The 126589-nt window shown below is 39.4% G+C and overlaps 12 protein-coding genes across 15 annotated transcripts; 5 read left to right on the forward strand and 7 right to left on the reverse strand.

Annotated features, from left to right (window-relative positions):
- Positions 1-6473: 6473 nt before the first annotated feature.
- Positions 6474-7819, forward strand: LOC106653359 (ES1 protein homolog, mitochondrial-like). The gene is made up of 4 exons (XM_014372758.1): positions 6474-6743; positions 6847-7172; positions 7270-7433; positions 7530-7819. Exons 1-4 carry the CDS (start codon positions 6474-6476, stop codon positions 7817-7819), a joined length of 1050 nt encoding a protein of 349 aa, XP_014228244.1.
- Positions 7820-10018: 2199 nt separating this feature from the next.
- Positions 10019-12798, reverse strand: LOC106653358 (ankyrin-1-like). The gene is made up of 2 exons (XM_014372757.1): positions 12517-12798; positions 10019-12451 (listed from the first exon to the last, which is right to left on the reverse strand). The coding sequence occupies exons 1-2, from the start codon at positions 12796-12798 to the stop codon at positions 10019-10021; spliced, it is 2715 nt and encodes a 904-aa protein (XP_014228243.1).
- A 1132-nt stretch (positions 12799-13930) lies between these two features.
- Positions 13931-16747, forward strand: LOC111693397. Its single transcript, XM_023457939.1, has 6 exons — positions 13931-14099; positions 14717-15289; positions 15376-15542; positions 15612-15813; positions 15865-16512; positions 16566-16747. Exons 1-6 carry the CDS (start codon positions 13931-13933, stop codon positions 16745-16747), a joined length of 1941 nt encoding a protein of 646 aa, XP_023313707.1.
- A 12719-nt stretch (positions 16748-29466) lies between these two features.
- LOC106653354 (ankyrin-1-like) lies at positions 29467-32244 on the reverse strand. Its single transcript, XM_014372754.2, has one exon. It carries the CDS (start codon positions 32242-32244, stop codon positions 29467-29469), a length of 2778 nt encoding a protein of 925 aa, XP_014228240.2.
- Positions 32245-33987: 1743 nt separating this feature from the next.
- LOC111693398 (ankyrin-1-like) lies at positions 33988-37714 on the reverse strand. Its single transcript, XM_023457940.1, has one exon. The coding sequence runs from the start codon at positions 37712-37714 to the stop codon at positions 34037-34039; it is 3678 nt and encodes a 1225-aa protein (XP_023313708.1). The 3' UTR covers positions 33988-34036.
- Positions 37715-41309: 3595 nt separating this feature from the next.
- LOC111693399 (ankyrin-1-like) lies at positions 41310-45449 on the reverse strand. The gene is made up of 3 exons (XM_023457941.1): positions 42663-45449; positions 42363-42530; positions 41310-42230 (listed from the first exon to the last, which is right to left on the reverse strand). Exons 1-3 carry the CDS (start codon positions 45333-45335, stop codon positions 41310-41312), a joined length of 3762 nt encoding a protein of 1253 aa, XP_023313709.1. The 5' UTR covers positions 45336-45449.
- A 4260-nt stretch (positions 45450-49709) lies between these two features.
- Positions 49710-53051, reverse strand: LOC106653538 (U4/U6.U5 tri-snRNP-associated protein 1). Its single transcript, XM_023457971.1, has 8 exons — positions 52740-53051; positions 52560-52633; positions 52048-52479; positions 51615-51743; positions 50787-51530; positions 50623-50710; positions 50022-50559; positions 49710-49933 (listed from the first exon to the last, which is right to left on the reverse strand). Exons 1-8 carry the CDS (start codon positions 52951-52953, stop codon positions 49906-49908), a joined length of 2247 nt encoding a protein of 748 aa, XP_023313739.1. The 5' UTR covers positions 52954-53051; the 3' UTR covers positions 49710-49905.
- An 89-nt stretch (positions 53052-53140) lies between these two features.
- LOC106653534 (protein RTF2 homolog) lies at positions 53141-54518 on the forward strand. Its single transcript, XM_014373016.2, has 3 exons — positions 53141-53380; positions 53514-53894; positions 53980-54518. Exons 1-3 carry the CDS (start codon positions 53312-53314, stop codon positions 54394-54396), a joined length of 867 nt encoding a protein of 288 aa, XP_014228502.1. The 5' UTR covers positions 53141-53311; the 3' UTR covers positions 54397-54518.
- Positions 54519-54864: 346 nt separating this feature from the next.
- Positions 54865-57446, forward strand: LOC106653447 (uncharacterized protein C19orf47). Its single transcript, XM_014372888.2, has 4 exons — positions 54865-55135; positions 55462-56320; positions 56412-56665; positions 56778-57446. Exons 1-4 carry the CDS (start codon positions 55117-55119, stop codon positions 56927-56929), a joined length of 1284 nt encoding a protein of 427 aa, XP_014228374.1. The 5' UTR covers positions 54865-55116; the 3' UTR covers positions 56930-57446.
- A 95-nt stretch (positions 57447-57541) lies between these two features.
- LOC106653421 lies at positions 57542-61786 on the reverse strand. Of its 4 annotated transcripts, none has more exons than XM_014372855.2 (4): positions 60549-61786; positions 58574-59962; positions 58082-58233; positions 57542-57857 (listed from the first exon to the last, which is right to left on the reverse strand). In XM_014372855.2, the coding sequence occupies exons 1-2, from the start codon at positions 61244-61246 to the stop codon at positions 59239-59241; spliced, it is 1422 nt and encodes a 473-aa protein (XP_014228341.1). In that variant the 5' UTR covers positions 61247-61786; the 3' UTR covers positions 57542-57857; positions 58082-58233; positions 58574-59238. The 4 variants fall into 4 exon arrangements, with proteins under 4 accessions (XP_014228341.1, XP_014228340.1, XP_014228339.1 ...); XM_014372854.2 differs by having other exon boundaries at positions 57542-57868; XM_014372853.2 differs by adding an exon at positions 58355-58380 and having other exon boundaries at positions 57542-58233.
- A 3384-nt stretch (positions 61787-65170) lies between these two features.
- LOC106653529 lies at positions 65171-88559 on the reverse strand. Its single transcript, XM_014373005.2, has 9 exons — positions 87555-88559; positions 79246-80959; positions 77363-77566; positions 70360-70600; positions 69670-70281; positions 68841-69279; positions 68597-68763; positions 68129-68293; positions 65171-68037 (listed from the first exon to the last, which is right to left on the reverse strand). The coding sequence occupies exons 1-9, from the start codon at positions 87578-87580 to the stop codon at positions 67544-67546; spliced, it is 4062 nt and encodes a 1353-aa protein (XP_014228491.1). The 5' UTR covers positions 87581-88559; the 3' UTR covers positions 65171-67543.
- A 28188-nt stretch (positions 88560-116747) lies between these two features.
- On the forward strand, positions 116748-118839 carry LOC106653459 (chymotrypsin-1-like). Its single transcript, XM_014372906.2, has 5 exons — positions 116748-117358; positions 117438-117552; positions 117834-117992; positions 118059-118229; positions 118323-118839. The coding sequence occupies exons 1-5, from the start codon at positions 117126-117128 to the stop codon at positions 118491-118493; spliced, it is 849 nt and encodes a 282-aa protein (XP_014228392.1). The 5' UTR covers positions 116748-117125; the 3' UTR covers positions 118494-118839.
- Positions 118840-126589: the final 7750 nt, after the last annotated feature.

Below are 126589 nucleotides of genomic sequence, written 5' to 3' on the forward strand. Positions count from 1 at the left end.
TTTCGAATTTCGCCAGCGGCGAATGTCGATTCTAACCCACGCACTGACTCGGCGAAACCAAATCGCAAAAAAAAAAAAAAATCGAACGTCCGTCCGTTCGGATAGTAGACAAATTCAAGTTATCGATCGCGCGACGCGCATATAGAAAAGCTCACCAGCGCGTTAACGCGTCCTCCGCGAGTTTCCAAATTCCGAAAAATGTGTATTTACTCCGGGCGTTTCTGAAGCGAAACTTTTTTCCTTTTTCTTTTTTTTTTGTTCGTCAAGACCGCGAAAACATGTTGTCTCGTTTTTCATCCCTACGATTCCTGGCGGCCGGCGTGTCCAAATTGGCCGCCTCGAGAAACACAATACCACCTGTATTCAACCGACTGTATCAGGGGACAATAACCTTCAGCGATGAGGTCGAGGAGGAATCCACGAGGATTGCACCGAGAGTAGCTGTGGTAACTCTCGTAAATAAATATAAAGAAAAAAAAAGGGAATTGTTCCGTGCTTACGGCACACCGCCCCGCAATGAGATCGCATCCGTCGCGTATCCGTATAACCTCTCGAAAATTGGATCGTTTTTGGCCATTATCGCCAAAAAAAAAAAAAAAAAATCTCTCGCGATCCCCTATTTTGCGAATTCAAAAAAATTCGGAGCATCGCTCGTAGTTTATGGTTCATCGTCGTGTCTCTTCAGGTACTCTGCGGCTGCAAGACCATAGACGGCACCGATCCGCTGGAAGCCGCCTGCCTGATGATAGAGCTCGCTCGCCAGAAAATAAAAGCGGATTACTTCGCGCCGAGTTCTCGAATGCATTATGCTTGGCGTTTCGGTCAACGAAGGGCTGTGATGGAAATTCGAGATCCCAGGTTTAGACCGATCGCCAGGGAGGAGGCCGCCCGTCTTGTCCCAAGGAACTTCGTCCACGAGCTTCGTGATCTCCAGCCCGAGTATTACGACGCGCTCGTTATTCCCGGTGGCATCGGGGTCCTCAGCGTTTTGTAATTATGCCTTTTTTCCTATACCCTGCTCTAGGATCGATTCTTTTTCCTTCCTTATTATCCATCCATTTTTCCGTATTGTAGAAGCAATTTCCTAACGGAATTCGAGAACGGTAGTGTGGATTGGGTTATGCAAAGTAAAATCCAAGCTTTCCGCGAGGCAAGAAAACCGATTGCCACCATATCTTACGCCGGTCTTCTGTTGGCTGGTACGGCCCGATCACATTTCACTATGGGACGGCAAGCGTCAGGTTAGCGCAATCGAATCATTTATCGAGCGTTTGTATTTTATTTATAAAAAAAAAATTACCATTAAGGAAAACCATAATTATTATCGACTATAGATGGGCCCTTTAATTACCTCTTGTCTCGAATGATCCGCGTGGCGCATTCCTTCGGCATGCAACACTACGGGATAATGCCTACTGTCTGCGCGGAACGTTACGGAATTATAAGCACGCCCGGTTACACCGACAGGTTAGTCCGTAGAAGAGACGTTTTCACCGGGATCCGAGAATTGGTCAGTTATACGAAGAGTTTAATAAGGCCAGACGCCCGTTGACTCTCCGCTCCTTTGGGTCTGAGAAAATCATCCGACATCGAACGATGATACTTGGCCAGTTTTGGGCTATTGTTGTGCGATAAACGGTGTAATTTTTTTTCGGATTGTTTCATCGTCTTATTGAAGAAATAAACAATTGTAATATTCATGATGGTTTATTAATTTACTCTCCTATTACAATGATATATCAAGTGATTAAATGAAATTCAACTGTATGAGTGGAACCCTTACAAAATAACAAACACAATAAATGATGTTTCGCTTCGTTGAAAACTCCACAACGAACTGCTTCAACAGAAACTCAATAAAAAAATGTTAAAATGTTGAAGTTGGTCAAATGGCTGTTTCGATGACAGATCGAAAACTATTAATTTTACAAATAAACGTGTTGTAAAAAAATTTTACCTCTTGACAAGACTTGCAACTTCCACTAAAAACAGAAAAAATCAAAATCGGTCAATTTGTCTAAAATTATAATTACTGTAAACTGAGGAATAAATGCACGATGACTCAGAACTGTCCATAAAATAAAATATATACCCTTAGATCCTCCTGGGGACTTCACTTTCGATGTGAGCAATTTCTAATAATTTAACGGCCAGTGAGAACCGCTCATATTGGCATACTAAATCTCGGAGAACAGCCACGGGTGCATCTGTCCTCTGGCGGATTTCGTGTCGGGCACATTGCCTCATATACTCGCGCGAGTCGTGACATACCTGAAGTTGGCTCGAGAGAAAAATGTTGATAGATGGTAAAATCTGTCTGCATGTACACACGCATGCATGAGCACACGCACAAGATGTGTTAGCGTGTCGACCGCGAATTTCCAAATTCTAAAAAATTTCCGAAGCCGACACGTGTTTTAAATCCACGCGTTTTTCGTTGCGACCCCCGTAAAAATGTTGTCCCGTTTTTCGTCTCTGCGATTCGTGGCGGGCAACGTGTCTAAATTGGCCGCGACAAGAAGAACAACAACAACACCGGCGGCATCTAACCTACCGCTGCACACGAGCGCGGCCTCGCTCGCGGAAAGACCGACAGAAAGAAAAAAACCGGTAACAGCGGAGTTCGATAAGATAAAGATAGCCGATATAATGGAGGCCGATTACAACCCCAACCACCCAGAGCGAAATGTAGCTGTGGTAACGTTTACAATTCGATAAAAAAAAAAAAAAAAACTGTGATGTGTATTTCGGCACGATCGATTCATCCGTCGCTTTTTGCCGTCGTGTCCTTTGTACGATAGGCATTGGCCGGCTGCGGAGATCGCGACGGCACCTTTCCACTGGAAGTCATGTCACTGGCCATAAATCTGCAGCGGCACAACTTCACCGCGCATTTCTACGCTGGAAATTACTCTATGACACCGATCGATCACATTACCGGGCAACCGTTTCCCCTTAAGAAGATACAGGAGGCTGACCGCTCGGCTTGGGACGACGCCGCGCACCTGATCGACGAAAAGTCCATCTACAATCTCAGAGAACTCTCCAAGAGAGAGAACTGCGATCAGTATTGCGGACTCTTCATTCCCGGCGGCCAGGGTATCGGGCATGAAGAATTTAAACGTCACGTGAAGAAGGCCATTTACCGTTATAAAGCGGCCCACAAGCCCATCGCCACGATTTCCGATGCTTGCCAACTGGTTGCTGAGTGTTTTAGAGGCGTGAGAGTCACCATAGGAACGACACGTAAGGAGCGGCGCGCATCCGACAAACATTGCGCAAAGCGCATTTTTCGAGGTAGAATCGCGGCAAATTTTTTTTTCAACCTATGCGGATACAGACTCCCGGGAAATGTTTCTGGGGGTCCTGGGAACATGTGACCACGTAGGAAACATTGAAATTTCAATAGTGCTTATTTTTATAACTACTTTCGTGATTTAGAGGTCGAAAAATCCTCTTTTCTCGTAAATACGGTTAAATACTCAATTTCTAAGTTGCTGAAAAAGTATCAAAACTCATCTAAAAAAAAAAGAACTGGCTACTGTGTTCGACGGGAAATTTTCTCAGCTTTCCGATGGTGGTATCAGATTTTCCGACAAGTCGCACATTCACCGAGAAAATCGCCATCAAACATGCAAAGCTAAATATCTCGAAAAACTCGGTAGGGAAAAAGGGACCTTTAATGTCTATTTTTGATTTTTCCTGGTGAAAATGAGATTTTTTGGAAAATCTGATGGAACCATGAGAAAGCTGAGGAAATTTCCTATCGAAAGCATATCTGCACTTATTTTTTGAGTCGAATTACGAGCTAGTTTTGATTGTAGCGAGCCGAAAACCTCGCGACCGCGCTGAATACAGCTCGGAAACAGAAAACAGCGAACAAAGTAAAAGAAATTTCCACGTATAACATTGTAATTCGACTCAAAAAATTAATGAAGATATGTTTCGATAGAAAATTTCCTCAGCTTTCTCATGATGTAGTCAGATTTTTCGATACATTTCATTTTCACGAGGAAAAATCGAAATTAAACCTCAAAAATCACTTTTTCCGTACCGAGTTTTTCGAGATATTTAGCTCGGCATGTTTGATGGCAATTTTCACGATGAATGTGCGACCTCTAAATCACGAAAGTAGTTATAAAAATAAGCACTATTGAAATTTCAATGGTTCCTACGTAGTTACATGTTCCTAGGACCCCCAAAAACTGTTCCCGGGCACGGTGGGCCTGAAGCCGCGATAGGTTTCATCAAAATGGCCACCAAAACTGATTGCACCACTGTTTAGTCGGTCAATCACAGATGAAAACCCCGTTCGAACCAAAATCCTAGCTGATCCTGTTCAAAAGTTATACGTATTTTTCTATTTTTATCCAAAAACCTCTATTTATACTCCGGACGCTGGCTCGGTTTTCGTAAAAATTTCCGACTCCACGGCATTTTTACACGTTTCTAGACGTATTTTGATGCGCTGAATCGATTTTTCGAGGTTGATTTTCTCGAATCAGGTGCGTTTAAAAGTTATAAACAAATTAATTGTTTAAACGGCCATATCTTGTAAAATATTGAAGATAGATTAAAACAATTTTTTTTTATTTTATTTGTCTTCAAAAGACGAAGAATTTCCATTAAATTAATTGAAAATCCGTCCACTAGAAAAAAAGTTATGCAATATTTAGTGCAAAATTACTAGAAATACGTCCTTTTTTATCTTTCAACCCCCGTAACTTGGCTCGTATTAGTGCGATCGAGCTCATCGACGTCTCATTTTAAAGGTAATAACCTACACAACAATTCTGTATAGCTTTTATCCCAGTATGATTGTTTATAAAGTAATTATTAGCTGTTCTGAGACGTAATTTAATGACTGTCACGTACTTTTCATTTGTTTATACGCGTTTTTTGATGGGATAAATTATTATAATAACGTAGCAACTTAATACAAATGAAAGTACGTCAAAAAACGAAAATTTTAAGACGTTCCAAAAGGTAATCGATCAAGTAGACGCCAGTTGTTTTAATCTATCTTCAATATTTTACAAGATATGGCTGTTTAAACAATTAATTTGTTTATAACTTTTAAACGCACCTGATTCGAGAAAATCAACCTCGAAAAATCGATTCAGCGCATCAAAATACGTCTAATAACGTGTAAAAACGCCGTGAAGTCGGAAATTTTTACGAAAACCGAGCCAGCGTCAGGAGTATAAATAGAGGTTTTTGGATAAAAATAGAAAAATACGTATAACTTTTGAACAGGATCAGCTAGGATTTTGGTTCGAACGGGGTTTTCATCTGTGATTGACCGACTAAACAATGGTGCAATCAGTTTTGGTGGCCATTTTGATGAAACCTATCGCGGCTTCAGGCCCACCGTGCGGGGGTCCGTATCCGCGTAGGTTGAAAAAAAAATTTGCCACGATTCTACCTCCAAAAATGCGTTTCATTTAAAGAATTGCTCATATGTGACATTAACGCGTATGTGTGTATGTGTGCGGGCTCGTATATAGCAAGAGCGAAAAGTGACCCGGACTCAAAAACGCACTTGGCCCAATATCTGGAGCAGACGGCAGGCTCGATAATCGACTCGGCGACCAGCTTGGAGGTGGTGCACTGCGACAAGTACAACGTGTTCAGCACGCCCGGCCACTACGGCTGCGGGGCCACCTTATGGGACATTCATCGGGGCATCGAGAGGCTCGTCAAGGCGGTGAAGGCCGACCTCGATGAGGACGACACGCCCGCGGGCTGGTGATCGCGTCGGACGACGACGACGACGACGACGACGCCGAATCTCCGTCGACTGCGATTGTTATTATCTCTTTTTTTTGCATTGAACTAAAAGATCACCAATATCGTATGTATCCTAGTCTGTATCCGTTGACGTGCGATTGAATACAGTGACGATGATTTTTGTGGGCTTCCTCGCATACACATAGACATGGAAAATGTTTGATTTTTTTATTTCACGACGAGGAGGTGTTTTTTAATGTAATAATAATCAAAAACTTGCTGATTCCGCCGATTCAAATAATGAATTTCGCAGTTCTTTGCTGCACAGTGCAAGAGTAAAAATCAAATAATCTTTTTTTTTTTTAAAGCCAAATAAAAGCAGTCGACAACAATCAGTGGATTAATTTTATTATTCGTGAAAATAAATCTCTTCGCGTGTAATAATTCAAAGACATTTGCTAAAGCTGAAAAACGTTTCCTTCAAAAGTAATGAAAGCCGTTTTAACAATCCACTGACTGAGCGAAACCAAATTTTATCATCCGAGGCTGAAGTGGCTTAAAAAAAAAAATCGAACGTCCATTCGATCGGATAGTAGACAAATTCAAGTCATCGATCGCGCCACGCGCAGAAAACCTCATCAGCGCCTTAGCGCGTCGTCCGCGAGTTTCCAAATTCTCAAAAATGTGTATTTACTCCGCGCGTTTTTGAAGTGAACCCCTTTTTTTTTTTAAACTGCGAAAAAATGATGTCTCGTTTTTCACCCGTGCGATTCCTGGCGGCCGGCGTGTCCAAATTGGCCGCCACGAGGAAGGCAGCGTCTAACCTATTATCGCTTCACACGAGCGCGACCTGCAAAGAGCCAGGCGTCAAAAGGCCACGCGACGAAGAACCAGCCGGTCAAGAGCCAGCCAGCAAAAAACCACGCGTTGAGCCAGCCCGCAAAAAGAAAAAAGCAAATATTCTTGCAAAGCCGAGAGGACCTTTTGCAACCGATGCACCGCAAGTGGCAGTGGTAACGTTCGATCGAACGAATGATCAATGACGAAAGAAAGAGTCGACGGCCTCTCGTTGATTATATATATATATATATATAATCGGGTCCTCGTGCCTCGCAGGTAGTCAGCGGCTGCGGCGACACCGACGGCAGCTCCATACTGGAGACCACGTCGCTGGCCGTGCATCTGCATCGCTGCGGACTGGCCGCGGAGCTGTTCGCGCCCAAACAGGAAAATAAGCATTACTTCGTGTTCGAGACGAGGGAATTCAAGAAGAACGTAGTAAATGATGGGGACATTGAGATTCCTATTAAGCCGACGCGCAATACCCTGTCGGAGGCCGCGCGTCTTCTCGTCAATCACCCGGTGCGGCCGCTCGAACAACTCGATCATCGGAGGTACAAGGCGCTCTTTATTCCCGGTGGCGCCGGCGTCGGCTACATCTTGTAATTTTCCTCTGTTTTTTTTTCGACATCTTGCGAATCGTTACTTTGTCTTTTTTTTTAATTTTTGATAATAATTTTTCCTCGTTCCATCGTGCAGAAGCAACTTCCTCAATGCAGCCAACGCGGCTGTAGTAAATCCGTTCCTTCATTTAAACATCCAAGATTTCTATAAGAGTAAAAAACCGATCGGCACTATATCTTACGGCGGTATTCTGGTCGCCAAGTGCATACCGAAAGTGCGAATCACCATCGGACGTTCAGGTTAGCGCATTCCGAGGTCTTTTTTTCCATTCGGGACGATTCGTTAAGTAAAGTATACGCGGATATCGATCCGAAACAAAAAACCAAACTTTGCAGACGGCGATAGGTGGCTGCCGAGAGATTTGATCGGTCTCGCGACCGCATTGGAGGCCGAGCACGTGGACAAGCGGGCCGACGAGACGTGCGACGACGACGAGCGCTACGTTTACAGCACGCCCGGCCTCACCGTCAGGACGGATCCTCGACACGAGATTTTCAACGGCATCGGTAAACTCGTCGACGCGATAAGTCGAAGGATCAAGGAACTCGACGGAAAGCTTGACGAAGGGGCTGCACCATTGCCACAAGTTGAGGGCAGTAATCAACAACAAATTGCAGGACAATAATGCGCGCGCGTGTCTTTTTTGTCAGTTTTTAAATTTACTTACAAAGGAGACCACGACGGTACGAGGCTTGAGATTCGCCACGGCTACAGTGAAGCGGTGCAAAGATCTTTCCGCGACACCCCAACTAAAATAACTGCTTTGATAAATGATAAACCGTTGGCTAATTCACTCGCTGGTACAATGAATTGAAAAATTTGTGGCAAATGTCCAACGAGTAAACGACACTTCCGTGTTAAATGTTAGTTTACATTTGAATAAGAATAATAAATGAATTGTTGCATATACTCAGACTGTACTTAAAATATTCTTATTTTTACTTGAATGAAAGTTTATTTTTGAACTTATTCAATCAAATTACATGCAATTTGTTATTAATTTTCCATCATTACTAAAGATTTTTAAATATAAATTACAAACTTGATCTTTGCAAAAGTTTTTAAAATTTAATTAAAATCTCTTGTTATTTTAGATTTTACTTACAGCTAAATGCAGAAACTAAGTATAAAATATATACATCGGCACAATCATGTTTTCACACTGACAGGTGAACCAAAGCTTTTTATATTCATGATTTTTGGCTCTCGTTCACATACACCACAGCTTTTATGTACCGACTATATGATTGTTTTCCAATATAGCGATTTTACAAATCAATTAACTCTTCCCACGTTTTGAGCAGTGCCGCCTGGCAAATGTTCCACGAGTCCTCGATCTTCAGATTTTCGACGATCATGTAACAACAGAGAATCGGCAGCTGATAGCCAATCAGCTCAAGCAGAGCTTGCACTGCCCATCGTCGGAAAAATCGTATCGTTACTATCTCGCTCAGGAACGAAATATACTTACGGCGAGACCCATAATCGAAGTTCGAAATGTGCGAAGTTTCAGAAGTTAACTCGGCGTAATTCTTGATCGTAAATAGTTTCACTGCCTCTTCGGATGGCAGCTGAAGAAAATCATAGAGAGTCAGGTTTGGATTCACCATCTTCTTTTGCGCAAACCTGGCGAGTTTTTCGTCGCTACGCAAACACTCGACGATATCCACTGATTTATCGATCAATCCATCACGGTGGGCCTGAAGCCGCGATAGGTTTCATCAAAATGGCCACCAAAACTGATTGCACCATTGTTTAGTCGGTCAATCACAGATGAAAACCCCGTTCGAACCAAAATCCTAGCTGATCCTGTTCAAAAGTTATACGTATTTTTCTATTTTTATCCAAAAACCTCTATTTATACTCCTGACGCTGGCTCGGTTTTCGTAAAAATTTCCGACTCCACGGCGTTTTTACACGTTATTAGACGTATTTTGATGCGCTGAATCGATTTTTCGAGGTTGATTTTCTCGAATCAGGTGCGTTTAAAAGTTATAAACAAATTAATTGTTTAAACGGCCATATCTTGTAAAATATTGAAGATAGATTAAAACAATTGTTTTTTATTTTATTTGTCTTCAAAAGACGAAGAATTTCCATTAAATTAATTGAAAATCCGTCCACTAGAAAAAAAGTTATGCAATATTTAGTGCAAAATTACTAGAAATACGTCCTTTTTTATCTTTCAACCCCCGTAACTTGGCTCGTATTAGTGCGATCGAGCTCATCGACGTCTCATTTTAAAGGTAATAACCTACACAACAATTCTGTATAGCTTTTATCCCAGTATGATTGTTTATAAAGTAATTATTAGCTGTTCTGAGACGTAATTTAATGACTGTCACGTACTTTTCATTTGTTTATACGCGTTTTTTGATGGGATAAATTATTATAATAACGTAGCAACTTAATACAAATGAAAGTACGTCAAAAAACGAAAATTTTAAGACGTTCCAAAAGGTAATCGATCAAGTAGACGCCAGTTGTTTTAATCTATCTTCAATATTTTACAAGATATGGCTGTTTAAACAATTAATTTGTTTATAACTTTTAAACGCACCTGATTCGAGAAAATCAACCTCGAAAAATCGATTCAGCGCATCAAAATACGTCTAATAACGTGTAAAAACGCCGTGAAGTCGGAAATTTTTACGAAAACCGAGCCAGCGTCCGGAGTATAAATAGAGGTTTTTGGATAAAAATAGAAAAATACGTATAACTTTTGAACAGGATCAGCTAGGATTTTGGTTCGAACGGGGTTTTCATCTGTGATTGACCGACTAAACAGTGGTGCAATCAGTTTTGGTGGCCATTTTGATGAAACCTATCGCGGCTTCAGGCCCACCGTGCCATGCTTGGCGAATGTTTTCATAATAGTCAGGGCGGCGGTTTGGTTCAGCCGATATCCTCTTTTTTCCAGTGACTCGACGATGGATATCGTACGGAAAACGATCGTCTCTGGTTCACGCGTAGATGTATTTTTATTGACGAAATGACTGTCGGTGGGAAAAACGAAGCCAGAAACATCAGCCCCACTGTTCAACAGAAAGTCGACCATGTCTGGCAAGAGACTCGCCACGGCCCAATGCAGTGGAGTCCGGCCCACCACGTCACAGGCGTCTAGCGTCTCATGAAGTTTGCAGTTGAACTTGAAAAATATTTTCAACAAGTCATCGCAGTCTTCTCTTTGGCAAATGATATGCAGTGGCGTTGATCCATCGTCGTCGGCCAAATTATGATCGGCACCTCTTCCGAAAAGTAATTCGGTCGCCTCCTTTTTGCCGAGGCTCAGAGCCACGTGCAACGGTGTGTTACCGTTACTGTCCCGCGCATCTATTAGCACAGTCTGCTCGATGTCGTCGTTGATCTTGAAAAACAGCTTAAGCAACTCGTCGTCCTTGTCGTCCTCTTTTTTGCAAATTACGTGCAAAGGAGTCAGTCCCTCTGCATCGGCCAAGTTCGGGTCGGCTCTTCTTCTAAGCAGTAATTCGGCTACGTTCTTGTGGCAGCGGTCAAGAGCCAAGTGCAGTGGTGCCCAGCCCAACTTGTCCCGAGCGTTGATTTGCACCGTCACATGTTTTTCGTCACAGATCTCGAAGAATATCTTCACAAAATTATATTCCTCGCGGTATCTCTTGCAAATCACGTGGAGAGGAGTCGATCCATCCGCGTCGACCGAATTCGGACTGGCCCCTCTGCGCAGCAGCGATTCGGCCTTCGCCTTGTAATCGTGACTCAGAGCCAAGTGCAACGGTGTGTTGCCTTGCTTGTCCAGAGCGTCGATCCGCACTGTTCCAAGTTGCTCGGCGACCATCTCGAAGAACGTATCCGCCATGTCCACATCGAGTTTTCTTTGGCAAATCATGTGCAGAGCAGTCGATCCTTTCGCATCGGCCAGATTCGGGTTGGCGCCGTTTCTCAGTAGTAAAGTGACTATCGTCCTGTCGGCGATGTTGCGGTTCAGAGCCAAGTGCAACGGTGTGCTGCCCTCCTTATCGAAGGCGTCGACTCGCACCGGCTGATTTTTCACCTTGCTCACCTCGAAGAACATCCTCAACAGATCGTGACGATGATGATTTTCGTCGTTGCCACGAAGGTCTTTTTGGCAAACAATGTGCAGAGGAGTCGATCCGTTGGCATCGGGCAAATTTAGGTTGGCGCCGTTCATCAGCAACACTTTAACCACCTCATTGTTGTCCGTGAAGTATTTTTTCAGAGCCAAATGCAGCGGCGTGTCGCCCTTCTTATCGCGGGCGTCGACCTGTAACTTCTGTTCTTTGTCCTTATTCAGCTCGAAGAACATTTCCAACAAATGTTTGCCGTTGCGAAGAAAATAGTCTGTCTTGCAAAGAACGTGCAGAGGAGTCAATCCTTCTGCGTCGGCTAAGTTCGGATCCGCGCCGTTTCTCAGCAGTAGTTCGATTACTTTTTTGACGCCACTTTTTAGAGCATAGGACAGCGGTGTGTTGCCCTTCTTGTCCACGGCGTCGACCTTGACCGACAGCTGCATCTCGTCCGTGATCCGGAAAAATAGCTCCACCAGGTCATCGTCGACGTAATCATAGCCATCATCTTTGCCTTCTTTGCACATAATGTGCAGTGCAGTCAATCCATCCGATCCGGCCAGATTCGGATCTGCACCCCTTCTCAAAAGTAATTCAGCTAGTTTCTCGTTTTTGTCGAGTACGGCCAAGTGCAATGGTGTGCGTCCGAAATCGTCTCGAGCGTCGACCTGCACCACTTTACGTTCTTCGTCGCAGATCTTGAAAAATATCTTCGTGAAATCGACATTGCGGTTATTGCACATAACGTGCAGAGGTGTCGATCCTTCGGCATCGGTGGAATTAGGATCCGCGCCTCTCCTCAGCAGAATCTCGGCCGCCTTGTTTTTGCCCCGCTGCAGAGCCAAGCACAGAGGTGTACGGCCCAACTTGTCGCGAGCGTCGACCCGCACCGCGTTCTCGAGAATCTCGTCGCAGACTTGGAAAAATATCTCCATCACGTCGTCGCTCGACTGAACCCAAATCAGGTGCAGAGGGCTCGATCCGTCCTTTTTGCCGGTCAGATTTGGATCGGCGCCGTACTTCAGCAACAGTTCCAGCACCCTCTTGTGTCCGTGCCTCAGAGCCAAGTTCAGCGGCGAATCGCCCGTTTTCGGAACGAGGCAGTCCGGATCCTGTCCGAGCTCGAGAAATCTCTCGACGACCTCGTCGCAGCCGTGCTTGCAGGCCACGTGGAAGTGAGTCAGGCCCGACGACTCGTCGAAGTCGAGTCGACGACGTCGAAGCGACGAAGTCGATACGTGCCGTCGTCCTCGTCGACCTCGGGCTCGTCTCTGTAGCCGGCGCGAATCACGAATCGAACGAGCGGCCATCCGGTAAAGTTGCCCCAAGAATTTTTATCGTTTTCTATTTCCTCGGTGAGGAGCCAGTCGATCTCTTCGCTTTGAAAAATGTCACGGAGGTTGGGAAGCTGTCCCTCCCAATTTTCGACCAGGGCATAAAATTTGTGAAAAAATTTACGTCGGTCTTTTTCGATCGCCCAATTAACCTCTTCACGCCAAGTTTTCAATTTTTTCAAACACCTTTGGTCGTTCGAGGCCATTGTTCCACACACTCACACTCAAACCCGTTGTTCTAAATCAATATCCTTACTTGTCACGAGAATTAACTGACTGAAATCGATGCGATGTTTCAGTGTTAACGCTGCGGCGTCGTAACGCGTACTGACTGGCACTGCGGCGGCATTTGCGCGCCAACCGCCGCACATCGTCAAGGACAAGTCGAGACTTGACCCGAGCAGGCTGCGCGCTCGTGAGCAAAAATGTAATCGTAACGTTTTAGAACAAACTGGCCGACGATTGATATTTAAATTTGCACCGCAATTTATGGTAGTTTGTGTAACAAACTGCGTGCTGTGGGGTTTTCACGACTTTCGCAACTTCTTCGAATCGTAAAAGTACCAGTGACTTTGAAATGAATCCATGGATTATTACCTTCTCTTTTTGATGGCATCCTTAATTTTCACGAAAAAAATCATTTTCATATTCATTTCAAAACTATAATAATAATATATAATAAAAACAGTTGCCATTTGATAAAAATATAAGAACTCGACGAACTACAATATGCACTGTCTCCCAAGGCGAGTCGAGTTGCGTTCTTATAGGTCAGCAATACCTACTAAAAGATGCATCACGTGGCGCACAAAGTGAGATTCATTATTTTATTTTTGGAACGTTTATAGACCGATCATTGAAGCATTTAATATTGTAGCAAGTCTACGCAGTGCTAAGTAAGTGCTGCCACGAGTGTCAAACTTTTTTGTTTATTTTTTTTATTCGCCACGATGCGCGTTATAAATTTCGAGCAATTTTTTGAGACTTGTCAGATCCTGTTGGATAATAATCGAGTAATATGCGATCGAATGAGATTGATCAGATTTTTAATGACTCATACATAAAAAGACCGAATAAAAAAGGTAAAAAAGTAAATAAATAAAGTTTTAAGTCGATGAAGGCGATGAAATAAACGGAGAGTATCAATTATGTTTCATGCCTCGTTCGAGAGATTCAACCATGTAGTTACCTCTGTGTACGCTAGATGGCACAGTTTTCAGAGAGAAGCTTGCTCCCTGCCTGTGCGCTCGTGCCGTGGTGCTTCATACCTCTTTTCTGTGCGCAAGAGATCGGACGTGTATTCGCACAGCATACGTAACCTTACTACTAAACTTGGAAATGGGTAAACGCAAATCCGAAGTAGACGTGGACGAGATGGAGAGGAAGATGCAGAAGCTACAGGAGCAAATCGACACTCTGCGTCGAGAGCGAGCATCAAATGCAAATGAGAGCGAGGACGGCAATTCGGAGAGCGACTCTGAGGATGACGGGGATGACAAAGAAAACGGTAAGCGCGCCTTGGAAGGCGATTCGTTGAAACGCATACTTGCAGCTGCGTCGCTGCGTTACTACACGATAAGCGCTCTATGGTAGCGAAACGTAACTCGCGTACAATATACGCACAAGACTCATCAAAAAGGGTCGTCGCATACAAGCTATGTGAATTGCAAGGCCAGGGCCAGAGTGCCGGCCGTGCACAAGAAAGGCTTATAACCTCCAAGAGGGGACTATCGCGTACAAGATACGCTAATAACCTCCAAGCGAGGGCCACTGCGTACAAGATACGCTAATAACCTCCAAGCGAGGGCCACTGCGTACAAGATACGCCTATAGCCTCCAAGAGAGGCTCATCGCATACAAGTTATGCGTAAGGCAAGGCCATAGCCGAAATGCCAGTAACGTGCAAAATCTGTCAATAACCTCCAAGAGAGGTTCGTTGGGTACAAAAGAAGCGTACCCTGAAAAGAAAACGTCGCTCGCGGCAGCACATACAAGCTATGTGATTACCCTTGCAGACATAATCTCCGATCACGGAGCACATACTTTACAATAATAAGTTGTATACATGATACCCGGACGCAAAAATTGCTCGTAAAGTAATTGAATGTTTTCTGTCTAAACCAGGTGACACTGGGAAGAAGGACGCGGAGGAAAACTCAAAAACAACATCGAGCAGAATCGATGCTATGGGCAAAGACCCGACAATCTCCGACAAGATCGATGTACCTATTAATGAGCATATGGAAAAACTGTGGAACAATTGGGCTCACGAGGGACTTGATACTACAACCTTAGAATTTTTACTTGAGCAATATAAGCTGCCTGAATTCATTGTCACGCCGGAAATAAATCCGGAAATAACAGAAGTTATGGAAGCGAACGCCATCAGACGCGACAAATTCATGAAACAAGCGCAAGACTTGACTGCTAACACTATTATTACCACTGGCTCATCCTTAGTGGTGTTGATGGACGACGATGTAGCTCTCGAAGAGGAGACAAGGCTCAACATGATTAATATGATATCAGAATCGATTCAGCTGCAATGTCAACTATTTTATGAACAGTCTCAGTCACGAAGAGCTCTGATCATAACATCTATCAGAGACTCGTCCATGAAAGCTATGCTAGCTAAACAAAAAGTGGATAAATTCCTATTCGGCGAAGACCTGCCAACCAAATTCAAGACACTTAAAAGTATAAAGTCAGTGGCAAAGGAAATAAGCAACAGCTCAAAAACAAAAAATTCAAATGCAAAGAATTTTTTATACCAACGCTCCCAGCATCCTTACCGAAACAACCAACCGTGGTCAGGCCAAGGCCAATCGCAGGATCGCTGGCAGTACAAAAACAAGCCCCAATTCTACAATCGAGTGAGCCAAGCGAGGAAGAACACCCAACATCAAGCAGGAAGGAGAAAACCGATGACGCAGAAGAATTAATCCCACAGGTGGGTGGAAGATTACGTGGGTTTTATAACGAGTGGAAAGAGCTCACATCCAACTCCTTCGTGTTACAGTGTGTTCAGGGATACAAAATCCCATTTAATGAACCAGTAAAACAAACACGTAAGCCCAAAATAGTGTTCGCGTCCAACGCAGAAACATCACAATGTGAGAAAGCGATCAACGCTCTGCTAAGTAAAGGAGCGATCAAGAAATGCGAGTACACGGAGAATCAATTCTTGTCCTCATATTTCTTGAGACCCAAGCCGGATGGGAGTACACGGTTCATCCTGAACTTAAAAAAGCTAAACTCGTTCATTAACGCAGACCATTTTAAAATGGAAGATGTTCGAACAGCATGCAAGTTAATCACTAAAAATTGCTTTATGGTGACTCTAGACATAAAAGATGCATATCTGACGGTCCCAATACATGAGACTCATAGAAAATACTTAAGGTTCGAGTTCAAAAATGTAATCTACGAGTTCCAGGTCCTCCCATTCGGCTTATGTACTGCTCCATATGTGTTTACAAAAATCCTTAAGCCTGCATTGAGCAAATTGAGAAAATCAGGCTATTTATCAGTGAGCTACATAGACGATTTTCTTCTCATTGGTGAATCGGTATCAGAGTGTGCTAAAAATTTAAGCACTACGAAAGAGCTTCTAACTAAATTGGGCTTCTTGATCAACGAAGACAAGAGTGTACACACTCCTACCCATCGGGTAGACTACTTGGGCTTTGCTCTTGATTCAAATAAACTTATCATTGAGCTCACCGACAAAAGGAAATCAGAAATCACAAAAAAATTGATATCATTCACGAATAAAAAGCACTGTACAATCCAAGATTTTGCATCAATGACAGGAACACTAGTAGCAACGTGTCAAGCAGCTAAATACGGCTGGCTACACATTAAAGAGCTTGAACGCGAAATTTACTTAGCACTAAAAAAGAANCACAAACAGTTAGCAAGTGGTTAAAAGGAGTCCTTCACGACAGTGGTGTAAACACCAACATTTTCTCAGGCCACTCAGTGAGACACGCTGCAACCTCGCAAGCATTCAGTAAAGGTATAGATATCGAGACAATAAGGGCAACAGCGGGATGGGCAAATGGCTCAGAAGTTTTTGCAAAGTTCTACAATCGTCCCATTCAAACAAAAGATCACCAATTTGCCAATGCGGTGCTAGGAAAGCCGAACGCATAAAGAATCTGACAATCAATACATATACCTACTATTTTCAAATGTAATACATAATTTTATTACCAAACTTTATAAGAACAATATCCTATATATCATATATGTAGCATGTAATACTAGTTAATAAAACATACATTCTGGTTGATTTTATATAAAAAAAAAAAAAAAAAAAATTGCTGATAATCTCTGAATAACTACATGGTTGAATCTCTCGAACGAGGCATGAAACATAATTTAAAGATCAAACGAACTTGTGAAGTTCGATCTTAATTATGTGAAAGGCCTCGTTCGAGAGATAATCACCCGCCCAAAATTTTTCAAATTTCCCAACCCCGACAGCAATTTTTCTTTCCTGCAATACCTGGTGAAAACTCAAACTTCCCTCTAAAGGTATGAAGCACCACGGCACGAGCGCACAGGCAGGGAGCAAGCTTCTCTCTGAAAACTGTGCCATCTAGCGTACACAGAGGTAACTACATGGTTGAATCTCTCGAACGAGGCCTTTCACATAATTAAGATCGAACTTCACAAGTTCGTTTGATCTTTAAATAAGTAGTTCGTGAAATCTCATTCAAAAATAATACACCACACAACCATAGTGAACAAAGTTGTAATTGATATTTGATATTACCCGAAACTCGAGTAATTTCAGCACAATTTTTATTACAATTTTAGAAAAACGTATATTTATAAGTATCTATACATATTTATAATTGTCAATTATCATTTCTTCTCGTGCATGCGTCAAGGGATCTTTGCGACCTTCGTGAACTGTTTTTTTGTGTTTTATCAAATTGCTTTGAACCCCAAATTTCTTCTCGCATTTGTCACACGCGTAGTCTTTTCGACCTTCGTGAACTGTCTTTTGGTGCAAGAGCAAAGTTGCCTTTACTCCAAATTTCTTCTCACACTTGTCGCAAGCGTAATCTTTCCGACCTTCGTGTATTGTCTGCAGGTGGATAAGCAAATCCGATTTTTGTATAAATTTCTTCTCACACTTGTCACATTCAAAATCTTTTCGACCTTCATGAACTGCACTTTGGTGTCTGAGCAAATGCGCTTTTTGTCCAAATTTCTTCTCACACTTGTCGCATGCGTAGTCTTTGCGACCTTCGTGAACTGTCTTTTGGTGTCTGATTAAAAAACATTGTTGTGTAAATTTCTGCTCGCACTTGTCACATGCATAGTCTTTCCGACCTTCGTGTACTATATTGTGGTGTCTGATTAAAAAACATTGTTGTGTAAATTTCTTCTCACACTTGTCGCATGCGTAGTCTTTGCGACCTTCGTGGACTGTCTTTTGGTGGACTTGAAAATGCTGTTTTTTTCCAAATTTCTGCTCGCACTTGTCGCATGCATAATCTTTGCGTCCTTCATGTACTGCCATTTTGTGCATTAACAAATTCCATTTTCGTCTAAATTTCTTCTCGCAATTGTCACATGAGTAATCTTTAAAATCTTTGAAGGATAACTTTTTCTGACATTCGTGTACTGTTATTTTGTGTAAGAGCCAATTCGATTTTTGTGCAAATTTTTCTGAGCATCTGTCACCTGCAAAATCTCCACCATCCTCATGTACTGTCTTAATATGCCTAAGCAAACTATGTTTATTTTCAAATCTCTTGGCACACTTTTCACATAAGTAATCTCTGAAAACTTCGTGGAATATTTTTTTGTGCTTAAGCAATGTCGATTTATTTTCAAATTTTCTTTCGCACTTGTTACACATAAAATCCTCGCGATCTTTATGTACTAATTTTTGGTGCGTAATCAAACTTGATTTTTTCACAAATTTCTTCTCGCATTCTTTGCATGCTAAATCTTTGCGGCTTTTGTGTTCTAATATTTGGTGTCTACTCAAATGACTTCGGAACTCAAATGTTTTCTCGCACTTGTCACAGGCGAAATGATTTAGTTCATTGTGAATTGTGCCTCGGCGGGTTGTCATGCTTGATTCTAGTGTAAATGTCTCCTGACAAATATCATAGACGCGCTGAGTGTCACTCGAAACCACAATGTCATGTTCACTAAAATTATTTTTCGAGACATTTTCCTCGGATTTCTTTTCACTTACATCCATCTCAGTATCTAAAATACACAACGGATTATTTTATTCAGGAAATAGAATTAGTCAAATTTATCTTTTGGTGTTATAGCTTGTTTCTTCGGAAAATACTACACTTAAACTAATTTATGTTCATTACAAACATGATCAGTGCTTCGAAGGACAATCTCAAAATCGTTTATGATCATATTGTTTACTATTGTAGTACCCATTCATCTGTTTATATATTAACCTTCGCATTTTCATTCGCAAAAATCTTTCGAGAATATATTTATCTCAGATCATTTGGAGAAAAAAGATGACTGGAAATCTCACAGATTAAAGATAACATAATCAAAGCGAACTCTAAGGAAGTGAGATTCTTACTGAGACATTTAGACCCAATGAAGACTTTTATACTCACATATAATTTTACGCTTTCACATGAATTTCCTTCAATTTTTTGACGAACAATGAAGTATTAGAAACTGTTATTAATTTTTTATCATTCATACGTTCGATAGCTCAATTTTGTTTATAAATAAAGTTTCTTTTCAAATTCGTTGTATTGTTCTGAAGAGTATGAGCCGCATAACCATAAAAAGATCAACACAGCCTTCCGTTTTACGAAAATCGGTCTTAAAAAAGTTATGCAAATATACATTATAAGTTTTGAATTTTGTTTTATCGAGTTACATATTAATTGTAAATGCAATCATTTTCGTTTAATATTAAAATATATTACATTTACTTGCTTTCGTATACCGAAGCTCAAGTGTTCTCATTAATAATTTTTAGTGTGTTATTAGTTAATGATATTGCTGACTCTAGTCACTATTGAGGTGATTTTTGACTAATGATTAATACAAGTTTTTCTGTCAAATTTTTACTTGACACGTGAATGTAAGCCGTCAATATTTCCTGTTGTTTTGATCACGCGAGCTGATGCAGAATAATGCACACGATTTCATCGAGACATTCGTACCGTAACTTTGTGCAATATAGACTTACCTGCGATTCCTTTACTGATTTGATTGCTGGCACCATAATTAGAGAAAAATGTGGCAAGTTTTTATGTAGTAAGACGTACTTTTGTTTTTAAAAGTTTACGTAAATTTAATGGTGGCATGTTAACTAGAATAGATCTGGTATACTGTAAATAAATTATGATTTATAGCAAAAATAATTCGAAATTTATATTGATGAACATATGAAACTTTGCTTTTTTTTTACCTGTGCATTATATCTATAGCAATCTATTAATGCTCCCTTCAATCTTTCGAATGATTTTTTTTTATTATAATTTATTATTTTATCATAATATATCATTCCAAATGATTATTTTCAAAATGGATTTATTCGGGTAAATAAGTTGTTACATACATTAAGACTTATTTATGAAAATATTTTTATTTTTTCTACAAAGAAAGTTTTGTTTTCAATATGATTTTATAGGTACTGTTAACTATTTGCAATGAATTAATTGTAATTTTTAAACATAATTTCAAACTTAATCTTTACAAAAGTGAGAAAATTGAACTATACAATAATTTGCTTGTTTTATGCATTTATTTTAATATAATCTCAACTTTTTCTGTTACAGACAGAGACTTTGGAGAGCTATTCAATTGACACTAAACTAAACTCGTTACGATTAATGTCTTTGTACTGCAAGACCACAGACTAAATGAAGTTAAAATTTTTAAATTTATAAATATTGGCATCAGTGGGTACATAAACGTACACGTGCCTTACTACTGTTTTTGGGTTTTGTCTATTATATCATTTTCTAATGGCAAAGTTTAAAATATCACTTGAATCAATTCAAATTTTGATTAGCGGCAGCCAGGCAAATGCACCACATATCTTTTAATCGCATTTGCTGGATGATTATATCACAGCAAAGAATCGGCAGCTGGTATCGCGTTAGTGTCATAAAAAATTCCAGGGTCCATCTCTGGAAAAATCTTGTAGTTAATATCTCGCACAGGAACAAAATAAACTTTTTGTGAGATTCATCATAATGATTCAAAATTTCAGATGTTAACTCCTCGTAATCCTTAAGTGTGAATATTTTCTCTGCCTCTTCATATGGCAGATGTAGGAAATCGTAGAATGACAGGATCGGCGTCATCATGTGTCCTTTGGACTCTCTCGCGAAGTATTCATCTCTAAGCAAAAATTCGTCCACATCTATCGTCCACTCATCAGTGATCAATCCGTGTTTGGCGAAAAATTTCATGATCATCAAGGCGATGTTTTGGTCCAAGTCAAATCCTCTTTCTTCCAGGGACTTGAGGATGAACATCGTGTTGTACACAGCACTCCCAACTCCACGACGTGGTCTGTAATTTTCGGCAAAGTAATTCTCGGTGGGAAAATCGAAGCTGGATACATCGGCACCACGATCCAGCAGACTTTTGAAGCAATGCGTCTTAAGCTTAGCGACGGCCCACTGCAGTGGTGTGCGACCAAATTTGTCTCGAGCGTCGACCTGTACAGTCTCCTGGATGTCGTCGTTGATCTTGAAAAATATCTCTGTCAATCTATTAGCGTTTTTACTCTGGCAAATTATATGCAGAGGTGTTGATCCATCCTCGTTGGCCAAATTCTGGTCGGCACCACGTCTTAACAGCAATTTGACTACGCTTCTGTAGCCAACGCCTAGAGCATAGTGCAGTGGTGCGTTGCCCAACATATCCCTGGCATTGACCTGCACTGTTTGCTGAATTTCGTCGTTGATCTGGAAAAACAGCTTTACCAGGTTATTATCATCATCATCATCGTCATCATCGCCATCATCGTCCTCGTCATCGTCATCGTAGTCATCATCGTCGTCATCATCGTCCTCGTCGTCGTTTCTTTTGCAAATGACATGCAGAGGAGTCAATCCCTCTGCATCGGCCAAGTTCGGGTCGGCTCTTCTTCTTAACAGCAATTTGACTACGCTTCTGGCGCCAACGCCTAGAGCATAGTGCAGCGGTGCTTTGCCTAACATATCCCTGGCATTGACCTGCACTGTTTGCTGAATTTCGTCGTTGATCTGGAAGAAAAGCTTTGCCAGGTTATTATCATCATCGTCATCATCGTCGTCCTCAATGTAATCTTCATGATAGACCCTTTTACAAATCATGTGCAGAGGAATCAAACCTTTTGCATCGGCCAAATTCTGATTGGCGCCTCTTCTCAGCAGAGTCTCGGCCGTTTTCTTGTATCCCAAGTGCAGAGCCAAATGCAGCGGTGTCCGGCCCAACTTGTCCCGAGCGTCGACCCGCACCGTTTGATGCATTTTGTCGCAGATCGCAAAGAATATTTTTACGAAATTAGATTCTTCGCTGTAGTAACTTTGGCAAATGATGTGGAGAGGAGTCAATCCGTCCACATCGACCAGATTCGGGTTGGCACCGCGTTCCAGCAACAACTCAATCGCCTCTCTGTTATTTTTTTTCGAAGCTAAGTGCAGCGGTGAGTTGCCCTTCTGGTCAACGGCGTTAACTTGCACCTGCTGATGTTTTTCGCAATTGATCTCAAAGAAAATCTTTAACAAATCACGATCGCGATCGCAGTAATAATTCATATCTCCCTTGGAAATGATGTGCAGAGGAGTCAGTCCTTCTGCATCGGCTAAGTTTGGATCTGCCCCGTTGCTCAGCAGTAGTTCGACTAGTTTTCCCTCGCCGCTGCCTACAGCACAGTGCAGCGGTGTGTTGCCCATCTTATCGTAGGCATCGACCTGTAACTTCTGATGTTTGTTCAGCTCGAAGAAAATTTTCAACATATTTCCGCTGTTATAAAAAAATGGGTTATCTTCGCAAAGAATGTGCAGAGGAGTCAATCCTTTTGCATCGGCCAGATTGGCATCTGCGCCGTTTTTTAACATTAGTTCGACTACTCTTCTGAAAAATAGCTCCTCCAATTCCCTTTTATCTTTACGATCGTCCTCGCCATCGTCCTCATCATGATCTTTGTCCATTTTACACATAATGTGCAACGGTGTCGATCCCTTTGTATCGTATGAGTTCGGATCAGCGCCTCTTCTCAAAAGTAATTCAGCTAGTTTCTCGTTTTTGTCGAGTACGGCCAAGTGCAACGGTGTGCGTCCCAAACTGTCTCGAGCGTCGACCAGCACAGCCCGCTCGATGTCGTCGCAGATCTCGAAGAATATCTTCATGAAATCAACATTGCAGTTAGTGCACATAATGTGCAGAGAGGTCGATCCTTCGTCATCGGCTAAATTTGGATCAGCATTTGATCTCAGCAGCAATCTTACAATTTGCTTGTGACCTTCAGCCACAGCCAAACGTAGCGGCGGATCGACAGAGCTCGCATTAGGTTCTTGGGGAAAGCAATTGGGATCCTGGCCGAGCTCGAGAAATTTCTCGACGACCTCGTCGCAGCCGTACTCGCAAGCTACATGGAAATGTGTGTAGAATGACTCTTCGTCGTTATAATTCACATCGAATCTGTCGTATATTTTGAAGAGATCCCGAGTAATGTAGTGCAAAGAAAGGCTATATTCGTGTCTAGCCACAACGTGTATTGGTGTGGTGCGACGCAACAATGGACTGCCGTCTTCATTGACTTTGGGCCGGTCTTTGTAGCCGCACCGGATTACGAAATCGAGTAGTAGAGATTTTTTGAGAATAACTTCGGTTTTGCACATGATTTCGACATGCTGCTCGAGAAGCCAATCAATCTCTTCGCTTTGAAAAATGTCTGGAAGATATGGCAATTGACCCTCCCAATTTTCGATCAAAGAATAGAATTCATTGAGAAACTTATGTCGTTCATTTTCAATCTCCCAATTTATCTCATTCCGCATAGTTTTCAATTTATTGATACACTTTTGATCGTCTTCAGCCATTTTTTTTTACACTTATACAAACTTAATCACTTATAATCAATTAAGAATTTATATACAATTGATGTAAACTTTACAGAAATCACTTGCTGCACTCGTCGACCTGTCTTTGTTAACTGAGCGGCGTCGTAACTCGTACTGAACTGTGCCGAACCGCAGCCGAGTGCTGACTGCCGACCGTTACGAGTTTACGACTCTGCGCGCCTTTTTTTTCTCGAGACGAGTTGAGACTTGATCCGCACGACCCTCGCAGAAGCCAGAAAGTCGGTAAAAATACAAAATGTGACTTTTTGGAACGTCTCGTTGACCGAAGATAGATAGGTTTCACGACCGCAATCTTATGACCGCGTGTCCTATACACGAATATTCAATAGAGCACCTTTTTTTATGTGCACGTTTTAGCGATGTTTTGATAATTGATTATGAATTTTTGACTCGATCGATTCTTCATCTTGAAATTTGAACGCAATAATCTTGAATAAATATTCTTTCGATTGACATAAATTATATCGGAAATATTTCGGGAAAGCCGACTGAAAATCATATTATAGACTTTGAAGTCGTACCTCGGCACAAAACAAGATTTCATTCCGTGAAAACTTCAAAATCTGTCGACTCGATTTTGTAAAAGTTACAACGTTCTAAAGTTATTGAGTTTGTGCCAATGAGTTGGAAATTTTGAGATTGGTGCAAAAACACCGCCTGAGTGAATTACGTACACATAAGATATTCGTATATTTTATAGCGTTCTTTTATGATTACGCGCATTACTACGTGAATTACTCACATAATATTACGCTGTATGATAATACAGAATTACGTTAGCGACGCTGATAAGTAGCGATTCAAAGATAGAGAGGCCGCCGCCGCCGTCGACGCGATCGCTAATTAATTATATGCAATCCTCCACGGGAGATGGGACGAGTTTTTGATCCCGAAAATTGCACTTGATATTTTAAATCTTCTTTCTCAATTTATAACGACACTGACATTATTTTACTGTTTTTTTTATAACTTATTGATTAATTTTTGTAAAGGAGCGATGCTTCAGATCTAAGTATACAAAATAACTTTTTATAACGTGTCGTGGAAATTCGCTGCTGTTGGGTTCCCGAGAAGCCATTTGATTTCTATAGGACGAAAAAATTGTTCCAAGCGCCGGCAATCGGCATCTTCAATTTCCAAGTTTGCATCGTTCCTCTTCGATATCCCACGGAAAGACATTTGGACGCGAAAATCATTCGCTTGTGCACCAATGGACAGTACACGATTTTTTTGTAAATCGCGAGCAGAAATTCCGAAGTGAATGAGATATGCTCGAGCGTCGAAAAATCGTGCCAGCTTTTGAAGAGGTGTCCGTAAAGGAAAGTTTCAATGTACAATCGGACGGTATGATTTTATCATTCTGCATTGGTTTCATTTATCCTTCGAATTTTACTATCGTGGTAAAAAACAGTCCATCTGAGCAGTTTCACGTATTCAATTTTGGCCTTTATTTATTGACGGATTTCTTCATTTATTTTATGTAATCACAAGACACGCTTAATCTGCGCATTTAATTCAATCAGCGTCATTAGATTCTGAAAAACCTATCGCCGCGAGGCAGATATTACACATATCTTGGTTACTAAACTGGTCAATGATCTGCTCGCAGCAGTCCCATATCGGATACCGCGACAACAGATGGCAGAAAAGAATCACCGCGGGCCGGAAAAATCCCCTCGTCAAGCTCGGGTCTTCTATCCCGGGATCTCGGTGCCTCACCAAAATACTCCATGATCGGCGTGGCGTCGTCTTGGTCCGGCGACTGGCAGAGGACGTGCAGGGCCGTCGTTCCGTCGCTGCTCGCCGGCCAGATTCGGATCGGCCCCGGACGACAGCAGCACTCCCAAACGAGTCCAGTGGCCGATTCTCACGGCGTCGCGAAGTCCATAGTTGCGTCGAACGGGACGATGGCCATTTGTACCCGCGTTCTTTATCTTTTCCTTTTTCTTTTTTCTCGCGAAAATCACTCGCTGCGACGCCCTAACGTGTACTGGACGATAATACGACGTTACACGGTCTACTTTCAGCGTATACACAGTGTAAAGATCCGAAGGAGTAGTGGCATCTTGACAGTGACGCGGCAATAATAAAAGCGAACGAGATGATGATTCGCAAGAAAATTTTCTCGGTCTTTGGCGATCGAGGGTATACGACAATTCCTGTCGCGTTCATTTGGGAAATTGTCAAATCAAGTCGATTACGCTTTGCTCGGCATCAATGAAGCTGAGCGGGTTTATCATCGACCATGTAACACGTACGCGTTTGTCTTTTCTAAAAAGTTTACTGGCTGAATGAATGAATTTTCTTTTATCGTAGTTTATAATTTAATGAAAATATACGTTTAAAAGATGCTCTCAAATGCTTATAAATTTTGATACGATTTATCCATCATTTTGACATGCCTTAATTGAAAATAACGAACATAGTCAATAATACGATGCTTTTGATCTATTAGTAATAGTTTTGAAGTAGTAAATAATTTTCCTATAATTTTAAATTCAATTATATTTTTATTAATTTATGTTATTGCTATGTTTTAATCTCGCGACGATGGTGACAGCTATTATATTCTGCAACCACCACCAGCAGTGAAAATTATTTTGACTCGAGGACAGCAGAGTATAAAATCGAAAAATCAGTAGCCCGTCGCGAAGAGCTTCTGTCGCTACTCATGTTACTCGATAACGTATAATAAGGAAAGTTCATGCACTGGGCCCAACTAACAATCTTGGTTATCTCGAAATCGAAGTTATCTCGTAAGCCATTTCAATCACAAATATATTTATAAGTATCTATTTATACATATTTATAATAGTCAATCAACATTTCTTCACGTGAATGCGTCAAGGCATCTTGGTGGCCTTCGTGGTCTGTTTTTTGGTGTTTTATCAAATTACTTTGAATCCCAAATTTCTTCTCGCATTTGTCACATGTTTAATCTTTTCGACCTTCGTGTACTATCTTTTGATGGGAAAGCAAAATCCATTTGTGTCCAAATTTCTTCTCGCATTTATGGCATGCGTAATCTTTCCGACCTTCGTGCACTGTTCTTTGGTGCTTCAGCAAATTCGATCTTATTCCAAATACCTTCCCACAATTGTCGCATAAGTAATCTTTCCGACCTTCGTGGACTATTTTTTGGTGTTTTATCAAATTGCTGTGAACCCCAAATTTCTTCTCGCATTTGTCACATGGGTAATCTTTTCGACCTTCGTGTATTATCTTTTGATGGCGGAACAAACACATTTTTTGTCCAAATTTCTTCTCGCAATTGTCGCACGCGTAATCTTTGCGACCTTCGTGGATCGTCTTTTGGTGTAAGAGCAAAGTCGATTTTTGTCCAAATTTCTTTTCGCATTTGTCACATGCAAAATCTTTCCGACCCTCATGAACTGTCTGTTGGTGCTTGAACAAAACTAATTTTTGTCCAAATTTTTTCTCACATTTGTCACATGAGTAATCCTTGCGACCTTCGTGTACTATATTTTGGTGTCTCGTTAAAAAACATTGTTGTGTAAATTTCTTCTCGCATTTGTCACATGCATAATCTTTGCGTCCTTCGTGTACTGCCATTTTGTGCATTAACAAATTCGTTTTTTGTCCAAATTTTTTTTCGCATTTGTCACATGCGAAATCTGTGCGACCCTCGTGGATTATCCTTTGGTGCTTCAACAAATCTGATTTTTGTCCAAATTTTTTTTCACAATTGCCGCATACGAAATCTTTACGACCTTCGTGTACTTTCCTTTGGTGTCCGATTGCATTCGATTTTTTTGCGAATTTTTTCTCGCATTTATCGCATACGAAATCTTTGCAACCCTTGTGGACTGTCTTTTGGTGTCTAATCAATTTCGATTTTTGTCCAAATTTTTTTTCGCATTTGTCGCAAACAAAGTCGCAAAAAAAGTTGTCGAGCAAATATGATTTGAATCCAAATTCCCCCTCGTATTTATCACCTACAAAATCTTTGCAATCCACGTGTACTGTATTTATATGCGCGAGCAAACTCTTTTTATTTCCAAATCTTTTCGCGCACTTTTCACATAAGAAATCTTTGGAAACTTCGTGGAATATTTTTTTGTGCTTGAGCAAAGTTGATTTATTTTCAAATTTTTTTTCGCACTTGAAGCACGTGAAATCTTCGCGATCTTTGTGTACCAACTTTTGATGCGCCATCAAACTTGATTTTTTTACAAATTTCTTTTCGCACTTGTCGCAGGCGTAATTTTTGCGTTCATTGTGAATCGTGTCTCGGTGAGTTATCATGCTTGATTCATGCTCACTCAAATTATTTTCTGCGACACATTCCTCGGGTTTTTTTTCACTTACATCCATCTCAGTACCTAAAATACACAACGGATTATTTTATTCAAGAAATAGAATAAGCCAAATTTATCTTTTGGCGTTATAGCTTGTTTCTTCGGAAAAGACTACACTCAAACTAATTTATGTTCATTATAAATCGTGCTTCGAAGGACAAAGTCAAAATCGTGAATGATCGTATTGTTTATTATTGTAGTACCCATTTATCTGTTTATATATTATCCTTAGCATTTTCATTCGCAAAAATCTTTCGAGAATATATTTATGCCAGATCATTTGGAGAAAAATATGACTAGAAATCTCACAGAATGAAGATAACATAATCAGAGCATACCCTATAAAAGTGAGATCTATACGGAGACGTTTAGACCCAATCAAGACTCCTATACTCACATATAATTTTATGATTTTACATGAATTTTCTTCGATTTTGTGACGAACAATGAAGTATTAGAAACTGTTATTAATTTTTTATCATTCATACGTTCGATAGCTCACTTTTGTTCATAAATAAAGTTTCTTCTCAAATTCGTTGTATTGTTCTGAAATGTATGAGCCGCATAACGATAAAAAGATCAACACAGCCTCCGTTTTACGAAAGTCGGTCTTAAAAAAATTATGCAAATATACATCATAAGTTTTGAATTTCATTTAATCAAGTTACATTTTTCTATCGAATTTTTTATTTTTGAATATGACACGTGAATGTAAGTCGTCAATATTTCCTTTTGCTTTGATCACGCGAGCAAGTTTCATATTTTACGTAAATTTAATTTTGGCATTGTTAATTAGAATAGATCCGGTATACTGCAAATAAATTACGATTTATAGCAAAAATAGTTCAAAATTTATATTGATGAACTTATAAAACTTGGTTTGTACCTGTGCATTATATCTATAGGAGTCTTTTAATGCTCCCTTCAATCTTTGAAAGGAAAGTTCTTTTATTATAGTTTATTAATTATAGTTTATTAATTAATGATAATATTATATCTTTTCAATGGATTGATTTTAAAATGGATTCATTCAAGTAAATAAGTTGTTACAGATATCAAGATGTGTTAATGAAGATATTTTTATTTTTTCTAGAAAGAAAGTTTTGTTTTTAATTTGATTTTATATTGCTTACTATCTAGAACATTTTTAAACATAATTTTTGATTTGATTAAACATAGTTTAAACTTAATTTTTAAAAAAGTATGAAAAATTAACTATAAAATAATTTGCTCTTTTTTACATCTATTTTAATCTCAATTCTTATTGTTACAGACAAATACTTTGAAGAGCTATTCAATCGAAACTAAACTAAACTCGTTACAATTAATGTCTTTATACTGCTGGACCACAGACTTATTGAAGTTAAAGTTTGTATAAATATTGACCTCACTGCAGCTTTTGCACATTGTCCATATTATCATTTTGCTGATGCAAAAGTTTAAGATATCACTTTAATCAATCCAGATTTGGATCAGCTGCTGCCAGGTAAACGCAACACAAATCTTTCAAGTTCAGTTGCCGGATGATTATATCACAGCAGAGAATTGGCAACTGGTATCGCGTTAGTGTCATAAAAAGTTCCACGGCCCATCCCTGAAAAAATCGTGTAGTTACTCTCTTGCACAGGAACAAAATAAACCCTTGGTAAAACCTATAACTGTGATGAATAAATTTAGAAATGTCCTTGTATTGTTTAACTGTGAATAATTTCTCTGCCTTTTGTGGTGGCAGCTGAAGAAAATCATAGAGTGTCAGGTTTGGATCTACCATCTTTTCTTTTGCAATGCTAGTGAAAACTTCATCGCTACACAAACACTCTACGATGCTATCCACTGTCTTATCAATCAATCCGTGTTTGGCAAATGTTTTCATAATGCTGATGGCAGTGGTTTGGTCCAGTTGATATCCTCTTTTTTCCAGGGACTCAATGATAGACATCGTATGGAACACGACTGTTCCGAGTGTGTCTTGTTGTGCATTTTTCTTGACAATGTAAGCATCGGTGGGAAAAACGAAGCCAGAACCATTAGCACCACTCTTCAACAGAAACTCTACCATGTCTGGCAAGAGACTCGCTACGGCCCAATGCAGTGGAGTGCGGCCCAATTTGTCCTTGGCGTCGACCGTCTCATGAAGTTTGCAGTTGAACTTGAAAAATTTTTTCAACAATTCATCGCCGTCTTTTCTCTGGCAAATGATATGCAGGGGTGTTGATCCATCATCGTCAGCCAAATTATGATCGGCACCTCTTCTTAGCAGTAATTCGATAAACGCCTGGTCGTGACAGTTCAGGGCTAAGTGCAGCGGTGTCTGACCTTTTTTATTTCGGGTATTGACATGTACCGGATGATCGAGTTTGTCGTTGGTACTGAAGAATTCCTCCGCCATTACGGAATCGTAATCTCTAATCTTACACATAATGTGAAGAGGAGTCAATCCCTCTTCATCGGCCAAATTCGCATTAGCGCCTCTGTCCAACAATTCGAACATCAACCAGTATTCGCGAGTCACAGCCCAATGCAATGGTGTGTTGCCCAACTTGTCCTGGGCGTCGACCAGCAACGTCTGATGTAATTCGTCGTTAATCTTGAAAAAGTTCGCCAGGACATCCATGAAACTGTCGTAGTCATCTTCATCAGAGTCGTAGACTCTTTTACAAATAACGTGCAGAGGGGTCGATCCATCCTCGTCGGTCAAATTCGGATCAGCGCCTCTTCTCAGCAGAGTTTCGGCCGTCTTCATGTTGCTCAAGAACAGAGCCAAATGCAGCGGTGTCCGGCCCAATTTGTCCCGAGCGTCGACCTGCACCGTTTGCTGAATGTCGTCGTTGATCTTCAAGAATGTCTTCACAAATTCATCGTCGCGGTATCTCATACAAATAACGTGCAGCGCCGTCGATCCTTCCGCATTGGCTGAATTAGGATCTGCGCCTCGTCTCAGCAACAATTCAAACTCCTCCTTGTTGTTGTAGTGCAGAGCCAAATGCAGCGGTGTCCGGCCCAATTTGTCCCGAGCGTCGACCTGCACCGTTTGATGCATTTCGTCGCAGATCGCGAAAAATATTTTTAGGAAAGGATGTATTTCGTTATAGTAGCTTCGGCAAAGGATGTGGAGAGGAGTCAATCCGTCCAAGTTGGCTAAATTAGGATTAGCGCCTCTTCTCAGCAACAATTCGAACGATTCCTTGAGATTTTTCTCAATAGCCAAGTGCAGCGGTGTGTTCCCCAAACTGTCTCGAGCGTCGACCTTCACCGACTGCTGGATCTCGTCGTTGATCTTGAAAAATAGCTGCAAAAATTCATAATTGTCTTCAACATCGACCTCAACGTCATCATCGTCCTCGTCATCTTCGCCTATCCTGCACATAATGTGCATCGGCGTCCATCCGTCTGCATCCGCTGAATTTGGATCGGCGCCCCCTCTCAAAAGTAGTTCCGCTAGTTTCTCGTTTTTGTCACGTACGGCCAAGTGCAATGGTGTGCGTCCGAAATCGTCTCGAGCGTCGACCTGCACCACTTTACGTTCTTCGTCGCAGATCTTGAAAAATACCTCCATTACAACATCACGGCTGTTATTACACATAATGTGCAGAGAGGTCGATCCTTCGTCATCGGTTAAATTTGGATCAGCGCCAGATCTCAGCAGCAATCTTACAATTTTCTTATGACCTTCAGCCACAGCCAAGTGCATCGGCGGATCAACTGATGTTTGCGGGAGGCAATTCGGATCCTGTCCGAACTCGAGGAACTTCTTGACTGCATCGTAACAGGCAAACTTACAGGCCACATGAAAATGAGTCAGGCCGGACTCGTCGCTGTAGTTCACATCGAATCTATCGTATATTTTGAAGAGATCCCGAGTGATGTAGTGCAATAAGAGGCTATATTCGTGTCTAGCCACATTGTGTATTGGTGTGGTACGACGCAACAATGGGCTGCCGTCTTCATCGACTTTGGGCTGGTCCTTGTAGCCGCACTGAATTACAAAATCGAGTAGTAGAGATGTGCTAAAAGTCATTTCACTTTTGCACACGTTTTCTACATCTCGCGTGAGAAGCCAACCAATTTCTTCAGTTCGAAATATGTCTCGGAGGTTAGGAAGTAGTCCGTCCCAATTTTCGATCAGAGAATAGAATTGATCGAGAAAATTTAGTCGTTCTTCTTTAATTTCCCAATTAACCTCTTCTCGCCAAGTTTTCAATTTTTTCAAACACTTTTGGTCGTCTTCAGCCATTTTTCCTTACACTTATACAAACTTAATCACTTATAATCAATTATAATTTATATACAATTGATGTAAACTTTACAGACATCACTTGCTGCACTCGTTGACCTTTGTTAACTGAGCGGCGTCGTAACTCGTACTGAACTGTGCCGAGCCGCAGCCGACTGCCGAGTGCTGACTGCCGACCGTTACGAGTTTTAACGACTCTGCGCGCCTTTTTTTTCCCGAGACGAGTTGAGACTTGATCCGCACGACCCTCGCAAAAGCCAGAAAGTCGTTAAAAATACAAAATGTGACTTTTTGGAACATCGCGTTGACCGAAGATCAATAGGTTTCGAGTATCTTCTCTTTGTGTGCGTTTTGATAATTGATTATGAATTTTTGACTCGATCGATTCTTCATCTTGAAAGTTGAATGCCATAATCTTGAATAGATATTCTTTCGATAGACATAAATTATACCGGAAATATTTCGGGAAACCCGACCGAAAAACATACTATAAACTTTGAAGTCGTATCTCGGTACAAAACAAGATTTCATTCCGTGCAAAAGATCTTGCAAAAGAATTGGTCAAAATCTATCGATTCGATTGTGTGAAAGTTACAACGTTCCAAAGTCATTGGTATTTGTGCCAATGAGTTGGAAAATTTAAGATCGGTGCAAGAAGAGTTGCTGTTGCTGCTTATGTTACTCGATAATATATAATAATGAAAGTTCATACACTGGTCCCAACCAAGTTAAATTTTTCCATAACGACAACTGCAACTATCACAACAATAGATTTTTTTCGTTTTCTGTGAATATTATTTGCTTATGTGTACCTTTGCCGCGGGGCGACGATTTGAAAAATATTTCGAACGAATTTCAGTAAAGAACATTACTATGCTGTTAAATATTAAATGTTTGCATAAATTTGAAAATGAATTGCTATATAAGAATTAATGTTCAGACAGTACTTGAGAATATATTTTTATTTTGTCTAAAATCTAAGTCAGATTGTGAACTTTATTTTTGAAATGACATACAATTTTTAATTAATTATCCATAATTTTTGACAATTTTTAAATATAATTCCAAACTTGATTTTAATAAAAGTGTTAAATTCGAATTAAACACTTGTTCTTTCAAATTACACTTTTAAATACAGAGACTAATTTTGAACTTGTTATTTTTACAAGATCAATCAATTCAAATTTTGATTAACGGCCCCCAAGCAAATGCAACACAAATCTTTTAATTTCAGTTGCCGGATGATTATATCACATAACAGCAAGGGATTGGCAGTTTGTATCGAGTCAGTATCATAAAAAGTCAATGATGACAACTGTTACATTTAGCTGCCCTGCCCTTTGCTAGAAAGAACTTAATTCAACCCAAGAACAGCATACAGTATACGATTGGTTAATTAGTTCTAAGAGCAACTGTTGTGCTATATTTTCACGAAAACTGCATTGCTGATTTTTTCGTGTAAGTAATAATCGCCGATATTAGTTTACTATAAATAATACAAAATTTATGTCGAAAATATTAAATTTCGGTCGTTTCAAGTGATTAATTTTAAAATTAATTCATTTGGGTAAGTAAATTGTTACATACGTCAAGACTTATTCATAAAGATATCTTTATTTTTTCTACAAATAGACTTTATTTCACACTTCATCTCTATAAAAGTATGAAAATCGAACTATGAAATTATTTTTGCTCTTTCTTTGCATCTATTTTAATCTCAACACTTGCTGCCAAAGCCAGGGACTTTGGAGAGCAATCCACACTCACTGTAGTTTTCATGTCTATATTATCATTAATTAATACATAAAGGTTTAAATGATTGCTCGACTCCATCCAGGTTTTGACCAGTAGCTGCCAGGCAAATAGACCACAAATCTTTTAATTTCATTTGCCGGATGATTATATCACAGCAGAGAATCGGCAGCCGGTATCGCGTTAGTGGCATAAAAAATTCCAGGGCCCATCGCTGGAAAAATCTTGTGGTAATTCTCTGGCACAGGAACAATGTATACGCCTGGTGAGGATTATAATTAAAATCAAAAATTCCAGATGTAAACTCCTCGTAATCTTTAAGTGTAAATATTTTCTCCGCTTCTTCATATGGCAGACAAAGAAAATCGTAGAATGACAGGATCGGCGTCACCATGCGTCTTTTGGCCTCTCTCGCAATGTATTGATTGCTACGCAAACATTCGTCGATATCTACACACTGATCGGTGATCAATCCGTGCTTGGCGAAAAATTTCATGATCGTCAAGGCGGTGTTTTGGTCCAGTTTAAATCCTCTTCCTTGAAGGGACTTGATAATAGACATCGTATCGAACACAGCACTCCAGACTCCACGACGTGGTCTGTAATTTTCGGCAAAGTAATTCTCGGTGGGAAAAACGAAGTCAGACAGATCGGCTCGATGATTCAGCAGAACTTCAACCACGTTCGTCTTGAGATTCGCTACGGCCCATTGAAGAGGCGTCCGACCCATCTTGTCCACGGCGTCGACCTGTAAGGTCGGCTGGATATCGTCGTTGACCTTGATATAGGTTTTTGTCAAGTCATCGTCGTCTTTTGTCTGGCAAATGATATGCAGAGGTGTTGATCCATCCTCGTTGGCCAAATTCTGGTCGGCACCTCTTCTTAACAATAACTCGGTCGATTTCTTTTTGCTGAGGCCCAGAGACATATGCAGCGGTGTGTTACCATTACTGTCTTGCGCATTGACCTGCACAGTCTGCTCCATGTCGTCGTTGATCTTGAAAAACAACTTTAGCAACTCGTCGTCCATTTCGTTGTCTCTTTTGCAAATAACGTGCAGAGGAGTCAATCCGTTGGCATCGGCCCAATTTGGGTTAGCGCCTTTTCTTAACAGCAATTTGGTCATGACTCCGTAACCGTATTCCACTGCGAAGTGCAGCGGTGTCCGACCCATCCTGTCTATGGCATCGATTTGCACAGTCTGCTGAATTTCGTCGTTGATCCGAAAGAATGACTTTGCCAGTCCATTGTTATCACCATCGACATCGTCTTCATCATCGAGGTCATCGTCGTCGTGGTTATCTTTGCAAATCGTGTGCAAAGGAGTCAATCCCTTTGCATTGGCCAAGTTCGGGTTGGCACCTCTTCTTAGCAGTAACTTGGCCGACTTTTTGTGGTTGCGGGCAAGAGCCAAGTGGAGCGGTGTCCGTCCGAATTTATCCCGAGCGTCGATCTGAACCGTCACACGTTTTTCGTCGAGGATCGCAAAGAACCTATTCACGAAATAATAATCCTCGGTGGATCTACCACAAATCCGGTGCAGAATTGTCGATCCATCCGAGCTGGCTAAATGTGGATCTGCGCCCCTTTTCAGTAGAAATTCGGCCATATCCGTGTTTACATAGTCCAGAGACACGTGCAGCGGTGTCCGGCCCCAATTATCTTGCGCATCAATATGCACCGTCAGGTGATTTTCATCGCTGATATCGAAAAACATCTTCGCGAATTCATCGCGATCTTTATAGAGATGGCAAATCATATGCAGAGCAGTCGATCCTTTCGCATCGGCCAGATTCGGGTTGGCGCCGTTTCTCAGTAGTAAAGTGACTATCGTCCTGTCGGCGATGTTGCGGTTCAGAGCCAAGTGCAACGGTGTGCTGCCCTCCTTATCGAAGGCGTCGACTTGTATCGGCTGATTTTTGACGTTACTGACTTCGAAGAACATCCTTAACAGATCATGACGATGATCATCTTCGTCGTTATAACGAACTTCTTTGTTGCAAATGATGTGCAGAGGAGTCGATCCTTTTGCATCAACCAAATTCAGGTTCGCGCCGTTTTCCAACAACAATTTAATCACCTCTTTGATATTCTCATTATCATTGCTATCCTTGTTATAGTTTTTCAGAGCCAAATGTAGCGGTGTGTTGCCCTCCTTGTCGAGGGCGTCGACTTGAACCAGCAGATGTTTTTGCTTAATGACCTCGAAAAACACCTCTAAAAAATAACGACCACAACTGTAGTAACAACCCTTAACTCCCTTGGAAATGATGTGCAGAGGAGTCAATCCTTCTGCATCGGCTAAGTTTGGATCTGCCCCGTTGCTCAGCAGTAGTTCGATTACTTTTCTGGCATCACTGCCTAGAGCATAGTGCAGCGGTGCATTACCCAAATCATCCACAGCGTTGACCTTGACCGACAGCTGCATCTCGTCGGTGATCAGGAAAAATAGCTCCACCAGGTCATCATCAACGTAATAATTATCATTATAATCGTCCTTATCAGCATCTTTGCCATCTCTGCATATAATGTGCAGAACAGTTAATCCACCCGATTTGGTCAGATTCGGATTGGCGCCTCTTCTCAAAAGTAATTCGACTAGTTGCATGTTTTTATCGCGTACAACCAAGTGCAGTGGCGTCCGTCCCAAATCGTCTCGAGCGTCGACATGCACCGTTTGATTTTTTTCGTCACAGGTCTTGAAAAATGCCTTCATCAACTCATAATCGTCAACATCATGACTTTCATGTTCGTCGTCACTATCGTCACTATCGTCAGTATAGCTACTATAGCCTTTAAAATATTTTTTAACTTTTCTGTCTTTTTTGCATAAAATAATATGCAACGGCGACTTTCCATCCTCGTTAACCAAATTCGGACTTGCGCCTCTCGACAGTAACAATTCGGTCTTTTTCTTCAGGCGACGATCCAGAGCCAAGTGCAGCGGGGCCCATCCACGGTTGTCGAGGGCGTCGACTTGCAGAGTCCGATGCATGTCTTCGTTGATCTTGAAAAACATCTCCATGAAGTCATCGTCGCAGTGATCGCAAATAAGATGCAGAGGTGTCGATCCTTCTGCGTCGGTCAAGTTTGGATCCGCCCCAAATCTCAGCAACAATCTCACTACTTGCTTGTGACTGTTAACAAGAGCCAAGTACATCGGTGAATTGACTGAGCACGTGTCTGATTCTTCAGAGATGCAATTGGGATCCTGGCCGAACTCGAGAAATTTCTCGACGACCTCGTCACAGCCGTACTCGCAAGCTACATGGAAATGTGTGTAGAATGACTCTTCGTCGTAATAATTCACATCGAATCTGTCGTATATTTTGAAGAGATCCCGGGTAATGTAGTGCAATAGAAGGCTATATTTGTGTCTAGCCACAATGTGTATTGGTGTGGTGCGACGCAACAGTGGACTGTCGTCATCATCGACTTTGGGTTGGTCCTTGTAGCCGCACCGGATTACGAAATCAAGTAGTAGAGATTTTTTGAGAATAACTTGGGTTTTGCACATGATTTTGACATGCTGCTTGAGGAGCCAATCAATTTCTTTACTTTGAAAAATGTCTGGAAGATTTGGCAATTGACCCTCCCAATTTTCGATCAAAGTATAGAATTGATTGAGAAATTTTCGTCGTTCATTATTTATCTCCCAATTAACCTCTCCTCGCATAATTTTCAATTTTTTGATACAGTTTCGATCGTCTTCGGTCATTGTTCTACACACACTTTTACAAACTTGATCACTTTTCAATCGTTTATCGTTTATCGTTTATCGTTTATAATTTATAAAGTTGATGTACACTTCACAAGAATCACTTGCTACACTCGTCGACCTGTCTTTGTTAACTGTGCGGCGTCGTCACTTTTACTGAACTGTGCCGAGCCGCAGCCGACTGCTGAGTGCTAACTGCCGACCGTTACAAGTTTACGACTCTGCGCGCCTTTTTTTTCTCGAGACGAGTTGAGACTTGATCCGCACGACCCATGCAGAAGCCAGAAAGTCGGTAAAAATACAAAATGTGACTTTTTGGAACGTCGCGTTGACCGAAGATAGATAGGTTTTATGACCGCAATGTTATGACCGCGTGTCTTACACGAATATTCAATCGAGTATCTTCTCTTTGTGGGCACGTTTTTACGATGTTTTGATAATTGATTATGAATTTTTGACTCGATCGATTCTTCACCTTGAAATTTCAATCCAACAATCTTAAATAGATATTCTTTCGATAGACATAAATTATACCGAAAATATTTCGCGAAACCCGACCGAAAAACATACTATAGACTTTAAAGTCGTATCTCGGTACAAAACAAGATTTTATTCCGTGCAAAAGATCATCTTGCAAAAAAATTGGTCAAAATCAATCGATTCGATTGTGTGAAAGTTACAACAATCCAAAGTCATTGATATTTGTGCCAATGAGTTAGAAAATTTGAGATCGGTGCAAGAAGAGTTGTTGTCGCTGCTTATGTTACTCGATAACATAAAATAATGAAAGTTCATGCACTGGTCCCAACCAAGTTAAATTTTTGCATTTGCAACTATAACAACAATAGATTTTTTTCGTCTTCTGTGAATATTATTTGCTTATATGAAGCCGGACGTCCCATTGGAGGGACGTCCGGCCCAACTTATCCGCAACGTTTACTTGCACCGTTTGGTGTTTTTCGTCGCCGATCTCGAATAACATCTTGGCTAAGTCATCACCGTTAATTTGCTTGCCAATAATGTGCAAAGGAATCAATCCGTCATTTTTGGCCGAATTTTATTACGGTTTTTATTTTTTAGTGGCAAAATTTTTATTACAGTTCTAGAAAACATATATTTATAAGTATCTATACATAATTATAATTTTCAATCATCGTTTCTTCTCATGCATGCGTCAAGGCATCTTTTCGACCTTTGTGTACTGCCTTTTGATGGCGAAACAAACAGATTTTTCGTCCAAATTTCTTTTCGCATTTGTCGCATGCGAAATCTTTTCGACTTTCGTGGACTAATTTGTGGTGGGTAAGCAAACTAGATTTTTGTCCAAATTTTTTCTTACACTCATCACATTCATAATCTTTTCGGCCTTCGTGTACCGTCTTTAGGTGCGAAAGCAGATGCTGTTTAAGGCCAAATTTCTTCTCGCATTTATGGCATGCGTAATCTTTTAGACCTTCGTGGACTAATTTGCGGTGGGTAAGCAAATTCGTTTTTTGTCCAAATTTCTTTTCGCAATTGTCGCATTCGTAATCTCTTCGACCCTCATGGACTGTCTTTTGGTGTACCAACAAATTTGATTTACTCGGACATTTTTTCTTACAATTGCCGCATACGAAATCTTTACGACCTTCGTGTACTTTCCTCTGGTGTCCGAGTAAATTCGATTTTTTTGCGAATTTTCTTTCACATTGGTCACATGCAAAATCTTTCCGTCCCTCGTGAACTGTTTTTTGGTGGGAGAGCAATTCCGAATTTCTTCCGAATTTACTCTGGCATTGTTCACATTCATAAACTTTGCGATGATCATGAACTGTCTTTTGGTGAAAAAGTAAAGTCGATTTGCGTCCAAATTTCTTTTCGCATTTATGGCATTCGTAATCTTTGCGGCCTTCGTGGATTACTTCTTGGTGTTTGAGCAAATGCCATTTTTTTCCAAATTTCTTCCCACAATTGTCACCTGCAAAATCTTTGCGACCGTCGTGTACTGTATTTATATGCGTGAGCAAACTCTGTTTATTTTCAAATTTTTTTTCGCACTTGTTGCACGTGAAATCTTCGCGATCTTTGTGTACCAACTTTTGATGCGCCAATAAACTTGATTTTTTTACAAATTTTTTTTCGCACTTGTCGCAGGCGTAATTTTTGCGTTCATTGTGAATTGTGACTCGGTGAGTTATCATGCTTGATTCTAGTGTAAATGTCTCCTGACAAACATCACAAACGTGCTGTGTGTCATTCGAAACCACAATATCATGTTCACTAAAATTATTTTCCGATACATTTTCCTCGGGTTTCTTTTCACTTACATCCATTTTAAAGCCTCAAATACACTACGGATTATTCCATTCAGGAAATAGAATAAGTCAAATTTATCTCATGGTATTGAGACTTGTTTTATAGGAAAGAATTATATTAAAACTAATTCGATTTTAATATAAACACGATCAGTGTATCAGGGAAAAATGTCAAAATTGTTAATGATGATATTGTTTACTATTGAAGTACCCATTTATGTGTTTAAATTATTTTTACAACTCTTGAATCAATTTAAAATTTTAACTTGTCAACGATGAAGAATTTTTTGACCTTCTAAAACTAAGCTCCCGACCGACCCCATCAAGTTTACACAAACATCGAGTAAATTGATTCTAATATACATTTATAATGAACAAATTTGATGTTTATTCCAAACTTTCCATCCCCGCGCCATATCGTGATTGCCAAAGTTAGATTAGCATATGGGCGTAACAAGTGCAAGGCAAATGTTAGAAAGTGCGATTTATTCCACAGAAAAGGAAAGGATTCATGCCTTATCGATTAATTATTCCCAAGAAGCCGTGTTCATTAGATCGAAATATTAATTTAAGATGGATAATATTTTTTCATACATTTTTTTCATCCGTAAAATATCCTTCGAATGCGAGATTTATCCCAGATCATTTGGAGAAAAAGATGTTTCGAAATCTCACAGAATGAAGATAACATAATCACAGCAAACCCTAGGAAAGTGAGATTTATATCGCGACATTTAGACACAATGAAGACATTTACACTCACATATAATTTTACACTTTCACGTGAATATCCTTCAATTTTGTGACGAACGTGGAAGTATTAGAAATTGTTATTAATTTTATTTCAATGCTCCATTCAATCTCTCGAATAACTTTTTTTCAGTATGGTTTATTATTGAATGATAACCTACATTTTCAATTAATTAATTTTAAAATGGATTTTTTGGGGTAAATAAGTTGTTACATACATCAAGACTTATTCATGAAGATATCTTTATTTTTTCTTCTACAAAGAAAGTTTTGTTTTTAATATGATTTTATATTGCTAACTATTTGCAATGAATTAATTGTAATTTTTAAACATAATTTCAAATTTAATCTTTACAGAAGTGTATAAATTTAACTATAATATCATTGGCTCTTTTTTGCATTTATTTTAATCTCAATATTCACTTTTAAAGATAGAGACTCAAAATAGACGTAAAAGCTGTAGCGAGTGTCGATTGAACAGCTCTTCTGAGTCTCTATCTTTATTGTCTTCTATCATTTACTGATGCATAAAGGTTTCGAAATCGCTTGACTTATTCCAGATTTTGATCAGCGGCTGCCAGGCAAATGCACCACAAATCTTTTAATCGCAATTGCTGGATGATTATATCACAGCAGAGAATCGGCAGCTGGTATTGCGTTAGTGTCATAAAAAATTCCAGGGTCCATCTCTGGAAAAATCTTGTAGTTAATATCTCGCACAGGAACAAAATAAACTTTGTGTGAGATTTATCATAATGATCCAAAATTTCAGATGTTAACTCCTCGTAATTTTTAAGTGTGAATATTTTCTCTGCCTCTTCATATGGCAGACGAAGAAAATCGTAGAATGACAGGATCGGCGTCATCATGTGTTCTTTGGCCTCTCTCGCGAAGTATTCATCGCTACGCAAACATTCGTCCATATCTACAGACTCATCAGTGATCAATCCGTGTTTGGCGAAAAATTTCATGATCATCAAGGCGATGTTTTGGTCCAAGTTAAATCCTCTTTCTTCCAGGGACTTCAGGATGAACATAGTGTTGTACACAGCACTCCCGACTCCACGAGGTGGTCTGTAATTTTCGGCAAAGTAATTCTCGGTGGGAAAATCGAAGCTGGATACATCGGCACCACGATCCAGCAGACTTTTGAAGCAATGCGTCTTGAGCTTAGCCACGGCCCACTGCAGTGGTGTCCGACCAAATTTGTCTCGAACGTCGACCTGTACGGTCTCCTGGATGTCGTCGTTGATCTTGAAAAATATCTTTGTCAATCTATTGGCGTTTTTAGTCTGGCAAATGATATGCAGAGGTGTTGCTCCAGCCTCGTTGGCCAAATTCTGGTCGGCACCTCGTCTTAACAGCAATTTGACTACGCTTCTGTCGCCAACGCCTAGAGCATAGTGCAGCGGTGCGTTGCCCAACATATCCCTGGCATTGACCTGCACTGTTTGCTGAATTTCGTCGTTGATCTGGAAAAACAGCTTTACCAGGTTATTATCATCATCATCATCATCGTCATCATCGCCATCATCGTCCTCGTCATCGTCATCGTCGTCATCATCATCGTCGTCATCGTCGTCGTTGTATGTTTTGCAAATGACATGCAGAGGAGTCAATCCCTCTGCATCGGCCAAGTTCGGGTCGGCTCTTCTTCTTAACAGCAATTTGACTACGCTTCTGGCGCCAACGCCTAGAGCATAGTGCAGCGGTGCTTTGCCTAACATATCCCTGGCATTGACCTGCACTGTTTGCTGAATTTCCTCGTTGATCTGGAAAAACAGCTTTGCCAGGTCATCAACATCATCGTCGTCATCATCGTCGTCATCATCGTCATCGTCCTCGTCATCGTAGTCATCATCGTCATCGTCCTCGTCGTCGTCTTCGTTTCTTTTGCAAATTACATGCAGAGGAGTCAATCCTTCTGAGTCAGCAAAATTCGGGTTAGCGCCTCTTCTAAGCAGCAATTCGGTCGAGACTCTGTCACCGTATTCCAATGCCAAGTGCAGCGGTGTCCGACCCATCCTGTCTATGGCATCGATTTGCACAGTCTGCTGAATTTCGTCGTTGATCTGGAAAAACAGCTTTGCCAGGTTATTATCATCATCGTCGCTGTCACCGTCAGAATATTCATCTTCGTCGTATTCTTTGCAAATTACGTGCAAAGGAGTCAATCCCTCTGCATCGGCCAAGTTCGGGTCGGCTCTTCTTCTTAACAGCAATTTGACTATGCTTCTGGCACCAACACTTAGAGCATAGTGCAGCGGTGTCCGACCCATCCTGTCTATGGCATCGATTTGCACAGTCTGCTGAATTTCGTCGTTGATCTGTAAAAATAACTTTGCCAGGCCTTTGTTACCACCATCATCGTCGCTGTCATCGTCAGAATATTCATCTTCGTCGTATTCTTTGCAAATTACGTGCAAAGGAGTCAATCCCTCTGCATCGGCCAAGTTCGGGTTGGCACCTCTTCTAAGCAGCAATTCGGTCGAGACTCTGTCACCGTATTCCAAAGCCACGTGCAGCGGTGTCCGGCCCAACTTGTCCCGAGCGTCGACCTGCAGCGTTTGGTCATTTTCATCGCTGATATCGAAAAATATCTTCGCAAGTTTATAGCCATTGTAATAATGTTTCCACATCATATGCAGAGGAGTCGATCCGTTCGCATCGGCCAGATTCGGGTTGGCGCCGTTGCTCAGTAGTAACGCGACTATTATCCTGTCGGCGTTATTGCGATTCAGAGCCAAGTGCAACGGTGCGTTGCCCTCCTTGTCGAAGGCGTCGACTTGCATCGGCTGATTTTTCACGTTACTCACCTCGAAGAACATCTTTAACAGATCACGATGATTATCTACGTCGCTACGACGAACTGTTTTCTTGCAAATGATGTGCAGAGGAGTCGATCCCTCCGCATCGGGCAAATTTAGGTTGGCGCCGTTCATCAGCAACAATTCAATCACCTTCTTGTTACTTTTCTGCAGAGCTAAATGCAACGGTGCGTTGCCCTTCTTGTCCATGGCATCGACCTGTAATTTCTTATGTTTGTCCTTATTAACCTCGAAGAAAATTTCTAACAAATTTTGATCGTTGTAATAAAGATTAAAGTCTGGCTGGCAAAGAATGTGCAGAGGAGTCAATCCTTCTGCGTCGGCTAAGTTCGGATCCGCGCCGTTTCTCAACAGTAGTTCGACTACTTTTCCGGCGCCACTATGTAAAGCATAGTACAGCGGTGTGTTGCCCTTCTCATCCACGGCGTCGACCTTGACCGACTGCTGCATCTCGTCCGTGATCTTGAAAAATAGCTCAACAAATTCTTCATCAACGTAATCATTATCAATATCATCATCGCCTTGACCTTCTTTGCACATGATGTGCAGAGCAGTTAATCCACCCGAGTTGGTTCGATTCGGATTGGCACCCCTTCTCAAAAGTAGTTCCGCTAGTTTCTCGGTTTTGTCACGAACAACCAAGTGCAGTGGTGTCCGTCCGAAATCGTCTCGAGCGTCGACATCCACCGTTTGATGTTTTTCGTCGCAGGTCTTGAAAAATATCTCCATCAACTTATAATCTTCAACATCATGACTTTCACTTTCGTCGTTACTATCTTTACTATCATCACTATCCTTACTATCCTTACTATCATCACTACCATCACTATCATAATTATCGAATTCCTGGTCTCTCGTGCATATCATGTGTAACGGTGACTTTCCATCCGCGTTAACCAAATTCGGATTTGCGCCTCTCGACAGTAACAATTCGGTTTTTTTCTTCAGGCGACGATCCAGAACCAAGTGCAGCGGGGCCCATCCATGGTTGTCGAGGGCGTCGACTTGCAGAGTCCGATGCATGTCTTCGTTGATCTTGAAAAACATCTCCATGAAGTCATCGTCGCAGTGATCGCAAATAAGATGCAGAGGTGTCGACCCCTCTGCGTCGGTCAAGTTTGGATCCGCCCCAAATCTCAGCAACAATCTCACAACTTGCTTGTGACTGTTAACAAGAGCCAAGCGTAGCGGCGGATCGACAGAGCTCGCATTAGTTTCTTGATCAGGAAAGCAATTGGGATCCTGGCCGAACTCGAGAAATTTCTCAACGACCTCGTCACAGCCATACCGGCAAGCTACATGGAAATGTGTGTAGCATGACTTTTCGTCGTTATAATTCACATCGAATCTGTCGTATATTTTGAAGAGATCCCGAGTAATGTAGTGCAAAGAAAGGCTATATTCGTGTCTAGCCACCATGTGTATTGGTGTGGTGCGACGCAACAATGGCCTGCCGTCTTCATTGACTTTGGGCTGGTCTTTGTAGCCGCACCGGATTACGAAATCGAGTAGTAGAGATTTTTTGAGTATAACTTTGCTTTTGCACATGATTTTGACATGCTGCTTGAGGAGCCAATCAATTTCTTCGCTTTGAAAAATGTCTGGAAGATTTGGCAATTGACCCTCCCAATTTTCGATCAAAGTATAGAATTGATTGAGAAATTTTCGTCGTTCATTATTTATCTCCCAATTAACCTCTCCTCGCATAATTTTCAATTTTTTGATGCAGTTTTGATCGTCTTCGGCCATTGTTCTACACACACTTTTACAAACTTGATCACTTTTCAATCGTTTATTGTTTATAATTTATAAAGATGATATACACTTCACAAGAATCACTTTCTGTTCTCGTTGACCTTTCTTTGTTAACTGTGCGGCGTCGTAACTCGTACTGAACTGTGCCGAGCCGCAGCCGACTGCTGAGCTGAGTGCTAACTGCCGACCGTTTACGACTCTGCGCGCCTTTTTTTTTCTCAAGACGAGTTGAGACTTGATTCGCACGGCCCTCGCAAGTCGCAAAAGCCAGAAAGTCGGTAAAAATACAAAATGTGACTTTTTGGAACGTCGCGTTGACCGAATAGATAGGTTTTACGACCGCAATCTTATGACCGCGTGTCTTACACGGATATTCAGTCGAGTATCTTCTTTTGAGTTTTGGTAATTGATTATCAATTTTTGACTCGATCGATTCTTCATCTTGAAAGTTGAAGGCAACAATCTTGAATAGATATTTTTCCGATAGACATAAATATATACCGAAAATATTTCGGGATTAAAGACGTTTTTTTAACACGAAACTAGAGTTTATCGGGAAAACTAAGATTATTATTGAAAAAATAGCCAAAAATTCATCGACTCACGTGTGTCACTACTTTTGAAGAAATGTGGAAAACATTTTTTGGTAGCAATTAAATTATTGAATATTTTCTACTCTAGTTGTTTTGGTAAAACTTATTGTTATTATTGATCGCGTCCTACTTTAGATTTTTTCAAGTTCATCAAAATTTGTAAGTAGTATTCAGCATAACACCAGGTGAGTTTTATCGAAAATCAACTATCGATTTAATTAATGCTAGCCCCACTCACAGCTACAAACAATACGCGAAAAAAAATCTGGAATTGTTGAACGAGAAACTAAGAATTAAACAGCCAAAAAATTAACAGAGAATAATAATTAGTAGTACGCGCAATTTTGTTGACAAATAATACACCACACAACAACAGTGAACAAAGGTGTAATGGATATTTTACATCAGGTAAGACTCAATCATTTCGGCATCAGTTTTATTAAAATTTATATAAGTTTATATATCCAAACATATTTATAATTGTCAATCATCATTTTTTCTCGCCATAGTAGCATGTTTAATCTTTGCAACCTTCGTGTACGGCTATTTGATGAAAAATCGAATTATGTCTGAGAAATTACACTTTTCGTCCAAATTTTTTCTCGCACTTGTTCGTATGTACACTTTTAACGACCTTCGTGTGCTTTCCCTTGGTGAGCGACCAAATGATGTTTACGTCCAAATTTTTTCTCGCACTTGTCACAAGCATAATCTCTGCGATCTTCGTGAATTGACTTTTCGTGTCTGATCAAATCGGATTTTAGTCCAAATTTCCTCTCGCACTTGTTGCACGCGAAATCTTTTTGATTCTCGTGGACTAGTTTTTGGTGCGAGAGCAAATTGGATTTTAGTCCAAATGCCTTCCCGCAATTGTCGCATAAGTAATCTTTCCGACCTTCGTGGACTATTTTTTGGTGTTTTATCAAATTGCTTCGACCTCCAAATTTCTTTTCGCACTTATCACATGCAAAATCTTTGCGACCTTCATGAACTATCATTTGGTGAACGAGCAAATTCGATTTTAGTCCAAATACCTTCCCACAATTGTTACATGCGTAATCTTTCCGACCTTCGTGTACTGTCTTTTGGTGCTTCAGCAAATTCGATTTGAGTCCAAATTTCTTCTCACATTTATCGCAAGTGAAATCCCTGCGGCGCTCGTGTACCGTCTTTACGTGCACGAACAAACACCTTTTTTCGATAAATTTTTTCTCGCACTTGTCGCATGCGTAATCTTTGCGACCTCCGTGTACTATTTTTCGATGGCGGAGCAAATGTTGTTTATGTCCGAATTTTTTCTCGCACTCGTTACACGCGTAATCTTTGCGACCATCGTGTACTGCCTTTTGGTGGTAGAGCAAACTCGATTTTCGTCCAAATTTCTTGTCGCATTTGTCACATGCGTAATCTTTCCGACCCTCGTGAACTGTCCTTTGATGCTTGAATAAATTCGATTTTATTCCAAATACCTTCTCGCAATTGTCGCACGAGTAATCTTTGCGACCTTCGTGTACCATCTTTTGGTGCTGAATCATAGTCCATTTAAGTCCGAATTTCATATCGCACTTGTCACATCGGTAATCTTTTCGACTTTCGTGGACTGTCTTTTGATGTTTGATCAAAGTGCCTCGTTCACCGAATTTATTTTCGCACTTGTCACATGAGAAATCTTTGCGACCTTCGTGAACTGTCCTTTGGTGTAAAAGCAAAATCCATTTGAGTCCAAATTTCTTTTCACACTTATCACATGCAAAATCTTTGTGACCTTTCCGACCATCATGGACTGTCTTTATATGAATGACCAAACTGTTTTTATTTGCAAATCTCTTGGCACACTTTTCACATAAATAATCTTTGAAAACTTCGTGAAATATTTTTTTGTGCTTAAGTAAAGATGATTTATTTTCAAATTTTCTCTCGCACCTGTCACACGCGACATTTTTGCAAACTTTGTGAACTGATAATTGGTGTCTACTCAAATGACTTCGAAAATCAAATTTTTCTTTGCACTTGTCGCACGAGTAGTTTTTTCGGTCATTGTGAATTGTGATTCGGTGTTCTACCATGGCTGATTCCAGTGTAAATGCCTCCTGGCAAATATCACAAACGTATTTTTTTTCGCCTGAAACAACAACTTCTTCAAATTTCTTCTTACTCTTATCCATTTTGGAGCCTATACAATAAAAGATGGATCATTCGATTTGTTCCACGTAAATTGAATAAGTAAAGTTTATCTCTATTATAATGGCTTATTTAATCCGGAAAGACAAAGTTCAAACTAATTTGTTTTTGCTGTAAACACGATCAGTATTCCAAGGATTGTATCAAAATCGTTAATGATCATATTGTTGATAATTAAGGTATCGATTTATTTGTTTATACATTGTTCTTAGAAGAGTGTAAACGATTTAAAAGTCTAACTTGTCGACGAATTTATGGCTTCCAAAAAGGAGTTCATCGAGTAAATAAATCCGTTGTAAACGTTTATGTAATAAAAGGTTTCTATTATCCATACCAAAATTTGCCACTCCAGACCTTATGGCGTGACGCCGCATTGGTGATCGATTCATCACGCATTGATTTTTCAATAATCTTCTATAATGGACAATGTCAATTTAAGAGGATTGCACGCGAGAGACGATCGAATCATTTGCAATTATTTGCAAGCATCGACGCGTAATTACATTCACAACGTCTCATTACAGCGTAAGCGTGAAAAATCAAAAGTAATTCGGATTCATTACGTTACGAAATTTCGTATCTACAATCGCGAAATTATCTCTCTCTCTCTAGACGATGCGCGCGACGGCGTCGGCGTTTCTTTATATATATAAGCCGTATACATAAAACGTGAGAAGTAAGGGCGTGAAAAGTAGGAGGTCTTCCTCTTTAAAGTGCGTCTATATGTGCATTATACGCTGCACCGTGATGTACAACGCGCGAGAATCGCGAGATTAGCATACGCGCGCGTATGTACCTGTATGTACACAACGCACGACGTAGCTCGTGTTTGTGTATATGCGCTCCTATCCGCCTTTTTTTTTTTTTACTCTTGGGGGCGCCGCGCCACCGATGCAGTGTGTGAGAGACAGACAGAGAGAGGAGATGATCGCCCTTGATAATGAGACGTTGATGGATGTATTCCTTCTTTTTATTTTTTATTTTTACTGCCTCTTCTTCTTATACTTCGAGCCTGTGTGCGCGTAAATCGCGATTTTTGTTATTATAAGACCGTCTCGCGCGCGCGTGTGAGTGTGCGTTAATGTATAATATAGCGATCCAATTTTTTTTTAATGTTTCGCCGCTTCGCGCGCGTGCACAATTGTACGAAAAAAGGTACAAAAAATAATTCGTGAGTGATATATCGCTCGAGATTGAGATAAATACGCGATTTTTTTTTTGTTTTCTCGTTCTCTCTTTGTCCCTCGCCGGCTGTAATTCAGAGACCGATTAATTACGCGTTACTCAAAGGGTTAATTGTGAACGCATTCGAGGAGGTGTAACGACGATTTAATTAAAAATCGAGTGAAAATGTGGTTAATAAGTCATTCTCTTGTGCAACCGCACGTACCTATATAGATATCGCAGATGATAAATAAATACATTTTCAATCTTAAACTACCCGCATGATGACGACACAGCGAGTATATATATCTTTTCGCTGCGTACAAGCATGTGTGTGCATTTTATATGGTACCGAGCGCAACAGGTGTGCGTTGGTTTCAAGTTGAAAAAAAGGTCCAAAAATCAAGAGATAATAACTTGTTTGTTTGTTTGTTTTTTGGAGCTTATATTTTTGTATTAAAAAAAAATACATTTTTTCATAGTGCTTCTAAATTATTCGTAGATTATATCCATGCACGGTACAGAGTTAACACAGACTGCGTGTTTTCAAGAGTAAATCGATTGGTTCGTTAATAATATAATAAATATATGTACATAAATTGTTTCGGCAAATATTTACAGCGATCTCACATCTTGGATTTTGAAATGGTAGGGCTGAAAAAGAAAAAAGAAATAAAAGATTAAAACTGCTTTCAAGTCTAATGTTTTTAATTAAAATCGATAGTTTATGATGATAACTCACGTTTGCACTTGCTTACTTCCGCTGAGCACAATGAACGGCAATTGCGTTTCTTTCTGCTTGGCTTGCAGAAGATTGAGAGTACCCAAGGGGGTATCGGTCGAAGACATCCTCTTCAACAGGCTCTCTTGTTCGTTCTTCTTCATGCGTTTTTCCACCTTATTTTTACCGGGTCCTTTGCCGTGGAATTTGTGGGATAAATACCTGAACGCCTCTTTGGCGTTCAGCAGATGACCGTTGTCATCGATGTACTCCAATTTGACGTTGGGTTTGAAGCCATCTTTCTCTTTGAAATCCATAGTTGGCCCACTGAATCTGTCCCTCCTGTTGAATTTGTCATCCTCGCCGTGTGCCTTGTCCTCGATGGAATATTTTTGAGCCTGGAGATGAGCGAATCTCGATGCAGTGGCTCTGTTATTTTCTTCCTTCTCGAGATAACCTTTGCTCATGGCAAATTTCAAAGCGCTGCCGATGCCTTGGTCAAGCGTTGGCTCGTCCAAAATTGCTTCTATTTGAACTGGGGCAACTACGGGTACAGCATCTGAAAGCAAAGAACTGAGTATCTGTCCATAATAATTTTTTAAACCATCAAAATTGTTCTTACTCGTTGTATCGACTTGATTCCATGTACCCCGATCGTCATCCATTTCTTCCTCCATTGGTTCTTGTTTGGGTGCTTCTAGTTCGAATTCCTAATGTAACAGTTAATAAAATAAATAATTATTGAGAAAATGAGTAGTAGTAGTAATAATAGTTGAAGATATGTACCATAAATTCTGGTTTATCCCGTCGATTACCAGCTTGACCATAGGTAGGAATTTCACCAAGAGACCTACAAAATTCAGCTGTAGCATTTAGCACAATGTTATTTGACATGTCCTCTTCATAGATATGACCATTGGGCTCAGTTTTGGGTGTGAGAAGGTCTTCAGGTTTAAGCATCAAGCTTTTACTCCTTATCTTTTTCACTGGCTTTTCAAAATCATCTTCTAATTTTAACAAGCTTTTATCATCTGGAGGTCCCATGTAATCTTCATTCGTCGGTAGAAGATCATCAGCTTTGAGCATTTTATTCTTTCTTATTTTTTTAACCTTTCTCTTAGGTTTTTTAAACTTTTCCATTTCTTCTTCATTATAATAGTCACTAGCTATTTTTGGTTCAATGAAATTCAAAGTTTCCAACCTTTTATTAGCTAATTTTTCTTTTTCTCTTTCAGCTTGCTGCCTCATCATGGCCTTTGCATCCACCATACCAATAGTAAAGCTATCTCGTTTTTCTCCACCGATTTCTTCATCATATTTTTCTAAAATATGACCCTTTGACATGCCATACTCATCATATTGACTTTCATCAAAAGCATCATATCCTGGTTTCTTTTGTTTAATTGTAACGTTCTTTTTGTAACGTTCATCATCAACCATATTTACATTTACTAAAACGTCATCATCCTCAGCCAGCACATCTTTATCTTTCAGTGTCAAAATGACATTAGTATCTTCTTTAAAAGTATTCTAAAAAAAAATTTTTTTAAAATTTAAAATCTCTATATTGATGTCAAAACTATAATTTAAATTATGTAAATTAAAGTAACTTACCAAATCATGTTCTACACGTAAGCCTTTTAAATCTTTATCTGAATATGCCTTTGCTCTATCATACGCCAGCTCTTCTTTTGCAATTTGACCAATACCAAATTCTTCATCCATTTGATCCAAAAGTTTTGCCTAAAAAATAAATATTTTAATTACTAAGTCAGCAAAATAAAATACATAAAGGGTCTGAAGGTAGCCTAATAGATAAAAATCTTCTCTTTTGTCGTGAGAATCAGAAATTGTTTCTCAATACTTGAATTAAATACCATCAAAACTACCAAATAGACAACCAAATCTTATGTATTAAAATGATGATAGTTTACATGAACATTGTAAATAACTTTTTTTACAATAAACATGCCATCATGTTTAGTGCCTCTCTAAAGGCAAAAATACCTTGCAATATGAAAAAAAATTTTAAATATAAAAAACTTACTCTTTCCGCAGCTTTTCTCTTTTCTTCTTCAATTCTTCTGTTTTTTTCAACCCATGCTGCAGCATCATCATCTTCTGAATCAGATCCCAATGTTTTAACAGAAGATAAAACAGAGTCAATTTGTCTTTTTTGCTTAATCGTAGCAAGCTTTTCTCTAATTTTTTCAGTTTTTGCTTTCTCTGCATTGTTGACTGCTGGTTTATGGTGAAATTCACCCAAATCATCTTTAAACACATCAGTTCCTGGTTTCGGTCCACTGTCTACTTCCAATGGTTTCAACCCAAGCTTGGCTCGAATTTTATTTGTTTCTTCGATGGACAATGATTCCTTGGATTTACTACTAGACGGTGGAGTCGGACTCCTCTTACGTTTACTAGATTTTTCATCCTTGCGCGACGAGTGAGTATGCTTCCGCTCATCATACTCCTTGCCCTGTTGGAAAGTAAATTGCCTTAATAATTTTAGAAAATAACAAGAAACAATGTAAACGTTTGTAAATAAAGAAATTTTACCGATATTTTGGGTGGAGAAGGAGCAGTTGGCTGAACAGTCTTGACTGGTGCCGGAGTCTCATCGATGAATTCCACTGCAGAAGATAAAATTCGTCTTTAAAAAACTGCCAAGCATTAATCGATAAAGTTCTATGTAATCAATCAATAAATACAAAAAAAAATACTGATCCTCGAACTTACCATCGCTGTCATGATCCCTGCGCTCGCGTTTCTTGTGCTTCTTGTGGTGTCTGCTGCTGCTCCTGTATCTGTCCCTCTCGTCGTACGCCGGTGAGTAAGACCTCGACCTGGACCTGGACTTGGACCTGGAGCGACTTCGACGGCGTCTCTTTCTGGAATCCCGACTGCTTCTCTCCCTATCGGACTTATGTTTTTTACCAGATGAACCACCCATCTTTTTCTATTCAAAATAAAGAATTTGACAAACCAACTAACCAAAGAAAAAAATGGTCGACAACAACTGGCGAGCAGCCGTGTTTGGATTATGTACGGGTCGAGCGCCTTAGTACCGACACTCACCGTTAGTCATTGTAGCGTCGCTTTAGCTGCCTTACTAATACTACCACAGTGACGACGCAGTATAATAATTACAGTTACATTACAATATATAGATTTGTCAAAATCAAAGCTCTACTGCTCTGACAGCCACGCAGTAAGGTCAGTGAATCCTTGTGCTGCCTATAATATAGGTTCTACTGCATCTTTTTGATCTCGTTTGTGCTATACATCAAAACAAAAACAACGAATAAAACATGGGTTGCGATGGAGGTACCATTCCGCGACGAGATGAGTTGGTCAGAATCAAGAAAAAACCCGAGCAGGTAAGTTTTGCTTTATTACTTCATCAAATGTTGTTGTTCAGTTTTGTATTGTTTATTTTCTGATGAATAAGCAAGGTTGAGAAAGTTTTCTAGAATTCACAACTAATTTTAACCTTTTTTAACCAATAAATAGAAAGATAAAGATGCTGAACTACACTACAGATGGAAAAATTGTTCCATCAAGCAATTACCACTCCAGAAACCTATTGTTGCTTGTGGCCTAGGAAGGCTTTACAGCAAAGAAGCTGTCATTGAAGGACTGTTGGATCGTTCCATGCTTCCAGAATCAGCTACCCACATTAAAAATTTAAAGGACATCAAGGCCCTAGAATTGACTGAGAATCCAGCCTATAAAGGTGAAGATTTAATCAAAGGAGGAAACAAGGATAATGGCTCGAGTCAATTCATTTGCCCAGTCACTGGATTGGAAATGAATGGAAAACATAAATTTTGTTTCCTTTGGCAATGTGGATGTGTCATGAGCGAACGTGCATTGAAAGAAATAAAGGGCAACGTAAGTACATAAGCTGTTTTAAAGATTTTTGATTATAATTTTATTTCTAAAATTGATAGCTAACTTATAATGCTTTTACTTTCAGAACTGTCATAAATGTTCTGCAACATTTGTGGATGATGATATAGTGGTTTTGAACCCAGATGATGAAGATCTCCCAAAAATGATGGAAAACCTGGAATCCAGAAGGAAATCAAAGTCTAAGAAGCGTAAGAACATAAAAGAAGAAAAAAGTGAAGTAAAAGAAGAAACTGGAGAACCTAGCCAGAAAAAGAAAGATAAAAAAGATAAAGCAACATCAAGCGATTCAAAGAAAGTTATGCCTGCTCGATCACAGGCTAAGGTACCAAAAGACCCCAAAATGCATAAAATGAGCGGAGATTACAGCGTTGCTCAAGATCCTAATGTATCGGAAGTAGTGAAAAGTCTTTTTACTACTCATAAATCTGAGAAAGAGCAAACGAGAGCTCACTGGGTGACTTTCAATCCATTTTATAATTAATCCAACAGCATTTTATTAGTAAATAAATAATATATCAACTAGTTTGTAAAATTATGTATTGATCAGTGTACATATTTAATTATCATAGTATAGAAAAATAAAATTATGCTTTTTTATTAAAAATTTTGTTGTTAATTGATTTGTATACGACCAGTTGTGACAAATGCCTAGATTCTGCCAAGATGTGCTTGTAATTATATTTAAAAAAATGTTCCATTCTTTCTAATATAAAATAATAATAATTAATGTTTGAACAACTTTAAGCATGAATCATAATCTTAATCTTTAAAGATAAAAACAATAATGAAACTTAGTGATCATCAAAATAGTGATTCTGACTTTTCGATGCGCATCATTCAGTAGCGACGCATAAATGCATCGCGCACCGCATCATTGTGAGTGTGCATTATATATCGCGCGTGCGCGTACAGCAATTTCCAAAGCCGAAAAGGCAACAGCACCGGAGAGTGGAGACATCGGTGCAGACGCAGAGGTGTAGTAGCCAGTATATATCGTCTCTCAGGCTTCGTGTGTAGTGTGTACTGTGTACATAAACAACCTATCGGTTTTCTTACATATACCTATTGCTGTGTGGACTCTCGCGAGTCTCTTGGAGTTTATTATTATCTTACGTTATTGAGCTGTCTATAGCGATTTCGCTTGGACGCAGATTCATTTGAGAATTACCAAGATATTGAAAAAATCAAAGAGGTAGAAAATATGGAGGCCCCATTATCATGTAAGTACACGTGAATTTTCTTTGCTCTTTTAGATTTGTTGGGAAGTTACTATTTTTAGCCTGCTTTCTGTTATGTTTTATTAGTCGGAAAAGTGAAGGAGCATATCTAAATCTAAAATCGAATTTCTAAATTAATGCATCTATTTTGGGGTGCAATTTTTTTTAAAGGAAAAGTGTTAGATATTACCACATGACTGTGTGCTTTGTAACCTAATTATTAGGCTTTTCAAAAGAAAATTTCAAAAACTAACCCCGCTCGATTGACACAAATCAAGTGTAGAATTTAAACTCATTAATAATTACTTTTTGTGTGGTTTTTTTTATAGCCTACTGGGTAAACTTTTTCAAAAATGCTGGATTTCCAAAAGATGTTGCTACCAGGTACGCTGTAATATTCTCCAACAATCGCATCAAACCTGATATGTTACCAGATTTGGATAAGCCCAGTCTCAGAGAAATGGGCATTACTCTGATGGGTGATCTGATAGCTATTTTGAGGTACGCCAAGAACGTAGTGGACGAAACCAAGTGTCAAAATCTTTTGAATGCAAATGACTCTCCTCCTGCGCGTCCAGTTAAGGCTGCCCCTAAATCGACAATTAAGAAAGCAAATGTAACAGCTAAAACAACAACTGCCGTGAACAAAGTTAAGGCTGATCCCTCAAAAGTGATGAAATCTAATGGCAATAATCTAGCCATGAAAGCAAAAATTATTCCGGCTGCAGCTAATAAAATGACAATCAAAAAAAAAGTTGCATCCAGCGCAGTGGCATCAAAATTGTACTCAGATCTCATTGAAGAGGCACCAAAATTGAAAGTGGCTCCAATGAAAAGGAAATTTGAAAGTGAGTCATCAGACGATGAAGACTTGACTCTGCTCCTAGAAAGTGTGCACCAATCTAGAAAACGACCTAAAAATCCTGAAATGATGGAAAATAATATGGAGTATGGACCTAAGGTACCTCCCATGAGAAGTCAGCAAATTGTCAAGAAACCTGTACAGCCAAAAAAAACAGTTTTTCATCGATTAGGAGATAGTATGGTTTCTAGTACTACAAATGTAGATTCGCTGAATTCTAGTTTTACTCCTTCATTCACTGTTACTGGTGTTGGAAAAGAAAGTCAGAAACGATCCTCTGACAGTGTTTTCAATCGCCTTGGAAATAAAGATCAAACTTCTCCATCGTAAGTTAAAATTACTTATCCACGATAAAAAACATTGTAATTGTAAAATTCACCTGTATAAAGTTTCTGATTAAATGATTATTAATTTTAGGAACGGAGTAATCAGATCTACCACTAGTATTTTAAAAACTCGAGTTCCAATGAAAGGAACCAAAGTATTGACTACAAAAGCAGCCATTTCAAAAGTACCTGTCGGTACAATGAGAGCTGATCAAGAAGTCCTCACCAAAAAATTGATTTTAAATCAAAAACCACAACCAGTTATAACTGCTGCATCTTTTAAACGCGTTCCAGGAAAAAAAAACAATTTTCTTCAACGAGCAACAAAGGTTCCTGGAAAATTGGGTAAATATTTCATTTTAAATTTTGCTAATTTTAATCAAAGTATTTACTCGTTACTATAAAATCGACTTTATTCAAACTTCTGTGAAATTAAATTTATTATTTTTAATTTCAGCATCAGAAAGACAAGAAATATCCGCAAAATCCCGCCTTGGTTTAAATAAACAAGTGACTTTCAAGAAAATGGCTACAGTTAATCACTTCAGGAATCAAGGAACTGAAGTTAAACAGTTTAAAAAACAAGGTGTTTTTAGTAGATTAGGATAATTTCAAAAAGCATCTGGGTAAAACCTGTGTCTTAGAGTTGTACATATCTTGAGTTTTAAGAATATATGATTAGAAAATAGCGCATTGATCACATCCTGCTTTTCTGTTTTTTTTTTGTAAAAAGATTTTCATATCTTTCATTGTATTCACGTTATAGTAACATAGAAAAAATTGTGTATAATCTTGAACTCACGCTAGTTATAAGTATTTAAAATTAATTATCAAAAAGTATAACTTCTTTAAAAAATCTAATTAATTTCATTGAAGTGTATGAAATCTTGACATATTTATTTTTATAAAGAAAGTAATTTTGTTCGACATCATTTGAAAGCTTGCATTAAGTCTATTTATCGTGTGCAAAAAAAAATCAATTTCAATCCAAAGTAATACATTAGTAGAGTTACTAATCATGTCCTCAAAAGAATATATATTAGTTCGAATTCAGTTTAAAAATTATGTTAAAATATAATTATGATATGATGTACAATAAATTATAAAATTGCAATGAAAAATAATTCAAAACCAGTAAAATTAATATAATGTACAGAAATTATGTATACATTTGAGTAAAATAAACGAAAAATGAAAAAAATAAAACACTTATTGTTTTTTTATATACTATTCTTTTAATTTTGTAAGTTTGTATTTTATAAAATTTGTTTGACTCCAACAGTCCGTTATGTAATACAGTCTTCTTACTATCAAAACAGATTATCTATGGAATCAAATAATTCTCCTTCGTTAATATCTGATAAATTTAATTACACATCCTTTGAAGTAATCTATCAAAAAATGCATTTTAATCATAACTATTATTTAACTGTTTCTATACAACCTATTTACACTCGTACACATATATTGAAATGATCTTCATGTACAAAACGTAATGCTGTTACAATCACAACGCTATCAGTAACTCTTCCGAGACCTGTAAAAATACTAAAACAGACAAGTTAAGAAGCTGAAAAATACCTTAATACCAGAAATGTTTTTGAATTTCAAAAACGGACATCCCAAAGAATATTATATCATATTGACCAATAGATCATAATAAACTTACATTAGCTAACAAGTTAAATAATTAAAGGGGTGCCAGCATTATTCATAACTTACTGTAATTTTTAATTCAAATCAATTAAATTGAAATTTCACCTTTAAAGTTTCGTGCAAAATGTGCATATATTTGAATTAAAATTTATGTGTTTAAAATTTTAATTCTGGTTTTAAGGAATCATTTGCAGGAATTGAACAACTATCTGGCTCCAAGCATTCCAAAGTGAAACCAGTATGTCTTTCCAAGAATGCTGAAACTCAAGTAAAAAAATTAATACAATTTTTCTAATAAAGTTTCTCATAAAAAATGGTTAAAAAAAGCTTGGCATGTTAAAAAAAAATTTTATAACAAATCATAAAAGCAGTACATACAAAAAGCAGGAGATGAAGTCTGAAAACTGAAAACTGCTTATTTTTACATGCTTAATTTCAAAGCAAAATATTCGGTACTAAGTGGGCATTTTTATTTATTTGGATTTTATATTTAAAATTTTCAATGAAATACCAACAATCAACGGGAGTTAAATGTCAAGTAGGCAAGAAAATTAAAAAAAAATCATACTATGCTCTTAAGCAAGTTTTGATGCCCACCTCTTTAATTAAAAGAAGCCAACTGCCACATATTTAGTACCATGCCAAGCTGGTGTCCTGCAAAAACGAAAAGTGTATTTTTACATGCTGAGAAGAGTTTCACATGATTAATATTATGGTACATTTAGGAACAGTAAATAGAATTTTTAAAAATACATTTGTTATATAGCACAAACCTTAGTAAAAAGCAACAACAATAATTAAAATGTCATAAAATCTTCAACTATTAAATAAGTAATAAAAATTTTGACAATACAATATTTACAATGTTTAAGGTGCATTTAAATGCTCCTAAAACAAATAAAGTTAAGTTATCATTAATGGCTTTAGTATAAAAATTTTTTTTAAGTTCATATGTACATACAAATTTTCGTTAAATAAGACACACACGTTCATACGATATAATAATACACGTCAGGATTGTTGTGATTTCATTTACGAAAATTTGTATTCAAAAGTACACAACTGCAATTGAAATAACATCTTTTAACTGAACTCACAGCTATGGTTTGTGATATACAGACAATAATTATACAACTAATAATAATATAAATATATTGTAATTGAATAAACATATCAGCATGGTTATTTGCTTTGATTTTTCAATATAGCTTCTTTGCAAAACGTCACAATTTCTCAGTTTTTCTCCTGTATTCAGCAATAATTTACATAACTGTCTGAGATTGTAAGCTGTTATTGTGGCAGTATACACAGTACTCCAAAGAAACTCTACTGGAATTTATATGAAGACAAACACCTGGATTATCTGGTGCATTAAAAAAAGAGAAATTATTGGATTCCTTTACAGGGTCTTTAGCAGGGCAGAGATCCTGTTGAGAGTCAAGAACTATATTACTTTCATCATTTATATTTTTCAAAATTTCATCAAATGTGTGAAACATTGCATCTTCAGTAAATAAATTTGAATCATCTTGATCCAATGAAAGGGGATTATCGATGTTGCCATCTTTTTCTAAGCTATTTAGCATATCAACATCAAGTGACGAGAGGTGGCTGAAACCATCTGACAAGCTACCTTCAAAATTGTCCATCGAATGCGACATGCTTCTCAATGGTGTCACAACTGGACCAGTACTCAGACCAGCTGGACTTTCATCCGTGTTATACTCACAGTAAATGCTGGATTGAGGAGAGTTCATAGCATAATGCATCTCATAGTCATCCATGCTACTGGCATTGCTAGGAGGGTTTTCTGTTTTTAGTGTGACCAAAGGCATTGTTTTTCTGGCTATTTTTGCTGTAGGTTGATTACTTTGTCCAAATGTAACTTTGTTAATAATTTTGCTAGAGGCTAGCTTGTCATTAACATCTGATGTTCCTGAGACAGTCACAGACCTATTTGGAGATTTTGGTGAAATATTTTGTTCGCTGCAAAAGAAAACATATTTTCTATTGTTCATACATGTCATTTTACTTTGAAGACATTTAATGGGCAATCTACAATTGAATCAAAATCTACAATGTTAAAAAAAAAGTATAAAAAGAAACATGCTTTTAACTTCAAACGTAACGATACATAAAGTTGGTAAGTTTTATAGAGCTGCATTATAATTATAAAATAATTGCAAGAATATCTTATCAATATGTTCAAGAATGACAAATAACAATGCTCAATCAATGCCAGTACATCGAACATGTTTGACTTGTTAGATACAAGTAATGCGTTTATTCCATGAATTTATAATTATGTATATACGTATAATGTAATCTCAACTTTCACTCAATGGTTACTCAACAAAATTTTAAAAACAAATAAAACTATCATGGACTAGTGTTAGAATACTGGCATTATTATTATATAAATTTTGAAAACAAATAAAAAATATCATGGACTAGTGTTAGAATACTGGAATTATTATTATTTACAAAATTTATATAAAATTGACAAGCAAATGCTCACTTGGAGTTATTATTATTTACAAAACTTATATAAAATTGACAAGTAAATGCTCACTTGGATATGTGATTCATCAGCTCCGGACAGGGTTTCGACAGGCCCTCGCTCTCGTCTCGCGGCGTCGTCGATCCGCTGCTCTCGATCACGGTGTCCGTGGCCGCGTCCCGCGGCCGGCCCTTGCCGCCGTGCAGCTTCTTCAGACTGTCGTTCATGGCCTTCATGAGGGTCGTCACCAGGGTGTCGTTCCTCAGCACGTTCTTCAGGTACTTCACCTCGCAGCTGAGCTTCTTGATCTCGCCGCTCTGGCTCTCGATCGTGCTCTGCAGCTCCTGGTTCTCCTTCTGCAGCGAGGCCAGCTCGGCCTCGATCTTCTCCACGTACTCCTTCTTTCTCTGGCGATTCTCGCGGGCCATCAGGGCGTTCTTGTTCAGGCACGGCCTCTTGGACGGCCCCCGACCTCTTCTGCGCGCACCGGTGCCAGGTGCCTGCTGCTGTTGTTGCTGTGGCTGCTGTTCCATTTGCTGTGGATCGTCCTGTCCACCAGCAGCGCCGTGCGACGATGAGGTCGTCGTCGCGGACGACGTCGCCTGTCTGTTGTTGTTGTTGTTGTTGCTCGTCGAGGTGGATCTGCGCCTCGAGGAGCTGGTGCTGCTGCCACGCTGCCGCTCCTCCATCGCGTCGTCCGGATAATAGTCGTCGTCGCTGGAGAAACTTTCGTCGGCGTACTCGCCGTATTGCGGACGCTTCTGCGCCATGTCTAGAAATTTCTTGCTTTTTTCCTTTCGCACCGTTTTAACGTGTAAAAGCGGATTGTCGTGCACGATGAACTTTTGTTTATAACACTTGTTGTAAAAATCGGCACTCGTCAATTTGCTCTTATCTGCACAAAGAAGTGTGTGTATATATATAGGTATATATATGCCTGCAGTCAGGCTATGTAACTTGTAGCTCACAATGAACTGTTCACTGTTCGACCGTCACAAAGATACTGCGTTTGTTTTGGAGGCCTCGCTGGGTCGTGACTACATAGCGCCACTATACATCACGCATTTCTGCGCTGGTTACAGTATACTGCTTTCTTTCCACTTACGATGCGGCGGTGGGTGGTTCGTTCGCTCGACGCCGAGCGCGCGACGCACCGCAAATTCGCAAAGTCGACGTATCATTGCAAACGCGTGTTTTCTGCACTGCAACGACGACGACGACGCATAGAAAATCCAATGGAAAATTCGGGATACTTGTAACTTCGAGTGCACAACGTTTTGTACACGGCGAGAGATACAAATCTGTCCGCAGCTTTGTATTTGCGTCCGTGTGTCGAGTGCGGTCAAAAATCTGCAAGTCCAAGCAGCTCCTGGGCGAAATTTCAATTTATAATATCGCTCGCTGCTGTATAAGTATTCGCATATGACGTGTGATTGTACGCGGAACTGCTGCGCGATATCACCGGTGCAGATCGGTTATGTTTTTTTCATCGAGCGATCGAGTCGGTGCCAATATGATCGGTAAGAAACAACCAACTTTTTTCCTCGTATCGAAAATAATAATTGTACGTCAAAATTATATCCTTTGAAAATATCTTCCAAGTATAAAGCAACCGATCGCAACGATTCGTCATTCGTTACCGATACCGATCTTTCCGGTCTAGACGAAAAAAAAAAAAAAAACACGAAGAAGAGTAAGAATGCAGAAATTCAAATTTCGCGAAGATCGCCGACGTTACGCGTCAAGATACCGTCGACAAAGGCGAACGTACCAGCAGCAGTCAGCCCCGCTCGTTTTCGCCGAAGAAAACGGAGCACAAAACATCCAGTCGAGCTCGTTTCTGCGGCCAATCCGCGCGGGGACGTTAAAGCGCGAGCACGTCACCCGCGACGAATCATGTTGTACCGCTGCTGCTGCAGTCCAACTCCAGCCTCGAATCACGCGCAGGCGGCGGCGCTTTCTCGAACGTTCGCGCACTGCACATCTAGAGAGAGAGAGAGCGAAAGAACATGCGAGATCCTTCTGGCACGTGCACGCGATTCTGCGCGTCGAATTTTCGAGATAGCTCGAGACGATTACCCATACGCGCGCCTATATGTATATATATATTGGAGTGTAACGTCGTTGCAAACATGATGTTGTTTTTTCTTTTCGTTTCAAACGAGTACACATTTCTTCGGGGCCGGCCAGCGACTGCACACGTTCGAAATAGATTTCGCGCGCGTGTCGGTCAATATTATGAGCTGCAGCAGTCTTTCGATTGTATCGAGGAGGGAAACAGGTGGCGGCGACCGATAGTGACCACCCAATTCTCGTATTTTTCGCGTTTCTTCTCAACACATGCGGCGCGCGGCGTCAGTAAAGATCTCTCGATGCTGCCCATATGGGTACTCGCGGGAAAAGTACCAGGTTGTCGCGGACTGGGGGATTTGTTTTTTTTTTTTTTTACTTTTTCACGTCGGAATTTCACTTCGAAAATTGCGTTAAGCTCGACTTGACGATTCTAGTGTCGTCGACGGTATATGACGAAATATTCCGTGAGGGAAATATTCCACTGGTGCATTATATATATACTATACTACAGATAAACTCCGCAGTGGGCGCCATTGATGGAGTAATAACACATCCGTGCGCAGGGACGGGAGGAGTGGAGGCTAAAAATAGAACGCACGAAAGTTTCGCGCGCGCACCACGCACGCCGCACGTGCCGGTCCCCGATATATGGGTTAATATGCGATATTTTATAATTGGATCGATTCCATTTTTACATGCACGGTTTCTTCTTTTGTATCGAGGAAAACATCAACAATAACAAGACCAGATTGTACTTTTTTTTTTCTTTCTTTTTATTGGTTTGGTAATAATAATTCAATAATTATTTCCATTTATCCAAGAGAGTGCATCAACGCATCTCTCTCTCTCTCGCGTTTATCTCTCGCATTCTGCATAGCTTAAAAGTTACACTAACACACTTTCGCGCAATTATTACAATATATTATGTAAATAATTCCTCGTCTCGAAAGTGAACCGTATCTCTCGTATCTCTCTCTCTCTCTCTCGTTTTCTCTCCCTTTCCAATATGCGTCTACTACATCTGCGTCGGATTTTTTTTGTTCGCTTCTTCGTAATAATATATGGAAAACAACAATCATAATTTGTTTTTTTTTATCTATATGCGTGTATTTATATATCGGATACACATTACATTACTCATTTTTGTTTTAGACTATTTATATATATTTATCATTCGATTGTTCGTACGTAGTATATTTATATTTATTTATTTTATTCTTCTTCTCATTTTTTTTTTAGTCAGTATGTATAATCTATCTAAATCGATTCAATTCCGAGACGCGAGCCTATATAATTTGTGTTTTTTTTTGTTTGTTTCGTCTGTAAGTTCTTAATAAACATTAATTATACGTAACGGCTGTGTAGTTTGTGTTTGTGAGTTTTCGAGTACGTGTGTAATGAAGATTCATATGACTTCGATCGATCCATTTATGTACTTTTCTTTTTTTTTTTATGTTTTTTCTGATTTTCCGTAAAATTCTATGAGTAAAGTAAGCTATGCTGCACTGCACCGGAGAGTAACCGATGCGGCGCTCGTAGCTCTTATTTTTTGCTTATACTTATGCGCATTGTTTATCAATTTTAAAAGAGAGGCAAACGTCGATTATGTTTTCTTTTGTTTTCTTTTATTTTTCGTCGAGCTCGTTTCTTCGACGACAAAATACGCGCAAGTCGATTAATTTTATGTACTTCTTCGTTTTAAGCTCTCAATTGTGTTTTTTTTTTTTACTTTAATTATCGTATAGCAATGAAAGTTTTCGGTTTCTTCTTCTTTTTTCGTCGCACAATTTTGTATTTTCGAATAAATAATTCACAAAAGTTTGAAAAATTAAAGCTCCGTGTGTACTTGCATCACATGTTTTTTTTATATTTTTTGTTGTAGTAATTTTAATCTTGAACGGCCAGTATATCAATGCTCACTTGTAACTGAAGCATTCGTCACATGAAAATTTAAGCATAAGTACGTCGCACGGAAAATTCGCCAAAATCAATTAATCAATAGAGTTCGTCAATTTTTATTTTCAAATTATTGCTACTGATCTTTATTTTTTTGCACCTTAGCATCGTTTATTTTCTTATAATAATAATAATAATAATTGTGATTCGCGTCAGATACTTGTAGGAAAAAATTATTCCCCCGGATCAATCAATAAATATGAAACAACATCCACAAAACAGACTAACTAATAATCTTAATTTTCGTCGTCGCTTTTCTTTATGGCTCATTACCACCCTAACGATTCGATAATCTTTTTCATTTACGTAGTATTTTTATGTGCGTATTATTTAATATACTTTTTTATTTATTCAGTATTATTTACAACTTTTAATAGTTCAATTTTTTTACTTTTCTCGTAGTTTTTGTCTAAAATGAAAAATCCTCATAATATAAACCCTTTCGACAGGTTATGGCTACATCGAGCGATCTCTCATTTTCTTTTCCTCATCGTTCAGTCGTTAAATTCAGTAGTTTTCGATCACAGATGAATGAATTTTCTCGTAATAAAAATGTTACAAAGAAGGAGGAAGGTGTCATCGTTTTGAATGCACTCGTTTTATAGACGCTCTCAAAATTTTTTCCTACACGAGTTACAAGAGACTAAACAGCTGTTTCATTTTTATTTTCACTGACACATTTTATTTTAAATCTTAATTGTGTATATATTCATTTATTACAAAATATTTATAACATGACATAATATTACCATTTACAAATTGATGAATAGATACTGCGTATTAACAATTGATGTACACATCCTCGCCGGAAAAACAAAACGAAAAGTTCGCTCGACTCGCACAGTGATGAATTATTTTCTCCTCTTTTTTTTATTCATAAAAAATCAAATAATTCTATTTTTTTAATGTAGTAATAATTATAATTATTTTATCGTTTTTACCCTTTTCTATACAATTGCACAGATATTTACATACACACACTTATGATGTCTTTTTTCATCACTTTATGCACAATACAATCTTAATATAAATCATATACCGGTGCCTTTTGAGCGCATAATTTTTTTTCTCTCAACTATCAAAGTTCACCCTCAACGATTTTGGCACATTATTTTTTATTTCATTCATTTTATTTAATATATAATTATTTTAATATATAATATATTTATTCATTTATTTATTTATTTATTTATTTATTTCTTTTCTATTTCGCAGTCATTTATCATTCTGGCTTATACGACGGTATAATGTATTTTATTGGCACAACGAGTCTTAATTGATAAAACTTTTTTCATTATTTCAATAATAATATTCATAAACTTAGCTCCTCAGCTCGATTTTGCTGATTATACACAATAATTTTTTATTTTAAGTTTCTAGGACTTTTTTCAACTACTCACCTAGTTTATCAAACATTTCATTCAAAATTTTCCTTTCCTTTTCCATTCACTTAATAAGGATTAAAGTATCAAGTGTTTTTGTGTAAAAATGTATATAGTTGCAAAAATTCATCCTTTTTTATTTCTTTGCTCTTAATAATAGCGCAAGATATCGTACGAGATTTGCACTGCACACTTGGAATCTCACTATATCATTTTGACTTTAATATTTTTCAAATTAAAAATATGTTTATAATTTTTTATGAAAAAATCGCTCTTCATAAAAGCATTTCCAGTCCATACAATCGCATACAGTGCAGAGCTCGAACGAGATTACATCAAACCTTTTTTTTAATTATAAAATATTCTTTTCTTTCGAAGAAGAAAAATGATATAATTATTCAAATCGTATCATTTGTTTATGCGTCGAGCACAAGGGCGTACTCGTGTTATCTTGTTAATATTACTTATTTTTAAGGATCTCGATTACTGTCGAAAATAAAGAAGATTATCAATAAATATACAGTTCAAAAAACATGGACGAAATGGACGTATTCTTATCGGTGATTATTACAATTCAACAATGATGAAAAATTATTTCTTCGCACCGACCGAAGAAAAGAGTTTAAATATTACACAGACGTTTGGTATCATATTCAATACATTATGTATTATTTGTGTCATTTTGTATGTTGAGACATTCTGCGTTCGAAGAAAGCACAAGTATCATATGTTATGTTTATAATTTTCTTACATTTTACGATTGAATCGATCGGTATAGAGACTTGAGCTACCTCTATATTGCATCAACGAGAGCCTACAGTTTTTATTCATTTTTTTCTTTATTTTTTGCACTATCTGGAACACGTTTTTTAATCTAAACAATCACACGCTCGACAATAAAAGGTTAATAGTTTTCTCTTTTGAAAACTGTAGCTTCAATTCATCAAATCACAATATGCAATTACTATGCATTCGCTAGAGTGAAACGGAAAATTTGGTTTCTTAAGAAATTCTTAACTATTTTTTCTCGAACCAATTTTTATGTATGTTATATCGTTACTTTTTTGTCAACAACATGAATAATCTATGATTAACTGGTTATAATATGTCTATACCTTTTATATGTATATTATATACAAATTTTTTTCTTTTTAGAATTGTTCCTCCCTCACGTATCGTTTTAAATTCTCGATAGTCACTAGTATATAGCTCAAATTACTCGATGATGCCTCGCGATATATAATCGCAACAAACGAGTTTTTCATCGTCCACACAACTATGTACAACTGCTAAATTGAAATAATATTTACAAAAATCGCGTTAAAAATCGAATCATGCACCTTTCATGCGTCGTTTTAATGTAGTCATTACAATGTTATAATAAATAAAATTTTCAAAAACGTTACATAAAAATCAACAAGCGCACGCAAAGATTAAATAAACGCACACTCGCAATCATTTTCCACATCAACGTAAAAACAATAACTTAAGTAGTCCATTGAAAAAATAAAATAAAAATGAACGCTAGTCGGCCCAAAAGAAAAATGACAGAAAATCGTATGCACGACTTTACGGGACGATATCGCTCTCGATGCTCTCGATGCCTTGTAGAGACTCGAGTCTGCATCTCTCGAGTCGTCTACTTTGCAGCCGATGTTATTGATGAATCCAAGAGGCCGGCACCCATTGGGGTTCGCGCTCCAACGAATTGATCTCGCTCAGTAATTGATTGTAAGCTCGATCGGTGTCGTTATTGATGATGATCATGTCGAACAAGTGTCCGTACTTGTCCTCCATCTCGCGCGCCTTCTCGATAATGTCCTTGAGCTCCTCCTCCTTGTAGGTCTCGTTGTTTTTGATGCGCTTCTGGCGCAGCTTCTCGAGGCTCGGAGGCGCCACGAACACCACGTACGGCTTGAGATCGGAGGTGCGCAGGATCTTCAAGGACTGCGGATGCAGATTCAGCACGCAGATCTTGCCGGAGCTCACGACGCTGCGTATGGCCTCGACCGAGGTACCGTAATACGCCTTCTCGTACTCGCCGTGCTCGACGAATTTTCGGCCCAGAATGTCCGCTTCGAATTGCTGACGAGAGATGAAGTGATAGTCCTGGCCGTCGATTTCCGTGTCTTTGCGCGGGCGACTCGTGTCTGCGAAAGAGTAAACGAGAGTCGTAAATCGATGGACGCTTCTTATAGTGCGCGAGACAGCGTCGATCGGGAATCAGTTAAAGATACTCACGAGGAATGGCTGCTGCGAATTTTTCGCTATCCTGCATCAGTCGCTGCCTCAACTCGTGCCTGCCAATATTTGGTGGCCCGATAAGCACTATGGGCCTCTTGTGATTGGCTCTGGGATAGTATAAGGCCACTTCTTCGTATGTCAAAACTTCCTCGGTCTCGTAATCTGTAATTTCAAGGTTTTTGAATGAGCAGGCAGTAAAAATAAATGTATCGCTCACGACACGTATAGATTCATTAAAAACTGGATAATTCAATTTGTACAAGAGTATATTTTCAGGGTCTGGCATTATTGTGTGATTAAAATTTGATATTGAAAAAATGTGCAGAAAAATACAGCAGGGGGGGAAAGTCACATCGACTTTTGTACCTTTTTTGAACTTTTCTCGCGCAAATGTAAACGTGTAAGCTATGAAAAAAAAGTGAAGCATTTTTTTAATAATGATGAATGATATACAGTATAACATACCGTCAACGGACGAGGTAGCGTATAGGGGATAGGCATCGTCATTGTAGCCGAATTTACCTCGCTTCTTTTTCTTTGGATTCTTTCTGGCACATAACAGGGTGCTGGACTTTTTCGGCCCTCTCAGCGACGATTTGTCACTGGCCATCGACTGCTTCATATTTTCTCGCCTGCAAAAGGTACAAAAAAATTGCATCGATACACAAAGCTCTCGATTTTGAGCGCGATAGAAAGGAATCACACTCACTGCGTCTGGAAGACCTTGCTCGGCACCAGGCCCGCGAGCGCCTGGTCCTCCTCGCCCTCGCGATACGCCTGCCACCAGTTGGGATCCTCCTGCGAGATGACGTGCAGCACGTCGCCCTTCTGGAAGCCGACGCCGAGCTCGCGACACGGTATGTAGGGATCGTCCTCGGGATCGTAGTCGAAGTGGGCGCGCACGTGATGGACTTTTTGCGGCTGATCCTCGCCGCCACCGCTGCCGGCGCGCGCCGCGTTATTGTTGTTGTTGCGCTGGGTCGGCGCCGGCAGTATGAGGAAGGTGAGGCTGCCCTGCATGCCCGCGAGTATGTCGCAGACGTCGTTCACGCTCTTGCCGCGCATCTCCACGCCGTTGACCTCGAGGACCTCGTCGCCCTCGTGCAGCAGGCCGGACTTGTCCGCGGCGCCGCCCCTCACGACTCGGCCTGTGCGAAAAGGAAGGAGGAAAATGAGAAATTAAAATTTTCACGTGATTTTCGTTCGGGTGCATGTTCTCTCTCTGTGTTAAGAATTGGCTCTCGCATCAAAAACGCGCGGATTATTTAGCATGCCGTTATTACGCGGTTACTGTTAGTTTCTACAGTCTAAACAGCACAACCGTTAGAACGTTTAGAATCAGTTCACTCGTAAGACAACAAAAACCAATAAACCTTCATCGATATCCAGCACCAACGAGTCTAAATCCTCATTTCCTACAAAAATCACGTACATCTCGATTTAATCGTGTATCGCAGACACCATCACCAAATCTCGCAGCCACCTCCGCGTACGTATATACTTTAATAATCAAAATCAAAATCGAATCGAAGAATTACCGATGATCACGGCGTCGCCCTCGTTCCTCACTGTAGCACCGAGCGGCTCGTTCGTCTTCTCGATCCTGATGATCCTGATGTTGTCGGCGAGCTTGGAGTCGCCGTGCGAGCTCGGCGACGGACTACTGGGCGGTCCACCCGCGGCGGCACCGCTGGCCACCATCGCGTCGGCGCCGTGTCCTCCAGCACCACCGCCCCGCTGCAGACCCTCGACCTGCGTCACGGAGGCGTCGTGCGCCAGCAGCAGTCCCTCCATCTCGTAGCTGGTGAGCAGCTGGACGAGCTCCTCGGCGGCGGCTATGTGCTCGGCCGAGTGGGCCGCCGTCGAGCTCGACGCCGCGGCCTGCTGCGACCACTCCTCCAGCGCCTCGATCACGTCGCGCGCTATGCCGGAAGCCTCGTCCGTGTGCAGCTTGAGGCTCTTGCCGCTGCGCAGCTTGGACTTGAGCTCGTGATGCGTTACGAGGGCGGCCTCGAAGCGCCTCTGCACCAGGAGCGTGCGCACGGCCTCGAGATCGGCCTCCACGGACGCGCCCGATATGCCCAGGCAGCCCGATATGCTCTTCATCTGCAGCTGCAGTCGGCCGAGTGTGGCTACCACCTCGCCGTACGCTAAAAAAGCATGAATAAACGTTAATATCACCTCAATTACACTGATGAGAAAAATATAAAATGTGATAATATACTCACTCAACGGTCTCGGCGCGGGCTCCTCGACGTCCGAGTGGGCGGGCGTGCCGATGCTGGCGGTGACGATTTTCGGCTGCTGGGGCGTCACGAGCTCGTCCTGGGCGTACGCCAGATTCTCCTGGCCCGCCAGCGTCGTCGCGTGGCTCTCCAGCTTCTGCAGCTTCTGCGAGCCCGTGCGCAGCGAGCGATTGAGGTAGGCCTGTCGCTGCTCCTCCTCATCCTTGCGCTTTCGGAACTCTTCCTGCGCGAGACAAGTAGAGAAAAAAAAGGAAGACGTTAATTTTTCAGTCGTTCAGACGGAGAGAGAAAGAAAAATTAGGCCGAGAAGACAACGGCCGGTGCGAGAGAGAGAGAGAGGCCTTCCCTGTAGGTAGAAAGAAGCCGTATCTCGCGTGCCGTCATAGATATATTATAATCGTGTGCGGGCTTCGGTCAACGACGCATAATATGCAAACGCGTACGACCCTGATACGTTAAATAAATAAATATCATCCCACATTTTCCCAGACACTCTCCTTTTTTTTTCGACGAATCGACAATTAAAAAAAAAAAAATGTCGATGGTTATAACGAAAGAAAAAAAGAAAAGTTTTCAATCTTATAAGCTCATTAGACGCGTGTACATATATCTCGCTCGATATAAACGTCCTAGATTCGATTAATGTCGCCTTTGCTGACGCTGCTAAACTTATAAATACAAGTGCGCGTCTGGTTGTCGTCGTCGTCTAAAGCAACGGTGCACCCAAAGGCGCGCGTATCAATCCCGTTAAAAGAGTGCAATAGATCGCGCGAGCGACGTTTCTGCAAATGCTGCACGCGTATCGATACGGACGCGATATTGCATGTGTATACGCATTTTCTTCGTCGCGAGATGGAAAAACATCGATCTTTTGAGTCATATCTATAATAATATATAAGATAGGATTGGTACTGCAGCCGTATCGATTCGATATCGCCATCGCGATTTCTCGCGCGGGTAAACGTAATTTTTTTTCTCTCTCGTATTATTATGACGTAAGATTATCCGCAGACGTACATTACGTTTCGAGCGTGTATCAACGATCGCGACGACTGTACCCGTATACACTGTACAAAGTACGCCCATATCGCAATATGAAATTGTAATCTCTCTCTCTCGGCGAGGCACATGCACGAGATCTTTTCTCGCACTGCTCGCCCCGTACGATAATAGAGGTAACGTTGGCGCGTGCGATTTACGCGCGCGCGCTGATTCATTAACGCGATTTTTCCTCATTTTTCAATGCTTCGCGGCAATTTATTAACGCGCTCGTGTGTCTTTCGCGCGTATACGAAACAACTAATTGATTACACGTTTCGGATTATGTGTGTGTATATAATAATAATCGCGAGGCGGTATCTCCGCGCTCGTGTGTGTGTGTGTGTGTTAGTCTGCAGCTGCACAGATATAATGCACATTTGTATTATTTCATACGCGCTTTATCGGTCGCTGCTGGTTGCAGCACTGGGCGGTTTCGTTCGCGCGCGCGGGAACAAACGAGCGGATAATTTTCTAATCTGCGAAAGTTTTATACACGCGGGTAAATATAGCGATGCCGAGCAAGCGAAATCGCTCTGATTTTGACTTTACGGGGTTTTTTTTTACAAATTTATTCGACAAACGATTCAACTAATCGTTGCGATATTTTTGGAGTACATTCTTTCAGTACCATGAAAAAGCTAATTACGTTGATGACTACGATTTTTAAGTAGATTATGCAATTTTTATATGAAGTTATTTGAAATTAACTCTAATCCATATTAAGGTTATCTACTGAGGAGGTTGTTTTCGTTCATTTGAACAAATGAACTTTATACTGAGATGCACACAATTTTCCGTTGAAACATGGAATTCCGTATTCCTATGTATGTTTCAATTTCTGTATCATAGCCCTAATCCACCCACGCATAGTTCAATACGACTGACGTTGTTTCTGACCACTCGAACCGCTGCGGCGCCAGTATCGAGTTTCTAAATATATCTTAATGTCTGTCCACCGTTGGTCAGTACCCATTGAGAAGCCGAAGTGTGCGCAGAGAAAAATCGTGAAAGTGAAAGTTTGAGTGCTGAAGATGACGTTAAACGACGAACACGTGCATCAGCTTAACCAAAAAAGTATAGAGAGACTGAAGATTATGCGTGAAAAGTTCCAATTGGCGGGTACATCGGAGCGATATAAATTTCTTCGTCAACTTGACCCTTTAATCAGAGATTGGCAGGGCCAACTTCCCGATCTTCGAGACCTTTTTCGGCCGGACCAAATCGACACTCTACTCAAGGATTCTGTAAACTACCGGAAAAGGAACCTGAATAAAGGTATAGGAGAACGATTTATCGACTTTGTGGTAGAAACCGGCTACAAGGACGAGCCCAAAAAAATCGTCAGAGAAGCCAGCCGGCCATTCGTGCGTCGCACCACGGCACTACACTGGGCGGCTAAATACAATCACAGCTCCGTCGTCGGCAAGCTTTTTGAAATATATCCCAGGTGCGATGTGACTTACTTCGACCAAGAGAACGACGACACACATTTTCGTGTAGCCTGCAAATTTGGTTGTTACGAAGTCGTAAAGAGATTTCTCGAGCTCGGACAAGATCCCAATGGCCTCGAGGAAGTACCAATCTCAGTTCGTTCGCCGGATTATATTTTGATGACTAGGCTCGGAATTGTGTATCAAAAATTAATCGAACCGCCGTTACAATTGGCTCTGTCTAACAAATGTAACGAGGTGGCACGGCTACTACTCGAACGTGGCGCCAACCCCAGTTTGACACTGCTGGATATGGGCAAAGGTCAATTCGACGATGACTCGGTCGAGCTGTTATTCGAGATCATGGATGACATGCAGTTGACGGTGCTGGACGACGCCCGGGACAGTAATGGTAACACACTGCTGCACTTGGCTTTACAACGGGGCATCGCGAAGGTAGTCGAGTGTCTGCTGAGGAGAGGCGCCGATCCCTATTTAACCAACGCACATGGGCAGACAGCTCTGCACATTATTTGCCGTGGCCAATGCAATGGCGACTTGGTGGATAAGTTTTTCAAGATCGTCGACGAAAAACATCAGCCGGTTCAGGTCAACACCGAAGACGAGTGGGGTACCACACCATTGCACTTGGCTGTACGTTGGAGCAACAAGAAGGCGGCTGAAGCACTGCTAAGAAGAGGGGCTGATCCGAATTTGACAGATAGAAAAGGATCGACTCCTCTTCATGAGATTTGTAGAAGAGACGATGGTGATAAACTTATGAGGGTATTTTTCGAGATCAACAATGCCGATCAGCGGACGGTGCAGGTCGATGCCAAGGACAATGAGGGTAGGACACCTCTTCAATTGGCAGTGGCACATGTCTTGCCGAATACTGTCGATTTACTTTTGGAACATGGCGCTGATGTGTCGAGCTTCGTCTTCCCCGCAGTGAGTTATTTTGAAAAGAGTTTCCAAATGCCGCTTGATTTGAAATTGAGGCTAGCGTGTGGTCTGATGTCCATCGTCGAACACCTTGAGAAAAGAGGATACGAACTGGACCGAAGTGACGCTCTGATCGTCATGAAATTATTCTCCAAGTACGGTTTGTACGAGAAGTCATCGGATTCTGGAAAATGTTGGTATGACGACGAGGAGTTTGCGGCAATAGCGAAAAACATAATGATGAATTCGAAGCTGTCACTCCTCGACTCGATCCAGTTACGTCCCCATGAGGCGGCAAAACAACTTACGTGTTCAGACTATTACAAGTTTGCATTTCCGTCAAAATTGTATATGTTCAACCAAGAGCCCAGGAAGCTTTGTGAAGTGCATCTGTGCGAGAAACTATCGAGAAAATTTTTCCGGCGATGGGCACTGGATTCTTTCAAGGAACTGATGCACTATCGTCTGCCGCTTGAGATGTGCGAAATGATCATAGATGAGTCATTCATGAACAAAGATTTATATAATATTTGTTTGGCGACTGAAACATCGGATAACGAAACAACTTTGAACAATACAATAAAGGTGCTGCAAGGCATACGTATAAGTACAAGTACGAATGAATGAAAAAAAAAATAATACTTGAGCTTTAATAAATATATTAATTTAGAAAAAAAATAGTTTTGTGCTTTGTTAACGCTCAAACTACTCTCCTAAGTTTTTTTTTGTACAGCCATGTGTGTTACAATCGAAATAAATAAAAAAAATGAATTTAATAATTTGCTTGGATTTTATTCTTTCCTTTTAATTTTATTCCAGTTTTATTAACTAATAGTCATAAAAAAGTGTCTCATCTCGCAATTTTTTTCATATACGGTCAAATAACACATATACAAAGGTGGCAGCATATCGAACGCATGTCAGTTGTCACCTTATTTCAATTCATTATTCATTTAGGAAAAGTACAGTTTTAAGTTTTGATTTAATTTTAATTTTTTAATTTTTTTCAATTCATTACAGTTGATTGTATATTGAATAGAAAACCATAATTGAGAACATAATTTTTGCTAAATAATTTCAGAATATTGAAATAACGAAAATGTATTCCGTTTTTACGAGCAGGCAAACGAAAATGATTTAAAGCATCCGTTGCCAAAAAGATTAATTTTTTTTTATGCAAGCATTTAATTCAAATTTCTGATTACTTATGTATAAAAGTATAATTCTACATTTTTCGGCGATATTATTTAATCGCGCGTTCAGAGATAAATAGAAAATAAAATTGAGTTTTGTACAGATAGAAATAATATTTTTCTAAATAATTTCTTATTTAACTTTAGTAATACAATCTGTAATTTTATCAATACATTACACCAATCTCTTTATATCTTTGATAAAAGTAAATACTCTTGCAATTATATATGATTTTGTGGCATTCTACTCTAAATTGTTTGTATGATTTAGTCACATTTTTTTAATAAAGAGGAAAAAAGTTAAATTATCAGGGTGGTAATTGTTATGGGGTCTTTATTCATACCTTGTTCATAAGACTGTTACCCCTTCTATCAATTGTAGTCTCGATATCATAAGAGTAGTGAAAAATTGGTTGAAAAAGTTTAGTAAATTCTAACAACAAAACACAATTTGTTCAAGAACAGCAGTGCATTACAAGTGAACTTTCAACAAACTTTACCGAAAAAAATTAAATTTAGATAAAATTAATAGTATTGTTTATTTACGAATTTAATTTATGAAGTTAATTTGTATACATTATCTCGAATCACGAATCACTTGTGAAGTTAATAGTAGTGGTTCATAAAAAAAGACTTTACTCGTGATTGTACTTATCCGGCCGTTTCTATCAAATTCAAGACATTCATTTTATCATACATTTCATGAAAATTGTAATTGTACATTCTTTTGCGTCTAGAATGGATTTACTTATCCACTTTTACTTAATTTCAAATCAACATCGGGTAAATTAACTCAACATCAAGAACATATTTAGTTATCACATTGCATTCTTTATTTTCAACATAGTATGAAAATTATCGCGTAATCGATTTGTGTTGTAGACGATATCTTGAGAATCGCAGCAAATTTGATAGAGACAGTCGGTCAGGTAAGAATCATGATTAAGGCTTTTTTTGTACAATACTGTTAAGTTTGCATGATTGCTTTCGGCTAATGAGCATTCGAACTCTAGTTACTATTAAATTTAACAATCATCGTATAATTAATTATCAAATTGTTCCATTAAAAAGTTAGTTTGATACTAGACGAAATATCATTCGATTTCAACAATATCATAGTCACGTATAATTGGGATCACTTATTTCAAAAAACTTGCAATAATACGTATTCGATACGATTTCGAGCGTCACGCCCGACTGCGCGCGTTAAAGGATAAGAGAGGCATACATCATACGCCGGTCGATTAGGTAAATACATCGTTGAAACGAAATTGCGACACGTGACGCGTACGCAGCGGATATATAGTTTTACGATTACATCTCGAGTAGTACGTGTGCTTTATTTTTTATTTATTTTTTTTCTATATTTTAATCGAATTCGATTAATTTTGCGCCGCGCGACGCGAGGGTTACACCACAGAGCACGCGTATAATACACTCGTATACGCGTCCTGGTTCGAGTGTACATATCATCGTCGTTGCGCACGCGATCGCAGTATCATCGAGTGGCGTGTGTACAAGTACACTGTACATTTATAATGCGTATCTATGTGTATAGAGTCATCATCCGGCGAGTCGAGTCGCGCGCGCGGAGAGAACAACAACGTGTGTGTGCTCATCCCAACGATAGACGCGAAGGTCAACGCAAAATCGTGTTTAATGAGCCAAATCGCAAGTCTCGTCGCTTCGAATCGTGCTGCTGCTGCTCTGCTTTTATGATGATTCTACATTTATATATATTGTACGGTAAACTAGAACAAGAGAAAGAGACAATAGGCCTATACGATGAGTCCGGAGAATCGTTCTTTTTTTACTTTAAAAAATCATCGTGTGCATGATACAACAAACACACTACAGGTATACTCGAGGAACGAATTCGGCGAACGAGGCGTTTTGTGCGCAGTCCTCGTTCATAGAAGCTCAACGTTACCTCCCCCCAAAGATTCGCATACCGAATGAATGAAATTATGATATGCGCAGCGGGATAGGGGCGTGTAGAAAAAAAAAGTCATAGCGCGTGTATACGAGGCAATCATTTAGTCGAGAAATCGCGAAGCAATTGCAACAACATATTTGAAATAGCCACTAGTGTATACTGCAATTGCTGACAACATTTTTCTTTCTCTTTCAACTAACGATTAAATCGCGATCTCTCTCTCTATCTCTCTTTTATGAAGAAAAAGCTCCGTTCGGTCTAATAAGCGCGTTGTCTATGTAAAAAAAAAACGAGGCAACATCCGAGACGTATAATAATGGACGAAATTATGCATCGCGCGCGCATCGCGTTCATATACTATAATCTCGTCGTAGTACGTACGGAGCAGGAAAAACTAAAAAAAGAAGAGAAACAACAAATTGATGTCGTTTGCGGCGCACCTGATACTTTCTGATGGAATGCAGCTGCTGCTGGGTCGGCTGCTCGTGCTTGACCGTCGGCTGGTGCTGCTGCTCGACGACGTCGGCGTCGACGACGACGTTGTTGTTCTGACCGGCGAGACGCAGACTGTCCTTGGGCGGCCGGGCCGGGGCGCGCTTCTGATCGCGCGGCGGTATCGCTGGCTTGACACCGTTGAGACCGGCCTGAAACGAGAAAAAAAAGGCACGGAAGGTTGGTTTTGGTCGCTTTGGTTCGCGGTTTTTTCCACACGTGGGCTGCGAAGGAATATATTGTTGATTTTATACTGCACACACGTCGCTGAACTTTCGTCGTATATTTTTTTGATCGATGGTTTTACATGAGTTTAATTTGATGTTAAATGGTGATTGAATCGAAAATTCACAAGACTCGATGCTCTCTACCAAACACCCATCACCGTGTGAGAGAGGAAAAGGAAAAGATCTACTAGGCGCATCGTCTTGCAAATTTTCAAATTATACCCATTGTATAAAATGTTAAAAATTATATATTATGATGTTGTTACGTGCGTAAGCGTATTGTTTTTTTGTGTGTATACCATCATCGATAATTCATGCATTTTATTTTAACGTAAGAGAACAGATTTTCCATAACCCAAGAGGAAGCAGGAGTAAGGTACCAAGTATAAGATAGTATAGTGCGAGCGACGCCAGGATCTTTCAGTGCGATGTAATACCTCATTGAATTCTAAAAGCCTCGAGCCGTCATCTCGCTTCTTTTTTTTTTCTTTTTGAAATAAAAACACACGTCCCTTATAATCCTCTATAACTTTCCGGACAGAGAGATATTCTTCACTCGCAAACCAAAACAGAGAGAGTAGTTCACAAACGTCAAACCCGCGTGCGGAAATTTTTACCTTGATCAATTTTTTTACGCCTCTCGTGTCCTCGTACAACGGATCTTTGTCGTCGTCGTCGTCGACCCCCGTCTGGTTAATCCTCGTCAAGAGGTCGGGGGGCCAGGCGCGCGACGCCCTCGACGACGCGGTCAACGTCAATTTTTTTCTCGGCGTAACGACCGTGACGAGGTCTATTCTCGAGTCCGACGCCCAGTTCTGCATGGCGTCCGCGTCGTCGTCGTTAAGACGATTGTCTTTGTAACCCGACAGGTTGAGGGCGCTTTTCGTCACGTCGGAATCGTTACGGCGCAACTGAGCCCGGCATCTCTTGCGATAGGCCAGAGAGAGCCTGGAGTTGTTCGAGTTCTGCGTGATCGGCGAGTCGTCGTCGTCGACTATTACGGGAAACCTCATCCCCTCGTCTTTGCCGTCTAATTTCGGCGTCGACGAGGAGAAACAGAACTGCTGCTGCTGTAATTTCGCGCGACTCACGAAGCTGTTTCTCGAGTTCTCGTTGCGCTCCTGTATGTGCAGCACCTCGTCAGCATCGCCCGACTCGACAACTTTCACGACCGGCTTGACGATATCCACGTCTTCTACTACAACCTCCTCGTGAGGCTCGATCACGCGAGTCTCGCTGTCGACGCCCTCCTTGATGCCGACCACGTAGCACGTGGAGGTCGGTCGCGAGGACAAGGCATTTTTCGGCTCGTCGTAATAGATTGGCGTGTCCTCGTCCTTGAAGTAGCTGAAGCGCGCTTGATAATTCGAGACGGACGCGATTCCGGGACTGCCCGGTAGCACCGAGGACTCGTGCTCGCCGGCTGTGTTAGTGCATAGGAACTTGGGCGTGCTGAAGCTCTTTTTTTTCGTGATTTTTGTTTGTGCTTGTGCTTGTTGTGTTGGTGGTGGTGATAGTGCTAGTGAATTGTTATGAGATGCAGTGATGCAAGCCGCGCGCAACCCATCGATCAGTAGGCTTCGAACCCTCGACCTCGACCTTACCTTCTTGTTGTTATTATTGGCGGTGCAGACGACGTCGCCTGCAGCCACCACCGCCGCCGCAGCTGCATTACTAGAAGAAGTCTTGTTGTCCTCGTTCAAGGAGGAGCCGCTCTTCACCGAAGTCAGAGTCGACGCGCGCTGTTTGTTATTGTCGAGCGTGTTGGATCGCGACGGCGGGGGATAGACCGGGTGGCTCTTGGTAACGGGCACGAAATCCGCGGGACAGTCGACCGCGACCTCGCGATAATGCTTGCTGTTGACGAGCACGACCGGACGATGATGATGATGATGATGATCGACCTGATCGTAATCCGCGGACGAGGATACGTCGCTGCGCAGGGTCGAGTAGCCGCTCGACCACTGGTTCTTCTTCTTGTTGTTGTTGCTGCTGCTGCGCGGACGCGACAACGCGGACGAGGCCGAGGAGGTCCTCTCGTGCGACACGTCGAGCTCGTCGCTCGACGCCATCCTCTGTAGTAGCTTCTCGGCCTCGGGGCCCTTGGCCTTCTTCTTTCTGCCCTGCGACGGCATCTTGATCATGCCTGCGGGTGGCGGCTTGATAATCGCATGCTGCTCCTGTACCGACGATCCGCCACCGCCGATCTCCACGATGGTCTTGTTGTTGTTGTTGACGATCTGACCGTTGACCTTGGCGGGCCTTGGATCGTCGCTGATCAGCAGATTGAGATCGCTGGCGCATCTCTTGCTGCTGGGCATCTTGCCGCTCGCCACGACAATCACGTCTGTCTCCTCGATGGGCATGCCGTAGGCCGGATTCTCGAAGGACGTCGTCGTCGTCGTCGTCGTCGTCGTGCTCTTCTTGACGCTGCTCAGCAGCTGATGACGATGATGACGCAACGGATGCTCGTGCAACGGCGGATCGGCGGCACCACCACCGGCCGACAGCTGGCTGGTCCTCAGCACCAAGCTACTGTCGAGGGGCACCGTGCTGTCCGAGCGCCCGCTAGAACTCCTCGGACTCGCCGAGTCGTCGCTGCAGGTCTTGAGCATCGTCGGATAGTCCTCCTTGGCGAAGGGATAGTCCTCGTCGATGGCGTCGACGCACGACTCCTTGTGGCCGTTGAAGTGGTCCTCGACCTCGTCCTCGAACGGGTCCTTGTGCAGATCCATCTTGAGCACGTCCTCGATTATCACGTGCTTGATCGGATGATGAGGCGGAACCGGAGGTGGCGACGTATTTATAAAGTCGAAACCGATCTGCGAGGGACTGAGGGGGCGAGTCATCGCGTTATTGTTGACTACGGGCGCCTGCGGTTCGGCGCTCTGACACGCGCTCGTCACGTTATTATCGTTATTATCGCCGTTCGCGCTCGTCTTCGATTTCGTCGTTCTTCGGTCTTTAACGGGCGGCGGCGGGCCCTGTATCGTTATCGGCGGCGGCTGGGGCGTATTGACCGGCACCAGTACCGAGGTACGTGGATGCTGGTGGTGATGGTGGCTCGATTTGTTGTTGTTGCCGTTATTGTGCGTTTGTTGTTGCATTACCTTGTTGGGATAAGCCTGCTGGAGCAGGGTGTCGGGCACGTCGACGGGCAGCTCCCGATGGTGGCCCTGGATCGGGTGACCCTGGGCCCACATCTCATCGGGATGCACCGCCTCGTGGTGCTGCTGGTGCTGGTGCTGCTGTAACTGCGTCTGCTGCTGCTGCTGAACGCCGCTTCCTGAAACGCCGCTGCCGCTACGACTTCGCGACCTGCAATTCAGACAAAGAGAAAAAAATCCGATTAGTAAAATTGATACGCATAAGAAATTTGATATATCATTGGGATTTATAGCGTATACATGTACAAGGGACACACCTACGCTCGGGAAATTGTATATCTAGCTTAATAACGTGTTTTTTTTTTTACAGATAAAAATCATTTACCGCCTCGTGTAAATATCTTTGCATAATACACGCAGTCGCAAGCTTATAATTTAATCCGCGACGAAGACGAAGCAAAAAGAAGGTTAATAATAAAGTAAGGCAGCGAGTAATCTTACGAAAGCGGTCGTCCGCGACTTGTGTGTGTTTGTGTGTGTTGTACACGATAAAACTACACAACACGCGAGTTCGTTTTCTCGGTTAGCGACCTTTGTTTATATCCAATAGACATGTTGTATTGCGTCGTCGATATTGCGCAACAATCGATGTGTCGCGCTCGCAAAGAAATGTGAAAGGTCCTTGCCGATTACACGTTTAACGAGATATGTATATATGTACGAAAGTCCCGTTTTTTTGCGCTGCGACCGACCGTGAGCGCCTATAATATAATATAATGTAACGAAACAGGAGAGAGAGAGAGTCTCTCCGAACTATATTATATACACCGAGAGGACAGAGTTTTATTTTCAGCCTGCTGTAGCTATAAGGTATATCGCGATAAACACGTGTGCAACAGCAGCAGCAACGCAGGCCAAGTCCGCAAACGTCGGCAGAGAGGAAGCGAGCCGTATAAAATTTCTTCGAGTCTGAATCACGTGTATAATATAGGCGTTTTTCGCGCGAAATCGAAAAATTTTTTTTTTTTGTCGTGCGCGCACACCTGCAAGCTGATTCAGAAAATTATTATCGTATACGTATACGTCGCATTCGTTCCTCGTGAGACTTTCCCGCGCTTTTAGATACACACAGGTATGCATGATTCAAGCCTTATGCAACCGTGAGCGAGCCGAGTCATTGCCGCGCAGAGCGAGACGGCTGAGAGAGAGAGATATAATATGTATATAGCCGAGTAATAAAGCAGCCTATTAATTGGCCATACCGATCGGTCAAGAGAGTCGTTGCGCGGTGAGAGAGTTAAGGAAAAACGATAATATAATGTACGTACAATGCGCAGGAATAATTATGACACACGCGTGGAATGTCTTGTTTTTACTTTCAGCCTGGGGTTGCCATAAGGATGAGCGCGCGAACCGATCGATACGCGATATCCACGAGTCCTATTTAATGATTGCGTATAGAACACGTGCTGGGCTCGTTTTCGTACTGTATAAAGTAAAAGGTAAACGTCCTCGTCGAGTTAAGTCAAGAGTTAAAAACATATACCTACATATAATGTAATGATAAGCGATAAAAATTGGGGCCTCATACATACACACGTAGCTTTCACTTATATATTATTATGCCTCGCTGTGCATGTGTAATCGCGTATCGTAGATTAAATACACACGCGGCGGCGGCGCTACACCCTGCAGGCGTATGTATACACGTACAAGCAGAAATGTCTAAACGCATTTATACACACCACGAGAGAGAGAGAGAAAGGCTTGAATTTAACACAATGGCACACATGCTACGCACGAAAACACAACTCGAGTTTAGTATTAGTGCGTTATATACATCGCGTGGCCGTGAACGCGAGACGCAATGAGCTTTCTAAATATTTTCGGCCCGGCAATGATCTTTACACGTTACTCGCATATATACACGTGTAGACGTTGCGCCAATATAAAAAGCATCTCGTAACGTTTTTTACGTTTTATAACATGTATACACAGCGGTGGATCTTCTTCTTGATGTTACGCGTTCCCGTGATTTCGATTAGAATCGAGCGAGATCGCTCCTATATACGCCCGCGCGTGGAAATATACGAATAAGAACGAGAAGAAGTAAAGGCAGTACACGTGATTGCTCCGGCCCATTCATCCCTTTTCACGCGTTTCATATTGCGAGAGCACCGAAAAACACAAGATCCCTCTTTTAATATTCTCTATACGTATTTCGTACAAATGCCTCGGCCACAAAAGAAGCTTATATTTGTTCGGGTTCAACCGAGAGCACGCATATAGCTCGTATTATTGTGTACAAAAGAAACGAAACGAAAAAAAAAATTATAATATCGTCGCGAAAGAAAGAGAAGAAGTGCCTCTATCTCTCTGTATTGTAATCATATCATGGCATCCAATGTGCGCGAGCATCTCGACTTTCGTATATACAGTATAGATAGATACAGTACCATTAATACTATCGCCGAGACTACCCGAGAGCTGCTCCTTCCTTATACGATACAAATGCATATATATCCGCAGTCCGCGCAGAGCTGCAATTGCATATATATGGAGCAAACAGCAGCAGCAGCAGTAGCCTAGCAGCAGCTTAGAATTTACAGTTACGTTACGTTTAAGAGAAACGTGGAAATTACACGTTTTTTCGCGGCGCTCGCTCGCGATACGATGATGGAAAATTCGATGTTGGCGTGTATATACCGCTTATACGTGTTTTACATACGTCGGGGATGATCATTTTTCGAGTGTACGAATCCGACATCGCTCAATTTATAAAAGAAGCGAATCATCGCGAGAAAAGAAAAACAGTTTAGCGAGCGAGAGAGGCCTCTCAACGAGACACGGCTCTCACCGGCCGGTATTATCTATAAAAAAAAAAAACGTACAGTACGACTGTGCGAGACACATTGCCCCCGCGACGACGACGTGTGTAAGTCGGTGGTTGAATCTAGGCTACCGTAATCCGGATTTGCGTTATACGGATCTTCTTTCTTTTCTTACTATCTCCATATACGCGCGCGCGCGAAAATGCCATTGGGGAAAGACAAGGGGCAAAAAACGGATCCGACGACGACCTATTATATAGGTGAAAATAGAGTGTCAATATATACTGTGATGATATACTTTTCTAGCGCTACTTCATAGAAAAACAAGCGTTACGCACATATCGTCTACATTTTTGATACAATTACGCAAATATATATAGCTACGATTCAACGGCCGACTCAGTATAGTAACTAATGACAAAATATATATATAATTATCCTTTTTTTTCTTGTCTGAACGTAATTCCAAATACCTAATGGCATTGCGCCGTTTCAGTTCGCGCTTTCTTTTGGCCGGTGCCGCCGTGCTGGTGGCTTTCCTCAAGCCTGCGCCGATGCTGATCGCCACCGGCAGCGCGCGGGGCAGCGCCGGCATGCTCGGCCGCGGCACTTTGACCAGCCACTCGCTTCAGATGTATACATCGTATGTATATCATTTTTTTCGAGCGTAACGCAGAGAAAATAGAAAAATCGGTTAATTTTCTTATTAAAATCACCGCCCGACTACTACAGCGAATCGATATAAATCCTTTAAAAGGCCTAGCGCACATAGTGTGTGTACGTACGTTGACTTTCTCGCTATATAAGTGTTTGTGTGTGCGTGTGTGTATGTGTGTGTGCGTATATATAGTTTATACTGGCCGAGTCATCCGGTTTCTCTCTTGCGCCAAGCTTGCAGCACACACACGCGATTTTTATATGAAAAATTCCCGATCGTGTGGGCGTCGCCTGGAACAGGATTCCCTCGCGCTGACTCGGCTCGTGATCACCTCTATGAGAGAGAGAGAGCAAACGAGAGACAGGAACGTGCCTGGGCATATGTGTGTGTGTGTGTTATATACGTGTCGATCGTGTTAATTTTTTCGTTTTTCCACTCGGCCTGTTATCGGTGCAGAGAGAGAGAGAGAGAGAGAGAGAGAGAGAGAGAGAGAGAGAGAGAGGCTATATACGCTTTTATAATGAGCTGGCTCCGTGGATACTCTTTCTTTTATGTATTGTAGGATAGGATGAGATGCTGCCTGTTGTTGTTTTCGGAGTAATAATATGCTTATAATACACACAAACACACACACACACACACACGATGTATGGGAAAATTTTCTCTATCCACTCGCGCGCGCGCACGTGTTTGCGTTTATTATTAGATATACATTATTAGCTTATACAATGGAGCGCTCCTTTTGTGTTGGTGTATATCGGAGGAATGCACACGGATCGCGGAACGGAAAGGAAAATAATTCGGACGAACTTTTTTTTCTTATCTCGTGTACTCGTCCGCGCGTGAAACGATCATCTGCTTTTTCACACTTTTGTGTGTATAGCTTATATACAATTATATATATACACAACAATTCACATCGGTTTTTAAATGTCTCAGTTATATCTCTCTCTATTATGGCTATGCAGCATTTAAATGTAAATGTCTGTGTATGTGTGTGCATCGGGCCGCGTGCTATACAGAGCGTGATAACGTCCGAGCGAGAGAGGTGATTAAACTTTTCCCGTGAAACGACTCGAGGGGGTATAATATCAAGACGCTGCGGGGAACTTTTTGACAATTACGCCGAGTCCCTTAGTGCCCGAAAACGCAGGTGAAAAAAGAAGACGAAGAAGAAGAAGAAGAAAAATCTCGACACAAGTGCGCGCCCGAGTTACGTACTTTTAGATATATACATGTATGTATCAAGCACTCTCCTACTCACGCAGCGGCTCTAACGCGGTATTTTAACGAACGCTATATAAACCCGAAGAACAGCAGCAGCGGCGGCGGCGGCGGCGAGTCCGTCAGATCTAGTTCACGAGATTCCCATGGAACGAAGTCGTACTAGTTTTCCCCCGGTGTTATGTTTTTTTTTTTTATTCTCTTCTTTTCTCTCTCGTCATCGTACTCTCATTGGGTCCTCCTCGCAGCAGTTGTTACAACCTTTTGCGCATATCATTAAATTCGAAAATTAACATTGCGTTAGAGGAGTATACGGACGATTGATCAAGTGTCATTAGCGACGAGAGGATGAGACGCGCTCGGACCACTTTCCCCCACTTGTTTTATATTTACTTTATACGATCGAATCTCGGCTGTGTGTAATATACCTCCCCTGTGTGCGGGGGGACTCCCCAACGTCACCTGTGCGTGTTATAGGGCAGGTGTGCTCGCGGGAAGAAAGAAAAAAAAATATATAATGTACAAGCGCAGACACGAGTGCGATCAGTAGCGAGACACGTATACGTACGTCACACGCACACATGTGTGTGTGTGTCTGTTGCGATACATTATGGATACACACGTCTCCGAGAGAAACAACACAATCGCGAACACCGATAATGATAATGTTTTCCATTCAAGGAAAACGTGTTTTTCCTTCTTCGCCTCGATTTTTTTTTCTTCATCTTCTTCTTTCGTGTATTAGTCGCGCGTGCGCGCGAAAAGCGACGGGCAGTGATTCATAATACGCTGCCGCGATGATGCATCTTCTTCCTCGCGCGGATTCGCGTAGCGCAGGAAAAACGAAGACGATTTTTTATTTCTCTCTCTCTCTCTCTCTCTCTCTCTCTATCTATCTTATAATTCTCCCAAAACATTCCTGCGAATGCATCGCAACAGCCGAGGGGGAAACAATCGAGTCCATTGAAAAGGTTTAAGCAATTACCCCGCGAGCGTGTGTATCAAAAGGTAGATAGATGTATATAGTACTGCTGCAGCACATGCATGTGTGTATGGAAGGAATTTAAAGCGCACAAACTGTAGAGAACGCGGAATGAAATACAGTTTCGTCCTCCTGTACATATCGTCGTCGTCGTTCGCGATCGTATAATAGAGCTCCACTCCGCTCTCGCAGAAGGAGGAATTGCAAAAATATATTATAATATAAAACACGGCTCCATTGCGCGGTGTCTCTGTTATTTTCCATTTTTCGTATTAATATCTTTTTTCTTTAATAAATTATTGTGTATATTATGAAAAAAACCCGCGCGCACGCTCGTGTTATGCTGGTATCGTATCGATTAGTCGCGAACGTCAAGTATATACAATCGACGTTGAATCTAATCAATCTCGACACCCGTGTGTACAATATAATATCATCGTCGTGCTACACGTTATGCTGCTGCGGCTTATCGAGGCCTGAAAATTGTTTCCAAGCCCAAGGACTCTCTTTTTCTCTCTCGTTCTCTCTGGCGCGCGTTATTCGGAGGTTTATTACGAATCCTGTGCCGCGACTCTCCGGCCAGAAAAGCAGCGAGCGAGCCAGCCAGCCAGCCAGCAGAGAGAGGCTCGAGATGAGAAAAAAAACCGGTATAAGCGCAGAATGAGAGACCGAGAGAGAGAGAGAGACGACTACGGGCGTCGTCGTCGTCGTCGTCGTCGGTGTAAATTCCAAGATATACGCAACCGCGCACAGGTACGCGCCAGCGCTCGAGTATATGTGTGCCTGTATGTATGTGTGAATTATATACATACACAGAGACAGAGCGAGACACGAAAAATTCGTGGCTTTTATATAAATACGCGACGAAAATTGACGCCGTTTTCAGGTGTATATATGTGTGCCCAGTGTGTATGTTTGTGTGTGTGTATATTATAATATCCACACACGTATACGCATATATATGTACAGGTGGTCATCTCTCGCCACAAAATGTAAAAAAAAAATCCCAGAGTCTTTCTGCACGACTCGCGAGAATTTTCAGACGATCTCAAGGTACAAAAAAAAATAAAAACAACAATACTAAGGTGTATAAAAAAGTGCGAATGCCTACCATTGCAGCGTTTTCAGTATTCTCATGGCGGCGGGGGATGGTTGTTCGTTTTATTTTTCGTTTGTATTCGACAAAAACGACCAACCAAACCGATCTTTCAGCCCAGCAGTTTGACTTTGTTTGTTCGTTCGTCAGCGACGCAACAGAGCACAGCCAACAACAAACAACGCTATGTAACGCGCGAAACGTTACACGATGCACCAGCAGACTCCGATATTTTTGTATTTTATATACTTATACCACTTTATACAATCGCACCCAACAACAACAACGACAACGCGGAGAAATGCCCCGTTGGACGCAACGACGAGGCGTCGTCCTCGCTGTCTAAAATACTGTATTCTCTGCAGCACACACACACACACACACCACTGTCAAATTATTTCTCTTCGTACAAATTTCCTTTTCTCTTCTTACTTCATATACGTATATCACGTGCACTTTCACAGACACACATACACATCGCAACGACGATCTTTTTTCTTCCTCATCATCGTCGTCGTCGTCATCGGCGCGGCATCATCATCGACACACAGTTGCAGCAGCAGCACATGCACAACGATCTGCCAATGTTACACACGACCACGAGTATAGAAAAACACTGCACACACTGCACACAGACTGCAGGCAATTCTCTTCTGAATCTATATATTTCTTCCTTCGTCGTCGCGGGCACCCACGGTACAACACACAGGAACGAAAACAACAACAACAAATAAAAGTAGGAGAAAAAACACAACGATAAACACACCAACGACGCTTTACTTTTAATTTTTTTTTTTTTTACTACACGACGACGACGACGCGGATAATCTCGATTACGGATAAATAAGCAGGTAAGCGGTTATTGGTACCGCTTTTGCCTGGCGAACGCGTCATCTCTCACTTCGCTACTACTCTCCGGGACTCTCTTCTCTCCACTCCTTCACATGACTCGAGCTGCTGCTGCCGCTGCTCGCGGTTGTAGTGGTATATACTATATACCTCGTAGCACATACTTATACACACACACGCTATATACTCATATGTGTGTGTGTGTGTGTGTGTGTGTGTCTAGCAGGCTGCTGCCGCCGCGCTACCAAGGTGTGTGTATCCAAAGGAATGCGCTTTTTCTCTCTCTCTCTCTCTCTCGCTCGCTTCTTCGCTCTTGCTCTCTCGCTCCTTCCCGCGGAGCTTGTGATACATACGTATATTTTCTATATATATGTATGTGTGTGTGAATATATATACAAAAGTGAACCGCGGCGGCGGCGTTTTTCGAACGCGCGCGGCTCGCGCAGGTATATATGTATAATAATAATATATACGCACACACACGCGCGCGAGACTGAAATTTTCTCTCTCTCTTTCTACTAGTACTACTACTACTCTATGCGTAGTAGCGTCCGCCGAGAGGTCCGTGTGGAGAACTACTGCGGCGCGAGTTTTACGTTTGTTGGCTTCGGAGCACCAACCAGTCGCAGTCGTCGCATATATATATATATATACATAAAATGCACACACAGCACACAACTCGGAGCATGAGGCACCTTGTTCCTCTCTTTATACCCCCTCTACTATGCAGGCCCCGTGTCTGTGTGTGTGTGCGTAATATACCGCGATTCCCTTTTACCTCTGCTGAAGGCCTATAATGCCACAGAGAGAGACGGAGAGAGAGAGAGAGAGAGAGAAAACCCTCCCCCACTGTAACGTCGTCGTCTCTTATAAGCCTCGCTATATACACTATACTATACGTATAGGCTCAGCCGGAGCTAACTCCCACCGTGTACGTGTCTATCTGTCTGTGTGTGTGTGCGTGAGAGAGCTATAGTGTGTATAGTCCACGATCGAATACCACCGCCGCCGTCGCCGCCGCTGCACATGGACATACACACGTGCGCGCACGTGTGTGTTCTTGCTCCGAAGTTGTGCTGCTGCCACCGCCGCCGCCGCGCAGGTATATACGTACACCTTACGCTATAGTATACACAATTCGCGCGCACACACATGTATTATATATATAAGAAAATATGCGTGCGTGAGTCAAGCCCGAGCGAGGATCATGCGGACTCGTATATATATATATATATATATGTATGAGCAACAACGCATACCGCAGAGGATACGAAAGGGGCTATTTTTAGAGAATTTCAAGTGCAATGTCTCGCGCGCGAGCGTATCGTAATTTATAATACACCTCTTGTGGGTGAGTGTGAGATGCATATTGTGTACTTATATATATCTACGAGTGGTTACGATTACCATACGAGAATAGAGATTTATAAGATGCGGATGTTTTTTTCGGTTACACTTTTTCGGTTATCTGTTATTGGGGCCGGGAAGGAAGAAGGAAATTGCGCGGAGAGTCCGTTGAACGTTTTTCAAAGATGTCACGAGTCTGCCACAAGTCGCGCGGCTGGGATTTAATGAATTTTCACACACACACGGGCGAGAGATTCGTTAAAATCAAAATTTGCGAGCGACCGATCGGTACCAACACGATGTAGAAAAAAATGGAGCAGGTTAAACGGGGGCTTTGTAATATACATTACAAAAACGATTCGTACACACAATAAAAAATAACTAAGAATACGCCGAAAATATATGGCCAACGCGCGTATACAGCAACTTCCTCCGCCACCACCAGCACCATCGGTGGAAGAAAATAAAGGAACTTGGCTCATTGTCAATTGGGGAAGAAGAAGAAGAAGAAGAAGAAAAAACCTTTTGCGCTCAAGTTAAGTTTCTTCTACGAAATTCAACGTTCATCCCTCCGCGTATAGGTATATACGTGTGCCGTGCGAACACACGATCGACTCGATCCTCGTTCCTATACATAAGAAAGACTCCGCGCTCACGGAATGTACCCCATGCGTACATAATATAATAATCTCTCTCTTCGACTTCTCAAACGGTCAGCCAAAAAAAAATAAAAACTATACGCGTCGAATCTAAATCATATTCGCTCCATTAATCATTACGATTTTTCGTCAACATACGACGATATTATTTCGAGCCTCGCGCGCGAACGGCACTCCTCGGAGCTTACACATTATATTATAGCATGCGAACGAAAGCAGAATTTTTTTTCATTTCCCAGGATCCGCGAGTATCTCTCTCGCGCGCTGACACATTACACGCAGCGTGTAATATACACGTCACACAGTAGGCAGTAGTAACGTTTCGCCCGAGAGAGTCACATACTCGTCGTCGTCGCATATTACGAAGAAGGATAATTACGCAATGTGCCGCGCACCAGAAGTGCACCGCACCGAGTCGAGCTTTCGGGCAAAATTGCATCGTAGACGAGATAGACACGACGTTATATATTACAACGCGGAGCAGTGACTTAATTTCACTCTTATACGGAGCAGCAGCAGCTGCAGCGCGCATTTTTCCGCGACGATAAAACTATATTTCGCCGATAGCGAATCTTTCAAAGTCGCGAGCTTAGTTTCAAGGCTACGTTCGATATTAATCCCTAACGATCTTTTGTCGCGCACGTGTGTGCTCCGCGTACAGTAGTACAAGATAGTAAAACGCGCACGCATCTATGCATATAATATATTTTAATTAAAGTCGCGTTGCTCTTGTACCCTATACCGCTGGAGCTGCTATGTATAAGCTCTTTAACGAGAAGAAAGTTTATCGTTTTTCAACGAGATCGCGCAGTTAGCCTATGCGTATAATCGCACGTGGGATAGGCGGCTGTTCGCCTGTATGATATATTATTACAATTTTGGGAGCAATCCTTGCTACTGCTGCTGCTACATGCACTTTTGCATGTTGCTTGTCGCTCGACACGTGAAAGTTTTCCAGCACACGTGCTTTTGTCATTGTTGTTGTTGCTTGTGCTCATTTTGGTACGCCACCCTCTGCGCTGCGCACACACATTTACAGAGGAACGTTTAGAAAGAAGCCCGGCGCAACGGGGACATTAATATACGTGTAATAATATAACTCTCGGCGTTTAATAGAAAATCTATTGTATACATGGCTACCGCCTCTATACACGATATCGTAACAAACGATTCTCTCGTCTCTCGAAGCCCAAGGTATATGTAATAAATATATCGCCTTTATATATATTACTTCCTTCTTTGTAATTAAATTTTTATCCGCTAAAACGGCTTGTGCTATCTCGCGCGCTCGTGGGTGTGTGTGTGTGTGTGTGCACTTCCGCGTCTTGTCATCTTAAGCCACCAATTATCTATATATATATAAACAAGTCTGCGTGTGTATGTACGCGCGCATCGCTGCCGTGTGTGGTATGTATATCAACGAAGCGTGTTAAAAAGTATAACGTACGCGTGTGTGTGTGGAGGAGCCTCGCGGTGCGGCGCAAAAAGTTACGGGATTTTTTTCTTTCTTTTTTTTTACTCTTCTCGACCGAACTGCAGTCAGCGTTGTATACAGTATGTGCGCAATCTTATCTCCGTATAGCGAGGCGAGGCAGATACGTATGGGGATTAAAATCGAAGAGAGAACGAATAAATTCGTACGTATTATTATTTAGCCGGGTTTATTGAACGAGTGTCGCGCGGAATGACTCTTCGTTCTCGCTGCAGCAGAAAAAAAATATAGAGCTAATCGCATTATATATACGCGTGTCGATGGTGTAAAGCGAGAAGGTAGGAAGATACTCTAACGTGTCTTGGCGCGCACATAACGTATATATAATAATATAACGCAAAGTCAACAACGCGCAACAACAACAACAACAACGACGACAACGACGAGAGACACATAATGAAAAAAAAAAAAAAAGAAGAAGAAAATCCTCTCTTTCTCTCACTTCCCACGCGCAAAAGCCTTAAAGTAACAGAAAAGAAGACACGACGTTAAGGTAAACGAAGGCATGCACACATAAGACGAAACCGGACTCCTCTCTCGACTGCCGGCCGCAGCGACAGAGAGAGCACCTCGCATGCGCCAAGAGAGCGAGCGCGAAACATTATTTTGGTTTCTTAGTATTTTCTTTCTATTCATTTTCCTATATGTTTCTCAACTTTAGTTAGCCACAGCGCAGAAGAGACAACGCGCACAACGTGTGTGTGTGTGTGTGTGTGTGTGTGTGTGTGTGTCTAAGGTCTTTAGAGGCTTTTGAGAGTCTTGTCTCCTCCTCTTCTTTTTTTTTACTTACGTTTTTTATTTACCATTTCGCAGAGACAGAGCGAAAAGCACCGGATTTGCGCTCGGATGCATCATTACGTGTACCGGCTCGGTCGAAAAACGGCCGTTTCTACTGCAGCTATAATTCCTTATCTATACGTATCGAAGTAATTGTGTACGCGCTAATACCGTAATGTATATGAATCATCTTCAAATAGTCTTATCGGAGAGATGCCATACTAAAAAAATTCGCCTACATACCTACATACTCGTACCGGTATACCGTACGAGTATATAAATGCTGAATCTTGCAACGGGGACTTACATTCGTACCGAGAAAATAAAAAAAAAAATAATAATATCGACCGATAAAGGAAGAGAAAGAGAGAAAAAAAACCATATCACTCGGTTGATTTGCATTGTACATATATACGTATATATACGATGAGAGATTGCGCTGTGTATACGTGCGAACGTCGGTGCGAAAAAGTGGTGTACATTCGCACAGCTGCATCGAATGCCTGGTCAGCAGCGGCGTCGAGACGACGAATAAAAAAAGTAAAATAAAATGTAATATAAAAAGACACCGGATGTACGCGAAGGTATCAACTTCGTTAGAAAATATAGGCGCTATAAATATATATGGCAAGGAATATAGCAGACAACAGGTGGAATTATCAATTCGAAGGTGTCGACACACTTACGTTGTATCTGTATATGCTATATATCTGTCACACGGCACCGCGACGTGTGACAATTACGCCTAATTGAATTCGATATATTATAGCCGCCCGCGTGAGGTTACTTTTATCAACACCCGAAATCGAAAAAATGCGCGTACATTATACGTCTCATCTTTTTTTCCGCAACATTTACCTGCAACTGAAACAATTGACGGGCAGCACGCGATCGACGTAAGTCCAGCAGTCGAGATCGGAGAATCTCGCCCAGCAGTCGTCGCAGGCGGGCCTGACCCGCTCCCAGCCGCTGCTCAGTATCGAAGCCATATTTATTTCTATATATACGCTATCGGGGGCTCGCGTTGCGGCCTCCTTTTTTTTTTTTTTTTGCTGCCGCTGCTCTCTTTATATCACTCTCTCGTTCTATTCGCGCGCTCGCCCATATATTATGCAATTTTTTTACACCCAATCGCAGACACTCGTCGCGCACACATGCACTGGCACTTGTGGATTTTTACACGCTGTGTGCACACACGCACACAAACACAGAAACTCACTTGCACCGTATGTTGTTTTTTCTCCTTCGTCGCCGGCGCGATTATCGCGCGATAAAATGACTCTCGGCTCTCTTTTTTTGCTTGGCGAAAATGAGAGGAAGACGCACAGGATAAAAAAACAATACACACACACGGATGAAAAACGATATTTACGTATTTTATATAAATAAATATATATCTATGTATACAGCGCTCAGCAGCGGCAGAGTCAACTGGAGAGCAACGGCGGTGCTGCAGAGCTGCTCGTCGTTGACGTATGTATGTATTATCGTACGTGTGTGTGCAGCAGCGGGTCACACTCGGAATGCGCACCGTATCGTATATATATTTTTCATTATCGCGAGTTGATATCAGAAATGAAAAAAAAAAAAAAAAAAAAGAGGCACAGGTCTGTGTCGCGCCGTTATCTATTATCGCGCGGCGTATTCTTCGGCTATATATACATGACAATGCTCTCTCGTAAGGCGCGCGCAGCGAGTAGAGAGAGAGAGACACTTGTATAAATTACCTATGTGTACTATTTCGAAGTGTGTATCGCGTTGTTAACAATTACGATGATACACGCATTAAAAATTCGAGAAAAGTAATATATCTCTAAATATACAATAATAGGTGCAACGATCGATATATCGTACATTATATAAATTGAGAAGTCGCATGCCACTTATATACATTACGGAGATAAGAGAGAAAGAGAGAGAGAGAGAGAGAGAGGCACTCGCTCCGAATCTTATCGCCAGTGTTAAGCGTATTATATACGTACGAAATGAAAGAGAAAAAAAGAATTATAGATGTAACGCAGCCATCGCCGCCGCCGCCGCCGCCCCATTATTACGAGCGCGATAATCGCGCGCGAGTCATTGAAAGATGCTGCGAGCGCATTATCGGCGATTTTAATATTTATAATACGATGATATATATAACGACGAAAAAGGGCGAGAAGCGCCCGAGTCTGAGTCATCGTTTCGTTGAGCTCCGACGAACGTGTATACGCTTATTTTTTTTTATTATTAAAAATAATAAATCATCTTTACGTCGTCTTATATGAAAACGCACTCATGGGCAGTGGCTGTGTGTGCATGCATGGGACAGACATAACAGCAGCAGTGGCAGCAGTAGCTGTTCGCCCCATGGTACAAGAGTTTCAATTGCCTATATACACCTACGTATAACATATATAAAAGCTCCACAAATCTCGTTTATACCTTGGCCTCGAGTTTTTACGAGGAAACGAGACGCCGCCGCCGCCGCCGTATTCGAGCACCCTCGAGTAAAGTAGTAGTAGTAGTAGTAGCACCGATGCAACGCTTGTGCTCACCCGTCTCGGAGCCGCATACTCCTCGAGTCTCGTAAATTTGCACTTGATGGCTGTGTTTGTGCCGCTGCTGCTGCTGTTGCACGCAGATCCGGGCGCAGGTATAAATCCTTGGCGTGCGTAAAGCGGCAATAGTACTGCAGTATAGGTGGCAGATAGGTATAGCGCATGGTAGTGCTTAGCGAGTCGTGACTCACTATGCTCTGCGAGCGCGAAACGCTCGGTTTGTGTTTAACCCCCTTCGACATATATATAATATTCACGTGTATGCGTACGAACACAGACAGGAAACAGGAAGTCAAAATCTTCCTGCCGCCTCGACGCGAAAAAATATAAAAAGAACGCGGAGAGAGAGAGAGAGAGAGGGTTAGATATTGTAATTTAATTTTTTCCACCTTTTTTTTTGTCAGCGTGGTACGCGAATTTTTACAATGTTTCGTATGGCGCGAAATATTGTATGTACGAAGAGCAAAATGTCTCGTAGCTATACTCGATGTATAGTCCCAATTCGATTTCTGACTCCGAAATTAACGCATCGTGCACTGACCGCTCCCATCGTTGCCACTATATACACTGCAACAACAACAGCACCAACACGCATCAGCACGTATGCATCATCGCATGTATACATATACATACGAGCGACAGGAAGCGCAGGTGCGCTGAAAAAAACAGGTAGGAGCCTCGGCTAACATACATATATAGAAGCGCGTGTGTGCGACGACGACGATTATTACTATTATTGTTATTATTAGTATAGAAGCGAGGAGCGCACCGACGAAACGGAGTGAGAGAGAGAGAGATGCAAAAAAAAGAACATTTTCCGTTTTGATTCGTACCCAAGTTTAAAAAGAACCCCAACTCGCGCACGATGATGATGTATACCTGCGTGTGCACAAGTGTATGTATATGCGAGCGCAGGTTACAGCTCGCTCACAAAGAGGGAGAGATCATCATAATATATATACCGAATTCATTTGTACACACGTACGCGCTATAATATGGGCTCATTGTAGGGCAAGAGGGAGAGAAAGAAAAAGAGAGGGACAGATTTGTTTGGTTGCTATACAATCATCGTATATATACACACACACACGACCGCACGTGCAAACAGACACACGTACCTACGTACGCTATAATACAACACTCGGCGGCGCGCGCAAGAGTTTTATTATATATTATGTACTCTATTCGTCGTAATCGCTATTTACGCTCTTTTTTCTTTTTTTTTTTCTTTTTTAACGGGGTGCGAATGGATTTTGATTTAATCGCAGGCAGCCGCGCGCAGCGCATCGTCATCGATCGTTCAAGAACAGATAGAGAGAGTTTTTGGGAAATTTTTTCTCGCTTCTCGCTTTTTTTTATCGAACAAAAAAAAAATCGTTCGTTTTATTCGATACGTATACGTACGTCAATGCTAACATGTGTGCGTCGTCGCACACAAGGTCAACGACTCGCGCTCGCAACGACGATTGACGGTTGCTGCTGCTGCTGCCTCTATATACACTCCCCGTTGAATTTTTTTTTCGTGCTCCAAACTCGTTGCAAATAAATACGTCAACATCGTTAAAAGTGATTGTTTTGCAGCGGAGCTGCTGCTGGAGCAACGACGACGACGACGACGAGAGCAAAAAATTAACGGCGCCAACGCCGGCCGCGTCGCTGATGCTGCACCATATATACCATAAGAGAGCAGCTCGGCTATAACAAGATTTTGCGCAATTCTCTCTCTCTCTCTCCTCCACCAGCGACGACGACGACCAGTTTTATTTCCATCCTCTCCTGTTAAAGGTACCTATCTACAGGGATGCTGCTGCTACGGCTGCACGTACGTACGTACGTACGCGATATTATTATACTGTACAGTAAATGGGCGAACGATTTTTCTCGTCTATTTTTTGTCGTTCAGGCTCGCCGCCTCGTGGTATGTGTGTACTTTTCAGCGCTATGGTTATAATAATCGCGAGGCGAGTTCGCCGCTACAACGTGTGTCCTTTTACGATATACGTATACCTGCAAGTTGCAACCGCGCCAATGAATTACATCAGTCGGGTCGCGTACGAAATTCAAACTACAAATGCATATATAAGATTTCGAGAAGAAAATTCTGCGCCGCTCGAGCAGCTCTCGCTGCGCGCATACATAAATGCAGTAGTAGTATATACAGGAACGCGCGTATCCATGGTCAAGGAGATGGGATATAGGCGTGTTGCGCGCCGCACACACACGCGCATATTATTTTAGCCGCATATACGTTGGCGGCGGCGGCTCTCTCGCTGCTGCTTCGAGAAAGGGAAAAATTCTTGGCAGTCCAAAGGCGCGCATCGAAGAATGAGAAAAAGAGACTTACGCCTCGTGCTGCTGCCATGAGCTGCTACCGCGCCGAGGAAAGGTGTATTATATAGGTAGCGTTGCGTGCCTCTTCTTCTTCTTTTTTTTTTTCATCATCATCATCATCATCATCATCGCGAGCTGTGTGTGTGTGTGTGTGTGTGTGTGTATGTGCACCATCGTCGTCGTTATACGTACGAAGAAGATTCTCTATACGAGCGTTAAGATCGTTGCGTGCCCCCACCGCGTGAATATATCAACGAGAGAAGAGAAAATAAACCGCGCGTATTATTGTTGCGTATAATACGAAAAAGAGACTTTATGTAGTAGCTGCGATCGTCGTCATCGCGGTGTGGATCGTTTGTGCGCGCTGCTGCTGCTGCTGCTGCTGCTGACTATCTGCTGCACCTGAGCTGAATTGTTTATGAAATGAAAATCCATGGATGAGCTCCGAGTCGAGACTCGGACACTTGGCATTGTCTCATCTATAGAGAATTTCAAGAACACAATGTATATATGCGCGCGACGATTCTTTCTTTCTTTCGTTATTATATGTATAGAGCTCCGAATTATCGATTCACCTCTCGTTCGTCCATCATATACACCTTCGTATATAAAACAAAGCGACGTATTATTCGCGATAGGCACGTTTTATGCGCGATACGATGTACACATTTACGCCCGTGACAAATTATCGCGTATTTATAATTCGCGTAATTTTGCGGTATAAATAGATGAAATTGGCCTTGTTGGGCGTTGTTCAGAAATCGGAATGATTAATATTCGGAAAAACATTTTTTCGGAAAATAATCTTTTAAAAGGGATAAAATTCGGAATAAAGAAAATTCGGAAATGTACAAATTCGGAAATATAAAAATTCGGAAACGTCAAAATTCGGAATAGAAAAAATTCGGAAAAAAATATTAGGAATAGTAAGATTTCGGAATGCGAATTTATGCGAATTTTTCAAAATAGAAACCGTCGGTACTTTATTGTAAACACGAAAGTTCAGGTTTAATTGTCTAGTAGATCAACTACGGACATATATGACTGTTGAGCTTACCACCGAACGGCGATCCTTGAGTTATGATTTAGGATCAATCAACGATGCAATCTATAATATTGTAATTTCAAGGACCTGGCGCCATCTATGCATCTATAATTCACTGCAGCCGAATAAGATTTAAACTAAAAGTTTCGGCCAAATAAATAGTACCTTAGCGCAATTCTTTACGTACTGATTTTAGAGTAAATTTCCGTGCACGCACAGCGCCATAGTACATCTCGGTTTTTCCTTTCTTTCTTTAGTTTGTAAACAAAAAAATATTGAAATTTCGGCTTTTTTGTCTCTGATATTGTCAATAAACTCTAATGAAATAGTTATTAAAAGTGGTTTTTTGGGTTGCAATATAAACTTTCAAGCGGAGAAATTTTTATTCTTTGAAATTACCAATGAAAAACCAAAAAACAATCGTAATTTCGAAAAATTATGAAAATGATCTCGCAATCGTCTTCTAACTCAAGTCTGCCGTTGGTGGAAAGATAATATTCTTAATTACGATTTTTTCTTAGTTTTTCCTTGGTAACTTAAAAGAATAAAATTTCCCTGCTTTAGAGTATGTATTTCAACCTATAAAACCACTTTTAATTACTATTTTATTAGAGTTTATTGACAATATCACGGAAAAAAATCCGAAATTTCAATATTTTTTTATTTACATACTAAAGACTTTAACTAAAAACTGCTTCGATATTTCGATACACAAGGATTTATGTTTTCTCCAGATATTTTTTGTTTATTTTTTGACTGTACGGTAAACTAATTACAACTACTTTTACCAACCAACTTTAACATGTAAAGTATACAGGCGGTCGCTTTGTTTTGCCTCCAGGCAAATCAGCTGGTCGATTTTTGACCGTCACTGACGACTGTGAAAAAGCCCAATAAATCAGCTCGCTGTAGTGCTCGGCGCTCATGTCTGAGATCTGTCTCACTCTCGTGCTCGCTTGTTTTGCTCGCGCTGTACGAATACACACAACTCGACAACGGCACAGATCGTTTGGCTCACGCTTCGGTAGTAAATCAAAGTTCTTAGATAAAATAAAAAAAATGGGCGATAATTTTTCGATTTACTTTGAAGTAAATCCACAATTGGCTCAGAGAACCGGGTGGAGAATCAACAATTTGCTACTCAGGGACTATTTAAGGCTAAGAGGTAAGTAATATATATTTCAAGTAAAAATGTGCCATCGTTGACAGAAATTCTAAATAAACCCTATAATTTCTCTTCGTATAGCATGAAATGTAAATTATAAAACTCGAAAAATAGTCTTTTAATTGTATTTGTAATTGATTCTAGATAATGATGCCTGGGCTTGGAAATTTTGTCAAGTAAAATTTTCAATTGACGAAGATGATTATCTATACCGATCAATTGATGGCGTCAACTTGTGAGTAATACAGATTCATTTATCCACTCAGTTGTGTAGATTAACATTAACTAAATTTTGTAAAATTTTGATTTTTGCAGTACGCCAGTCAATCGGTGCGATGATGGTATAAAAGATCAAGACATTAATCAAGTAATATGCGATGTTACTTTTATAATCGAATGATGGTTAGAACAAAAAGTTGAATAAAAGTTTAAATAAAATATATTGGTTCAAAGAAGTAATATATGTTTGTTCATTTTAAAGTACCATGTTCCCTGATTATCCAATTTAACTTTTGAATACACATGTTTATAACAAAGAATTGAAGACACTTTGAAACATGGGTCTTCGATACCAAGTTTTCATAAATGTCAGTTTCAAGTATATGTTGACCGATAAGTAAAATTTTTATTTACATTACCCCAAACCCCAATGATATCAGGTGTTTTAGTCTTTATGGATGAATAAAAAATGATATTAATATCATTGGGGCTCATCGATACCAAGTTTTCATAAATGTCAGTTTGAAGTATCTGTTGACCGATAAGTAAAATTTGTAGTCATGTTGTGAATTCTCACCTGCCCCAATGATAAGAGGCTTCGCTAAGTTGAATATTTCTCAATTACATTTTGCATCACAGATTGAATATTATGTTCAACGATAAGAAAAATTTTTATTTACATTACCACAAACCCCAATTATATCAGGTGTTTTAGTCTTTATGGATGAATAAAAAATGATGTTAATATCATTGGGGCTCTTCGATACCAAGTTTTCATAAATGTCAGTTTTTAGTATATGTTGACCGATAAGTAAAATTTTTATTTACATTACCACAAACCCCAATGATATCAGGTGTTTTAGTTTTTATGGATGAATAAAAAATGATATTAATATCATTGGGGCTCTTCGATACCAAGTTTTCATAAATGTCAGTTTCTAGTATATGTTGACCGATAAGTAAAATTTTTATTTACATTACCACAAACCCCAATGATATCAGGTGTTTTAGTCTTTATGGATGAATAAAAAATGATATTAATATCATTGGGGCTCTTCGATACCAAGTTTTCATAAATGTCAGTTTCTAGTATATGTTGACTGATAAATAAAATTTTTATTTACATTACCCCAAACCCCAATGATATCAGGTGTTTTAGTCTTTATGGATGAATAAAAAATGATATTAATAAATAATATTCATCAATATTTATAGATAATATTACAATTCATTATTATAAACAAAAATGGTCCTTTGGGAAAGTATGAGTATGTCTCATTTATTTTATACCTTTATTCATAAGAGAAAAGTTATTTTAAGATTTATATTTATGATATTTCATATATCAGTGGGAATTCAAATGTAGTGAAATAAAAATTCTATCTATAAAAGTGCTCATATTATTTCAGTTTCAGCATTTTTTCATCCTTAAAATTTTTTCTTTTTCACGACTGTTATAAAACATAATTCATAAAATAATTTATTTTGTATCATAATTGAGGATTAGTTAAGCAAATGTAATTTTCCAATGCTTAAAAGTCAAAAAGAAAAAAAAAGAGAGAAAGAAAGAGAACATCGAGCAAAAAGGCTTGTGTCTACAAAGGCACATATCTTAATACATGTAAATATGCCTATTGAACGCGCGCGATGCGAGATTCTCTTGGGAAGGTCCGCGCGAAATATTGTTGAAGTTGGCGATGCTGCTCTCTCGACTAATAAAAATTCGCTCACTTCCGATAAGTTACGCAGAACACGAAACGCGATCGAACTTGCTCTCGTGAGTGTATAAGTTGCAACGGATTTTCTCGACGCGTAATAGCAAATTAAAAAAAGTGAATAATTTTTTGTGCGAAAAAATGCGATTCGAGAGTGTTTTCGATTACAATAGTAAGATGACTAACTTTTTTCATTGTCTACGAAAACTATAGAGTAAATAAATCATCATTTAATCATAATTTGCAGACATCGATGAAAAACCATGGGTCGTATATTTTCAATTTAGGGAAAAAGACGGCCTTGACGACTACGAAGGCGATGATGGAGCTGATGCGTCGAATAGCCAAATGCTACCTAAGGTCAAAACCATGTTAGATAAAAACGAATACCTTAGACTTCGAAATTGTACGTTTGAAAAAGCCGACACAAAGCCAGCTTTGGAATTTTTTCGGTCCCATTACGAATATGGCGATGGAAATAATTTGAAATTACTATTCATGGCCTTTGACGACATTCACTAGTAAGTAATGTGTATACTACTTGCTGTGATAACAAACGTGCAAATATATAACGAAACCTTCAATTTTAGTAAGAGAATAGAAGTTGAACCCGAATACATGACAAAGGAAAGACCATCAATAGAGAAACCAGTATTGGCTGAAGTTTCAGAGGAAGACAATTTTCATGGACAAATGAGCTATGAAAATGATAATATTCCAACAAGCAAAGAATCCACAGAGACAGGAAGCGATGAAAATGTAAGCATGAAACTTTTTATTAAAATGATTATAATGCATTGCATTGCTTATTAACTAAAACCACAATGAATATAAAGCCATTGTTCAGCTGACTATTTCTCAATTACAATTTGTTATGCGAAATGTAATACAATATTCTCCAGATTGATTTATTTGTAAAAACTTATATGTTTATTACAAAGAATCAAAGAACCTTTGAAACTTTGCTCTTCGATACCAAGTTTCCAAAAATGTCAGTTTCAAGTTTATGTTGACCGATAAGTAAAATTTGTAGTCATATTGTAAATTCCCACCTGCCCCAATGATATGAGGCTTCGCTAAGCTGAATATATCTCAGTTACATTGTGCATCACAGATTGAACATTATGTTCAACGATAAGTAAAATTTTTATTTACATTACCCCAAACCCCAATGATATTATCAGGTGTTTTAGTCTTTATGGATGAATAAAAAATGATATTAATATCATTGGGGCTCTTCGATACCAAGTTTTCATAAATGTCAGTTTCAAGTATATGTTGACCGATAAGTAAAATTTGTAGTCTTATTGTGAATTCCCACCTGCCCCAATGATATAAAGCTTCGCTCAGCTGAATATTTCTCAATTACATTTTACATCACAGATTGAACATTATGTTCAACGTTAAGTAAAATTTTTATCTACATTACCACAAACCCCATTGATATCAGGTGTTTTAGTCTTTATGAATGATATAAAAATGATATTAATATCATTGGGGTAGGTAGGAATTCACAATATTACTATAAATTTTACTTATTGGTCAACATATACTTGAAACTGACATTTATGAAAACTTGGTATCGAAGAGCCAAGTTCTCAAAAATTTCAGTTTTAAGATTAGGTTGACCGATATGTAATATTCATAGTAATATTGTGAATTCCCACCTACACCATCTATTGCAGATGCAATAATTGCCAATGTTTTAAATCCCGATGAAGTCGATTTTAATAAAACTAAATGGAAAAATTCTTTGATAGCAACGGTACGTTCATTACTTTGTATTATTATTTTCGCTGGCCGCCCATTAAGTGTAAATTCATATCATTTCATAGTATGGTATTTAATATTTTTTATTTAATAATAAATATCTTTAGTGAATACAAATAATTTTTTTTGAAGTTGTTACACATTTGAAACACTATTGTTCTTTGTAAACTAATTTGTAAACTAACCCTTCAGTAAAGGTTATACCAACTCCAGTAGGTTGTTCATCTAAGCTATGCCCTGTATGTGAATCAGGATTTGAAAAATTTAAGTGCTGGGTTACCATTGTTCAACATTGAGCTAAATTTATCAATTTCTATTAGTTATTGAATCATTTGTCAAAATAGCATAACAGGCCAAAATTGAAACATTATCATTAAAGGAGAGAAATACAACTTAAGCTGAATTTTGATAAATTACTTATTAAACTATCTTTACAATTGAACTGTTTTGTTAAATTGACACTTTTTGTTTATTTTCATTGTCATGTATTCCTTGCATAGTTCATATAGTTGAACTGACATGGTAAAAACTTGAAAACTTTATTCTTAGTTTTCAAAGGCGTAACCAGTATGTAGTACAATTATATTTTGTATTTTCAACTCTATAAATCCTCTAAATCTCATGGCTCCACATATATGGAATATAGCGGAAATCTAAATTGAAATAATGAAATCAATTTAATTCATTACATTACAATAATTAATACTCATAATCAGACTTGTGTGCTGCTTTATAGTGCTTAGATATGAATCATTTGGTGCCTCATTCAAGAAATTTATAAATTGTTCTTTTTTGAATGTCGATGGCTTTCTAAGCTGATGGTTATGAATTTGATGCTTTGTATAATAATGAAGTTAATATGACAATGCTTTATCAAAAATCCAAAGTGTACCAATAACGCATCCTCCCACCATGAATTTGTATCGTTTTGTTTCTTCAATAACCTAAATTAATCATTGCTAGCTCAAGTTGCTAATTGATTCTCATGAGTATTATGTGGTAGTTACATGAAAATTAAATGTAAACTTTGATATTTTCTTGATTTTGATGTTAAATTATATTTTGTCTCCTGTAAATTTAATTATTTCCACTAGTCCAGAATTGATATGTAATGATTTATGATTACAAAGTTCTATGCCGTTTAAATCTAAAGACATTTTCTGACTAATTGGAACATTGAGATCTCAAAAGCTTTCTAATAGTATTCTCCTCCACTTTGTGAAAGTACACTTGGAAACTTACAAGACAACAAATGCTTATCGCTGAAAGTCTTATGACTTATAACAGTTAATTCAAGTGCTTGTAAATATCTAACAGGACAAAGTACTTTCTATTGGGGTATTGAAAAAGGTTCTTATGCCTGTTTTCTAAAATAAAAATTTTTTTTACTTTTTCAGCTTAATACGATAAATAGAAATATAAAATTATTTAAGCCCCTTTTGACCCCTTCATAACAGTTTTTGAGTCTTGCAGATTAAATAAATAATTTTTTTTAAAATATGCTCTATATAAGTAAAGGAGAATGTTAGTAGAACATTTATGAGATCTCAATAGTTCCAATTGAACAAAAAATGCCTTTAGATTCATTCGGTACAAGATGTTTGAATCTTGAGTTATAAGTGCAGGATTCATCTAATTAAAGGTACTAAAAACATGTTTTTTTATGTAACAAGATTTTTAAAAACATAATTTTACATCAAAAACCATAAATTAAAAAATTTACATTTAATTTCCACGTTTATCTATTTAGGGGATTTAACTCTGGTCTGTTCCCTTTTATACTGTAAGTGATTCGTTAAATATAACAGATTTTGGGATCGAATCATGTCGCAAAATGTCTGTTTTTGAATGTAATAAAGCATAGTTCTCATAGAGCGATGTGCTTATATTTTTAACCGTGAGAGGACAAATCTGTCACAAGAACTATACTGCCAATGTTTTTCCGCATTTTTAATACGACCATATTTTTACGTTATAACGTTACATTATCAGATCCCAATAGAGTTTACGTACAAAGTGTAGAAATAAAACAAAGTGGGTATTCCCTGAATTAACCTATAGATGGTACAATAACTTAGCTTGAATGGATACACATTGCCAACTTACATGTTATGAAACTATGATATTGTATTATATGCGATATACGTTTACAGCGGGTGCCCCCCCCCCCCCCCCCCCCCCCCCCCCCCCCCCCNCCCCCCCCCCCCCCTCCAGCCCGATCTGGTCAATTCAATTCATGTCATACTTCTATAATAAAACAGTAACCTTGAAAATCGAAATGACGATGAAAATGAAAATTTTATTCAACTTATCATTATTATATTTGATATTTTATAAGCTAAAAAATGGAAATTGTAAGTTAAAGCTTATTTTATTGTGTTCAATGATCCTTTTTCATACGACAAGCCTATTAACAAATATGCGATTTTTATGTAGTACTATAAGACATAAAAGCTATAATTTTAAGCATTCATATTAGTTAGTTCTCTCAGCCGGAATCTGCTTCTGGTTTCATACGTGTCTCAACTAAAAGATGGGGGTGGGAGAGAGAAAATATAGCTAGTTTTTTTATTTAAATTATATAATAAATTCATTTCTGTTTTTTTCGCTTTTTATACCGTAAATGGCATCATAATTGAAATGATAAATTGAAAAATTTTACGTTTGTACTCAAATTCTTCTTATTATAACCAACTCTTGCGTAGATACGGAGGTTTTCTTTTAATCCGCTTTTTTAATAACTATTTTTTCCAGTCAATACTTTTCATAAAATAACACGCGGATCCTTAACATTTACATTTTGTAAAAACCGTAATTGTAATTTACGCGTTCGTAATAATTGTCATAAAAGGTGAGAGACGACTAATTGGGACCTTTAACGATATTGAAATTTTAATAATCTACTTTCGCTAAGAACCGCTCCAGTATTTTCTTAGGTTATTTTCGAATGTTTGCATACAACAATTTTTCAAAATAGAAAAAAATTATTGCTTTTAACTGGTCGTTTCTGCTATAATGCAGGTTTACTACAAAAAATCGTTTCTGATTTAAATGTAATACTTTTACTTAATTTTTTATGCGTATCTAATCTTTAATTAATCGTTTTTGTTCATTTTTGTTAGAGAAAAAAACAATACGTTTATCTTTCATCATGCAACAATAATCAAGCAACAATTATTATGCAACATTTTTTATAAAAAATTTTTAACAATGGCTTTTTCATGAATTCCCAAAACAGGCTGGTGGAATTTTAGTGTACATTGTTTTTATGTAAAAATATGCCAATTTCAATTTGATATAATTATAAATGAATTAATGAGTGGTGAGCGATATTCACAGTAGGGCTCTCTTAATATTATTTAAACGATAACGGATATTGTTTTACCATTGCTATAGATTGCCAAAATTAAAAAGAGGACACCCGATAAAACATTTGTAAATAAAGTTGTTAAATTATGGAATACTGATGGAAGCCTGTTAAAAAAGTATTTCATTAATCATTTTAAAAATATCGAAATAACTTTTACTATTGTATGTTTTCTTGATTCTGGAAAACACCAAAAATGGACTCAAGTCGTTTTACCTTTCCACCACAGACCATGTATGCATGGTATATTATTTCGAAAATTATTGGATTCCTTATCGGTTAGAATGTGATTAAATGTCTATCGATAAGAACGACTAAATGCATAATATCCAAATTATCATATAATTATGAATTTTAGTTGCAAAATTTCATTTTTCTGCAATTCCAATGAAATACGAGATTAATACTTTTTTAAACGATTCCCCATTCATGAGTGTACTTTCACAAATTGGCAGCTAAACAATTTTTTTCACAATAGATTTCTGAGAAATAGTTGCATTTATTTTAAAATTGCATCTTTCGGCTCGTATATTTCCCTTGCATTAAGGCTATCATATAAATATTAATTCCTTTATCGGTTTGCATTGTATGAAAATTCATATTTTCATTAATTAAAAGAACCAGATGAAAAATATTTAAAATACCATGTATTGGTGAACTTTAGTTTCAGAATCTGTTATTTTTCAATACAATCCTAGGGGCTGAAGAATTTTTCTTTGATTCACCATTCGTTCGTGTACTTAAACAAATAGTCAGCGAAGCAATGTCATATTTCCATAAATGTCAAGAAATAAATGTATTAAATTGAAAATGTCATGCATTATAACGTTAAATTTTTTGCAAAATAAGTTGACCAGTATATACAATTTTTAATATCCATGTCCTCTGAAACTAATTCAAATAAGACTCTGTTTAGCTGCATGTTTAGGAAAGAACATACATACATGATACATCATAAAGTAAATTTTTAAAGCCATTACAAGTTAGAATTCGGTGAAAAAAAAAACAAAAGTACTCTAGCCAGCTATTTTAATTTCTTCCAAGTTTACTAGTCGAATGCTAAATTTGCATTATGAGATTATTTTAAAGCAAGTGTTACTTGAAATTTTTTTTTAGGTTTATCTTAGATAGCTATTTTATCAATTCTTTCAAGTTTACCTACGAAGTTTGAGCTATCCTATCCTTCATATATCCTTCTATCTGAAAAAATCGAAACAAGTCATTTGAAAATGAAAACAAAACTTCTGGCCTAAAAGAAAATGACTCAAAATTCCATTTTTTTATTTTATTTCATAATTTTTCTAGACTTATTTTGAAAAATTTTGAAAAAGATATTAAGTTCGAACTATAGGTGTAGTTTATTGAAGTGTTTTTTCAGGGAAAAATTGGAGAACAAATTTCTAGTGATTTTGGATTTCGTGTATGTTAATGATAAATTCCTATAGTTTGCTAGGGATATTTGAAGTTTCGTGAACGAAATTGAAGAATTTCTTGTACAAATTTTCCTTAAATAACAAGACTCATAGGCCATAAGCATCTTCTAACCGTGCAAGTGCTAAAGAGACAGAGACAGACGTCAGTTACTAATTACTATCCGACATCAGTAAAGAGAAATCGACATGAGCTAGCTTGCTAGTTATTTACTGATTCCTTGTTGCAAACGTGTCTAACTTGTTTCAAATTCATCATAGTTTTCTTAAATCAAAGTTTTTCATACTATAACGTTTTTACTGGTCAAAATAGGATAGCCTTAGTATGTTTTGTGTATTAGAAAAATTGAAGATAACTTTTCCACATAGAAAAACTTTCACAAAGCCACTTTGGGATTTCAATATTATTGATTATACCAATATTTGCTGAAATTTATAGTAATTTTTACTAGGGTAATATTTAAAAAATTTTTTTTCATAATATCGTTTTTTTTTATATTTATGATTGATAATAGGAATTACAAATTGTATCGTTGGATTCTCACTCATCGAATTTAAATTCTTCTTCGACTTCAAAAAAGTATAATATAGTTTCGAAGGAATTGCGTCGTTTGAATGGAAGAACCTACCGAAGCAATGGGGCACCTAAAAATTTTGTAACGTACGTATGAACCATTTGAAACTTTTGAGATCAATAATTTCATCACGAATATTATCGAATTTTCAAAATGTCTCTCTTACTAAAATTATATTTATTAATTTTGTCATTAAATATTATAAAATTAAATACACTAATAGATACATAGATCATCGCTTATAAATCACAAAAGTAACATTAATATATTTATTAAAGGTATTATCAATGTGCGACCCAAGGTTGTAAAGCCACGGCTAAAATAGTTCAAGGTATTGACCATTTAGTTCCAATTAATAAGATTCATCTGGATACGTGTATACCGCAAGAACGCGATGACTTAATAATAACGGTAGAAAAATTCTTGAAAGAAAAATTGTCGGTACGCTATTATAAATGTAGTGATTTATGGAAGGAAGCCCTAGAAGAGTAAGTCTTGTAAAATAAACTTTCACTGATATCGATTATTTCATTAATTATATGTATGTAGATATCCCAGAGCTGCTGAGATTATGGAGCTTTCGACTATGCGACCAAAAATGATAAAGTGGAGACTCTCTAATTTTCCGGCCAAAGCTGAAAATATTGAGATGTTTATTACCCAAATAAACAAGGGAGAATATAAAAAAATCTTAAGTTATTACGAGTATGAAGTAACAGCTCAACCTGTCACGGATACAGATAGACATAAACATGTTCTTTTGTACGACAAAGATTTTATAAAACAAAACTTTGAGAACTGCACGCATTTATTTATAGATGGCACCTTCAAGACCAGGCCAGATTTAAAGGATTGTGTGCAGCTGCTCATTATTATGGGAGTTTTATCTGGCCGCGTAAGTAGTAATATTGACTCACTATATCAGGATTCGAGATTTTAATATTTCTGATTGAATTGAAAATGATTTTTTACAGGCTGTACCATTATTCTATGTCGTAATGACGAAAAAGACACAGAATGCTTACGAGGCTGTGCTGAAACACGTCGTAGAAGTACATAATTTTCATAATGTGAAAATTATAATGAGTGATTTTGAAGGACCTCTGCGAAGTGCAATACAGTCTCATTTATCAATGGGCAAAGCTGTTGGGTGCAACTTCCATTTTGATAAGGTAAATATTTTTTAACGAAATGGCTATTCAGGGGAAATTCATGCACGAAATTTTTGATTTTCGTACACAATAATAGGGCTATTTCGGGTTATTTGGAGTTTCGTTAACCAATTTTAGAATTTCGTACACGAAAATCAAAACTATCGTATACGAATTTCCCCTGAATAGCCAAACCCACTTTTAAATTGCATTATAATAATGTCAAACACAGTGTGCACATTATTTAAATTTTTAATTCAATATTTTTAGGCCATATTATTGAAATTGAGAAAACTTGGGCTACAAACTTTGTTATACAATGATGATGAATTCATGATATTGGTGAAAGGATTTCTCTCCATGGCATTCCTGCCACCTGAAATGATTGAGGCGGAATTTGAGCGACAATCAGTCATAATTTTAAACTTCTTCAAACAAAAATTGAGCGATGGACAGATTAAAAAAAAAGATTGGTCTGCAGCTAATATATTCCTGCACTATTTTCAGTCCTATTGGCTTAAAGTAGTGACTCCGGCAGGATTCAGCGTCTTTGCGTTATCGAAGCGCACAAATAATTGCTGCGAAAGTTTTAACAGCTTTTTGCTGCAGGAGCTTGGCAAAAGACCAGTGCCGAATGATTTTTGTCGTAAGTTTTTGTTTGAGTCTTTAGATATGGGTAATATCAGAAAATAGCTGATAGTCCAAAAAAACTAATTAAAACTAAGTATGTACTCTTAAAGAGTACATTAAAAAATAAATATCCTGAAGATTGAAGCCCTGTACGTCCATCCCTTATAGATCTACAGGAACTCGAAATTGGATTTCCATTTATTACATTATATTCTACTTTTCTAGGGTGATTATAAAAAAATTGTTGAAACATGATTTTTCATGTACGATTTGACGAGAATTCAAATCTGTACTCGAAAATCATATTCATTTAATAGAAGTTGTGTTTTGGTCTTGCGAACAACATATTATAATTCTGGCCTATTCACTGGGTACGAAAAACTTTTTTTTGATCTTTTATCCTAAATTTTAATATTTTATGGGTTTTGAGGTTATGAATATGATTTTTGAGCACAGATTTGAATTCCTCATCAAATTTTACATAAAAAATCTTGTTTCAATAATTTTTTCATAATCACCCTAGAAAAGCAGAATAAAATATAATAAATGAAAATCTAACTTTGAGTTCTTGTTGATCTATAAGGATCCTGTAGATGAACTCTTTTCTGATATTACCCATATATACTTAACATTCTAATTTTTTAATTCTTACAATTTATTTTATTTTAGAAAAGATTGTTCAGCTTACGATGAAGTATCGAAATGGAGTCAAGCGTAATGAAAATTTTGTGTTAAACAACTGCACATTACCTCGTTTCCAAAGCGGCGTTAAAACAGCAATTTTACTCAAGCGTAAGCATGATTGAATTTTCGTTGTAATATTTAAAAAGCGCGGAATAATACACTGTAAAAAGTAACCATTAATCTAACCATTATTTTATTTGTAGATTGGAAATTAATAATGGATCCCGACTTAAATCATCCCATTGAAACCTTCATAAAAGGAATTTCTACAACGAAAGGGAATATAAATCATGTATTAAAAAAGATGGAGGAAGAAATGGTTGAGCCGAAGAATCAGCTAACTAAAATATTGAATGTTGGGTCTTACGGTACGTAATAAGATATCATAATCTTAATAAATAATATCATTATTTTATACACCATTTAAAATATTATAGAAAATAATATTTTTTCTTTTAATGTGCCCAGAACATGACTATGATGTTGACCAAGAAATTATTTTGAATGACACGACTTTGCGGCTCGAAAAAAGGCATATTAAAGCTATAAAAGCTGCGGAAAATACTCTTAATAATGAAAACATTCAATTTTCAAAGAGTAAGTTAAAGTTATTATTTTGTTCGGGCCTCGAAAGATCAAATTTACATTTTTTATTGTCATGTATAAAATTCTAATTAGAATTCTAGAATTGAATATTTTATAAAAAAAGTGTAAAATTACAAAAATCGAGGTCTGAACCTTTAACATAAGCCGTGTAAAAGATTTTCTTGATGGTTTCTTTACTTTTCAGATAATCCTGAAGTCGAAAATTTGATTATAAGTTCAGAAAAAGAAAACTTTGACGGTAAGGAAAAACACGCTAACTCTGCCTTGGATATTGTTAAAGGTATTTACACTTTAAATTTCATCGGTAAAATTAATAAGTTCATATTTTGATGATTAAATGATCTATTTCTCTAAATTCAGAGAGTATGCAATACGTCAAGGACGAATCAATGGCTAGGTTAAAATTCCATGAAGTGAGAGTACAGCAAAAAATAAGCCCGAATGTGAATGAAAATAAACACGTTTCACCGAGGAAACGCACCAATGAAGCCTCAAACGTTGGTGAAGGTAATTTAAAACGAAAATCGTATCTTAGCTTTTTTAAAAAAATATTCAAAAATGTTTTTGTGCTACCCCAGCCTAATGTAACATTTTTCTCCCGCCGAGCTAAGCTAAAATGTTACTGTAGTTTGGGGATTCACAACAAAGTGTTTTTGCACCTATGTAGTGAAAGAAGAAAGTCTCGAAGCCCAGTTTCGCCTCGGCTGGTAAATTACACCTGCTCTGAGTATTTCACTCCCTAGGGGCAAAATATACTATTTTGTTTGTTTTTAAAATAAAGTAATTCATAGACGCGTAAAATTATCATTCGAAATTTACCCGTTTTTTCATAGAATCATTCAACGTGGTAGAAGGAAGAAAAAAACCTCGCATTAAGGAGACGATAATAATAGAGAAAAAAGTACATCTTGAGCGCTCTAAAAATTTAGTTTGCCCACAGAATGACTTTAACATTTCAAATGCTGAATCTGATGTTCATTTAAGTATGCCAGAAATCAAGATCAATAAAAATAAGAAAAATAAAAAAAATAGAAGAAGAAGGAAGAGCGAAAAAAATAAATTGGAGCAAAACTAGGTCTAATATTTTAAAGGTAATAAGATTTATCTTATTACTAGTACATAATTAATATTTTGACGTTCAGCAATACTTGCTGATTAGAATAATTTCCCGCTTCGTTAACAAATTAAGAGTCAATTAAAAGTGAAGAGTTTGGAAAATAGTTAGAGAAAATTTTTAGAATTGTCATATTATGTTTCAAATTTTTTCCAATTGCAGAGTACAATTTTTTGTATGTAACAAAATTGTTTTACAATAATTCTTCCTTGATAGCTGAAAGGGTTATACTTAATAAATAAAATGCTGTAGTTGGAGTGTCTGTAGATTCGCATTTAACCTCAACATTGAAAGTAGTTTGCAGACGTGACCTATTAAATTGGGTTATATTTCCTGCTACTTTTAAACAGCTTTATTCCTTCTATTCTCTATTGCTTTGATCTGAGTTACAGGAACAAAGTGACCTATCGGAAGTATGGCCAAACAAAGATAAGGTTATATTGTCCAGTGACTTAGTGTTAGTGCGCTCGTAGCTTTTTTCTGTGAGGTGTTAAAAGATGAAAGTGACCAACGAAAGTCTGGTTATAACATCATTGAAGCCAAACAACCACTTACTAACAAAAAGTATAACTCTTTTAGTCATTAAGTACAGAATTTTATATATTTAATAATAAAAGCATACTCAATTTTCAAAGTGCTCACGTAATTCTTGAAAAAAAGCGAATCAAATAGGACTCATATCAGAATGATCAATGTAGGATTAGGTATTTCGAATATTTTTTGGAGCTATCGTGATGACCCTTTGATCGATCAAAGATGATTGGGTCATTCAAGCTCTCAGAACACTTCCTCAATTCGATGCGAAAGTATACAAAGATAAGTAAAATATGATACTAATAATGGTTTATTTAAAATCCAATGTAGGATCTGGTATTGTCACTGTGATTTAGAGCTACCGTGATGACCCTTTGATCGATCAAAGATGATTGGGTCATTCAAGCTCTCAGAATACTACTTAATTCAATGCGAAAGTTTACAAAGATAGGTGAAACGGGATACGAATGATGGTTTATTTAAAATCCAATGTAGGATCTGGTAATGTCACTGTAATTTAGAGCTATCGTGATGACCCTTTGATCGATCAAAGATGATTGGGTCATTCAAGCTCTCAGAGTACTCTCAATCCGCGTGTGTGGTATAGTAAATTAGGAATCAGAATTAATATTTATACATATTTATGAATTTTTTTTGTCGTATAAAACAAATAATAGTATTTTTTTTTATTGATTTGGATTTTTCTCGCGATGTATTTTTTTCATGCAAGTCTTTGCTGTTTGTCTTTTAATATTGATTACGTACTAATTTACCCTATTTTCAGGTTCAAAAAATGTTAAGATGACATGGTGCCAATCGCAGTATTCGACAATTTTGATGTTATAAAAAGTTTATTTATTTTGATCTTCCATTAATGTAATTCCGTCATCAATGTATTAAATTTTAATATTCATAATATGTATACGTCATGTACTAGATTAAGTTTATTACACAAAAGAGAATTTCGTTTCATTATTAGTTAGTATATTGTTTATTTAGTGTGTTTACTGAATGTTATTTGATATTTTATTGGTATAATATTTTATGACATTCGTGTATTAAATAATTATAGTTCAAAAATCGTAGAAATAAAAGAAATAAAGAGTCATAATGCGTATTAAATCACTTTTCAATTAAATAATTTAAAATAAGTTTCAAGGATATAGTGTCGTGTTTAATCTTGTAATTTTTTGTTGTAATATTTTAAAACTACTTACGAATAGTTGTCTTTTAGAAATGTTCAGGTTTTCACTCCGTATTAAGTATAATTGAAAATAGGGTAAAGTCTTTGAAAAGTTGTCCTTTGGGATCTATCACTAGCCCTTTAACATTCATATGTAAATTTTCAACATCCACATTTTATATTCAAAGTATGCCCGATAAATACACTCAGAGGCCATTGATTTGGTCAGATGGAACAGAGTGGTGGAACGAGTATAAGCGTGGAAATTCCATCGTTTCACCTGACAGAATTAATGTCTACTTAATGGACGAACATTTTTTCGTGCCACTCCGCGCTTTCTTCGAATAACATTGAAACTTTTAGTTTAAATCTTATTCGGCTGCAGTGAATTATAGATGCATAGATGGCGCCAGGTCCTTGAAATTACAATATTATAGATTGCATCGTTGATTGATCCTAAATCATAACTCAAGGATCGCCGTTCGGTGGTAAGCTCAACAGTCATATATGTCCGTAGTTGATCTACTAGACAATTAAACCTGAACTTTCGTGTTTACAATAAAGTACCGACGGTTTCTATTTTGAAAAATTCGCATAAATTCGCATTCCGAAATCTTACTATTCCTAATATTTTTTTCCGAATTTTTTCTATTCCGAATTTTGACGTTTCCGAATTTTTATATTTCCGAATTTGTACATTTCCGAATTTTCTTTATTCCGAATTTTATCCCTTTTAAAAGATTATTTTCCGAAAAAATGTTTTTCCGAATATTAATCATTCCGATTTCTGAACAACGCCCCCGCAAAGTGTCGAGTTTTCTCGCTCAAAATCATAAAGGTTAACTTCGAGTCGCTCATTTGTTTTTCCATTCACGCTCTGTTCGCAGAATTCGTCATCATGCAGAGACACGTCCTGCTGGCCCTCGTACTCGTGGTGGCTCTGCTCTGTCGGTCGTCGGACGCCGGCCTGATCGGCGCGGCCCTCTGCTACTCGGGCTGCAGCGCCGTCGGCGTCGCCTGCTTCGCCGCGGCGGGCTTCGGCTTCACCGTGCCCGGGGCCGTGATCGCCGCCACGCCGGCCCTCGTCGCCTGCAACGCTGCCCTGGCCAAGTGCATGTCGGTCTGCACCGTGGCCGTGGTCGCGCCCACGCCTTGAACCACGCGCACGAACTTTTGATTTACTTTTTTTTTTGACTGTAAACTATCTTTGCTTTTTACAATTTCACTGTGAGTTACTTTTCTTTGTGAGCATTTATGGCAATCGTTGTGCCTTATCAATCATTTGATCGTTTAAATACTTATGTTTAATCTTTCGTATTATCCACCGAGTGTAAATTGTTGATTGCCTATGCCTATAATTAAAAATGAAATAGTTTAAGAGTATTCATAAAAATGTTCTCATAAATATTTAAAAGCCCACCGATTTTGAGTATGATTCCACAAATTTAAGGGCTATCTTATTTGTAAACAAAAAGTGAGTGCCTAAATAAATATGACTTTCTGATGAAACTTAAGCTATGAATTTGATCGAATTTCTCATTAATTCTAATAAAACTAAAAATACCTTTGTTAAATAATCTCACATTGAATTGAATACTGACATAATTCTACATTCGTTTAGATTATTTAGACTTTTTGCGATATATTAGAAATAATTCAACGATAATAATTAATACTTCAAGGCACTATCTTTGAGGAAAGCTACAGACGAATTTCTGTTTCGCCGTGATTTAGGTGTTGTTTTTTTCAACTCTATCTCATTTACAATCAGTCTTAATTTTAAACAATAGGTAATTTTTAAAAAATTACCGATAAATTAATATAAATACGTATGAGTGATTGCCCAATTTTACAATAGCTCTCTTAACCAGTATCGTTTGACCGTAATGTTTGATTTTCCTTTTCTCAAAGATAACTATCATTCTTCACCTTGAATCTTCGGAAAAAAACACATTACTACGTTCAATCGTCAACGACAATTCGGCAAAACCTTGACTTACATGACTAATTTTGTCGCTTGCGATCGCTTGTGTACATGTGTGTGCGAACTTCAAAATTGTTTCAATCTAAAATCTACAAGGAAATTATCATTCCGACTTCGAAGCTTGTTTCACGTGCGGCAATCTCGTTGTAATAGAAGACAATAGCCGGTAAAAGCTTTTCGAAGCGCGACGTTTTGGTATGTCTTAGATCGATACAATTGATAATTAACTTTCGCAGCTGAACGCTTTTAAAATACCGGCGCCGTAGATAAAGGCGCGATACACAGATAATACGCGTATAAATTTTGACTACCGCCAAAACATTGACTTCAGTTTCGTACTTTGCTTGCGCGGCGCGGGGACTCGCTCACAAGTCGTTGTTTAGTTTAGCATAATAAAGAAAAAAATTATTTTATCAAAAATGAAACTCGTACACGAGATCCTCTTGGTTGTACTGGCGATCATCGGCGTGGCGAGCGCCGGGCCTCGTGGCCGCTTCTACAAAATGGCCCAGGGTGGCGCTGCCCCCGCCGGAAGACATCCCTATCAATGTTATCTGCGATTCGACGCACGAGGATTGCAGGACGATCTGCTTTGCGGAGCATCCGTGATCAACGACAGATATTTACTGACGGCGGCTCATTGTGCCGATTAGTGAGTTGATCGATCATGACAAAAAATAATAATAGTAAAAACAAATTTCAAAGTACATATTTTTGTTTTGCACCCGCAGCAATTTGGAAAAAGTCCGTATGGAGGTCGTGTGCGGTGCCACCAATCGCAAGAATCCAGAAGCCCTCGGCGTCTATCAGGTCGAGCAGCTGATCCAACACGAAGGTTTTGAATTGGTGAGTATTGAAAATTGTACGAGTGCGACAATATTGAATGACTATTTATTTTTCAATTATTATAAGCTTGGTTTGTTTACTCAATTTAATAGAAATGTCAACATTTATATCTAAGCACAAACACAGTAATGTGTATCTTCTTGTGTGACTTAATTAAAATATTATAAATACTGTGTTTGCGTTTTCAAGTTTGTAGCAGCTAATATAGGATTTTTCTCAGATATTCGGTTAATTTTGTACAATTTTTATCGAATCAAAAATTGAACGTACGTCTTTTTTAGATCAAAGGTACGACTGAAGTAGCGGCGAACGACTTGGCCCTGGTGCGCGTGTCGAAACCGATCCAATTCAGCAACAAAGTCAGGCCGATCGAGCTGGCCACGAAACCGATCGCACCCCACAGCCAAGTCCACGCGGTCGGATACGGCTTCACCATCCAGGTTCGTATATTTGTATGATTTTTATTTAATTTTAAATTTAATTAAATTTTAATTTAAATCGTATAGGACCAAGCGACGCAAGAGCAGCTGCAAGAGGTCGATCTCAAGGTCGTGGACAGAGAGACTTGCCAGGCCAAATGGACGGCGTTGAACATTCAGCTGAGGGACGGCATGCTGTGCGTTGCCGGTGCCGTCAAGGAGTACGGCGACGAGCTCAGTTTCAAGGGAATGTGTCCTGTGAGTATTTTTTTTTTTTTTCATCATTTTCTCGTATAACGCGAAAAATGTATGTCGAATTTCACTGACTTGACTGTCTCTCGTCGAACGCAGGGCGACTCCGGCAGCTCCGCCACGGCCAACAACGTCCTGGTGGGCATCATGAGCGCAGGAAACGACTGCGGAGACAGCTATCTTCATCCGAACATCTTCATGGACGTGTCTTACTACAGCGACTGGATCAGAGCTAAGATAAAATCCAACGACGAGAAGTTGAAAAATTGACCGATATATGGAGTTAAATAGGAAATATATTGTATAACTGTGTCAGCTAATTGACGCCGATTAGTCAATTTCGTATTGTTATTTTGTGATGTATCGATTAAGAAACTTCAAATTAGCCTTGACGCAAAACAATGCGCAGATAAGTTATTGATAAAAAAAGAAGCATTGAGGAGCTGAAAAACTTTCATACGCGTGTGTCTGCTCGTTATATTTTGAAATTAATTTACGACATATCTTTGTTAGCTACTAAGTAAGATATATAGCTCTTTATGCATAGAGCTATCAAAATTATTTAACAGTAACAAAAGGAAATTTGACAAAATTATATAACTCTCACGATAATGTGCATTTTAATCGTATATTTATTTCTGAAGCCTCAATTTATTTCAATAGAAATTATCGATTTCATAAAGTTATTGTTATCGCAAACTTCCATTTGACGCTCACTTAAGGCGGATATGATTATTATTTGTAAAAACTTAATCCGATGCATTGAATTAAGATTGTGAGCTGATAAAAGCACCAAGAACAAAAATTTTTTGGTTTAAATTGAATTATGAAATGGTTTACAATTCGTTTTTTACATCAGAACATTTTGTTATTACCGATTACATCTCTATAAGCAGAAATATTACCATTAGAATCATATGACTGCAATAAGTTCGAGACTTTCGTATATGAACAATAAATTATTTATAAAAATTTTATCATCATCTGACGTGAGAATGGATATTGCGCATTATAAGAATAAGAAAAAAACTCTAGAACGTTTTTTTAAAGAGTTAATAGCAAATCAAACTATTATAAAAAAATTTATTATCATGCTAAACATGATTTCCATACATTTAGGTCATATAATTATAAACAATAAAATATCTCTAATGAAACTTGATCCAGAATATATTCTGGAAGTCAATATATTCTAGAATTGACTATTAACATTCACTAATTTAAGACAATATTCTTCTATATTTTTGAGACTTTGTGTCTTCTCACATTTTTGTGCTACTTTTTGATGATATAGCAAGTTCGATTTTTGTCCGAATTTTTTCTCGCATTTTTCGCACGGGTAATCTCTGCGACCTTCGTGTATTGTCTTTTTGTGCAAAAGCAAGCTCGATTCACGCGCAAATTTCTTTTCGCAAATGTCGCAAGAGAAATTTTTTCGACCTTCATGGACATGGACAGTCGTTTTATGCATAAGCAAACTCCGTTTACTTCGATATTTTTTTTCGCACTTTTCACACTGGTAATCTTTGCGACCTTCGTGTGCTGTCCTTTGATGAGAAAGCAAATTGCTTACTGCTCCAAATTTCTTCTCGCATTTATCACATGGGTAATCTTTGCGACCCTCATGGACCACCTTTTGGTGTCTAAGCAATTGCACTTTTTGCCCGAATTTCTGTTCACACTTATCGCATGCGTAATCTTTACGACCTTCGTGGACTGTCTTTTGGTGTCTGATCAACTTCGTTTTTTCTCCAAATTTTCGCTCACATTTGTCGCATGCAAAATCTCTGCGCCCTTGATGGACTGTCTTTTGATGCATGAGTAAATTCGACTTTCGTCCAAATTTTTTCTCGCAAATATCGCATGAGAAATCTTTTCGACCTTCGTGGATTATTTTTTGGTGTCTGAGTAAATTACATTTATCTCCAAATTTCTCCTCACACTTGTCACATGCGTAATCCTTGCGACTTTCATGAACTGTTTTTTGGTGAACGAGCAAATAAAATTTTTGTCCAAATTGCTTTCCGCACTTGTCACATGCATAATCTTTGCGACCCTCGTGGATTGTTCTCATGTGCAAGAGCAAACACGATTTTCGTGCAAATTCCTTCTCGCACCTGTCACATATGAGATCGTTGCGACCTTCGTGAACTGTTTTTTGGTGTTTTATCAAATTGCTTTGGATCCCAAATTTCTTCTCGCACTCGTTACACGCGTAATCTTTGCGACCTTCGTGGATTGTTTTTTGGTGCACAATTAAACTCGTTTTTTTTGTAAATTTCTTCTCGCACTCGTCGCATGGAAAATCTTTTCGACCTTCGTGTACCGTCTTTTGGTGAGTGAGTAAATTATATTTTTTTCTAAATTTTTCCTCGCACTTGTCGCATGCAAAATATTTGCAACCTTCGTGAACTGTCCTTTGGTGTCTAATCAAAGAACTTTGCTGTCCAAATTTTATTTCACATTTGTCGCATGCATGATTTTTATGCCCTCGGTGGACTGTCTTTTGGTGAAGAAGCAAATACCATTTTTGCCCAAATTTCTTTTCGCACTCGCCACATGCAAAATCATTGAGACTTTCATGTACCGTTTTTTGATGTTCGAGCAAATGCGATTTTCGTCCAAATTTCCACTCGCATTGATTGCATGCGAAATCTTTACGACCTTCGTGGACTGTCTTGACATGTAAAAGCAAACTCTGTTTGTTTCCAAATCTTTTTGCGCACCTCTCACATAAGTAATCTTTGAATACTTCGTGGAATATCTTTTTGTGCTTGAGTAAAGTTGATTTATTTTCAAACTTTCTCTCGCACTTGTTGCACGTGAAATCTTTACTATCTTTGTGGACTAATTTTTGGTGTGTAGACAAACTCGATTTTTTCACAAAATTCTTTTCGCACTGATCGCATGCGAAATTACGGCTTTTGTGTTCTAATATTTGGTGTCTACTCAAATGACTTCGAAACTCGAATTTCTTCTCGCATTTATCACACACGTAATCTTTTTGTTCATTTTGAATTGTGTCTCGGTGAGCTAAAATATTTGATTCTAGAGCAAAAGCCTCCAGAAAAATGTCCTGTTCCTTTGGATTATTTTCCGAGACAACTTCCTCGAATTTCTTATCACTTTCATCCATTTGAAGGTCTGAATTAAATGATGGTTCTTTTTATTTAGTTCCACAAAAATTGAATGAGTAAAACTTTTATTTTGGTATTATAGCATGTTACATCAAGAAAGACAAGAATCAAACTAATTTGTTCTACTATGAACATAATAAATGTATTCGAAGAAAGTAGTCAAAATTGTTCACGATCGTACTGTTTACAATCAAGTAACCGATTTATTTATTCATACATTTTCCTTACAATAATTGAATCTCGTTTTATATTTCAACGTGTCGACAATATATTTGAGAAATTTTTATGGGCTTCTAAAACAAACTTCGTGTAACATCGTGTAAATATGTATGTTATTGAAAAATTGTAAAAATTTTAACATAGTAAATCAGCGTATTACAGAAATATTTATTTAAAAAATGTTCAATATCTTACGCATCTCTCATTCTGAATATGAAAACTTTAAATTGCTATTGGTTCGTTATTGTCAATTTAAGAGGACATTCTACTTGTATAGATATCGTATGTATCGTATGTGCTTTTATTGAGCAATACAACAATTTTTATTACATTTATTCATTTGAATGATATTACAAATTTGAAAAACTTGAAATAATACCAGACATAAAAAAAATACTGCAAGCAAATATACGCTCATCACATCACAGGTTTTGCCCGGTAACCGCCAAGTAAATGCGCCACAAATCTTCGCTCATTAGCTTCTCGATGATTTTATCACAGCATAAAATCGGTAACTGGTTGTGCGTCAGCTCTAACATAAAATCCAGCGCCCACGGCTGGAAAATTCCTCTCAACTTTATCTCAAGGAGGTGTACAACATAAGCATCTTGAAGCTTTGGTTCGATTTCGTACGGAGATTTATTACACAGTTTCAAGTAGTCCGTACACGTGAGCAGTTTCGCGGCCTTCTCGGGTCGCAACTGCAACAAATCGTAGAGCTTCAGACTCGGTTTAACCATGATCTCTTTTGCCCATTTTACGAACTTCTCGTTGCTGCGTAGATACTCGTCGAGCCCCGGCGTCTGCTTCAACAATCCGTACTGGGCGAAAATTTTCATGATCGTCGAGGCGGCGATTTGGTCGAATTCGTATTCTCTTTCCTCTAGGTAGTTGACGATTCGCATCAGATCAATTGGTAAAGAATCTTTGAATTGATCCTCTCTATATGCCCTTATTAACATTTCTAACCCGTCGGCAAAGTGAGTCTCAGTGGGGAAAACGAAGCTTGACACATCGGCGCCACGATCCAACAGAAATTTTACCGTATCCGACAAGCAACTCACCACAGCCCATTGAAGTGGTGTCCGACCTAATCTGTCTTTGGCATCGATCTGCAACGGCTGATTCGATTTGTCACTGTGCTGAAATAATATCTTCGCCGCTTCAATGTTATCCAAGTGTTTTTTGCAAATAACATGCAGAGGAGTCAATCCTTCTCTGTTGGACAAATTTGGATTAGCGCCCATGTCCAACAGTCTATGTGTCGCATAATTCTCATCATCATCAGTACTAAAGGCTAGACTCAAGTGTAGTGGCGAGTCACCCGTTTCTCGCACGAGGAGATTAGGATCCTGGCCGAGTTCGATAAATTCATCGATGTATGCATAGTTATACATGCAGGCCACATGGAAATGCGTGAGACCGGATTCGTCGGCGTAATTCACGTCGTATCTGTTGTATATTTCAAAAAGTGGAGCGATTACGGCATCGCTAGTCGCATGATGCAGTGGTGTAGTGCGGCGCCAAATCGGCTTACCGTCTTCACCGATTTCGGGTTCGTCCTTGTAGCCACTGCGAGCCACGAATTCGACGAATCGTTTTTCTTGAGAGATACGACCGCATTCGTACTTGTATCTTTTTACCGAATCCATGAGAAGAAGCTCGATCTCTTCGGGCCGGAAGATGTCCCGGAGATCGGGAAGTCGTTTCTTCCAAGTCTCGATCAAAGGGTCGACTCGACAGAGAAATTCGTGTCGTTGTTCTTCGATTTCCCAATCGACGATATTCTCTCGTAAGCACTTCAATTTTTCCAATTTGAGTTTGATCGCGTTGTCGCAGTCGTCGTCAACCATCGTGCCGCGCCAAAATTTCACGAAAAATATCACTGGCTATATATTATACTGGATCGATACGCGATATTTCTTTGTTTATACGCTGCGACACGACCGTCTGACCGGCGATCAGGTAAATATGTATAGGAGCAAAACTTGATTATTGAAATATTTATCATAATACCTTCGATATCTCCATTCGAATCTCGCACTTGGAATACGACGTTGCGCGCGCATCTCGGCACTCTACAGTTTCGATATGTGCAGTACAGCAGATATTATAGCGCGCGCAGGGGAATCCCTCAAAAAGTATACACTCGCCTGGGTGTACATTGTTTCGATGCGATATACTTCAGTCGTAGTTAGTTCGCCAACATCGCAACGTTCCGTCTCGCGAGAGTTTGTGGTAAAAAAAAAGTTCATTTTCACAAAGTAAAATTTTATTCTCACACCGAAAAAAATCTCGGAGACAAGCCCAACAAAAATAGGACGGCTGGATCAGAAAAAGATACTTTGCTGGTCGTAGCAAAAAATTTAGCAAAATTTAGCATCGAAGTGTAGCCCAATAATTTTACTGCGGCAATCAAAGCATCATTTTCCGATCCATCTGTCCACTTTTGTTGGAGTGGCCTCTACGATTTTTTTTCAGGACGCGTAGTTATATTTGATTAAAGATTTATTTTCGGGAAGTGATTACTGATGTGCATTTGTTTGACTTTTGCTTTTGTCAATCTACTTTTTCATTTCAAGAATGTTTTGTTTGGACTCTGTACTGCATAAAAAGTATCAAACTTATTATATAATATTGCTTTCTTCCTATTTTTCAAACAGTAGAATAGAGAGCTAAAAATTCATAAATATTTTTTCAAAAACGCTATTTTCAATGAGGTGAGCTGCAAAAACTCATTAATGTGTGATTTCTATATAGTAGTTATCGTGTGAACCTTTTCTAGTAAATTCTCAATATCCATACAATATAAAATCATAAAATAATTCCTAAAAATCGCTCATTCTTTCTTTTTTTTACAAAGTAGTGATTCCAAAGTATTGATTAAATTATAAAAAATTCAAATTTCCGCATAGATCAGTATCATGGAGCAAAAAAAGATGTTGATGTCTCTGCTCGTCGTCGCATTATTGTTGCTGCAGCAGCCCAACACAGCCGACGCTATAGGCCTGACTTACGGCATCTGTCAAGCTGGCTGCGCTTCTGTCGTCGTCGCCTGTTACGCCGCAGCCGGTGCCACATTCGGAACTGTGGTGGCTGCCGCCGCCGCTCCCCCGGCCATCTTGGCTTGCAACGCAGCTTTCGGGTCTTGCTCGGCAATGTGCGCGCCTCTATTGGCGTCACCCGTTTGAATTCGACAATTCTCAAAAATTGTTTTCATTGATTTTTTTCTTATCTAATTATTATTTGTCTATTTATAATCCATTCGTTGTATTCACAAAGTTTGTCTATTAACTTTGTCTGAACATCACCTGTACTCTACAGCATAATAATTTTTGTATTACAAATAAATGTTTGTCGTATTATAAACGAAGATTTATTTTGAATTATTTCAAAAATGATTACCTTTTATCCATCGTCAAACGAAGTTAACAAATTGTTTCGAAGCACTATCGCCGTTGGAATGAATTTTGCTGAAAATTCGCAAAATCTTGAATTCGAATTTCGTGCCAAAGCGACACTGTAAGTGCGCATTTCGTCAGATCTCATAATGAATAATACAATGCAGAGCTGCGTGAAAATGGGAGTCCCACAAAAGTTATATACTCACCTCGGTATACATATGTTTCAATGCGATATTCTAGTCGCGATCAGTTCGTCAATGCGTTCCAACGTCTCGTTATTCCAGTTTATGGTAAATAAAAAAAAATTAAAATTTTAAAAGCACTAAATAATTAATATACCGCTGTTACAAATAACGATATCTCGAGGTATCGATAAAGGCGAGTGTTCATTTTACGATCGAAATTTTCGCAGAATTAACAACATGCAGAGGAGTAAGCTCATAGCTGTACTTATCAGTGTGACGTTGCTGCTGCTGCAGCAGCCCGATACCGCCAGTGCCGGACCGGTGGCTTACGGCGCTTGTCAAACTGCCTGCAATTTAGCTGCTTGTGCCTGCTACCCAGTGGCCGGTGCTATATTCGGCACGGTACTGGCCATATTCGCTTCACCAGCGATTCTCGCTTGTAACGCTGCTCAAGCCTCGTGCATGGTGGCGTGCGTCCCATTATTGGCGGCGCCCTCACCCTGACTTTACAACTCACAGCATCCCAGTGATTTTTCTTGCAATGTGTGCGATACAGTTGATCATTTTTTCGTGTCGTTGCAAAAATTGTTTCTCTTTATGTTTGGGATTGAATGTATTAAAAAAAATTACGGTTCAAGATAAATACTCTGAAGGCTTATCTGCAAAAAATGTGAATAAAGCTTTCAAGTACCTTTTTTTGATGTAAGATGATGAGCTTGAATAAAAATTTGTTAAAAATCAAAGTCTTGGGCATTTATTGGAATTATATTTGTAAGAATATTTTTTCTTTCATAATTTTAAAAGCTGTTTTCTATGGCTGAGGAAAAATATAGGTTTATCTATTCTCGTACGAAAATTCGCAAAGTCTTCACTCGAATTTCGCGCCAAGGGACATGAAAGCGTGCGTATCTCGGCCCTCCACAGTTTCAACATCTGCATAACCGATCATTAGCTATATAACGTGCAAATGGGAATCCCTCGTACCGGACGTGTTATGCTTGCCACACTATAAATGTTTCTATTGCGTATCAAACCTGCCAGTCGCAATTAGCTCGCAAACGTCGCAACATTCTGGATCTCGAACTTGTGTCGCAGAAAAGGTACTTACAATTATAGAGATAACAAAAATGTAGTCGATACAAAAATTTATAAAAAAGTAAATGAAAGAAAAACTGTACTTTCAGGTCGACACAATTTTAACCATTATGTGACTTTAATGAGTCACTACACACAAAAACTCGTGAAGTAATTTGAAAAATTTGAGAAAATAGTGTAAATAGCCATAAAGCCGAAGGAAAGAAAAAATTTCATGCAACAGCTACATCTCGAAATCTTTTTCGATTCAAAGGTACTTTTTATGACGAGCATACATTTTTTCCTCAAAAATCAATCTGTCAAAGCACGTTGCTGATATTTCAGAG

The sequence above is a fragment of the Trichogramma pretiosum genome, unplaced genomic scaffold (genome assembly GCF_000599845.2).
Source record: "Trichogramma pretiosum strain Unisexual culture from Peru unplaced genomic scaffold, Tpre_2.0 scaffold35, whole genome shotgun sequence".
NCBI lineage: Eukaryota > Metazoa > Arthropoda > Insecta > Hymenoptera > Trichogrammatidae > Trichogramma > Trichogramma pretiosum.

Bases quoted from the DNA above. Each gene is read 5' to 3' on its own strand.
- LOC106653459 (XM_014372906.2), top strand. From the start codon at position 117,126: ATGAAACTCGTACACGAGATCCTCTTGGTTGTACTGGCGATCATCGGC. The intron at 117,359-117,437 runs GTGAGTTGATCG...TTGCACCCGCAG, and splicing joins GCGGCTCATTGTGCCGATTA to CAATTTGGAAAAAGTCCGTA. The intron at 117,553-117,833 runs GTGAGTATTGAA...CGTCTTTTTTAG, and splicing joins AACACGAAGGTTTTGAATTG to ATCAAAGGTACGACTGAAGT.
- LOC106653447 (XM_014372888.2), top strand. The intron at 56,321-56,411 runs GTAAGTTAAAAT...TATTAATTTTAG, and splicing joins AAAGATCAAACTTCTCCATC to GAACGGAGTAATCAGATCTA. The intron at 56,666-56,777 runs GTAAATATTTCA...TTTTAATTTCAG, and splicing joins AAAGGTTCCTGGAAAATTGG to CATCAGAAAGACAAGAAATA.
- LOC106653359 (XM_014372758.1), top strand. From the start codon at position 6,474: ATGATGTCTCGTTTTTCACCCGTGCGATTCCTGGCGGCCGGCGTGTCC. The intron at 6,744-6,846 runs GTAACGTTCGAT...CGTGCCTCGCAG, and splicing joins ATGCACCGCAAGTGGCAGTG to GTAGTCAGCGGCTGCGGCGA. The intron at 7,434-7,529 runs GTTAGCGCATTC...CAAACTTTGCAG, and splicing joins AATCACCATCGGACGTTCAG to ACGGCGATAGGTGGCTGCCG.
- LOC111693398 (XM_023457940.1), bottom strand. From the start codon at position 37,714: ATGACCGAAGACGATCGAAACTGTATCAAAAAATTGAAAATTATGCGA.
- LOC106653534 (XM_014373016.2), top strand. From the start codon at position 53,312: ATGGGTTGCGATGGAGGTACCATTCCGCGACGAGATGAGTTGGTCAGA. The intron at 53,381-53,513 runs GTAAGTTTTGCT...ACCAATAAATAG, and splicing joins TCAAGAAAAAACCCGAGCAG to AAAGATAAAGATGCTGAACT. The intron at 53,895-53,979 runs GTAAGTACATAA...TTTTACTTTCAG, and splicing joins TGAAAGAAATAAAGGGCAAC to AACTGTCATAAATGTTCTGC.
- LOC106653358 (XM_014372757.1), bottom strand. From the start codon at position 12,798: ATGGCCTCGAACGACCAAAGGTGTTTGAAAAAATTGAAAACTTGGCGT. The intron at 12,452-12,516 runs GTCGACGAGGAC...GACTTCGACGAG, and splicing joins GCTACAGAGACGAGCCCGAG to TCGTCGGGCCTGACTCACTT.
- LOC106653421 (XM_014372855.2), bottom strand. From the start codon at position 61,246: ATGGCGCAGAAGCGTCCGCAATACGGCGAGTACGCCGACGAAAGTTTC. The intron at 59,963-60,548 runs GTGAGCATTTAC...TTTCTTTTGCAG, and splicing joins CTGATGAATCACATATCCAA to CGAACAAAATATTTCACCAA.
- LOC106653354 (XM_014372754.2), bottom strand. From the start codon at position 32,244: ATGGCTGAAGACGACCAAAAGTGTTTGAAAAAATTGAAAACTTGGCGA.
- LOC106653538 (XM_023457971.1), bottom strand. From the start codon at position 52,953: ATGGGTGGTTCATCTGGTAAAAAACATAAGTCCGATAGGGAGAGAAGC. The intron at 51,531-51,614 runs GTAAGTTACTTT...ATTTTTTTTTAG, and splicing joins TACGTGTAGAACATGATTTG to AATACTTTTAAAGAAGATAC. The intron at 49,934-50,021 runs GTGAGTTATCAT...TTTCTTTTTCAG, and splicing joins GGAAGTAAGCAAGTGCAAAC to CCCTACCATTTCAAAATCCA.
- LOC111693399 (XM_023457941.1), bottom strand. From the start codon at position 45,335: ATGGCCGAAGACGATCAAAACTGCATCAAAAAATTGAAAATTATGCGA. The intron at 42,531-42,662 runs GTAATTTGCAAA...CTGTTTTTCCAG, and splicing joins AAGGATTGACTCCTCTGCAT to ATCAACGAGGAAATTCAGCA. The intron at 42,231-42,362 runs GTCATTTGCAAA...CTGTTTTTCCAG, and splicing joins AGGGATTGACTCCTCTGCAT to ATCAACGACGAAATTCAGCA.
- LOC106653529 (XM_014373005.2), bottom strand. From the start codon at position 87,580: ATGAGAATACTGAAAACGCTGCAATG. The intron at 70,282-70,359 runs GTGAGTATATTA...ATGCTTTTTTAG, and splicing joins GCCCGCGCCGAGACCGTTGA to CGTACGGCGAGGTGGTAGCC. The intron at 68,038-68,128 runs GTGAGTATCTTT...ACTCTTTCGCAG, and splicing joins ATTCGCAGCAGCCATTCCTC to ACACGAGTCGCCCGCGCAAA.